The sequence below is a fragment of the Mustela putorius genome, unplaced genomic scaffold, assembly GCF_011764305.1.
Source record: "Mustela putorius furo isolate JIRA1106 unplaced genomic scaffold, ASM1176430v1.1 tig00000487_pilon_pilon_pilon, whole genome shotgun sequence".
Classification (NCBI taxonomy): domain Eukaryota; kingdom Metazoa; phylum Chordata; class Mammalia; order Carnivora; family Mustelidae; genus Mustela; species Mustela putorius.
In genome coordinates this window covers 10,288,018-10,392,693 of record NW_025421399.1, presented here as the reverse complement: position 1 = coordinate 10,392,693, position 104,676 = coordinate 10,288,018, and the positions used below count along the sequence as shown (strand labels likewise).

At 36.3% G+C, this 104,676-nt stretch overlaps 1 protein-coding gene across 6 annotated transcripts; it reads left to right on the top strand.

The window, feature by feature from the left end:
* Nucleotides 1-33,685: 33,685 nt before the first annotated feature.
* Nucleotides 33,686-103,984, top strand: ABCA5 (ATP binding cassette subfamily A member 5). Of its 6 annotated transcripts, none has more exons than XM_045080962.1 (40): nucleotides 33,686-34,047; nucleotides 44,756-44,853; nucleotides 46,974-47,090; nucleotides 48,135-48,339; nucleotides 50,224-50,385; nucleotides 51,240-51,328; nucleotides 53,423-53,652; nucleotides 55,315-55,456; nucleotides 56,398-56,586; nucleotides 58,049-58,196; nucleotides 60,323-60,491; nucleotides 61,980-62,038; nucleotides 68,470-68,580; nucleotides 69,795-69,970; nucleotides 70,500-70,619; nucleotides 71,734-71,872; nucleotides 72,881-72,971; nucleotides 73,156-73,295; nucleotides 74,225-74,344; nucleotides 76,551-76,752; nucleotides 78,993-79,162; nucleotides 81,416-81,543; nucleotides 81,961-82,098; nucleotides 83,387-83,500; nucleotides 86,143-86,313; nucleotides 87,251-87,364; nucleotides 87,740-87,874; nucleotides 89,350-89,424; nucleotides 90,152-90,243; nucleotides 92,277-92,403; nucleotides 92,675-92,792; nucleotides 92,889-92,980; nucleotides 97,363-97,538; nucleotides 97,909-97,984; nucleotides 98,104-98,198; nucleotides 99,156-99,275; nucleotides 100,559-100,708; nucleotides 101,091-101,170; nucleotides 102,270-102,325; nucleotides 103,010-103,984. In XM_045080962.1, the coding sequence occupies exons 3-40, from the start codon at nucleotides 46,989-46,991 to the stop codon at nucleotides 103,115-103,117; spliced, it is 4,929 nt and encodes a 1,642-aa protein (XP_044936897.1). In that variant the 5' UTR covers nucleotides 33,686-34,047; nucleotides 44,756-44,853; nucleotides 46,974-46,988; the 3' UTR covers nucleotides 103,118-103,984. The 6 variants fall into 6 exon arrangements, 5 of the variants coding, with proteins under 5 accessions (XP_044936897.1, XP_044936896.1, XP_044936895.1 ...); XM_045080961.1 differs by having other exon boundaries at nucleotides 44,753-44,853; XM_045080960.1 differs by lacking the exon at nucleotides 44,756-44,853.
* Nucleotides 103,985-104,676: the final 692 nt, after the last annotated feature.

Genomic DNA, 104,676 nt, shown 5'->3' with positions numbered 1-104,676 from the left:
TTAGCAGCATGCTTTGTAGAAGATTATTTCTGTAGAACCTGTTACTCTTTGAATATTTATTCAACAATTGAATAATTCAATATTAAATTCAATATCCAAGTGAACAATTCTATAATCAAAGGCCTAAGCTTCGGGCATTATTTTGATCTTACGACATTCTCAAGAACCTGGGAATTAAGTCTATTCTCTCCACTTCTGGATAATGAAGCTGAAACTTAAGAAGATTTAAGACCTTCACCAGCCAGCAAGACAAGAACTCAAGATCCAAACCCAGTCCGTTTCAAAGTCGAAGCTCATCCTTTAAAAAAAAAAAAAAAAAAGATTATTTATTTATTTATGAGAGAGAGAGAGAGAGAGTGTGTGTGGGGGGAAGAGCAGAGGGAGAGGGACAAGCAGGCTCCAAGCTGAGCTTGAAGCCTGGCACAGAACTCCATCCCAGGATCCTGAGATCATGAGCTGAGCTGAAACAAAGAATCAGACACTTAACCGACTGAGCCACCCAGGTGCCCCTCCAAAGCTCCTTCTTAACTACCATGCATATCTGCCTCTGTGCTACATCAATGAACGATTTCCTTTTGGGCCTTGTGTCTGAATTGAGGATAATCTTTTGCATCTAATTTATACAGATTTTGATGGTAATCTGTGTATCATGAATCTTGGTGAGTCACAGAAATTATTTATTCAAGTTGTAATTATTACACACTGTCAACTCACTGAGGTTAATGGAATAGCTGATAATAATGTTTGAGGCCTAATTGTTAGTTTGGGCAGGTTTACTGCAGGCTAGGTATCTAATCACATAATGGGCCTTTGTGAAAACAGAACAGTTGTAAGACTAGTATCGGCAACTCTTGAAGGAAGATTAAAGCAGCTGACAAGGTCTTGAAAATTCCCATGGGTATTATGGATTTCATTTTAATTGAAAAATGCAAAGCCATTATATTTCCTGTAACAGAATTCCTTGATCACACACAATTTACACTATTTTTATTCAAAAGTTAGCAACCTTGATTTGTTACAAATATGTAAAAGATATTGGTGCATATGGAAAAGATGAAGTGGTTATACAAAAGAAAACATTTTTGGTCTAAGACTAGTAGGAGAACTAGAGGATTTTTCTCTTTAAAAGTTTTTCAGTATTACTTCCTGTTTTAGTGGTTTCTCATTTTTAAAAGAAATAAGTAAACTCATTTACTATTTAATGCGTAGAAGAACGCAGTGTGTTGGATTCTGTTTTACTATTTACATTGCTACATAAACATGTTGATGTTACACAAGTCACTCCATTGTAGACATTTAGAATATATTTACTATAAAATCAACTAGATGACAAGTTATCCCCATCACTTCTACTTGTCTTGTGATCCCTTGGGGGAAGATCACCTGTGGTAGGTTGGATTATAATCCCCAAAAGATACATTCTAGCCCTAACTCCTGTGAAGTTGACCTTGTTTGGAAATATGTCTTTGCAGTTGCAGTCAAATTAAGACTAGATAACATTGGATTAATATGGGCTTTAATGCCTGGTATCCTTATCAAGCAAGGGGCATTTGGGCACATGGAAGACAAACAAGGAGAAGGCTATGGGACAACAGAAGCAGCAGTGGGAGTGATGCATCCAGAAACCAATCAATGCTAAGGATTGCAGGCAACCACCAGAAGGAAGAAGCAAGGAAGCCTGGGGGGGTGGGGAGGGTGGCCCTGCCAACACCTTGATTTCAGACTGCTGGCTGCCTGAGTTGTGAGACGATGAATTTCTGTTGTTTGAATCTACTCTGTTTGTGGTCATTTGGTACAACAGCCCGACTTTGGGGGTTGCATATCCCAAACCTGCAAGGTCCACATGGAATCACCATCTACATGGGATGAAGCCAAGGAAGGGCCCCCAAATCACCCACAGGTACTCACTGAGAGCAGCAGCCCAAACTGGGAAGGACTCTGCTGGATTCAATTCATGAGTTTATGTGAGAGGCTAGGATGGCAAAAGGTCTAATCATGTCTACTGATAACTTGAGGAATCCAGTTTCCATAAGATCAGGAAACTAGTACATCAACGATCCTTTCCAGGTTACTTCTGCTTTAGACATGATGGAGTAACAGACTATCCAGCCTTCCTTCAGATGAACTCTGAGCCAAACACCAAAAACAATAAGCAACAGCAGGCAGATTTTGGAAGGCTTAAGCTTGGATGGAAAGCTCCCCTTCTCTCTGGTCGGGCAGACCAGGAAACGAGCTCAAGGCAAACAGAGCTTCCACAGAGTGAGGAGGGAATCCAAGAAACGGTCTCATCTCATGAGAGATGGAGGATCCCAAAGTCAGCGTGAAAACCTGCCAAATGTCCTATTCACCCTCAGAACAAACATGCACAAAACAGACCCAAGTCAGACTGAACAGAGAGCAGAGATGCCACCCAACACAGGTGTTGACAGTTTGAAGTTAATTGCCTACAAAAATGTAAATATCAACAATCTGGAGGAAAATAACAGAATCCACAATGTCCAGGTGACAATGCAAAATTACTGCGTGTACAAAGAGCCAGAACAGATGTGATTCGTTTCAAAGATGTCCACTGATGCCAACTCCAAGATGACCAACGTGTTGGAATTAATCAGGCTAGGTTTAAAAGCAACTATTGTAACTATACCAAATGAGGGGAAAGGGAACGTGCCCACGGGATCAAAATAGAGGAAATTTATAGAAATGTAGAAGAGATACATAGATTTTTAAACATAAATCCAATATAAAAATATATTCCTATTATATATTCAAACATAAAATGTATTGGAGAGGGTGCCTGGGTGGCTCAGTCTGTTAAGCACCTTACTTTTGACTTTGGCTCAGGTCATGATTTTGGGGGCCTGGAATCAAACCCCCATCAAGCTCCACATTCAACAGGGAGTCTGCTTGAGGACTCTCTTTCTCCCTCTCTCTCTGCTCCTTGCCCCCCTTACACAAATTAAAAGAAAAAGAGAATCAGTAACAGTTATAAGGGATAATGTGTCATACTGTAGATATAGTACAATTATTTTCAAGGGTGAAGAATTGGGACTTTATGTAAAAAGTAGAATAAGCTTTTCTGATCGTCTTAGTGGTCTTAGGACTAAAAAGAGCTAAAGTCAGATGTTGGGCAACTGAGGGATAAAAAGAAAAGGTAGGTGAGATTGTTGACAATTCAGTATTGTTTACAGTAGGATGCCAGCCCAGAATACATTATGACTATGTGCAGTTTATCTCAGGAACACAAGGGCAGCTCAGTATTAGAAAATCCAAAATTTATTGCACTTATAGGGCTAGACAGGAAGATAATATAATCATCCCTGTAGATGTAAAAAAGAAAAAAAAGACATTCGACAAATTCAATACCTGTTCTCTAATACCTTTCTAAAAATACTCAAGAATTGATACATGGATCAATTATATATGAACTATGGACACACACACACACAAACACATATACGCATAGTATCAGCATTTTTCTTACTTAATGGGGAATTAGTAGATAGAGCTTGTCCTGCAAAACTCAGAAACAATAAAATGATGCTTGCAATTTCCACTCCTATTTAATATTGTGTTGGAAGTATTAGCTGATATAATTAGATAAGAGGTAGCAATTAAGACACATAGATTAAAAAGCAAGAAGTAGAACTATAGAGACCTCTGCTATCAGAGGTCTGATATCCAGGATGATAGCCGATAGCCACCTGTGATAATTCACATTTAAATTAAGCATTGTCAGTCTTGGGGTACCTGAGTGGCTCAGTCAGTTAAGTGTCTGCTCGAGTCATGATCTTCGGTCTTAGGACCAAACCCTGCATGGGGTTCCCTGCTCAGCGGGGAGTCTGTCCCCCACCCCCCCATCTCTCCCTGCTGTTTGCGCGCTCTCTCTCTCAAATAAAGAAATTTAGTTCCTCAGTCATACTAGGCACATTCCAGGTGCTTAATAGCCACAGGCATTAAGAAATATTGTTATGTTTTTTCTGTAACTAGACACATGGGTTATAAAAGCTTGGGGAGAATTAAGCAAGAAGACTGTGACTAGGGAGAGAATGGGGAAGGGGGCACACTGGCCCCCTACAGGGAGGACCAGGAGAGACAAAGGCAGGCCACTCCAGAAGGACAGGTGGTGGTTTTAAGAAGAAGGAGACTCAATGAGGCTTGCCTTGGGTGCCACCCGTGACTCCTACCTGAACCCCTAGCTGTGACAATCAAAAATGTCTCCAGACATCGCTGAATGTTCCCTGGAGGGGAAACAGAAGTTGAGAATCCCTGCTTTAGAGTATATCTTAATATCTGGCAGTACTACCATTGGAGGAGATCGTGGAAGGAATACGACTGCCGGTTGACCCCCGCAATGGACCCAGGTACGCAGGCTTCTCACCCCCTCCCCTGCTCTTGGAATGTACAGAGTATGTTTTGCCGGCCAAGCGGACAGCCAGAGGTATTCTCAAGGAAATACGACATCAACATCACTATCTACAACAGAAAGTATTTTCCTGATGACAATATTTCCTCCTTCCAGAATTAATCACTACTCTGATATTCTGACTTTTATGGAAATCAGTTCCTTGATTTTCTTGGTATCTCTTATGAGTCTAAATAGAACTATTGCATTCTGCCCTTTATTACATTTTATATAAATGGAAGCATACTGTATCTCTTCTTAGGTATCTTCCTTTTTTTTCCTCAAGACGTTTTTGTAATATATCCACATTGGTCTGTCTGATTATCGTTCATTTTGATTCTTATAGTATTCCTTGTATGGGTTTACCCCCATTTATTCATTCTGTTGTTGATAGGTTGTTTCCACATTTTGGCTCTAATGAATACTGCTGCTACAAACATTCTTACATATGTGTATGGAGCACATATCTACTCCAATAATATATTGTTCCAGAATATATAGGAGTGTCTGGGGGAGGGATATATTATCTTCTTGAAAAGAATGTGCAATCTGTGGTTGTCACAAGCAATGCTTTATAAAGGTCTATTCAAGTTTTGCTAATCATGTTTTTCAAATCTTTTATATCTGTCTGTCCTGACTTTTTATTTATTGCATCAGAGGGCTTTTCTCCCCCCCCCCCGCCAGTACAATTTATGGATATTTTTTCTTTTTCCTGTGGTTCTTTTTTTTCTATTTTTATACTGTGTCATTGAGTGTACCTAAAATGTAGAATGGTTTCCTTCCTTTTAAAGTTAAATGCTTTAGGGGCGCCTGGGTGGCTCAATGGGTTAAAGCCACTGTCTTCGGCTCAGGTCATGATCCCAGGGTCCTGGAATCGAGCCCCACATCGGGCTCTCTGCTCAGCGGGGAGCCTGCTTCCTTCTCTCTCTCTGCCTGCCTCTCTGCCTACTTGTGATCTCTGCCTGTCAAATAAATAAATAAAATCTTAAAAAAATAATAAAGTTAAATGCTTTATCCCTATGAAGTCGTCCACTTTATCCCTAGTTTCGTTTTTGATTTTCGAGTTTAGTTTCTTGCGTATCTACTTGGATACCCCAGGTGCCCCACTGGGCGTGGATCCTGCTTAAGGTTCTCTCTTCTGGCTCCCTCTGCCTCTCCCTCCCTCCTCTCTTGTGCTCTCTCTTTCATAAACAAACAAACAAACAAACAAATAAATAAAATACTACATTTTCTTGAATGTAGTGTAAGAAAAATAAAAGGAAGTGAAACTGGAATTGTTGAACTTCACATATCTCTTTACCACAGGAAAACTCATTTCCTAAAATATGTCTCCAAGGTTAATTTAAAAAAAATAACTACAGGTATGAAAACATTAAAAACAAGAAGGTATTGGAGTCATGCTCTTTGAAACCACTGCATGCTTCGTATTTAGGAAGCATTTCTAGACCGTCTGCTGGAGCCTTAGGGATTCTCTCCCCACTGTCTTCCCTGTGCTGGACAGTTGCAGCCCTCTTACACCATGGGGCTTACTGTCTTCCTTCGCATTCGGTTTGCTGTAATCCTCGTGGTGGTTTTGCTCTCAAACCAAACGGATTCAAAGTTACCACTATGCTTTCACTTCTTGCTTCTTTGTTCCTGAATTCTCTGAGACATCTGAACTGTGCTACCAAGCCTTCAGAAAGGTTCATGGTGCAATTGCACAGAGTCATTTTGCGTTTGAACGTCTGACCTTCTAAACAGAAGGGCGAACTAACTGAAAGAGAATCTTCCTGCCGACACCTTGTTTCCGTGAAGGCATTGTAGGTCACTGATTCTCACACTTTCATATGTGTCAGCATTACCTGCGGACTTATTAAAAATGCAGACTCAGGAAGCCTGGCATTGGGTCTGAGATTCTGCATTTCTAACAGGGGTCCGTGTAGCGCCCATGCTACTGACCTGTGGCTCCCACGCTGAGTCGCCCTCTTAAGGACTTTGCTCCATTGTCTTTGGACCTTGAATGTGGCAACAGGGAGGCTGAACACCAGTTTTACTTGTCCCCTCTGAAAGATGATTTGCTTTTTCACCCTGGATGGCTAAAAAATTCTTCTGTCCTTGAGATTTATCCATCATGTGGGATTTGAGCATTCTCTCTCAGACTTCCTGGAAAAAAAAAAAAAAAGAGTGTCCTTTTTAATGGAAATGCAACCTTTTTCTTCATTTATGGGATATTCTTCTTGAATTATATTTTTGTGCACATCTGTAGCATCTGATGGGTCCTGATTTCGTGGAGAGAAATTTATGATTGAATTATCTTGGTCTGTGTTCTGGGTCTTGTCACTTCATTTATTGCTTTAATTTCTGTATTTTTAAATAGGATTTTATTTATTTATTTGACAGATCACAAGGAGGCAGCAGCAGGCAGAGAGAAAGAGATTGGGAAGCAGGCTCCTCGCTGAGCAGGGAGCCTGATGTGGGGCTCAATCCCAGGACCTTGGGATCATGACCTGAGCTGAAGGCAGAGGCTTAACCCACTGAGCCACCCGGGCACTCCATTTTTCTGTATTATTTTTTATATGCATTTACTCTGGTTATCCAAAGAGCTTCTCTATGCTGGTAATTCAGTTCTCACTAATATCTATTCTATTAATTATTCATTCTTCTTTCTTTCTTTCTTTTCTTTCTTTCATTCTTTTTTTTTCTTTCTTCCTTCTTGGTTCTGTAATTATATAGTTTTTGGACTTTGCAATAATTTTCCTTAGGTCAATATTATCCTTCCTGATTACATTGTTGAACTATGTTTTCCTGTAAGGTAGCTCTGTGCGTCTTGTATACTATATTCACTCCTCCCTCCATATGATACTTGAAGTTACCAAGAGAGAGTGCCTCTCTCTCACCTGATACAATATGATGACTCCTTGATTCTTTTCCCACAGTGCGTTACATCTGTTTATTCAACCTTTGGACCAGTTCCCTCAATTCAGAGTGTAGCCCAGCAGCATAGTGAAGCTCATTGTGCGTCTCTCTATCTCCCTTGCCCCCAACAACAGTGAGATATTGTGATTTATGGGAAATATATGTCTTTGGTCTTTCAGAGGACCGAAATATATTTCTCATATGCATTTGTTTTCTAATCACGGTTCCTGATCGCAGATCACAAAACCCTTAGAGTTTCCTGAGCAATAAAGGCAAGGGCAGCATGTTATAATATTTGGTCTCTTGTCCTAATCCCCTGCAAATGCTTCAAAGCCATCAAGGTGCAGTGGGGGTCTCCATATTCATAACCAGCCCCTTTCCACCACAATTGGGTTTATGTTAATGAGGTGACTTTCGGAAAGTACCTATGAATGAGGGCTGGTTGCCAGGGGAACAGCCCAGAATACATTCCACCCTCTGATTTCCGGGGAGTAGGAAAGAGTTAGAGGAATCAATCACCAATGACCAATGAGTTAATCAATCATGCCTATGTAATGAAGCCTCCAATAAAAACCCAAAGAGGAGGAGCTTCAGAGAGCTTCCACATTGCGGAACCAGAAGCTTCCATGTGCCAACATGTCAGACCCCAAACTCCAGGAGGACAGAATCTCTTTAGTTTGGGACCTCATTCTGTGTATCTCTTTATCTGGCTATTGATTTGTATCTTTTAATATCCTTTGCCATAAACTGGTGATGTAGTATATAAATGGGTTTCCTGAGTTCTGTGAGCCACTCTAGCCCATTAATGGAACCCAAGAAGGAGGTTGAGGGAAGCTCTGATTTACAGCCCATGGGTCAGAAGCTTAAGGCTTGCAATTGGTGTGTGAGGAGTAGGGTAGTCTTGTGGTACCAAACCCTTACCTTTGGAATCTGACACTTTCTCCAGATAGAAAGCATCTGAATTTGGTTGAATTATAGGACATCCAGCTAGTGTCCCAAGAAATGTGGGGAGAAATCCCCTCCTTTAGACATTGGCATTGGGTGCAGAACCCAAAATAAACCATGTTCCTCATCCTTGGTTCAAAGAGAAAAAAGGGAATAAACCAACTCCACCTGGTTGTCTCCAGACTTGGGAGAGGACATTTTTTTAGAATTGCTCTAAAAAATGCCTGTAGGAAGCTGGTGGGGGAAGAAGCATAGGACAAGGATGAGAGCCAAGTACTTCCCATTGACTCTTTTATTTCTTGTTGATTCTTTCATTATTTGATTGTAGGTGTTGTTTTTTCCTCTCTGGAAAATTTTTTTTTTTTTTTTCAGATTTTATTCATCTGTCAGATCGAGAGAGAGAGAGAGAGAGAGGCAAAAGGAGAAGCAGGCTCCCTGCTGAGCAAGTAACCTGATGCGGGACTCGATCCTGGGACCCTGAGATCATGACCTGAGCTGAAGGCAGACACTTCATTGGCTGAGCCACCCAGGCATCCCATCTAGCAATTCTTTTAAAATTTATGTCAGCTCACAGCCCTCCATTATTTGAAATTCTCCAGTGGCTCCCCATCTCTGAGTGGAAAGCTAAAGACTACACTGGTTCCCATAAGGATCTGCTTCCCTTCTCACCAGTTACCTCCCTGACCTCGTCCGGTTCTCTCCTCGCTCATTCTGCCGAGGCCAGCTGGCCTCCCTGCTCTTCCTCAAGGACACCAGGCTTTTACCTGTCTCAGTGACTTCTGCCTCGAACATTCTCCCTCCTCCCACCCCAGCCCGTATCTTCAGGTTGGTTCCTTCTCTTTTAAGTCTTTGTTCAACTCTCCTCTTAAGGTGACCTTCTCTGACCAGGCTTTTTAAAACTAGAGCCTTTCCCTTCACTGTTCACATTCTTTTCCACAGTGCCTATGACTCTAACATACCATATCATTTATTTCTTCATTTGACCTCCTGACCGTCTCTACTACTGTGCTCCCTGCCAAGGTAAGCTTCACCAGGGAAGAGAATTTTTCCAGCTAAAAAAGGACTTGGCATATGGACAATATTTAATAAATATTTGTTTTGAGTTTATTTGTTCGCTGGTGGTTGTATATTTTGCTCATCATGGTATTGAGGGAAAGAAATTGGGCGGGGGGGGGGTGTTTCTCCTGCCCTTTCAACCCATCTCACTTAATCTTCTCAACAATCTGCTTTATGTATCTTGATGAAAGCCAGGCTTGTTCCCAGAAAACCGGCTCTGGTGTGTAATACGTTTGTCATCGGGATGCCTTCCTATTGGTTCAAACTGTTTTTTTAACTGTAACCAGCTCAGATTCCCTTGTTCCCTGGGGTAACTGAGAAATACATCCATCAATAAAATATCCTTGCTTCTCTGCAGTGCAACATTTATTTTGGTAGTAAGATAAGCTGGAAGAAGTTTATTTTGACTCCCTTATTTTGCCTTTTGTTTGCCAATCCTTCTTATATCTTACCCCTTGATAACAAAAGCCATATGATTAATGAATCTTCAGCAAGTGGATGCCCTCGATTAGTGGCAGAACTGTGAGCAGGACGAGTTAGTTTCTTTCAAACTCTCTATGTTTTTTTCAGGTGGTTTTTTTGAGCCTCTGTGTCCATATACACTTCAGGTGATAACTTAATCTCAGCTAGTCCCTTCACAGACTTTGAAAATATCTAATATGAATCAAAACATGACTTTAAGTGAGATTGATATTTGAACACTTATAACCAAAATAGATGGAGTTTATGGATGCATAAGTCCTTTCCTCAAGTAACTGTAGCTTTAATGATCTTTAAACCATCTGAGTTAAGCCTTTGTTGTTTTTTTTTTTAAGATTTTATTTATTTGTTTGACAGACAGAGATCACAAGCAGGCAGAGAGGCAGGCAGAGAGAAAGGGGGAAGCAGGCTCCCCACGGAGCAGAGACCCCCCGAAGCAGGGCTCAATCCCAGGACCCTGAAATCATGACCTGAGCCAAAGTCAGAGGCTTTAACCCACTGAGCCACCCAGGGGCCCCAGCCCTTTGTTATTTTGAATTCTTACCCACTCCCTGTGAGGAAGACGCTTGTTCACTGGAACCAAAGCTCACTTGGTCGGTAGACTAAACATGAATGATCACCATCGTTATATCTCAGGCATTGTGCCTAGTACTTAACACGTACACATCTTACTTAATATTTACAGTAATCTAATTATGTAGGATAATTTTTTAAAGGTGAAAATAAAATGAGTAGATCGTGACCCTAATACAAATATGAAATGAACACATCCAAGATTTTATTTAACTTACTATTTAACAAGGAAACCGATACATGTTATAACTGATTCAAAGGAAATTCAAGGAATTAAAGAGCAATTAGGAATGCTGAAATGAATTTACAAATGAACCCAAAACATGTTCATATCCAAAGGCAATGGTCAATTGCATTTCAGTGGACCCAATCTGCACATCTTTAAGCATGGATCTGTTTGAATCACTACCAGTGTTTTACATCTTACAAAGTTACAAAATACCTCCATAACGTAGCGGGATATTCTCAACAGGACATTTAATATTCTGTCCACTACCCCGTCTTTCACAGCTGCTATGTTTTCCTGATGGTATTATTCCAACTTCAAGATTTTAGAACTCAATACATAAGAAAAAAGATCAGCTTAATATAAGTAAGATCTTCAATTTTTGGAAAACAAAAGGTGATGTTTAAATAAAGCAAATAATCACTGAATAGTAGATCTGGAATCCAACACTGAATATCAAACTTGACATTTTATACCTGAAAGACTCTGTTGTTAAATAATTTGCCAAAATCATAAAGCTGGCTGTTAATGGGCTAGGAAAACAGAGAAACTGGGACTTACTCCTAGAGGTTTACTAAAAAAACACAAAAAAGAAAAACCGTGTGTGTTAGAAGTGCCTTTAAATATATTATGTTTAATGAATTATCTCTTTAAGATAAAAATATATTGAAGCAAACATCAGTCAGAATTCCCTAAGGATTATATAGTTTAGAATAAGACCAGAGTCTGAAAGTTTCAGAAAACCTATTTTCTCCCATCAGAGCAAATGCGGTGGACTCACATTGCCTAATGACACAAATAGTATATTCATTTAAAAATTAAAAATATGTTCTCTAACTGTAAGGTTTCACTGAGCTGATTATTATTTCTTTGATTCAATATATCTGCAAAGAGACGTTCTCTGAAAAGACAGACTCATCAACTGACATTCTCTTTTTAATTAAGTCAAAGTATTCCCTTGCCTTAAGGATACATTATCAAAGAGATTACTTCAATTACAGACTTCAACGCTAATTTAGTAAATTAAGGATGTGCCTGACATTTCATCCAACAGATAGCTAACCAGAGCGCTACAGTATTTAAATTAAAAATCAAGTCCTGTTCAGATTTGCTTCATGTATATTTAAAAAAGAAAAATTTACAAGAATTTTTCTTAGTTCTTTAGGCTTCTAAAATTCAAATAGAGGTTTTGATGCAGCTTTGTACTTTAGCAAATGGGAAAGTCCTGGAAGCCCACTGGTCTGCTTACTCAGATTGGCATGACGAATATAACAAAAAGTAAACAGATACCATAATTTACTGTTTTGGGAAACAAGCAAGGGCTCCTGGGGTGGACGGAGTCCACATATCTCTGTTCTTTGTACTGACCCAGTCTATGTCTCTTCCTCTATTCTAAAACCATTCACTTTGACTTTGACAAAGCATTTCTTTTTTGTTCAAAGTAGCAACTGTTCTGTCAACATTACTACTGGACAGAGATTAACCATGACATGGTCGAAAGGCTGGACAGGTTCTGCTGAACAGAAGGAGAAGACTGCAATCTCCCTTGGGAGTAGAGATTGTTGTCCTGCACTAATCTATGCTTGGTTAAAACTCGGTTATACTGGCCAGGGCAAGGGTTTTTTGAGATACATCTTGCCTTTGGAAAAATAAAAAATAAGGGATGGGTACCATGAAATCTTTTCACTGTACTTGTAGTTTTGATTGACCTTCTTTCCAGTGCCATATTGAATTTTAGATACTATAATTTGAATGTTTCATTGAACCTTATGTGTCTTAGTATCCGGGAGGAAGACTTTCCTCTGCCCTCTGGTCCTTCTGTCTGGACTTAGAATCAAACAGACATGAAGCAGACTAGCAGGAGAAAATCAAATGTAATGGGCATATGTGTGGGGAATCCACACGGACTGGAAATTCTCAAGTCAGTGTGACAACATGAAGCTCATCTGAGTTAAGGAGAGGGGCGGGGTCAAGGCAACAAAGGGAAGGGAGACCATTAACAGGAAGGAGAAGGGACATGTTTGGAAAAACAGGGTTGCCTTATTATGCCAACAAGTTTCTTAGGTAAAGGGGAGTCTCCGTTAATAGCTCTCTTCCTGGAACGGCTCTCCTTTCCGATGCAAACTTCAGCAGAGAGCTTTTCCTGCATCTGCTGGGTTTTGATTACTTATAACTCAAGATAATCTTTATGCCAAAGTGGCCCATCTTGGGGCAGCCTGCCCTTGGCTTCTACACTATCATTAAAATTGGAAATAGGGATTTGAGAATATAGAATGCCAAGGTTAAATGAAACTGGGATTTAATCTTGAGAAGAGAAAAATGACTTTTAAGTCTTGAGTTAGTGATTCAGTGAACACACAGCCCTCCCTGTGTGGTTGCTAAGGATCACACAAACCCTGTTGTCCCAAAGCTTTTCTACATCACTGTTGTAATACCTGAGGAGGCCGTGCCTCCTAGCAGATCCAGATTTGCCTTTTAAAAGCTGTGAGCCACTAAACTGAGCTCTTTTCCTAGTTTTGTAAAATGGGGATAATAATGCTCATTAATTCCTGGAATGATTTTAAAGTTCAAATATGTTAATATTTGTAACGTGTTTAGGACAGAGTCTAGAACGTATAGGCATTGTATAAATATTTGTAAATTAAATACGTAACACAAACAAAGAAACCCCATAGTGCTAGATATGGTTGGAATCCATTGGACGCTAGAACCTAGTAAGGGAGCTGAGAAGAGCTATGGAACAGAAGTTATAAGTCATGCCCAGGTGACCTGCTGCTTGTGTATGCTGTTGTCCTCTACTCATGCGTTCACAAGCTGGAGATCCACTGTGAAAAGTCAGGACTTCTAAGTCATGGCATCGAAAATTCGGGATCTTCACTCTTTTTTTTTTTTATTTTTTTTTTAAAGATTTTATTTATTTATTTGACAGAGAGAAATCACAAGCAGATGGAGAAGCAGGCAGAGAGAGAGAGAGAGAGGGAAGCAGGCTCCCTGCTGAGCAGAAAGCCCGATGCGGGACTCGATCCCAGGACCCCGAGACCATGACCTGAGCCGAAGGCAGCGGCCCAACCCACTGAGCCACCCAGGCGCCCTTCACTCTTTTTTATTAAAAAAAATTTTTTTTTTCCCCCAGCCTTATTAGTAAAGAGACAAGAGATAACAGGTGCTGGTAAGGATGTGGAGAAAAGGAACTCTTGTGCGTGATTGGTGGGAACGTAAGTTGGTGCAGCCACTATGGAAAACAGTATGGAGGTTCCTCGGAAAGGTAAAAATAGAAGTACACCATGATTCAGCAATGCTACTTCTGGGACATCCATGTGAGAACACGGATGGACCTTTTCTCTTTTCTATTTACACTCTCCCTTGGTGATCCCATTCAGTCTTGTGGCTATCAGAATTTGGTAAGTTTTGAATTTATATCATGTCTGAATTTGTGTCCTGAGTTCCATATGCCTACTTAACACCTGCATGGGAATATTTAATAATGAATATTAGTAATGCCAGTGATGATATTAGCAGTTTATTTTGCTCATTATAATTTATATTAGTATGCAATTTTATTTTATTAATCAAATTTGCATATTTAAAATATTTTATTTTGTAAAGCACATGATTATATGTTTATTATATTATTTACATTATACATTTTTATTTGTGTTAATGTTATTTTATTTATTATAATTTAATATTTAAGAGGTCCAATATTAAATTCTTTGTAGTCTCTCCCAAACCAAGTACTCCTATATGGTCATCTTCATCTCATTATAAAGACATCTTAATTCTATACTTTCTTAAGCCAACAACCTTGAAGATGGCTTTGACCACTCTTTTTCTCACTAACTCATATTCAATTCCGTGAACAAATCTATAGTCTCCCCTTCAACATTTTTCCAGAAATCGACTTTGTTATCATGTCTGAATGACCCTGGGCCAAGTCATCATCACCCTAATTTATTACTGTAACAAATAATATTAGAATGGAGGTTACTGATTTTTTTTTAAATCAAGAAACATTAAATAACAACTTCATAAGAATTTTGATTATCTGTATTCTCCCTGAGTGTAAAACATTATGGTCAGCAAAGGCCTTAACAAATCTCCAGGGATTTTTTAAATAGCATCTGATTTCTGAAATATTTATATTGATAACAGTTTACTTATATATATTTAACCTAAGCCAGACTCTGTATACTTTCTTACTTGACAGATATTCCAATGTGACTCTTTCTACTGTAATACATCAAACAAACTTAACCTAATTATTTCTAACATCTCTCTTTTTATAAAGTAAAAGAACAAACCTTTGTGCTTTTCCAAAAGCCCTCTACACAATCTCTCAGATAGTTCTACTATACAAAAAAAATTTTTTTAATGTTTTTATATGTAATATCTAGTTGTAGGGAAGGAATTTTTAAAAATGTCATTAAAGGAAATGCGGGGACTTGATTAAGATAAGATAATGGGATCCTGTGAAACTGTTTAACCAAATTGACAATGTAACATTTAATAATCATCACAGAAACAAAGATGGCCATCTATGAACCAGGAAGTAGACCCTCACTAAGCCAAATCTGCCAGCACTTTGATCTTGGACTCCATCTTCAAGTCTCCAGCACTGTGAGAAATACATGTCTGGGTTTTTATTTAAAAATAAATATATGAAAAAATAAGCACAGAAAATAGCATTATTTTAAAGGCCCTCTTAGTTCTTTCAAAGGTGGGAACCTTTGTTTTTCTTTTTCCTGAATAATCAAGGATATAATAACATTAAGATAAAGCAAAGAAAATCATTCTGATATGACACAGACTCTTTGCTCTGTAGGGAAACAGTAAACTTTGATATTATGGGTAAAACCACTGATCAGTAAGGCCAGGAAGGAAGACCATCAGAATTGAAAAAATTTTGTTATAAATTTTAATATTTTATAGCTTTTATTGAGACTCGAGTAATATAAATCAAAGCAAATAAATTCGGCTTTCAAAGTTTTGTGCCTAATTATGCTCTTTCATATTCTGGAACAAACTAAAATTTTAGGAGAGTGGTTCTCTCAGGGTCTCTGTGATGTAAAAATTATACTAATGTAATAATAATGTAATAAATAATGTAATAATAATACTAGGATGACATTAATGTTAATATACAATGTGTTCACCATTGCTGTCTTCAAATCAACAAAATAACTTTTCAATTTTTCAACTTTCAATACATTAAGTATGGTTAATTCTAACCCACATAAAACTCTTTGGGATCCTCAGTAGGTCCTAAAAGTATAACATAGCCCAGAGATGAAAACCCTAAAGCTTGTTGCTTTAGAACAAAACTACTCTTCTTAAAAAAAGGACTGTTACTCCTGGTAGAGTCTCCAACCCTTGGCAGTAAGTTTTTTTTTTTTTTCTTTTAAAGATTTTATTATTTATTTGAAAGAAAGAGAGACTACAAGTAGGCAGAGAGGCAGGCAGAGAGAGAGAAGTAGCCTTGGGACTTGATCCCAGAACCCTGAGATCATGACCTAAGCCAAAGGCGGAGGCTAAGCCCACTGAGCCACCCAGGCACCCCTAGCCCTTGGCTGTAACTTTTAAAGAAGTGTCTGCTTTCTGCTTCACAGAGGAAGGCAGGGGATGGACAATGAGAACTGTAGCATACACAAAGCTTTTCTCACAGACTAGCAACACTGTTGAACACACGTGCCAGAACTCAGCAACCACGTTGTTACGGACCCAACGGCTGTGTCCCCTTCAATTTGTATATCGAAATCCTAACCTCCAGCGTGGTGACATTTGAAGGTGAGGCTGTCTGGAGGTGATTAGGCTGTAAAGGTGAAGCTCTCGTGAATGGGATTAGCGCCTTATAAAAGAGACAGTTAGGGACCTCTCCCACTCCAAAAGCCAGGTGAGAAATGGGGGAAAATGACCAGGATGCAGGCTCTCACCAGATACCGAATCTGCTGGTGCCTTGATCTCAGACTTCTCAAAACCTGTCAGAAATGGGTGGGATCCTCACATGTTTATCTACGGTATTTGGTATTTTTATCACGGCAGCCTGAATAGTCTAAAACACAAATACATCCCATACATGTTCCTAAAGTGACAAAAAAAAATTACATTGATTAGTATGACCTCAAACTATGGCCTTGCTGTAGAATAAAAAAATATACTAAAATAAAAGCAAAAGTATGTAAAACCCATTAATCAACTCAGTTTAGTATTTGTCCAAGACCGGGTGGGAAATGTGAACTAGAAGAGGATGGTGAGTAAGACTGAAGAATTAAAGGTAGCTTTGAGGTTCCTCATGGGTGGGAATGTTGTAAAGAGAGATGAAGATCACAAAGTGCAGGCACAGCAGGTGATGATTTCTGCTTGAGAGGTCAAACAATCAGAGGAAGGTGGGCAGCCAGCATCTGGCCACATGTTACTGTATTTGGAAGATGTGTCTCCCTTTATCAGAGGAGGCCATGTTCCAACACCCTCTAGCAGATGGCCAAAACAGTGGATAGGACAGAACCCTATAAAATACTATGTTGTAGGCTCTCCATACCTACCTAGGATAAAGCTTAATTTATAATTTAGGCACAGTAAGAGATTAACAATACAATTTAATTACAAAATAGAGCCATTATTACACTATACAGTAGTAAAAGTTATGTGAATGTGTCCGCTCTCTCAAAATATCTTTTGGTGCTGGACTTACTCTTCTTGTGATGATGTGAAATGAGAAAATACCAACACTGCAATGATGTGAAATGAGCGGAATGACACAGGTACGGGGACCTAGTGAGGCTACTATTGACCTGAGAGTGTGTCAAAGTGAGTGTTGTCTGCTTCTGGACCATGGTTGACCATGGTTGACCATGAGTAACTGAAACCACAGATAGGGTGACCTTATTTGGGCTGGGTCTTGAAGTTAAGAGATGTGTTGGGTACCTGGGTGGCTCAGTCCGTTGAGGACCCGCCTCTTGGTTTCGGCTCAGGTTATGATCTCAAGGTCCTGGAATCGAGCCCCGTGCCAGGCTCTGTGTTCAGTGAGGAGTTTGCTTGAGGATTCTCTCTCTCTCAAATAAATAAATCTTGTTTTTTTTTTTTTCTTAAAGGTAGCAGATTTGTGATTTGTCTTTTTTGAGGTGATACTAAGGCCATGCAAATAGATGAAATAGCAAAGAGAAGTTTAAGAATCACAGATTTTTTTTTTTTTTTCAGAATGTAATAGTTATTCTGTGTGTAGGTCTAACTTCATTCACTTCTGAAATAGTGTTGCTTATAACCGTTTTTGAAAGTGTAAAAGCTAAGGGGCTCGGTCAGTTGAGAGCCTGACTCTTAATTTCAGCTCAGGTCAAGATCTCAGGGTCATGAGATGGAGCCCTACATCGGGCTCCGTGCTGGGTATTTTCGACACTTGCTCCCTCTCCCTCTGTCCCTCCTGCCCATCCCCTGCTTGCACTCGTGCACACTCTCTCTTAAAAAAACGTTCAAAAGCCAAAAGAGGTGATCACCATGGCATGTTCAGGCTTGAGGTTACTGATACAATTTAAAACAACAAAAACAAATTTAAAAAACCCCAAACACATTTTGATGAATACTTAAACCAGGCTCTGCCAATTTTGCCAGTTTTACCTTCCTTCTCTCTACAGGGAGCTTCTTTTGCATTGGTTCCCCTACAGTTTGTGACTTACTTGATTTTTTAGCTCATTTATTTCTTGTTGCACCTGCCTTGGGTTTCTATCACTCTCCTGATTTACCTGGATGCCACCCTGGAAAGCAAATGGGATTCTCTTTTGTAACTTAGTTCATGGTTTTACTCGGGCGATGATATGCACACCTTGCCTGTGTGTGTTTTCCTACCCTAAAATGGTAAATAATATAATGACTATTTTTAAGCATTCATTTAGGGCCGCATTCTGGTTACTTCTCCCCGCTCCAAACCCCTACCTCGATACCGTACAAAAGGATGGGTTTCTGGAAATTGAATTACGAGGTGAAAGGTTATACACATTGCTAGGGACAGAGTTCTGTTCCCCCTAAAATTCATAAATTGAAGCTCTTACCTCCAGCTTCCTGGTTTCTGGGGATAAGGCTTTTAGGAGGTAATTAAAGTTAAATGTCATCCTAACAGTGGGGTCTAATCCCATAGGACTATGACCTTTTAAGCAAAGGAGGTGAGAGGAGTCTCTCTCACTATCTCTCTGTGGCCCCCTCCTCCACGTGAGCACACAGAGAGATGACAGTGCTCTACAAGCCAGGAAGAGAGTTCTCCCCAGAAACTCAGCCATGCCAACACCTTGGCCTTGGACTGCCAGGCTCCAGACCTGTGAGAAATAAATTTCCATTCTTTAAGTCCCCCAATCTGTGGTATTTTGTTAAGGCAGCCTGAGCGAGTATAAACATTTTAGAACTTATTGATACATATTGATAAATTACTTTTTATAAAGGTATTACCAAATTACCCCTATGACCCTATATCCTCAACAGTACATTCAAATTTTTTAATGCCTAACTTTATTCTTTTAATATAAATAGCCTTTCAAAGTGTTTAGAAGCTCATTCTTTTTTTTTTTTTAATATTATTTATTTATTTATTTGAGAGGGAGAGTGAGAGAGAGAGAGCATGAGAGGGGAGAAGGTCAGAGGGACAAGCAGACTCCCCATGGAGCTGGGAGCCCGATGTAGGACTCTGGGATCATGACCTGAGCCAAAGGCAGTCGCTTAACCAACTGAGCCACCCAGGCGCCCCAGGAAGCTCATTCTTTTAAAGGGCTACTTCATCCAAATAGACCGAGTTTCCACGGCATTGCCTCATGGATATTTTGAAGTTCTCAGTGTTAGTAATATTTCCAGAGATAAAAACGTCCACTTGGGAATCCCAAAACAAAGCAAGCAAACGCATAAGAAAAAAGACTTAAAATTTTCCATCATTTTTATCATCTCCATTTTTATATTTATTGAAAGGAAAAGCTACGAACTAAGAACTTGAGGTGGTCTCAAGGCCATGTATTAATAGAATTGACAAAGACTTATCACATAGGCTCTCTTCATTTTAAAGACTGCACCTATTTTGCAAAAAAAAAAAAAAAAGCCATTTTTGTAAGAAAAGAAGAATACAGAAAGATTCCTTTAGAAACATAAAAAAATACTTCTTTAGTAACTTTTTATTATGCCTTGAATTAAAGTGCTTACTAGCAGAACACCCTCTTTTCCTCATTTTGTACCCTTAACTGTTCTGTGTCACGTTCCATACTTTTCTCTCCGTCAGCTTGCAATAGAAATCAGTAGCTTAAGAGGTAGAATGGTATTAAGAACTAAACTCCACTTTCTGATCTACTTTCCTGCTGAGACCATTGTGCCGTGCTGTCCACAGAATGCAAATATTTATAGCCCCAACTCATGTACTATCAAATAGTAGCAGAAGTTTGCCCATGACGGCCACTGGCGATTATCTTGAGGATAAATTCATGATGCCGTGACTTTATGTCTGACTCTGACTCACTTTTCCATTCTTAACTCCATTCTTAACTCACCTGTTCCATTCAGGATTACTTTACAGCACAGAGTGCACTCTTCTCCTAACTTTGTCCTGAGTTGGCACCGAGTGAGTGGAGATGAAAATATCTTTCACGTCAGTCTGTCTTGCCTCATTACATTCTCAAGCTGTTTTCCCCATTTTAGCATTTCAAGGACAGTTCTGCCCTCCTGGGTCCTCTTGAGGTTGAATGGATTTCCACGGAAGAGGGGCCTGCAGAGCTGATAATCGAAGAAAGCAAAGAGAAAATGAAATTCTCCTATCCTGACCCAGTAGGCAAATGAAGGCAATCCAATGTCAAATCAAGGATGTTTCCCAAGTCCGTCTTCACGGACTTCTGTTTGATGGGAAACCCAGCCAGAAATGCCCTCAACCCAGAAAGGTTTTCTTATGGGCTTTCAGTTTGCATCTTAGTGTTATTTTTATAGCATCTGTATTGGCTTTCATCTACCATAAATAGAAAAAAAAAAAAAGAAACAAAAACAAAACCAAACCAAAAAAACCACTGAGTTGAGGAACTGGAAAGATAATTTGAGCAGAGTGATGAGTAGGTACCGTATGGAATAAAAATGCCAGTTTTTCATATAGAAAAATGTTCTATTTCAGAAAAGGAAAGAAAAAAAAAACCCTTCTGGCTCTAAAAAAAAGTCATTTCAGTGATTCTTGTTTTGTTCAGTGGAGAAGTACATAGAGCAATTCTAATTTTTTAAATGACTAATGCTCTTTAAGTTGAACAGAAAAGATATAATTTAGTGTGTATAATTTACTTGAAATGAAATTAGGTTCAAATTTAATTCTTCCTCTGTGCTCATTGTAGTGTGGAAAATGCCAGATTTTTAATAATCTTTCAGAAAAAAATGCTGTTTCCTTATATTAGGATCTAATACGATTGGAAAATAATATTCATGTGGCTTCAGTGGAGACATTAAGGAAGGGATTGTGTCTAAGTCAAAGAACATTTTGTGCAGTCAGAAATCCACATATAAATTTTGACTTCCCCAAAATTTAACTAATAGCCTGCTGTTGACCTAAAGCCTTACCAGAAACATGAACAGTCAACACATAGTTTGTATGTTGTATGTGTTACACACTGTATTCTTATCTGAAATAAGCTAGAGAAATAAATAATAAAGTTAGAGAACAGAAAACACGTTTATGGTCCTGTGCTGTTTTTGAAAAATAGCATATATGCGGATCAGCACCATTCAAACCCATATTGTTCAACTGAGTACGCTGAGAAGAATATTTTGTTCTTAGGTAACAGACACCATAGTGTTTAGGCGGAAAGGGCTATAGTGTACACTACTTATTCCCAAATGGTTCAGACAAAAACAATCTGTGCGTCCACAAAGTTTTAAGGGGAAAGGGTGTTAATGCAAGAATTCTGTGTTCATATAAAATGTGATTCATGCATCAAGTTAACAATATTGGAGGGGCGCCTGGCTGGCTCATTTGTTAAGTGTCTGCCTTCAGCTCAGGTCATGATCCCAGGGTGTTGGGATCGAGCCCCACATCGGGCTCCCTGCTCAGCAGGAAGCCTCCTCCCTCTCCCACTCCCCCTGCTTGTGTTCCCTCTCTCTCTGTGTCAAATAAATAAATAAAATCTTAAAAAAAAAAACCTAAACTAAAAAACCAAAGCAACAAAATTGGAGTATAAACATGCAACTTGCTAAGAGACTAGATCTTAATTATTCCCACCACAAAAAATAAATGACAATTATGTGAAGAGATACAGGTGCTCAGGAATGATTTCAGTGTATCGAAACCAATGCGCTGGACACCTTAGCCTTATACAATGTTCTATGTCAAGTGTACTTCAGTTTTTTAAGAAAGTTCCTCAGATGAACCTGATGCCCAGCTAGATTTAGGATCTGCTGACGTCATACTCTATCTTACAGTTGTATACATGGCTTTTTCCTTCATTGCCGTTCAAGTTTCTTAAGGACAGGAACTCTGTTTTTCAGTATTGCTTTCTCTTGTAGAGTGCCTTGCACATTCACAGTAAGAAATCAGTGGCTGGGGGGGCTCCTGGGTGGCTCAGTGGGTTAAAGCCTCTGCCTTCGGCTCAGGTCATGATCCCAGGGTCCTGGGATTGGGCCCTGCATCAAGCTCTCTGCTGGGTGGGGAGCCTGTTTCCCCCTTTCTCTCTCTGCCTGCCTCTCTGCCTACTTGTGATCTGTCTGTCAAATAAATACATAAAATCTTAAAAAAAGAAAAAAAGAAAGAAAGAAAGAAAAAAAGAAAGAAAGAAATCAGTGGTCGTTTGTAGAATTCAATTGCATAATGGCTGAAAGTTCTTACCAATTAAAGGCATATCATTATACCTTCTTTTCTTTGTAGTAGCAATAGATAGATTATATATTTATGTATATAATATATGTAAAACTATGATTTTAATGCAATTGTGGATTATAAATATTCTTATTTGAGTTAGTAGTACACACATTCAGTTTTTTCTTTGTAAAATGATCAAGTGTTAGAGCACTAATTGGAAAAAAAAAAAAAAAACCCTAAAAGATAATATAATCAAGTTGTTGAAAGCTCTGGGAATTGGTAGTGATTTTTAAAGCTTAGAAAACCTGGATCACGGAAGGCAAATATATGCCTCACATTCTTTCTTCTTATTTCCAGTGCCTCTTAGGAGACATTGCTATCAATGAGGGCATGCTTTTTTCACTTCAGTGAGGCTTGGCTCTAGAATTCTTCTTTTCTTTTCTTTTCCTTAAAAAAAAAAAAAAATTAAACTAATCTTTACGCCCAGTGTGGGACTTGAACTCATGGCCCCCAAATCCCAAGTGCAGCATGCACTTTCCAACCGAGCCGGCCGGATGCCCCTAGAACACTCCTTAACCCGCATTTCACACAGCCACTAACAAATTATGTGGAGAAGCAAGTGAATAAAAAAAAAAAACTGGCCATCCATTCTTAAAGGAAAAGGTAAACAAGTTTGTTTTTTTTAATGTAACTTTTGAGTTCTTTCCATACTTTCATCTTCCACTTGAGTGATTTTTTTCTTCCTCTTTCTCCCCCTTCTTTGCTTAGGAGTTATATGTTTCACAAAATGTTTCAACCCAACTTTTTAAGTTGGTGTGTCAGTGGGAAATTACCTTGGTGCAACAATGGCCTCCAAGTCCACTACCAAAGGGCTGACCAGAAAGGCTGACAGAACAAATGAAGATGCTGAAATCACACTATTTGTTGACTCCATTTAAAGCATCTGGCAAGAAGCAAAGGGAAGGAGATGCAGGAGATTAATAGTGTTGAGAAGGACCAAATTACCTGAATCTGGTGTTATGAAATAGTCCTGTGTCCTACCTCCCATTTTTCCACATCGGCTTTCCCTACTAACGTTGTGGCTATGTGGACCAGAGTTGAGAGTGAGTTAAGAAGACTCGGCAATCAAAGGTACGTAGAGCCAACTTATGTTTTCTCTACCAGCCCCAAGGACTGGTATGCCTGGCTACCATTGTCACTCAGCACTGGTGACTCACTGAGCTCCTATGGATTTGATCTACCTGGGTTGAGCAGAGGACACATGGGGCCAAAGGGGTGTCCTCACGAATATCTGATGCTTCATGGGTCTCAAGAATATTGAGTGCTTATGAGGCAACATTGGTAATAACTGTAGCCTCCTCTCAAAAGCCTTCCAGAATTTAGAAACACCAAATGTTTCAACCCAACTTCTTTCATGGGACACTGTTTTCATTTTGGTGGTTAGAATGTATTATTATTATTATAGTCAATACTTATTTCCTTTCCCCCAACCTTTGAGACGTTTTCTTTATTCAGTCTTTCTTCTTGCTGTTATTTTTGTCCTTTTGGATTCATGCTTTGTCCTTTTGGATTCAACTTTTTTTCTCACTGAAATACATCTGTTAGTAACCTAGGTCTGTAAATGGGAAACTCTATTGATTTTTTTTCTGAAACTTTTTTCATCCCCACTTTGAATGACAGTTTAGCTGAGAAGAGAATTTCCAGCACTTTAAAATTTTTATCTCAATCTTATTTTACAATGAGTTGCTGGATTTTTTTATTTTCTTTTTTGGTCAATCTAGATACTTCGTAGATGTTCTTTCTTTGTTTCTTTATTATTATTTTTTTTTCCTGCTACAGTTTTCCTCTTGTTTTTGGTGTTCTTCAATTTTCAATAGAAGCTTTTGGATACAGTATTTGACTTTTTCTTTTTAAAGAAGCTATTTTTTTCTTTTCTTTCTTTCTTTTCTTTTTTTAAAAAAGATTTTATTTACTTACTTGACACAGGAGAAAGAGGGAGAGAGCACAAGCAGGGGGAACGTGGCAGGCAGAGGGAGAAGGAAGAGTAGGTTTCCCACTGAGCAGGGAGATGGACATGGGACTCCATCCCAGGATCCTGGGATCATGATCTGAGCTGAAGGCACACACTTAACCCACCCAGGTACCCCCAGTATTGACTTCTTGAAAATTTATGTGGTTGAGGACTTACTGTATTATTCCACGGGTCATGCCTTTCTTTCTTTCTGAGAAATTCTTTGCCATTTTCTCTTTGAATAGTGCCTCTTCTCCATGATCTCTTTGCTCTCTTTTTGGGACATCTATTAGATGTGCATTGGACCTTCTTATCGTTTCTCTACCTCTTTCTCTTTCTTTTTTAAAAGACATTTATTTTAGAGAGAGGGAGAGAGCACACAAGCAGGAAGGACAGAGGGAGAAGGAGAGAGAACCTCACGCTGGCTCCCCAGTGAGTGCAGAGACCAAGGTGGGGCTCAATCTCAGGAAGAGATTGGAACCACAAGATCACTATCTGAGCTGAAACCAAGAGTTGGACATTCAAACAATTGAGCCACCCAGGCATCCCTATTCTCTGTATCTCTTAACTTCACTTTCATATTCATTATTTTGTTTTAATCCTCTGTGCTATACTATGGGTAATTTTCTAAGGTTTATTTCTAGTTGAATAATCATCTCTTCTGCTGTTTCTGTTAAACCCATCTGTTGAGTGTTTTATTCTTAATAGAATATAAGCTCTATGGTAGTAGGGAATTTGTCTATCTTGGTCACCATTTTATCTCCAGCACCTCAAAGAATGACTGTTCAATAAATAGTTGTTGAAAGAACTAATGAATCAATAAAGTCCAACTTTTTCAAATATTTCTTTGTTCAAATATTTCTATTTTTAATCTTGTTCTTTCACTTTATTTTTATTTTACATTCTTTCTTTTACATTTTTAATCATTTTATTCTTTGGTAGTCATTTAAAGTTGTTTTATTAACAAGTTAAATGGGCACAGATTTTTTTTTTTTTTTTCTAATTTGGTGTATTTGCTGACTCTCTTTTGCGGAGGATCATTCCCTTGTGTACAAGGACATTGTGTACACAATTTATTGAGAACTTATCTTCAGTGAAGGTAGTTCATTCTGTGGGATTCTTCTGTGCCCTGAGTTGTGCAAGTGTCCTTACTACACATTTTTATACTTGTTTCTCTAGTGCATTGGTAGTTTCTCTGTTTCTAAGCTTGGGCTTCTATTTTCAAATGTAAAACCGGATTTCCATAGACTAGGACTTTCCATTTTCATGGGAACTGTGACCCCCTCACCTCTATTCCACCTAGGCTACTGGGTAGAAGTTAAGCTTCTTGGCAACTTCCTTAGGCTTTGAAAAGTGAGAACCTTTAAGGTCCTAACTTATGTAGGACTTTTAGTTCCAGCCTCATTAAGTAACTCTAGGGCCCTGCAAGAAGTTAAACCTTAACTCTTGGCTCTGATTACCATGACTTTGAATTTCTTCTTCATTTCTGGTATCTGAAATTTTGAGTACTCTCAAATTTGAACTCAGCTTTATAGTTTAAAATAGATATATTCTATCCATTATTTCTATAAATTTAAAGGAGGTGAGTTGCATGCCATGGCTGTGATTTCTACTTGGAAAGATGATTTAGTTCCCCCCATCTTGCTAATGAATTTCTTTCTTTCTTTTTTTTTTTTTTAAAGATTTTATTTATTTATTTGACAGAGAGAAATCACAAGTAGATGGAGAGGCAGGCAGAGAGAGAGAGGGAAGCAGGCTCCCTGCTGAGCAGACAGCCCGATGCGGGGCTCGATCCGAGGACCCTGAGATCATGACCTGAGCTGAAGGCAGCGGCTTAACCCACTGAGCCACCCAGGCGCCCCTTGCTAATGAATTTCATCCAAATTATCTTACAGACTATCACTAAGAGTCATCATCTCTTTTTTTTTTTTTTTTTAAAGATTTTTATTTATTTATTTGACAGACAGAGATCATAAGTAGACAGAGAGGCAAGCAGAGAGAGAGAGGAGGAAACAGGCTCCCTGCTGAGCAGAGAGCCTGATGCAGGGCTTGATCCCAGGACTCTGGGATCATGACCCAAGCTGGAGGCAGAGGTTTTAACCCACTGAGCCACCCAGGTGTCCCCATCATTTCATTTTTGATTCATAGAGTTTTTGGCAACAATCTTATAGAGACTACCATTCAAATCAACTCAATAAATAATATAGTGCTAAAAGCTTCAGGACGTATAAAGATGACTAAGGAGGTTTCTGTGCTCAAAACGCAAACATTATATAGCAGGGAGATTATGAAATGTTCATAAATAATTGTGAGGCAGGAAGTCTTTAAGTGCTACAGAGATGCGTACAGCTTTGGAACCAGGCATGCTATATTTATTATTAAACAAAATACAAAACTTGTTTATATAAGGAAAAGAGAACTGAAAGTTATTTTCTAGCGGTAGTAATAGAAAAAATGTCATGGTAGAGGTGGTAGTTGAAAGGTGTCTTGAAGAATGAGTGGGAATTCTAAAGGGAATAATAATGGCAGCAGAAGTATTTGACCAGTGAGAGTGGCTCTTTCAAACAGAGGGAAATTCAGAAGCTTGGATTAGGAGATGGAGCAGTAGAGAGCATGTAATAGGGAATAGGTAGTCTAATTTGACTGGAATGATAGTCTTATTAGAAATTAAAAATTAAAAAAAAAATAAAACTTTTAAAAAGAAAAGTATTTTTAAAAAGTAAGTAAAAATAAAAGCAATGGAAATAAAGCATGAGTGGGTATGGGGATGTACTTAAAGGTAATTAAATTTTAAATTTATCCAAAAGGAAAGAAAGAAAGATGTTGGGTTTATTTTGTTGAGGATACATGTAAGAACCAGGATCACTTAAAAATTTAGTTTGGGGAGTTTCTTCTTCCCCACGTCCCAATCTTCTACTTGGTTCCTTTCTCTAGTTCCCAGGAAAAGAGGGAAACTGAATCAGCAGGTTTGTCTCTCAGGCATACGTGCGCCATCTAGTGGGCACAGCAAGTAATCACAGGGAATCACAATTCCTCTCTATAGAGATACTTGTTTATTTTTCACTTGTTATTTATAGTATGATTAGCTAATTAAAGGGGGCCGAGTCTGACTGGATAAGGAAATAAAGTGGTCTAAAACAGTATTACTTGATCATTGGATTAAGAGAATGTGGAATCAGATACAAATGGATTAGTCACCAAAGCCTTCCTCAGTATGAAACGTGAACATTTCCTATCTGAGGCTTAACATCAAATTGTATTTCGGGATGAACCTTAAAGCAGGATCTATCTGAGTTTGTAGAGAGAGCTGAGAATAAGAAAGCCAGTAAGTGAGGAAGGACCTGAGCGACTGCAGGTTACAGTACAATCCTAAAGTTTTCTGTTCTTTTCCTTTGCGTAAGTCTATTCAGCCTTCAGACCCTAATATGACTTCTGGAAACCATGTTTCTTCACCTCTCAGGTGTGTATTAGGTGAATCGCTTACCTCCTCCTACTGACAACTATACCCATCATGCTACTGACCACACTGTTATGTCACTTCCATTTTTTTAAAAAAAGATTTTATTTATTTATTTGACAGACAGAGATCACAAGTAGGCCGAGAAGCAGGCAGAGAGAGAGAGAAAGAAGCAGACTCCCCGCTGAGCAGGGAGCCCGATGCGATGCGGGGCTTGATCCCAGGACTCTGGGATCATGACCTGGGCTGAAGGCAGACACTTAACGACTGAGCCATCCAGGCACCCCAAATAACAGTAAAGTTTAAATGAAAAAAAAGTTTTTGAGGAATATTACTAGTAGGAAAAAGCTTTTTTTTTTTTTTTTTTTACTGTATACCGATTCCCTCCATGATGTCCATTTATTTGTAATCTCTGGCGTTTTATAACTTTCAAAATATTTCTCTCTGCCTTGGTGGGGGAAACATAGTAGTCTATAGCTCACATTGTCCTTGTAGAGATTAAATAAACGACTACATGTGAGGCATATACAGCAGCGTGGAGCACATATTACGTGCTTAATAGTTGGCTTTTATGATTTCACTCACCTCCTCTCAAAAACTCTCTGAAGCAACCCAGAGACTCAAAGATGGTACATATGTTCTATCCTCCTTTATAAGTTGGAAAACTAGTGATCATACAGGCTAGCGGTGCATCCATCTATGATTATGGAGTCACATGAGTTATTAAGTTTATGAATCCACAATATCTAAGTAATAATTCATTGTCCTTTCTATGGCATTATGTTGCTCACTTAGACGGAGAGAAGGAAAGAAAGGACATTTGGATGCTAAATAATAAAAGGACTATAAGGCAGAGAATGAAAGCGAGTTGTAAGAGGTGTATTATTTTTCTAAGGCCGCTCTAAGAAATAACCACAGTCTTAGTGACTTCAACACCACAAATTTATTATCTGATTGTTCTGTGGCTTAGAACACAGGATTAGCTCTGCAATAGAAATCAAGGGGTTGGAAGGGTTGCATTTCTTTCTGGAGGTTCTCAGGAGAGTGTGCCTTGGTTTTTCCGGCTCCTAGAGGCCACCTGCATTCTTTCATCCAGCTTCAAGGCCAGTGTGGTAGGTTGAGTCCTCACTCTGTCACGCTGACCTATTCCTCTGTTTCCTTCTTCTACTTTTTTTTTTTTTTTTTTTTTTAAGATTTTACTTATTTATTTTACAGACAGAGATCACAAGTAGGCAGAGAGGCAGGCAGAGAGAGAGGAGGAAGCAGGCTCCCTGCTGAGCAGAGAGCCCAACACAGGGCTCGATCCCAGGACCCTGGGATCATGACTATAGCCAAAGGCAGAGGCTTTAACCCACTGAGCCACCCAGGCACCCCTCCTTCTTCACTTTTAAAGACCTTTGTGATTACACCGAGTCTCCCTGGATAATCCAGGATGATCTCCCTATTTTAAGGTCAGCTGATTAACAAACCTAATCTTCTTTTTCCCTGTAAAGTAACATATTCCCAGTTTCCAGGGATCAGGATGTGGACATCTTCGGGCAGATTACAGGCCATATTCTGCCTATTCCAAAGGGCTAGGGAATCCTAAAGCGAATACTGGGCAAGGGATCCCCCAAGGATTAAAGGAAGGGGCAAGTGCTTTGTGGGCACAATGTTTTCAAATGGAAATGTTAGAGGCATCGCTGCAAGCTATCGGACATATATTATTAACTCACATTGATTTTGGCAGACAAGGAAACCTCTTGATGATGTTCACAGGGCTAAACCAGAATCTTGTTTTGTACTTCCTTTGTGCTTTTATTTTTCTATTTAAACCGATGTAGGGACTCTCATATATTCCTGTTAAATTTTATCTTTATATTTCAGTGCAGGGTTCAAGTGTTTTGTTTTGTTTTTTCCCCCAAAGATTTTATTTATTTATTTGACAGAGAGAGAGAGAGATCACAAGTAGGTAGAGAGGCAGGCAGAGAGAGAGGGGGAAGCAGGCTCCCTGCTGAGCAGAGAGCTGGATTCAGGACTCGATCCCAGGACCCTGAGATCATGACCTGAGCCTAAGGCAGAATCTTTAATCCACTGAGCCACCGAGGTGCCTGGGGTTCAAGTTGTTAATCTAATTTTGTTTCCTGGTCCTGTCTTCAGAAACAGAACTTTGGCTACAATTATCCAACTTATTTTGAGTTTATCTAATTATAATTATAATTATAATTGATTATACTTATATTATAATTATGTTGATTATAATCAAGCCATTATTTAGGAGTCTCACCCACAAGTATTATGAAAGACTGGATTAAATGCTTTGTTGAAATTAATTTCTATCATGACTATACAATTCCCATTTTAACTCAAAGATCAAACAAAAAAAGAAGGCTAGGAGGACTTCTCTTTAGGTAGTCTGGTTCTCAGTAACCAGCAAACCCTCTTCTAAATGTTCGCAAATCTGTGAATTCTGGAATGTTACTTTTTTGTTCTAAAGCTTTTAGTGTCTGTCTTTAAGCCAGTTTTTCGAAAGCAGGTGATTTGTCATCTTTTTTTTTTTTTTTTCATTTTTTACAGTTTCTCTGAACTTCCCAGTCACGGGGCTTAGGTTGTCCGTGAATAGCTGTGGGATGTAATTTGTGCCTGGAAACATGAACTTATTTGAAACAGATAGGTATGATCGCTCGCCCCTCACCTCTCTCGAGTTTCACTTCTTTCTCTACTCAGTTTCACCTTCACCACCTTCAAGTCCATTTTCCTTACTGAAGAAAAAGCACATGGATCGAGTCAACTCTCCAGTTTAGCCTCTATGTTATTCTCTTCTGTAAATTGATAATTCTGTGTTTATGAAAATCTAGGCAGACGTAATTATGTCTTTGAGCCCTCTATCGTAGCCCGTGCTACTGTAAGCACATCTTTCCACCTTTTCTTCTCGAAGGTACCAGGTAACTCCAGCCCTCAATGTTTTCTTCATGGCCCTTTATAGTTTACATGACATCGTTTAATGGTGGAAAAAGTATCACCTTCCACTTGAGGCTCTTTAATTATTTATTTTGTTGTCTCTCAGAATAACGGTTGATTTCTTTGCCTTTTTTAAATTTACCTGCAAAGCTGGGGTTCTTCCTAAGCAAGAATGCCAGGTACTGAATATATATTGTAGGTTATTTGAGTTTCTTAAATATCAAATTTGGATAGATATTTTTCACATATTAATCTCTTTGACTGATTTTCTTGTAATAAAAGCCAAGCACAACTACCTTTAGAAGTGGTTCTGGTCTCCAACCTTCTACCGATTACTAATTAATCATGTCTTTAAGCTATTTAATAACAATCTCAGCTACATTTGAGATGGCAGTTTGGAATTCTATTGCTAAAGAGGCAAGACTCTCTTTCTGCTTTGCCAGTCAAGGCTGTGTTTCTTTATTTGTCTGGCCTTATTCTAGAAAAAGATTCTAATTTGAAACTTCTAAATTATACCTAATTTAAACCCTGAATTTAGAAACCACATCCCTTCTCTGGGCACGATTTTTTAGCTTGGAGAATTGGTAAATGTTTAAAAACAAGAAATTATAAAGAGTGCTTAATAGTACTAATTTGAAAATGTTATATATAATTTTCAGTGCATCAATAATCATGCAGAATAAGCTACTGATGTAACATTGGGAAAAGGGTAGCAAGCTTAATTCTCTTTTCTACATTAAAGACTGCCAAAATTCTGGTTTACCATTTATTTCGTTCAGCTAGGCAACTTGTTAAATCTCAGTCTGTGACTTCTATGATCTACTTATTCCCATGTGATTTATTTGTCTAAAAATCTATTAATGAGATATGGGGATTCGGGTTGCCGTCATGACAACCCACAGTACGGCTTGTTTGCGATCTCCTAGATACAGAAGCTCGGAAAGGAATATCCTCCTGCAGATGCTAATTTAGTTCTGGGACCTGGTAACTATGGAGATTTAGTTTGAGATTCTGTAGCTAACTTGTTTACAAGGTACACGAAAACAGATAAAAGAGAGAGAGAGAGAGAAAATATGTTATGGTCAATATATTTTTTGGTGGCAGTCTTGTTATGTAAAGGTCTTGGTGTTCTCTCTCTATAATTCCCCAAACCATATTCTCATCCTAATTTTGTGATCCATTGTATAAGAAGAATTTAATATCTTCCCTTTCTTTTATTAGGTAGATTTTGTTGAGGGACTAGTGCTATTTTGTGGGGATAATAATGACAGTAAGATTCACATCCTGTTGCACACGTGCTTTTTTCATCCCGAGGTACCTCACACTACGATGCATAAGACCTGGAAATCCGGATTGATGTAAGAAAGAAATCTTAATCCCAGACCACTTATAATTTAATTAAAGAGACAGTACATATGTAAAATGATGGTGAACAAGACAGGAGCATGTGTGCTGTTGAGAGGACAGTGGGATCATTTTGCCTGAGGTGAGAAGAGTTTCCGGGAACTGGGTTTTGGTCTTGAAACAAGAGGAGAAACACCAGCAAGCAGAATGGATGACAGAGAACCTTATAAAAGCAGGAAGCTCCGGAAATAAATTCCCCCTATAGCGCCATAAAAGAGGAGAACTCTGAAGTTAGAGCAGGTTGAGACTACTAGTGAGAGGTATAATTGTAGAGTTGCTATGAATATGTGTTTCAGTAACCCCTTTTTACCAAGTTGATTTATGGTTGACTTCCATCGACATACTTGCCCACAAATCCTAGGCCATCAGGACTTCACTCCTCTGAATTTGTAGCTAACGTGTCTTACACGTTTTTTCAAAAGAGAAAAAAAAATACATGGTTGAATAGTTTTTATTACCTGCCTTCTTCAGTTTCCTGCATCGTTTCTAGGACATTCTATTTCCCCTCCTGCACTCTGACTGCCAGATTTTTAAGCATCATGGATTCTGCCAACCCTCTTTGAATTTCTCATTTAATCCATGTTGGGTAGGAGAAACAAAACGCGATTCCTTGATATTTGGCGGGGGGGGGGGAGGATTTGGCAGTGACAGTTGGAGAGATTTGGTTTAAATTTGAGAAACTTGGTGTATACAGGATTAACAGAATTTTCTAAAAAGGCTTTAAATAGTTAAATCCCCCCAAGTAAAGAACTGTGCAAGAAATGTGACCATACAGAAGTCTGGAGAGGAAAGTCTGTCAAGCTGGGCGTTGAGCTTTTCTTTCCTTTACAATAACTTTTGACTACCATCTGGGCCAACTTTGGGCAATAAAACTCAAAACATCGGTTTATATTTTTAGCAAAAACAAGTGCGGTTTAGAATCTCCCACAGATGCCTGTGCATCAGGCCATTTGGAAAATTCAGGATTCGCGCCATTCCCAGACTCTCCTGAGGACACTTAGAAACTAAAAGCATCCTCAGTGTCCAGATGTCTCAGGTCTGATGGGGGAAGGAGGCAGAAGATAGGAGACAAATGAGGACACTGCAACCCAGACACTGCAGCGGGGAGGACAAGGGGCAGCGGAGTGAATCGAAATGCAGTCCTGGGAGAGGGCCCCTTAAAAGCCGGGAACCATATAAGAAAGGGATCCTAAAACTAGATGCCACCGGGGAGGCGGATGGAAGGGCTGCAGGTCAAGGTCAAACGCTAGGAGGCGGCGGCGTCTGGAGTCAAACGCAAGCAGCTGGCTGCAGGCCCGTTGTTTTGCCTGCGCCTCGAGGGAGAGCAAGCCCAGGTCTCCGCAGACCATACGGATCCCAAGCTCCAGGGTCGGCGCCAGAGACACTCCAGCTCTGCGGCTGGGCGCGCGCGCGCGCGTGCCCCGACCTCAGCGCGCCTGGTTCGCCCCGCTCGCCCCGCCCCCTCGGAGCCCCGCCCCCTGGTAGCCCCGCCCCCAGGTGCGCAGGCCTCGCACGCGCGTCAGCTCCACAGCCCGCGACGCGACGTGCGGGGCCAAGCGCCGGGAACGCGCGTGTCCGCAGATCCCGGTCCTCCGGGAGCCCCGCCCCCAGGTGCTGTCGGCAGGAGGCGGAGCGAGGCTTCCCGCGCCGCGCGCTCCCGCGGCAGGCGCGCTGCCGGCCCTGCGGCTCTGGGACGCACGGGGCCGAGCGGCAGGGGCGCGCGCGCGGGGCCGCGCTCTCTCCCTCACACACACACACACACACACACACACACACACACACACACTCCCATTTCCGAGCTCCGTCACCCGCGCGGAGTGTCTCCCCTGGCGGAGCTTGTCCCTGCCTGACCGCGCTGCGGCTCGGCCCTGAGGTGAGGGGGGCTTGGAGGGCCGCGGCGCCGGCGGCTCGCCCCGGCGTGGGGGGCGCGGGGGAGGCGGGGGTCGCCGCCTCTTGGGAAGGGAGAGGCGGGCGAGGGAGAGGGGTGGCGGGGAGGGGGCCGAGGGGCGGGGTGCAGCGGGCCTCCGTGGCGGCCCAGCCCGCGAGCTGAGGGGGGCGGGAGGAGCCCCCAGGTGGGCGGAAGCGCGGTTTGCGGGGGTCGCGCGCGGGTGCGGGGCCCTCGCGGGGCGACGAGAGAGAGAGAGAGAGAGGAAATGTTGTGCGAGTCCGTTTCCCTCCAAGCGCCTGAGGCGCGGGGCGCGGGGCACTCCCGGGGACTCTCGCGCCGCCGCCCGCGCTGGGTGTTAGGCGGAGAGTTGGGGTGAGAGGAGAAGGCGCAGGTCTCGTGACAGGGCTTGGGGGGAACTGCCCTGATTCCTGAGAAATGCTGGGCAGAGCCCGGGCACCGAAGGATTCCCGCGTCCCCAAAAGCTGGGTGGGCGGGAGGCATCCGTGTATGGGGTTGAGAGGCGCTCGCGGCTCGGAGCGGGGGTTGGGGTTGGGGTTTCTCCTGTGCTCCTGGGGCTGACCTGCTCCTTTCTGGACACATAAGTCAGAAGGACTGTAGAGGATCGTGTGCTTTCTTGTCGAGGACGTTCTGAGGGAACAGAAGGGCGGGGGGGGGGGGCGGGGGGAGAGGTGGGTTGGGCTCCCAGCCGCGAGCCAGGCTCCGTGTTAGTCCCGTTGCGTCCCGACAGCATCCCATGGAGGTTGGGCTCGGGGGGGGGGGGTGGGAATGGGTCCCAAAGAGGTTAAGTCACGTAGGGAGATCTCCGCCAGCCAGAAAGGTAGAGCGAAGATGCTAACCCAGGAGGGATGCCGGACTCCAAATTCTGGTGCTTTCTCTACCCACCATGTTGGGTGTCTGCCCAAGAGGACGGGATGGGTGCCTTCGGGGAGGACTCCGCGCCGGAGATCGCTGGTAGGGCAGTTAAGGCTCTTGGGAGGTTCGAGGAGAAATCAAACTAACGGGGCGCCTGGGTGGCTCAGTGGGGTAAAACCTCTGCCTTCGGCTCAGGTCATGGTCTTAGGGTCCTGGGATCGAGCCCTGCATCGGGCTCTCTGCTCGGCGGGGAGCCTGCTTCCTCCTCTCTCTCTGCCTGCCTCTCTGCCTGCTTGTGATCTCTGTCTGGCAAATAAATAAATAAATAAAATCTTAAAAAAAAAAAAAAAAGAAATCAAACGAACGAGGCCATCAGCCTTGCCTGTGTGCTGTTCGAGTCCGTTTCCCTCTCAACGGGGTTCGGTATCAGAAATCTTGCAGTGCGGGTCGAAGCAAATTTGTGAATATTATCCATCATTTATCTGAGTGTCTTCCGTATTCCTGGTACGAGGTGGGGAGAGGACCAAGATGAGCAGGGTTTTTTATAATCTCTGCCCTTGGGTGGAGAGGATGATCCTGTAAAATAACTTGGCAATATTCTTATAAATAATCATAAATGATAAATAATCATAAATAATGAAGATACACAAGCCTGAATTATAAATAAATCCTAATCTTTACCGGCATGCGAATTAATTGGATTAAAATAGTCATGAGCTCAAACGTTTAGGAACCTCTTATATCTAAGAAGAGGGGCAGGAGGGACCTCTGGGTGGCTCAGTTCTTTAGAGGCTGCCTTGGGCTCAGGTCGTGATCCCAGGGTGCTGGGATCTAGCCTCTGGTCAGGCTCCCCGCTCAGTGGGGAGATTGCTTCTGCCTCTCCCTCTCCCTGCTATTCTGCCTGCTTGTGCTCTCTCTCTCTCTGTCAAATAAATAAATACATCTTAAATAATTAAATACATCTTTAAAAAAAAAAAAGATGGGAAAGCTGGTTATGTGGACACCATTATATTGTTGTTTTCCAGTTCAACAAAAAAATAGTCATAAAATTCAGGTTAAATCATGTCGTCAGTGTTTTGTTTTATTATTACATTACCTTCAATAAATCTTAAACATGAGAAAAGAGAGTATTTTTGACTTACCACCCCCCCCCATAAATTAAATTTTATGGTGCTTTTATTCGTTGAGAAACCCATGATGTAATTTGGCAGGAATTTCTTTCATCTGCCCGATATAGTCTTAACCTCTTCTTCCAAAATATAAACCTTAACTACCAGATTCTGTTTAGTCCTTTATGGTTCAGAGTTTTAACGAAAACAGAGTTATCATGTTAGCCAGAAATGGAATATTGCTTAAATATTTAGCATTACCATAGGCAGAGTGGGAGGTGGAAGTTTCTTCCTATTGCTTCAGTTTTTTCAGGGAAGTAGAAATCAAGGTTTTAATCTGAGTGTGATAGAAGTAGAAGTAAGTGGAGGTCTGGGGTTTGGGAGAGTGAACGGACTAGTGAAATACATGATTGCCGGGCAATTAAACAATTATTCTTAGGCATGAAAAACAAAGTAGAGGAAACAGAGAGTGCTATATTTGGGTGCATAAGGTAAAGATGTCTAATCTAATTTTGCGTACTGGGTGTTTCACCATCCATCTCCAGGGCCTGACTTTTCAGTGTCCTCTAGAGCAATACCCCTGCACCCTTGGCCATAGTTCACTTTGTCCATGCCTCAGTCATGCCGCAGGAATCCCTGTTCCTTATATAAGTCAAGCCCTTTGGGGATTATAGCTTTCCCCTTCTTTTCTCTTTTCCTGAAATTTCCATTCCATTCTTTCCCCAATTGGACTTACTACATTATATTAAATTTTATCTATCTGCAAAGTCATTGACAGTGTCTGTTTTTTCCCATTATGTTTGATGCATAAATTTCTTAGTAAGTGTTAAATGAGTGTGCCACTTTTCTTCTTTCTCTCTCCTTCAGTCTGTAACAGTGGTCACCAGACTTTCTGTAAAGAGCCAGATAGTAAATATCTTAGGTGTTGTGGACTATATGGTCTCTGTATCAATTAACTCTGCCCTTGTAGCACAAAAGCAATCCTAGACAATGCAGAAATGAGTGAGGATGGCTGTGTTAGGATAACACATGTGAAAAACACTCTTAGTTCATGGGCTGTACAAAACAGAATTTAGCTCCTACCTCCTTCATTGTAGTTGGCAGACCTTTGATCTATAAGGACTCTTAAGCCCTGATAAAGGAATTTGCAGTAAGACGTTATTGGTTATAAGATTACCATTGGTGGTGGAGAAGAAAAGATAAATCAGTCTTTTTGGTCAAGAATCTCATGGTCAGGTTCAAGATTAAGACATGTAAACAAATAATGATGAGGACACAGTATGGTAATGGCACTTAGTTTATTTATTGGATATGGAAGTGGAAGACAGTAGTGATAATCATTTTTGCTTGGACTAGGAGTAACCTCTAACAGTTATCTGTTGGAGATGGGGAACATTTTCAGCAAAGAGCCTTTCCAAAAATCTTTGAAGCTTGCTAAAAAGGTGACTGATCACATCTCTTACCAGGACAGCTCAATTTCTTTATTTTACAGGATATAATCTTGATTCGTTTCTCTCAGAAGTAAAACTAATACATTCTAGTAATTCATAACATTTTTTTCTAATAGTTCTGCATGTTTTTTATTGCTTTGAGAAAGGTAAAATATATTTCACAGCAGGTGTAATGTAGTAGCCAATATTTCTTTAATAAATGAATATTTAATATTGAATACTGGATTATATTACATCTAGTCTTAAGTCGTTTATCAATACATTAGAAAAGGAAGATGAGCTTTAGTGGGCTTTGAATTTTCTTGCAATTTATGGATTTGGTGCAAATCATTTTATCTAGGAAAGGTAAATATTTGATTGAAACTTTAGTGATACTAGGTGTTTAAAACTTACCTAATTATTTAAAAGCTCTACAACAAACTTAATGCATTCCCCAGGTATGCTGTGGAGAAATGGAAAGTAATTTAAAATGTTTAGAATCATTGTGTATTCTTATTGCTGTGTGTCGGTCATTGCTTTTAGCATTGTTTTAAGAATTGGCTTTGTTAGACAGTTTTAAGGATGCTGGTCTGGTACAACTTTGTGCTGGAACTATATCAGGTATTTTAAGTTTTCTAAAAAGTATGATTTGTTGAAAATGAGACATTCAAAGTTTTATTGTATTTCAGTTGTTAGCCTGTGCTTTCAAGGATTCTCTTCCAGTATATGCTGCAAAAGAGAGGGTCTTAGGTGTTGTCTCCTCAGAAAGCTCCTTTTGCTGCTGTGTAGTCCTCTCTACCGTTTACAGCTCTGCCTTGGTTTTCATGAACTCTATCACTACTGAGTGAACTCCTGAGTGTGAGATCCTGTTCCTACTTACAGACAGTGTCAAATGTGGGGCTGGCTAAGCATCTTTTCTTGCCTTTTCCTTTTGTTCTTTTGAATGCCTTTACAAAGCCATAAAGTTGAGATAATTAAAGAAAATTAGAGTGAAAAAGATGACATTTAGAGCCCTGTGCTAAATATGGCTTTTCTTATGGTTTAGGGGAAAGGCACCTGGCAACTTAAACTCTTCACAGATGTCCCCTTGCTGGCCACACCTCATTTCTAACTTTGCAGTCTTGTTTCAGTTCCTTCTGTCAGAAGCACCACTTTCATGTCGCCTCTGTTGATGGATCTACTCCACCTTCCTTTCAGGAAAACTCATTCACCCACCCATAGGAGTTCGTCTCATCTCAGATATCATCTCTTTATCTTTGGCTTCATTATAGAAAACACTGCCTTCCCACATCTTTCCTCCACTCCAATTTCCCATTGGAAACCCTGCAGAAGAGTGTGGGGGGTGAGGGTGAGAAGGGACTTTTGTGATTACCCTACCAGTGTGAGTCGCAGATGCCCTTTTTTTATTTTTCTGTCTTCTTCCCAAGGGGCAAACATTCTCAGAGCCAATATGTCTGGATACTGGAAGAGGAAGCAAAATATTTTCCCAAACACCCATAATTTGCAGGGAATCTTTTACAGTAGAGTCAGTGCTTCGCATTATTGTGCAGAGCAGACGTTGCCTGTTTATCCCCATGGCCCCTTTCATTCAGGCCTGCTTAGGCACTGTGGGTTGTGAGGGTGAGGACATACAGGTCCAGTGTTGTGTCTGTTTACAAAAATGTGACTATAGCTTTGAAATTACTGTTTAGATAGACATTAAATTAAAAAGTTTGTGAAGATTCGATGTTAAGAATGTTTCAGTTGTTTTTTTTTTTTTTTTAAACAGCCAAACCAGTTGTTACATGACAAGCAGCCAATTGGATTTTCTTCTTAAAACATCTTTAAGATGTTTTACTAATTTGACTAGATAGAGGTTCAAGGTTATTGAAATTTAACATTTTCACATGATTAGACTAGAGCTTGTGAATAGAAGAAACATGACTTTGTTTAGGCCAATGTCATGAGCGCACTATGAAGATGCACATACCTAGTTGTGTCTTTCCACAATGTCAGCTTTATTCAGTCATAAAACGAGGTTAACATTATTATAAAGCAGTTACAGGTTTCCAAACTCAATGACATTTAACCATGTGATTGACTTGGCTTCTTACTCAGCACACAAAGCAGAAACATAGGACAAGTCACACAGCAAACAGGATAACACAGAGATTAGGAAGTTAATGAACCAAACATGAAGTCAGTAGGTAGGCTCACAGTTGAGATAAGGCATCCGTTGTCCTGGTCAGCTCTCAGTACTTACTACCTACCGTGTTTGAGCAGTGAAGAATCTCAGTTCCTGTCAGAGATAGTGGGACAGAGCCTTTGGCAGCAGCTTCAAGTGGTCAGACATAGAGGAGTCAAGTCTGAAGAGTCTGACGATTTGCTGCAAAAATCCTCCCTTCTTAAAGGGATTTAATCAGTCTAGGGCCCTGCAGACCTCCTCTGCTTCTGGTGCATTACCCTTAATTGATTGTGTCTTGTTTGACACAGGCCCGGCATGACATAGGTGACTCCATCTTGCTCTCTACAGTCCGTCATACTGATCCATCTTTATAATTTTATAACAGATTTCATAATCGTTTTTGGCTCTTTGCACTTTTACCATCCATTCTGGAAGATTTCCTTACTCAGCGTTCTTTCTAACTCACTGATTTGCTTCAGATGTTGTTCACCCCATCTACTGAGAATTTTATTTCTATCAGTCTGCTTCCTTTCCAGGTTCCATGTAGCTTTTTTAAAAAATTGCCTTGTTTTTGTTTCATGGATATGATATTCTTTGTTATCCTTTTGAGGATATTAGTTATACTGATTTTCAACATGTATTTCTTTCTTTTCTTTTTTTTTTTTTTTAAGATTTTACTTATTTATTTGACACAGAGAGAGATCACAAGTAGGCAGAGAGAGGGGGAAGCAGGCTCCCTGCTGAGCAGAGAGCCAGTGATGCAGGGCTTGATCCTTTGACCTGAGCCAAAGGCAGAGGCTTAACCCACTGAGCCACCCAGGTGCCCCTTCAACATGTATTTCAACTTGCCAGGGACCAGACACCATTTTCATGTTTTTAATTACATGTATTTATTCTTTTAGTCATTCTTATAAGTCAATGAAGTGGATACCATTATTATTTCACTTACAAATGAGAAGACTTAAACACAGAAAAGTTAAATAGCTTGCCCAAAGTCTCAAGGCTAGTAAGTGGCAGAGGCTGGGTTCATATTTTTATTGGTTTGCCTCCAGAGGTCACACTTATGCTGCATTATTAGTTGTTGGGATTGTAGACTTTGTTGTCTCCTCTTGTTGGTATTGTTTTTATGTAAATGATTACTGATTCCAGTTTATTTCAGCATGTGTCAAGATTCTGCTTGGATTTACTGTGGCCCATTATTTTTTCATTGTGTGTGTGCTGGGGCAGGAGAGAATAGTAGCAGCCTGCTGAAAGTTAGCAGCCACCTAAGTAAGGCCTTCACTGCCTCTCAGTTTAAATAGAAACATATACTCTTCCAAAGGGAAATAGATGAAGAGGTAAGATTGGGATTTTTACCTGATAAGTTAACCTCTTCTTAAAAAGGCATTATTTTAATTCAAAATAGAAATCTTTTTAAAGTGTTGAAGTCAAATGTAGATGGAGTATTTCCTTTCTGTAAATATTAAAACAGTAGTTAGCTCTGTTTATGTTTGCATTGGTTTTGAATCTTTTTTGGTGGAGAGGGAGGACAGATGATAAATGAATCAACTTAGCTTCATATTGATGAGATTTTCTAGGCAATAAGTAGGACATATTCCCTGAGAGACCTAGGTACAACGTAATGCAGGACGATTGGACTAAGGAAAAGGACAAGGACCCAAAAATCTACCTAAAGGAATAGAGAAATCAGGAGCAGAAGGGAAACAGCATGAAAGCACATTTTGCTTATAGGGATTTTGTGCTTTGGAGGAAAGGACATAAAACCGAGAGTTGGATAGATACCAAATTACTGTGTGTTCTCTTCTATAGAGACATTACCCTGTTAATATTATTTTAAAGTAACTTGAAGAACTCTACATCATTCAGTGGTTCTCAACTTTTTATCTGCCCTTAGGCACTCCCAATAGTATCTGTGGAATTCTTTACTTAGTAGGGAGGGGAGGTAGACAGGTTTTTAACATTCCCCTTACCATACTCACTTTGAAAATCACTCTTGACCTTATGAGTATTCCAACTATGGAGTTAAGGACTTTATAACATTATAAATTTATAACATTATACTGTTATATTAGTTAAGTGGTTTTGGTTGTGAAGAACAGAATCTGATTCTTGCTAGCTTATGTGAAAATAAAATATATTGGGTGGATAATAGGGCATTTCACGTACCATAAGAAAGAAAAACCAAGTTTTGGCACAGGAGGTGTCATACTTTAATGGAAAGCATAGTACCAAGAGTGCATGAACTTTCTTCTCTTTTCTTTTTTTTTCCCTTTCAAGTAAGCTCTAGGCCTAACAGGGGCTCATCCCACTGAGCAACCAGGTGCCCCTGAATTTTCTTTCTTACTTGTTTCCATTAATGTAACTGTTTACATGACTCTCAGTCTCCGGATCTTAGTTAAAAATTCCATACTTCCAGGAGAAAATTGATTACAGATCAGGGGTAGCCGTAGAAGTGGTAGTGGCGGGGATGGCTATGGTTTGTGTGTCTCTTGGCATGGTGGGCAGATAGAGGGTGATGTGTTTTTGGAGTAGTGTTGGGGTCCAGAGCTGATGGCCAAGAAAGAATTCTTGAGATGTGTTCAATGCAAAAGGTGGTTCTGTTAAAGCATGGGGACAGGACCTCTGGGGGGGACCTGCAGCCCTGAGATCATAAGGGACAACTGATTATATACTTTGGGGTTGAGGGAAGTAAAGACAGAGGGAAGTTTCAAAAGGATTTTCCGGTGCTAAAGAAGACTCTCAGGATAGTGGAGGCGTGGCTGTTGTTAATCTGAGGTAGTTTTTCCCTCTACCAAGGCATTGATGTTAAGATAGTTGGGAGCTTTCTGGAGGAACATTATGCTCTGCCTGCCTCAAGTTGTTTGTCAGTGGGCTGCAGGTTATAAGGACATTTAATTTTATCTACATTTCCTTCTGCCTTTTTTTCTCCACATAGAGGGTAGAAGTAAGTTTTGCTGTAAAAAGCCCTGATTAGTGGTGAGGTAGGTCCAAGTGTTCACAAACGTCAGACAAGCCTGTTAAAGACAAAACGCTGAGTTCAGGGAGCAGTTCTCAAGGAAGAAAAATATTTGTGAGTCCATCAGCAACTATATCAGGAGCCTGTTTTCTAAAAATGAAGACTTACTTAAGCATGCAGCATTCAATTTGAATGAATAATTCATTGGTGCTCACTAAATCAATGTGTTTTGGCAGATAATGAGAATGTTCTTGTTGTACTTGTTAATGTTTCTGTTTATGTTGTAGTAAATCATCCTTGAATGAGTGTATTTTTTCTTTTTTTGTTTGTTTCTTCTTTTTGGCCTAGAGATGATTTTCAGTTATTTACAGAATCTAATATAACATTGAGACTGTTGGAAGAATTTATTTTTAACATATCCTCTATTCTTGACTGCTTTACTAGTTCTGTTTTTAATTTACTTATTTTTTTTTAAAGATTTTATTTATTTATTTGACAGAGAGAAATTACAAGTACACTGAGAGGCAGGCAGAGAGAGAGAGAAGGAAGCAGGCTCCCTGCTGAGCAGAGAGCCCGATGCGGGACTCGATCCCAGGACCCTGAGATCATGACCTGAGCCGAAGGCAGCGGCTTAACCCACTGAGCCACCCAGGCGCCCCTTTAATTTACTTATTTAATATTTTTTAGATTATGTCTAATTGTACAATTTTTTAAAAGACTTTTTATTTATTTTTAAGTAATCTCTACACTGAGGGTAGGGCTTGGACTACCAACCTTGAGATCAAGAGTTGCATGTTTTTCTGACTGAGCCAGCCAGGTACCGCTGTAATTTTTTTAGTATGTGAGTAACACATATTGACAGGAAAATTGAGAAAATGGAAAAAAAGCACAAAGAAAGTAAAAGTTGTCTACAGTTCCATTGTTTAAAAAACCTCTCTTTGTGCACATAAAGAGGATACTTACTTAATCAAAACTTAATTTATATTTACCTTTTTGAGTAAGATGAACTGTCTCTAAAAAGTTGTCTGCTTTTTTTATCTAGGAGGAGATGGTCAGCCAACTTGGAATGGATTGTTCTTGTTTTGGAGGGAAATCACACCAGTGGCCCCCATCAAATAGGTTTTAGATACAATAAGGCAACAATTAATGTTCTAGAAGATGGCCTAACAGGACTTTTTTGTTGTCGCTTTCAAGCTGCCCTCTCAGTACCCTTTGGTGTGTAGAAATTTTAGGTTATTGGAGTAAGCAAATGAAACCACAGAGATTGCGGTTGAAACTCTGGCCACTTCTCTTGAGTTCAGCTTTAATATAACCTCTTTGAAAAATTGAGATAGCTCCAACAGAGGACCACTTGCAGAAGGAGCTCCAAGGACCTTCAAAGAGTACAGTTAGGCTGGAAGAGGGATACTGGACCTGTGACAGTGATTTAGGTCATACTATTTTTCTTTTTGCTTTTAAAGATTTTATTTATTTGAGGGAGAGCATGAACTAGGGAAGGGGCAGAGGGTCAGGCACACTGTGCATTGAGCAAGGAGCCAATCTTGGGGCTCAGTCCTAGGACCCTGAGGTCATGACTGGAGCTGAAGTCAGATGCTTAACTGGCTGAGCCACTCAGGTACCCTTTAGTCATACTGTTAAAAAAAAAAAAAAAATTTAACGCAAAATTTGTTCCCATCACTTCAAAGTAAAACCCCTTACTCAGTAAGCAGTTTCTCTTTATTCTCTCCCCAGCCTCTGGCAACCATTAATATCCATTTGATTTCATTTTTATGGCTTTATACATTCTAGAAATTCCATATAAACTGAATCCTATAATATTTGATCTTTGTGTCTGGCTTCTTTCACTTAGCATAATGTTTTGGAGGTTCATCCTTGTAGCATATGTCAGTATTTAATTCCTTTTTATGATTGGATATTTAATTGTGTGTATATATCACAATTTGTTTATCCATTCATCTGTTTATGGACATTTGGGCTGTTTCTACCTTTGACAAATATGAATAGCGCTGTTATGAACCAGTGTGAACATGCACTTGTTTGATTCCCAGTTTTCAGTATTTGGGGGTTCTTTTGGGTATATATCTAGAAATGGAATAGTGGGGAGATATGGTAGTTCTATGTTTAACTTTCTGGGGAGCTGACAGATTGTTTTCCTCAGCAGTTGAACCAGCACTCCACCAGCAGTGTAAGAGTTTCCAGTTTAACCACTGAGTTTCTTATGAGAAATCTGCTCTCCTTCAAGTCATTATTCCACTATAGGTAATGCATGGTTCTGTGACTGCTTTCAAGATTTTTCACTGTCTTTAATTTTTAATGGTTTGATTATGGTGTGTATGGATATGGATTTCCTTTGATTTATACTCTTTGGGATTCACTTCTTAGAACTTGTAGATTTTTATTTCTTGCCCCAAATATTTTTTATCATTAACACTCTTCTCTCCTTTCTGGAACTCTGATAATTTGAATGTCAGACCTTTGTTAATGTCCATAGTTCTCTAAGGCACTGTTAATTTTTTGAAAACCCATTTTCTTTCTGTGGTTCAGACTGGATGGATAGCACCTTTCAGTCTGTGAAGTTCACTGACTTTTTCTATTATCTCTGTTCTACAGTTGAGCCCATTCCATGGGTTTTAGTTATTTGTCATTGTGTTTTCCAATTCGAAAGTTCCTTTTTTTTTTTAAAGATTTATTTATTTACTTGAGAGAGAGAGAGAGAGAGAGAAAATGAGCAGGCAGAGCAGCAGAGGGAAAAGGAGAAGCAGACTCTCTGTTGAGCAGGGAGCCCCATGTAGGGCTAGCTAGATTCCAGGACCCTGGTATCATGACATGAGCCAAAGGCAGATGCTTAACTGACTGAGCTGCCCAAGAACCCCTGTTCTGAAGTTTCTCTTCGGTGCTACTCTATGTCTTTTTTTTTTTTTTTAAAGATTTTATTTATTTTATTTGACAGAGAGAGAGATCACAAGTAGGCAGAGAGGCAGGCAGAGACAGAGGGGGAAGCAGGCTCCCTGCTGAGCAGAGAGCCCTATGCGGGGCTCGATCCCAGGACCCTGAGATCATGACCCGAGCCGAAGGCAGCAGCCCAATCCACCGAGCCACCCAGCCACCGAGTAGCACCCGGTGCTACTCTATGTCTTATTTCTTTGCTGAGGTTTTTAAATTTTTCATTGTTTTCAAGAATGCTTGCTGTTGTTTGCTGGAACACTTTTTAAACATCTATTTTTAAGTTTTTGTTTGAATATTCCAAAATTTGTCATCTTGGCATTGGCATCTGTTGATTTTTCTTTTCTTAATAGAGTTGCTATTTTCCACCCACTACTTCTGCTGAGTTATTTTGGATTGTGTGAGACTGGGTTTTGTTTTGATTGTATGGAAAGTGTTGATACTTAATTCTAGCATGCTGTCAACCTGGTTAGGTTCAGGTCACAGATTTCAGCTGCATTCTTTGAGCTGTGTTTCTAATTTTGGTTTACTTTTCAAAAGCCCTTGTAGTGCCGTTTGGATCTGTCCTGTGTATGCCATCTTATAATCAGTCTGGATCTGGGCAGTAAGTAGGCTGTCTTTTAGTTCAGTTCCTCAGGTCTTTGGTACACAGAATAGGATTAGATCCATGTGTGCCTGGCTTTGGGGTTACTTAGTCTAGGAGTTAATGAACAACTTTATTATGTTGCTTTCCTAAGCTCTTCTTTTGATTTGCACTCCCTACTACTTTCGAATTCCCTATGGCTTTTCATTTCCATCATACAGCCAGAATGCTAGAGCTTATTTGCCCCATTGGGCTACACACTTGTGCAACTGCATCCAGGACATCCAGAGCCCAGGGGCAGGAGAACACCTTGGGATTTGGCTGCACCCTATTTGAGGTATAGTGCCACTTACTGGTGAGGAAGGTTTCCTTGCTTCAGAGTTGGGGCTGCATTAAACTTTGATTACTGCAGTCTGACACTGCTATCATGTGATTGCTTGGAGAAAAGGGCATAAGAGAATGTAGGAAAGAAAGAAAGTTGGGTAGTTTCACATTCTCTGTGAACAAACTTTCCTTTCTGAGTTCTCAAGCCAGAACTAGAGAGCTTTCGGAGCTTGGTTTCTCTGCCCCAGTGCCTACTTCCAGTGCATTTAGTTTGGGGTATGAAAAAAGAAAAAGTGGTGAGCTCACTATTGTGGGGATTTTGAATTCTAGTTACCTCTTGTTTCACATGCTGCTGTTTAGTTTTCAAGGTCTTCAAATTGATGTTGCATGCATTCTGTCCAGATAGGAGAGACAGGTTGGAGTATGCTTAATTCCATCTAACCTGAGACTGAAAAAGCTATCTGTTTTGCTATTAAATGACATGCGCTTTATGTGTGGTTTCAGTTTTTTTCATCTACTCTTTTAACAGACTGATTCAGAAAACATGGCTACTGCAATTAGGGAGGTGGGAGTTTGGAGACAGACCAGAACACTCCTGCTGAAGAATTACCTAATCAAATGCAGGACTAAAAAAAGTAGTGTTCAGGTAAATTAAATAACTTTCTTATGCTTTATTGCCATTTTTGTACTGACATATTTCATCTTTAAGAAGATTTATTTTTCTGGGTACATTTTTATTATATTTTGATATCATTAGGTCTCTCTAATATGCTTAAGAAATAAAACTTGTGTCAGCACAGTGAAGTACCTACATTTCCTAAAGCTTTCTGAATGTTAAAAATTTTAATAATGATTTCTAAATTTAGTTGATTTCTGATATCAGTGTTTAAGTTTGAACTTTAGACATGCATTTCCCAGGTTTTATGGAGTTAAAAAATAATTCCACAGGAAACTTTGGAACTTTTCCACAGTTTATTCCCAGTGACTTCCCATCATTTGAACTCTGGACTGAATTACCCAAGATTACTAAAATTATGTCATGTATTTGTTTTCAACAATATACATTTCTTTAAAAGATAAAAGAAAGTAATAACTCTGGCTAACCAGTTAATAATTCTAAAGGCTGAAAATATATTGTTCCTTTTCTGAAACCAGTAAAACAATTAAACAGGTGAAACAGTAAATAGTTCATCCCTATTAAAACTGATTATTCAGCTTAACAGAATATAGTTTTAATAGTAGACATTTAGGTATAATTAAAGCATGAGTTTTAAATTATATTTGAATAAAGATATTTTTATGGTGAGCCTTAATAGGGCTGTTTGGTAAGTTAATTTAAATAATGTTATATGTAAGTAAATTTATTATTATATTTTACATTTAGTCATCTGAGAACTTTAAATATTAGTGTTTATGTCATTTTAATTTATTATGTGACTTGAATTTTAAAATATTACAGTGAAACTGAATATAAAGGAAAAATTATCTAATATTGCTGTTGGGTTAGGTGAGATGCTCAATGTAATATTTCTTTCAGGATAGAATTGCTTTTACTTTTTGTGCTTAAGAAAGGATATCCAGATTCCTCCTGTTTTGTCCTTGGTATTACATTGTTTGCATAGATATCTTGATTATGTTTGGTGCCAGTGGTATATTTTGTTAACCATCTTGTTTGTCTCCTTTATTATAGGAAATTCTTTTTCCATTATTTTTTTTATTTTGGTTAATATTAATTAGTATGATGCATCCGAATAAGAAATACGAAGAAGTGCCTGACATAGAACTTAACCCTATGGACAAATCTATTCTGTCTAACCTAATTCTGGGATATACTCCAGTGACTAATACTACAAGAAACATCATGCAAAAAGTTTCTACTGACCACCTTCCTGAGGGTATTGTGAACTTATATATGGATTCTATCTGTAACAGTATTTTTCTGCTTGATTTACTGAGTAAATTACACTCTTAACACTTAAAGATATGTCCCCTCACCGAAATGTAGTTTAATAAAAATGATTAAATCATTCAATCCTGCTGAAGCACGTTTTATAGGTCTTAACATTTTATATTTCTCAGACCATTTATAAAATAAGCGTCTTTATACAGGATAAAAGATTTGAAGGCATATTTCCTTTTGATTCTGACCCATATAATAAGCTGGAGGTATAAAGATTAGAAAGCAGTAATCATTTCAGACTGCCATGGTTATTTATGGAGAAATATGGTGTAAACAGAAGTGGTGCTTACCTTTGGAGACGATGATTGTGGCTAGGTACCCAAGTCTATTTGTCTCAGTTTGTACTTCTCACAAGAAATTAACTGGAGAACAGTGTATATGATGTGATACTAATGAGCCTAAAGTTGTCTGTGAGAGAATACAAGACAAGAACTAGAGGAAGTGACAATTTATACTATGATGATTAATTTAATGAAATACTAAATTGTTGAAAATAACAGATTTACATGTTGTCTTATATAATCAGATAGTTTTAATTAACTTCTAGTATGTATCATCATAGTCCTGGATAATGCATCACTGAATAGACAATGCTTATACAATCAGGAGCCAGATAACTTTCTCCTATTGGTTTCTTCTTGACTTACTACTATTTAATATCTTATTGGTATGTTTGTTGGTTTACCTGAGCATAAGTAGCATGGATAGCCATAAGCATTTATCATGTCACCTCAAAAAACTGATCAGAAATGTTGAGAACAAAATTCTTTGGTAGGTCTGACTTAGAGGAAAGCATATACACCAGAGAAACCCAAGTCAGTGTTTGTTAACTTAGATGCTAAAATAGTAGAAATATATACAGATACTTTTAAAAAGTTCTGTCTTTTTAACAACAGAACTGTGTGAAAGTGGTACACGCATCCAGATATGGCAACATGACTGGTAAGATGTTGAACTAACACCCTCTTTAGTCAGATCAATCTGTGTTCAACTTTAAGGTCCAGAAAATCATGACAATTAACACTGAGGTAATACTTTATAATTTACAGAGCATTTTTATCTTTGTAATTGCGTTTGTTCTTAACAACCAGTATAATCAGCTAGGTATTAAGGATGAGGATGCTGGAGTTCGGAGAATTCGTTTGCTTATCTCTGCTCACACAGTTAGTAAGTAACATAGTTAAGCACATAATCCTGTGTTCTTCCATTTCACCACATGTCCTGAAGCTTCTGTAGTGAACACTAGTTGCTTGTAAATAAAACTCTAAGAAAATATTTAAAAACTGGGATTATTTGATGTGAAAGGAATCTCAGTAGAGATTGTTTTCTCCATACATCTCTATGTATGGGGTTGAAATGGCAATTTTTTATTCAAAGGAGAGTTGTGTCTTAGTTACCAGAGTACATATTTAGTTTCTGAGAAGGATAATGGAATTTTCTTCTTTAGAAGAAATATTTGAAAATAAAATATCCATTCACTTACCAAGGAGTTACCTGTATGGTTTACTTTGAAATAGATAAGTGAACTGCAAATACTACATAATAAAGTATATGCTGGACTTCATCATATTAATAACTTTTATGTGTTACACAGACATATAATTTATGTACTTAGATGACAGCTGAGAAATAGTGTCTGAAATTGTACTGTTATTAATTATCATGTATATTTTTAGAATGGCTCTATTTTCTTGAAAGAGAATAAAACAGAAGTGCTTATAAAATACTATATTCACCAAATATCATGCTAAATTTGGCCTGTTGTTTGATAGTAAACTTTTAATTTGTGAGATAACATTATTGTTATAATATTTTACAGTCATAATTACTGAAGAATATGCAAATGAAAAAGAATTGTTAGTATCCAGTCTTTCTAAACCCAACAACTTTGTGGGTGTGGTTTTCAAAGACTTCATGTCCTATGAACTTCGTTTTTTTCCTGATATGATTCCAGTGTCTTCTATTTATATGGATTCAAGAGGTAAATAGCCCTAAACGATCTTGTAAATCAAGTAAAATGCATGTCTTTCTGGTTTTAGTTCATATGCAAAATTTGATGGGGTCCAACATTGGCATTTTCAACTGTACTTTCTTGTTCAGAGAAGAAAACAGTCAAGTGTAGCATAAATATATATGTATAAACAAATATCTGTCTACATCTACATGTAATATGAAATATAATTTATATAACATCTATTTTAATGTTAATACATTTATATATCATCATTTATATTAATACACATATATTATATAGTATATATAATATTATATAAAATATATAATACATTTATATATATCTTCATTACAGTAACAGCAAAATTTTATCTTGAATTGTATGACTTTCTGAATCAGCATTTTTTCCTCCATGTAATTGTTTTTCACATGTGGTGTGCTACATGTCTTCAAAATTTCAAGGTCTTGGACCAATGAACTTTATTAGTTTTATGTTTCTATCATGGAAAACAACCTTCAATGCTTCAACCACAAACATTTATTGAACAATGTTGAAGTCCCTTATGCTGAGTGTTGAATTTGTGACTTGATTCCAAAAGGCACTTAGAAAAAAATTTTTTTTTCCTGTCCTCTTAACCTGGACTTGTCCTGGCATCTGGGTGTGCTTTGAATCTGATTAAGTCACTATAGAATGACTTACTTTGAAACAGAAAAGTGACTTATTTTAAATAACATGTGCTATTCTCTGCCTTCAAAGGACAACTCCTTATTTTCTTCGGTCCTATGGAGATTAATTAATTATATTGCTTTAGCAACCCTCCATATAAAAGAAAGCACTTACATGTTGTGCAAATATTTCTTTTTCACATTTTGTCCCCATAGCTGGCTGTTCAACATCGTGTGAGGCTGCTCAGTACTGGACCTCAGGGTTCACAGTTTTACAAGCATCCATAGATGCAGCCATTATACAGGTAACTATGATGAAGGAGGTAAAATAAAGCCAAGCCATATATATATATATATATATATATATATATATATATATATATATATATTTTAAAGATTTGATTTATTTGAGAGAGAGAGAAAACCAAAGCATATTTTGACAATTATGCCCTAAGTCTTTATAGTTAGGAATTTGTTTATCTACTGTCAAATATACAGAATACATATTACAGATTCTTTAAGAAAAAAAGGTTAAGGAAGAAGCATGTTTTCTGATTAAATATTTTTCAAATATTTTTATATATTTTTATATATCATTTGATGGTTTCTAAGCCCGTGAACTTAGCATTCCATGAATCTGTATTGTTGTATCTGTGTTGACCATAGATAATACTTATGAAAGATGTATATTTACAGACTTTTCCCTTGAATAAAAACAAGTTAAAGAAAGTGAGTATTTTTATTATGTTAATCATAGTAGTAGATTTCATTTTTTATGTAATAAAAATTTATCACTTATTTGCCAAGCATCATTTCTTTTCTTTCTTTCTTTTTTTTTTTTTTAAAGATTTTCTTTCTTATTTTTTTTTTTTTAAGATTTTATTTATTTATTCATGAAAGACAGAGAGAGGCTGTACCAGAGGGAGAAGCATGCACCCTGTCGAGTAGGGAGCCTGATGTGGGGCCTGATTTCAGGACACTGGGATCATGACCTAAGCTGAAGGCAGACACTTAACTGACTAAGCCACCCAGACGCCTGCCAAGCATTGCTTCTAAGTGATATACTAATATGAACCCATTTAACTGTAGCAGCCATATGAGATTTGTGCCATTACTCTCTCCATTTTAAAAATGAAACTGAAGCCCAGGGAGATTAAGTGACTTTCCCAAATTCAGTTAATTAGTGGCAAAGCTAATTCAAACTCTGGCTTTTTGCCTCCCAACTTTGTGTTTGAATACTGTACTGCCACTAGGACTAGGATTGTTACAATTATAATCTAAAGACATTTAGACCTTATCGAGTGCCTCACATTTTAGTATAAAAGAACAGGAGACCTTGAATAGGACACCTATCTCTGTTAGTTGTTAGACTGCTATATAGTAAACTGACTACAATCATAATACTTCATTTGACAAGGTTGTTGTAAGGCTTAAGTGGGTAGAAGAATAAATGAAACAAGATGGGATTGGGAGGGAGACAAACCATAAGTGACTCTTAATCTCACAACAAACTGAGGGTTGCCGGGGGGAGGGGGTTTGGGAGAAGGGGGTGGGATTATGGACATTGGGGAGGGTATGTGATTTGGTGAGTGCTGTGAAGTGTGTAAACCTGGTGATTCACAGACCTGTACCCCTGGGGATAAAAATATATGTTTATAAAAAATAAAAAATTAAAAAAAAAAAAAAAAAAAAAGAACCAACTGATAGGTATAGGATTGTCTTATAAACTCTTACAAGATGGTATAATTATTAATATTATCCAAATTCAATAATATAGAAGTTTAAGGTAAAGACAGTGAAATATAGGATCTATCGCATAAAAGTAGTGTAACACTTTTATACTACTTTTTTGTATTTTGGCCAAAGACCTTAGCCATTCACAGCCTAGACCACACCGGATGGAAAAGCAGAGCACATATTATTTTAGACAAGGTAGAAGTATCATATGGCATAAAATTTTATAATTCTGTCTATACATGCTGCATATATAGATCTTAAAACAATAGAACATACCATTTAAAAAATTTTTTAAAAGAGAGTCTTCATGGTACTATAATCATTCCTTAATTCTCAATTTTATAAATGCATATTTTTGTTAAGATGTATATATTGTCTGGTTAAGAAGATAATTGTTAAATTTTATTTTCTTTGACAATTTATTTCATCAAAATTTATAGACTTCCTTACTACAGACTTTATGGTATACTTCCAGAATGAATAAAAGCAATAATGTATGCTATATCATGATATTGTAGTCAGTTACTTTATTTCCGGTGTGGTTTTTGAGAATTGTATTTGTGATAGGTTTGTACCAAATTTGGGAGTGTAATTGTCACATTTTATTGGGGGCCACTACCTGCATTAAATTCACTGATTATATTTTCATTTTCCAATTCTAGCTGAAGACCAATGTTTCTTTTTGGAAGGAACTGGAGTCAACTAGAGCTGTCATTATGGGAGAAACTTCTGTGGTTGAGATAGATACATTTCCCAGAGGAGTGATTTTAATATACCTAGTTATAGCATTTTCACCTTTTGGATACTTTTTGGCAATTCATATCGTAGCAGAAAAAGAGAAAAAGTTAAAGGAGTTTTTAAAGATAATGGGACTTCATGACACTGCCTTTTGGTATGTTATTACAAGTTTATTGTTTAGTGTGATTAATAATTAATTGTAAAGATCGTCAGGTTGTAATTTTGTTTTTCTCTCAAGTTGGGGTGCTGATTGTAGATTGTAGATCGTCAGATTGTAATTTTGTTTTTTGCTCAAGTTGAGGTGCTGATCCTTTTTACTTACAATGATTGCCTTTGTCTTGGAATGTGAGACTAAGGCAATAATAAGCTTTAACAATATATTGGCTTCTTCTTTTTTTTTTTAACCATAAGGTAAATGGGATTTGAAAAACTGATGTTGATATAACTTTAAATTTTATTTCACATTTTGTCTTAATTGATGAGGTGTGTTCTTTGTATTTCAGTGTCTAGAACATGAAAGATTTTGGAAAGTTAGAAATTAATTGTGTTATTGTCTTCCCCCAATATCATAGCATATGCATTTATTAAAAATTTAATTAAAATGATTGAAGTTTGCTTATGTCGTATGTGGGATTTTCCCCCTGGGAAAAAAGTTATTTGCATGAATTAAGATGAAAATATACAAGATAGTTTATAGAGAAGCAAATTTGAAAAGTGTTTTCACAAGTGAGCTTTTATGGGTCAGCAATTTTATATAATGATGATGTTATAGAGGTGTGACTTTTTATAAATAATTCTGAGTGAAATTTCCTTACTTTTCCCACTGTGTAGTAGGAAAATTTATTTTGACCTCACATTGGGGGAAAAGTTAATACTGTGCATGTGAGTTGCTATTATAGTCCATTTTATAAAATTTTATTCCATTTAGCCCAGTGCAGCAATTAATTATAACACTTTAATAATATCACTTTACATAATGGGGTCATTGTGTGTAATGTATTTTCTTTGCATTTTTTTTCCTGTTATTTGAGTAGTGATTGGTTTTTAAGATGTATTAAATTATTAAAGTGATTTGTGAGGAAGCGGTAGTTGGAAGCATTTAGGCAAATCAATTTCTTAGTGCCTCTGTTTTGCCTCTGTAAAATGATGGGAAGTCAGTTTTGGTAATGTAGGTATCTTTTAATCCTATTTCATTGCTTTTATGGTAGCACACATAGATTAAGATCTGCTTACATTAAAAGAACAAACAAACCCAAATACTGTAGCAGTTTCATTGAACTCTGATTTGGGAAGAAATTTTGAGTAAATATAGCGAGTCCATTGTTGATCTTTATCTTACACTGTATAAATGTAGTAAGTATGTTGTTCATTAGTGATTGTGTTGATTAGTTGGTTAGTGTTGTTTTAAAGTACCAAAAGCTGTCAGAAGTTTAATTATATACCAGGGCATAAGAAAATTTTCATTAGACTCTTCTGTATTTTAAGAAAATCAGAAATGTTGTACATTATTGAACTTTTGAGAATATTAAATTTAAATTAGTCATAAACTGCTATTAATTTGTGAAGTTTTTTTGACTCTTAAAAAGATAATCACTGTTTTACCTCTATATCAGGTTGTACTATTATCTTTAACTTAACTAATGTATTTTTAATTAGTTGTAAGAGCATTAATTTTTAGTAAATGAACATACATAGGAGAGAATAAACAATTTTAAGAGTAAAATTGCTAAAATAAAGCTGAAGTTTTGTTTGAAATGATTTTTAATTGTTAAAGCCTATGCATGTAACCATAAATATGTTTATATTCTCATTATAGGCTTTCCTGGGTTCTTCTGTATACAAGTTTGATTTTTCTTATGTCCCTTCTTATGGCAGTCATTGCAACAGCTTCTTCGCTATTCCCTCAAAGTAGCTGTGTTGTGATATTTCTACTTTTTTTCCTGTATGGGTTATCGTCTGTGAGTATTTTAACTTGAAATGGGAATAAAGAACTGTCAAAATAGTTGATTAATATAGCGAATTATTATTCTTTGGTTAATTTATAGTTGATTTGTTACTAGGTTACTGATAAATGAATTGTATATAGCATCATTTTATCTCCAGATTTTTAGGAAAGGTATGAAATAGTCTCAAATTTAACTTGTTTTCATATAATGTATTTCACATACAAATTTCTAAGTCTTTTACTGTCTTCATATAATCAAATTATATGTATAGTTAAGATTGTCTAGTACTAGAGTTTTTTCAAACCCTTTGTTTTCATGAAATCCTGACTATTACAAATTAATTTATGTTATAGGGAGATGATTTATAAAGGTGTACCTTTGTAAATATAGCTCTTTGGCAGTGTTGATATTCATTTGGTATATTTGCTGAATGTAGCTGTTGTTTCCAGTAGTTCCAGTGTCCATTTTGATTGGCTTATGTGCCAATGCCATACTGGTTAAATTTTTTGATGATCAACCTTGCTTTTTAACATGATGATTTACAAACAACTCGGACTTCTATTTACAGTTAACTGATTTAGCTTCTTATTAACACATTGAGTTTAAAAGATAGGTTCTCTGTTCAAAAGCTGGTTGGTTTATTGTTTTGTTCACGTATATATATCTAACTGCAGAAACATGTGACTGTTTATGGTTTCTATAGTGTAGAAGTAACCATGTTTGCCTTATGTAGGTAAATTGTAGTTTTTAATGTTTGTCATCTTAAGTTTTGTTATGTATTTATCATGATTTACATGAAAATAAAATATTTTACCATAGATAGCATTTAGAAAGTATTTCAGTGAATGTATTTTCCCAACGAAAATAACTTGTTCTTTTACAAGCAAAATTAATTTTATTTTCATACCTATGTATATGAACAATGCATTAATCTTAATATTTATATTTTACAGATATTTTTTGCTTTAATGCTGACACCTCTTTTTAAAAAATCAAAACACGTGGGAATAGTTGAATTTTTAGTCACTGTGGCTTTCGGATTTGTTGGCCTTTTGATAGTCTTCATGGAAAGTTTTCCCAAATCATTAGTGTGGCTTTTCAGTCCTTTCTGTCAGTGTACTTTTTTGATTGGTATTGCACAGGTAGGTAATATAGTCATCTTGCTTTCACTAAATATTTTTTTCCTCCAATTCCATGCAGCCTGTTATACTACAATGCATATTACCCTGGATTTGCGAAGAAATTATTTTAAAATGTCCACATGAGAAAGTAATCCTATTTGAATACTAGAGTACATTTTACTAGGTTTTATTTACATTTTCTTCATTTCTAAGTTTTTCATTTACATGATCTGTTTATAAGTTTTCTACTTCAAAGTGTGTTAGTGTGTCTCAATAATCTATTTTACTGCAATAATTCAGTTTGTTAGATGTCGTTGTTTTAAGCATCAGGTAATCTGGATTGCTCTGTGGCCTGGTTACATTGCTCCTTTTGTGAATTTATCTCAAATGTGTACTTGGCAGAAAATTGTGTGTGAGCAAAACAAATTTTCATGACTGTATTAGTGAAATAAGTAGACCTGGTGGATTTTATTACATTAGGGTTCATGGGATTGTCATTCACCTAAATAATATTTATATTCATTTATTTTTAAAGTGTTTATTTGATTTTTATTAATCTTTACAGGGGCAGTCAGGTTCTAAGGGAAAAATTCTTATGAGAAATTGCTTTATATAATAAAACATAAAGTTGTTTAATGTATAAAGAGAAAATATAATTACTAATATAAGAGATGATTCATGTTGACTAGATAGAATATTCTGATTTGTGAGATCTAAGATAGATTGTTTATGAGCATTGCATTAAATAAGTTTTAATTACATTGGACCTAAGAACTGTTGTTTATACATTTTAAGAGTCCATTGAGTTCTTCAACTTAGAGAGGTAGAATTAGAGATTCATATGTTTTGTTGATTGTGGGAGGGACTTTTGATGTTTATTTAACCCATCTTCCATTTCACGGAGGAGGAGACTGAGATCCAGAGTGGTGTGATTAAAGTTTATTCACTTAATGGCAGATCTAGGACTAAATGAGGCCTCAGCCTCTAGTATATTTCTTTCTGCTCTCTCGTATATATCTACTATGAACAATGTAATAGTTGTGTTAATCAAATCAGAATACCTTCCTATTTTCAGCATTGAAAGGATGCTGATCATAATTTTATCTTCTAATACTCAATTTGCTTGACTGCCACATGGACCATTTGTTTGCATCAGTTAGTGTTAATTGGATATTTTATTGTTATTTCCTTTGATAGTCATTGCATCAGAATTAAAAGCCCCAAGAGTGGATGTATACTCCTTTTAACAAGTTTTAGAAACATAACTTTAAAAAGGATTGAAATAGATTGTTGTGATAAATTTATATTTTAGTGAAGTTTCTGTTGTTTTCCTTGTAAATTCATACTAATTTGGTAGATTGTTTAATCTGTTAAAAGGCCCAGTTTGGTTACCACCAATCTGGATATATGGAGTAACTCTGGTATTAGCTTTCAGTTAGTTTTATCATTTTTATATAATAAAGTTTGTGTTTCTGTTTTTCAGGTCATGCACTTAGAAGATTTTAATGAAGGTGCTTTATTTTCTAATTTGGCTGAAGGCCCATATCCTCTAATTATTACTATTGTCATTCTATCACTTAATAGTGTATTCTATGTCCTCTTGGCTATCTATCTTGATCAAGTCATTCCAGGTATGCAGGTAGTTATTAGATTTTGCTTTAAAGATTTTTGCTTTTTTTGCTCACATAGCATCAGTTTAATTTAAATTTTTTTTCTAGCCAGAGTACCCCATCATATTTGTTGTCCAGGCTTTTAACTTAATTTTAAATAAATATATTTTGTACCTGCGTCTTAACCACTAGTAAACATAAGGAGATTCTGTTAAAAAGAAGAGTTTGCTTTTGAAAACATTAAATCCTTAACTGAATCTATCTCTGTCCTTCCCTGTGTCAGTCTTCCTTGGCTGAAGTATTTGACTCTTTTACCCTCTAAGGTACAAAACTGTGAAGTAATCTTGTAACTTCATAGTTTTCACCTTATGTAGTTCATTTAATTCTCTTTATCTATCATGTATTTCTAGCCAACTTCTATAGATTCAAAATATTATTAAAATATTTAACACTCCCTTGACTTTCCCCTTTGAGTTCCTCATTATACTTTTGTCTGTGTTCTAGACCTGCACTTATATGATTACTACTAGACACGAGTGGCTTTTAAAATTAAAATTAATTAAAGTTAATTAAATTAGCAGTCCATATCCTCGATAGCACAAGTCACCTTCCAACTGCTCAGTAGCTGTTACCATATTGTATAGATAGAGGACAGTTCCATCCCTGCTAGGCTGGCCAGCACTAGTCTACAGCATTGTAATACCTCTCATCTCATTTCCTGCCTTCAGTCTGTCTAAAGCTTCACCATTCCCTTTAATCAATAATCATATGCTCTGAAATCACCTCGCTAGGCATTTCTAGTGAATTAAATAGAAACTCTTTATGTATTAATGTCCTTCACAATACTTTTATATATTTAATCCCTTTTTACTCTCCCTCCTTACTGTATTCTATACTCATCCTATTTACCTATTTAAACACAGCTCCAGTATATAAGTTAGTTTGTTTTTAGTTAGAAAACCATTTTGGTTGACTTAAACAAGAAGGAAAATTGGCTGTTTCACTTAAAAGGAAGTCCAGAGAGATAGGATAGACTCCGAGTTGGTTGTTTTGCTCAACTGTGTCATCAGGGACCCACTCTCTCCATGCTTTGGCCACGTGTATCTGAGTCTGGCACATTTGCTCTCTTCATGGCTGCCGTGGAATGCTTCTTTGTTCATGTCCAGGGGAAGAGGGAGAATGAATCTTTCCCCTATCCACCTAAAACCTTTGCTTTTGTCTAATTGGTTACATGCCTATTGTTGGAGCAGTAACAGTCACCAGAGCATGCCACATGCTGATTAGATCAGTTAGATCTTCTCTGTAGTTGGGATCAGATCAGGTGTGGTCATCTACAAGAGTGGATATTTTAAAAAATGGGAAGTATCGGTTTTTGTGGGGAGAGAGGTGAAAATGGATATATACTGTGTGAGCAACCATCACTGTCTACCATGTCTAAGTCTTCTATACCTCTCCTATTGCTTCGTTACTCTCCTGATTTTAAAAAGGCTTCTCTATCATGGAGCACCTGGGTGGCTTAGTCAGTTAAGTGGCTGCTTCAGCTCAGGTCACGATCCCTGGATCTTGGGATCGAGCCCTGCATCGGGCTCCCTGCTCAGTGGGGAGCCTGCTTTTCCCTCTCTCTCTGTGTGCGGCTCTGCCTACTTGTGCTCTCTATCTCTCTGTCAAATAAATAAATAGAATCTTAAAAAAAAATGTCTTCTCCATGAACAACATCCACTTTTCTAAGTATTAAATATTAGCTGTTTTCATTGACTCTCTAAGATGAGACACATTTAAGCCTTCAGGATATGTTCCCTATCTAGGTATAAACTTTTCCTTTTTTGAACTCTTATAGTACCATGCATGACATGCTTCATATTCTGCATTGTGTTCTAACCACTTGTTATAGTGTACCCATAAAGACACAAATTCCTTTAGAATGGAAAATGTATTTCATGCATCTTTATATTCTCATGCACTGTAAGTATCTCAAACTGTTTATGGACTAGAATTATTTCTCAGTAAAACACTTCTCACACAATGATGATTTAATACTTTATATGTAAACTTTAGATCTAAGTCTTATGTTTCACATATTGCTTTTATGATTTAAAACATGGTTTTTAGAAATAATTTGTTATGAAAAGTTTTTTTTTATTTTTCAGGGGAATTTGGCTTACGGAGATCATCTTTTTATTTTCTAAAGCCATCATATTGGTCAAAGAGCAAAAGAAATTATAAGGAGCTATCAGAAGGCAATGTTAATGGGAATATTAGTTTTAGTGAAATTGTTGAGCCTGTTTCTTCAGAATTTATGGGGAAAGAAGCCATAAGGTATCATTTAATCATTGGCAATTTAGGTATAAGAAGTATTGATGGAAACTGCTATATTCAAATCCTGTTTTTAAAAAAATGTTTGTAAGGGGCACCTGGGTGGCTCAGTGGGTTAGGCCGCCGCCTTCGGCTTGGGTCATGATCTCAGGGTCCTGGGATCGAGTCCCACATTGGGCTCTCTGCTCAGCGGGGAGCCTGCTTCCCTTCCTCTCTCTCTGCCTGCCTCTCTGTCTACTTGTGATTTCTGTCAAATAAGTAAATAAAATCTTAAAAAAAGAAAAAAAATTGTTAAAAAAAAAAAAAAAGCCTCAGCCTTCGGCTTAGGTCATGATCCCAGGGTCCTGAGATCGAGCCCCACGCCAGGCTCTCTGCTCTGCGGGGAGCCTAATTCCTCCTCTCTCTCTCTCTCTCTCTGCCTGCCTCTCTGCCTACTTGTGATCTCTGTCTGTCAAATAAATAAATAAAATCTTAAAAAAAATTCATGTATTATATCTTAAGAGAGTTGGTACAGATCTCATGATTTTTAAAACACAGTATTAATGTGGGCTACTTCTCTTTTAAGTTCTTATTTTCTTTGTAATCATTTAGAGTAATGTGCTAGGTTTGAGATTTTATGTTTCAATGGAAATTTTTAAAAGTAATGAAACCTAGTATTTCACAATTAAGCTGTTTTCAGATTTGTTCCATTATGTAGATTTAAACAATAAATATTAACTTTATAATTTTATTCAGGCTACATTGTATATTGTCCTTTGTTAATTTCATAGATCTTTGGGTATTACAAGGTAATTATGAACCAAAAGAAATTTCTATGAACCAAAGAAATTCACTACTGTACCTTGCTAGATGAATCAAAACCAAATTTAAAAAATAACAGGAAGAAGAAAGAGAAAAGAAATAAAAAGAAAAATAGAAAAAACAGTGTTTTTCAAATTTGAGAAAGATAAAAGCAAGGAAGAACCAAATACTTAGGATATAAAAGTGGGCTAATGGTCTGCTTTCTCAAGGGCAAATTTTGAACTGGTTAACGAAACAATTCATTCTTTAAAAAGTGATTTAAGAAGTTTAAAGTAGAGTGAGAGAACCACTTCACATTACAGATAGTTTGAAATGTGTGCTGATGTGAAATATAGCATTTGGTTTTTAATCTCCCTTAACTGATGTAACAAGTATTTGATAAATTATAAATAGGAAAGAATCAAAAATGAAAAGAAATCTATAAATTCCTTGAGTGAAGTGCTTTATTTTTAGAAGTTGGTTTGTTAAGAAAAATGAATGAATGACACTTAAAATGGAGAGGAGTATATACTTCTGTGGTTTCTTTAAAGTGATTTTATAATTACTGTCAGCTCTCTTAGGTTTATTGTTTTAGTAGAAAGGTACTTTATTATAATTCCTATTAAATATGACAGCTTTGATAAAAATACTATGTATGGAAACACACATCCTTATGCTTTAAATACTTAAGTAGAAAATGGTGTTTTTCAGAATCAGTGGTATTCAGAAGACTTACAGAAAGAAAGGTGAAAATGTGGAGGCTTTGAGAAGTAAGTAGCTTTTCTTTATTCAGTCCATAATTGTAAAGTACAAATCGGAAAATAATTTGCATAGTTTTTTTTAGTTTGTGGGAAATTTAAACTTCTTTACCACAATTTTCTCTTTCTTTTAGGGCTACTTTCATTTATTTATGATTAATTTTCATAATAAAATTAACAGCATCAAAGTGGTAAAAGGAAAAAGTACTATCTGTTAAAGATGAAAAATATTCACCTATTGGGATGCCTGAGTGGCTCAGTTTGTTAAGCATCTGCCTTCAACTCAGGTTGTAATCCTAGTGTCCTAGGATCCAGTCCCACATCAGGCTCCCTGCTCGGCAGGCAGCCTACTTTCACTCTCCCTCTTCCAATCCCTTTGCTTGTGCTCGCTCGCTCTCTCATGACTAAAATCTTAAAAATATATATATAATAAAAACCACACAGAAAAAAGAAAGAACAGTGTTCAACTATCTGAGCAAGTATATGTCCTTTTTTGTTTTATTTTTTTCCCCTTTTGACCTAGTACAGGGTTTCTCAGTCTCAGTACAGTACTACTTAAATTTTGAGTCTGAAAATTACTTGCTGTGGAAACTGTCCTGAGATTTGTAGAATGTTTAACAATGTGTCAGGATTCTTCAGAAGGAATAGAACTTATATACACGTGAGATTTGTAGAATGTTTAACAATGTGTCAGGATTCTTCAGAAGGAATAGAACTTCTATACACGTAGACACAGGAACACATACCTACAGAGAGCAGGTGACCTGGAGGGATAGGAGAAGGATGGAATGAAGAAGTTATTTTTACGAAATTGGTTCACATGATTGTGGGACCTTGCAGGTCTGAAATCTGTAGGCCAGAATGGCAGCTTGGAAACTGAGGCAAGAGCTGAAGCTGCAGTCTTGAGTCTGAAATTCTTAGGATAGGCTGTCAAGCTGGAGACTTAGGAAATCTATGCTGCACTCTTGAGGAAGAATTCTGTCTTTTTAGGGAAAACCTGTTTTTGCTCTGTAGGCCTTCAGCTGAGAAGATATGGCTCACCAGTATTATGGAGGCATCCAAATTGGAAAGGAAGCAAGGAAACTATTTGTAGTTGATATGAGTGTCCATTTAAAAAATCTGAGTAGATTTACAAAAAAGTCAGTGGAACTAAAATGTGAATTTAGCAAGGGTGACAGGATATAAGATAAATATGGAAAAATCAATTATATTTCTATATACTATTACAAAATTAAAAATAGAATATATTGTAGTATCAGAAAATGTATCTGTAGTTAAATCTGACAAAGATGTAACAGATTGGTACCCTAAAAAATAAAAAACATCGCTGAAATAAATTTAATATGTAAACAATGTTCATGGGTGAGAAGACTCAATGTTAGATATCAGCTTTACTCAAATTTAAGTACAGTCAGACACAATTAAAAATCCTATTAGACTCTTTCTTGTATATTTTGACGAACTGACTCTAAACTTTACATGAAAATGCAAATAAGCTTGACTACTCAAAACCTCTTTGAAAAAGAACAAAGTTGGAAAACTCGTCTTACCTTATTTCAAGACTTCATATAAATGTTCCAGTTATCCAGACAGTGTAATTTTGGTATAAAATGACAGAAAAATAGATCAGTGAAACAGAATAGAGAGCACAGAAACAGGCCCATATAGCTGATTTTCAGCAGAGGTACAAAGAGAACTTCCTAGAGAAAAGATGGACTTTTAAACAAATTGCTGTTGAAATAGTTAGGTAAAGTGAGCATTGGTCTGTGCTGGCCACCATATACAAAAACTAACAAAAAATGGGTCATACACCTAACTGTAAAACCTGAAACAATAAAACTCAAAAGGAGCAAACATTGGAGAAATGCTTTAGAACCTTGAGTTCGATGAAAATTTCCCAGATATGGCATCAGAAGTATAAACCGTAAAATAACTAATTGATAAACTGGTCTATAAAAAGTAAAGAGAGTTCTGTTCTTTGTAAGACCCTGGTAAGGGAATGAAAAGACAAAATACAGACCTGGGAGAAATAGAAATCATGTATCTGATCAAAGACTTCAATCCAGAATATATAAAGGTTTCTCAAAACTTGGTAATAAGGAAACAACCCAATTAATGGGTAGAATATTTGAATAACTCTTTGCCAAAGAAGATATAAGAATAGAAAATAAGCACATGAAAAGATGTCCAACATGGGGCGCCTGGGTGGCTCAGTGGGTTAAAGCCTCTGCCTTCGGCTCAGGTCCTGAGATAGAGCCCCACATTGGGCTTTCTGCTCAGCGGGGAGCCTGCTCCCCCCCCCGCCCCCCACCGCCTGCCTCTCTGCCTACTTTTGATCTTCTCTCAAAGAAATAAATTAAAAAAAAAAGATGTCCAACATTATTACTTGTTAGGGAAATGCAAATGAAAACTGTTAAGATACCACTACATAATTAGTACAATGATTAAAATTACTATTTTCTATATGTTATGCTGTGCTTACTACAAGTGTAGCTACCCTCTGTCCCCAACACTGTAGAGTGATTAAAATTGAATCATACCAAGTGTTGGTGCAGATGTGCAGCTAGAACTCATGCACTGCTGGAGGGAATGTGAGGTGACACAACTATTTTGGAAAATAGTTTGATAGCTTTTGAAAAAGTTAAATATACCCTATAATGTGATCTAGCCATTTTACTTTTAGGTATTTGGCCAGGAACATAACTTTATATAAAGACTTATGAATATTTACCATACCTTATTTATTAGACAAAAACTGAGAGCAACCTAAATGCCTATCAGTAGGTGAATACACAAACCAACAGTGGTATACCCATACAAGGGAATGCTATTCAGCAAAAAAAGGAATGAAATCTTAATACATGCTATAACATGGATGAAACTCAAAATAATAATGTTAAGTGAAAGAAGCCAGAAACAAAATAGAAATAGTGTATAATTAAATTTGTATAAAATTCTAGAAGAGGCAGAACTAGTCTTTAGTGAAAAAAAAGCAGATCAGTGATTATCTGGAGGTGGGAGGAGGTGGGTAGAACAGGCAAGAGGTGGAGACATTTAAAGTAGCACTTTTTGTGGAGATAGGTATGTTCGTTATCTTGATAGTGGTAATGGTTTTATGGTTATATACACATGTCAAATTTAGAAGATTTAGAAGATTGTTTGATATAGGTACAGTTTATTACTTGTCAACCATATCTCAGTAGTGTTATTTTTAAAAATTAAATCAAGTGACTCTGAGTTGTAAGATTGAGCCCCGCTTTGGGCTCTGCTCTGCATGTGGAGCCTGCTTTAGATTGTCTCCCTCTGCCCACCACCCTCTCCTAAAAAAAAAAAAAAAAAAAAAAATGAAATCAATTGATTATAAATGTATGGTTTAACTTCTGAAACTCTTTTGTTCCCCGGTCTATTTATCTATGCTTGGTTCTGTTTTAACTATTGTAGCTTTATTTATAGTTAGTCTTGATAACTTTAAATATTATATTTTGGGCACTTTGCATTCTCATGTAAAGAATTACATGGAAATACATTGGAATCAGTTTACAAGTTTTTAGCATGTGTCTGTTTTGGTGAGTTATTTTCAAGGGATTTGTTCATTTCATTTAAATTGCCAAATTGATTGTTACAGGTTGTTCATAATAATCTCATCTTTTTAATGTGTGTAGAGTCTGTAATGATGTTCCCTCTTCATTTAGTAATTTGTGATTATTTCATTTGCTTTGCAGTGGGTTTGTCAATTTTATTAATCTTTTAAGGAATCAACTTTTGACGTTGAAGTTTTTCTTTTTTTTTCTTTTTTTTTAAGATTTTAGTTATTATTTATTTGAGAGAGTGAAAGAGAGCGAGCGAGAGAGAGAACATGAATGGTGGCTAAAGGGGGAGAGGGAGAGAATCCACACAGACTCTGCACTAAGCACAGAGCCCATCACGGGGCTTGATCTCACAACTCTGAGCCAAAACCAGGAGTCAGACAAGTAAATGACTGAGCTACCGAGGTGCACTTGATTTTGTTAGTTTTCTGTATCATATATTTGTTTTGTAGTTTACTGAGCTGTGTCATTGTCTTTGTTATTTCTCTATTACTACTTTCTTTGGGTTTAATTTATTCTACTTCTCCTAGCTTCTCGTTATTGAATCAGTTACCTATTTCTGCTCTAATCCTAATGCTCAGTGGCTGAAGTTAACCATTATTTTACTATGGCTAAATAATCTCCAGTTCTTCATTCAGTTCATGGATTATCTGGGATTGGATGGTGATCTGGGCACATAATTGGCTAATAGGCTGGTTGGTCTAGTGGACTGTAGATGACATAATTTGCCTTTTTTTTTATGGTCTCTCATCCTTCAGTAGACTAGTTGAACTGGCAGCAATTGAGTATTTTTTTATTGTGCGATTTCTCATTTTCCCTATGTTGTCTTCTTAGTTATACATGCGTTTTTTAGAAATTACTCTTGATATTATGACATATGTTCTTATAAATTAGTGCTTTACTTATTTATAGTATTTGTAGAATAGTAAAGCAAGAATAGGAAGTCCAGACCTTACTTTTATCCTTACTTATCCCGATTATCCCTATTCCAACTTATATGCTGTTGTTATCATGTATTTTAATTCTACATACATTTTAAACCAGAGATAATGTTATTAGCATTGTTTTTTAAAAGACCGTTCCATTTATATTTATAAATACCTGTATATTTACCACATCATTTATCTTTGTTACTTCCTGCATTTCTGATCTTCTATCTAGGATAATTTTCTGTGTGTATGAAAAAGATGTTTTTGCTTCTTCCTTTAATGCAGGTCTACCAATGATATATTTTCACAGTTTTTGTTTGCAAATATCTTTCTTTCACCTTTAGTTTTGAAGGCTGTTTCTCTGAATGCATAATTTTAGTTTGACGGTTATTCTTTTTCAGCAGTTTAAAATGTAATCTCTTGTCTTCTTATTTCCTCTGTTGGGCTGCAGAGACAGCTGTTAGTTTTATTATTTCTTTGTTGTTGGTATATATGTTTACCCTGGCTGTTTTTAAAGATCTTTTTTTTTTTTTTTAGTTTTCAAGAGTTTTACTACCACTTGCCTTGGTGGTGTTTATTTGTTTTACATTTATTCCACTTGGGGTATATAAATGCTTCTTGTCTCTCTGACTTGATGTCTTTCTTCTGTTTAAAAATATTCTCAGCCATTTCTTTAATTCAGTATTGCTTCTGTCCTGTTCTCTCTTTTCTCCCCCTTTAGGTTTATTATTACAGGTTTATGACTTTTCATTTTATCCCAGTTGCCTTTTATTCTCTTTTCTGAATTTTTTCTTGTTTTGTCTCTCTCCGTGTGTTAATCTAGGTATTTTCTTGTGACATTTCTTGTCATTTACTAATTTTCTGTAGTTCTGCCTAACCTGATTAAATACGTATGGAAATATTTTTCACTTACCCTTTCCAGTTTTTGTCTTGTCACTTGGTTCTTTTATGTAGTTTTTAGTTCTTCGCCAACATTCTCTTGAGAGCATGATAGCATGGTTGTTTTAGAATCTTATGGTGTCAATATTTAAGTCTCCTCTGGGTCTGTTTCTGTCACTGCCTTTTCTGTTGGGTTTTGATCTTGCTATTTCCTATCTTGTTGTTTTTGACTGAGTGCTGTGTATTGCATATGAGAATTCTAGAGATTGCTTGATGCTCTGGATGATGTGATCTTCTTCCAGAGAGGGTTTATTTTTGCTTTCAGCCTGAAGCTCTAGGGATAACTCAGAATCCCAAAGCATCATCATCAAAGCAGGGTCTACAAAAAACAAAACAAAACAAAAACAAAAGCAAACAAACAAAAAAAGCAGGATCTACAGTGATTTAAAGCTGGGATTTCAGATCCTTTTCTTTTATCCTTTAATCTTTGACACATCCATCGAGTGATATTTCTTCATTTTATTTATTTAATTTCTTTGAGGAGAGAGTGAGAAGTGGGTGAGGGGCAGAGGGAGAGAGAGAAAATCTCAAGCAGGCTCCCCACTGAGTATAGAGCGGGATGTGGGGCTCTGTCTTACAACCCTGAGATCATGACCTGTGCCAAAATCAAGAGTGAGATGCCCAACCAACGGAACCACCTGGGTTCCCCATGTTTCTTTTATTTAAATTGAATTTCTCAAGCACTTACTCAGCCATTCCCATTCTATTGGCTAGTTTCTAGGTTTTTGCAATGTTTAACCTTGTTAATACCCTTGGGAACAAATTTTTGTTTGTCCCTTATTTAATTATCTTAGTCTCAAGAGTGGGTTCATAGAAACCTTCCCCAATGTTTTGTGTATTCAAGTATTATGCTGTTAAATGTGCTAATAACTTTAAATCTATCACTAAACTTACTGATTACTTCAAGATTATTCAAGTATTTTGTATTAGTTTGTATAGCTCAATAGAAATAAAAATCACATTTGAGTCTTTTTATTTTCTGAATTAGATTTGTCATTTGACATATACGAGGGTCAGATTACTGCATTACTTGGCCACAGTGGAACAGGAAAGAGTACATTGATGAATATTCTTTGTGGACTATGCCCGCCTTCTGATGGTGAGAGTTTTCCAACTTAAAAAATCTCTTGCTTCGGTTTATTAGTGTTATTAACCAAGGTACCACAAAATAATTATTTATCCTTGACTTATATAAATATATGTCATTTATTATTTATCCTTGATTTATCTAAACATATGCTGATTTTTTTCAATGAATTGAGATCAACCTTAGTGTCTGTAAATGTGTTTTATTATTTTTCTATTTTACTTATTTTTCAGTAGAAAATAACAATGATTTAAATGTTTAATAAAATAAAAGGATCTTATTTTGTTACCTATTTTATCAGATATTTGTGTGTATTTTTCATTTTCAAAGAAGGATAAGTCACTGATTAATTGGAGATTAAATGAGACGTATAGATATTTTACATTGTAGGTATAGATTTCTAAATATGCAACAACAGTTCAAAAGGAAAGAATGAAAAATATCAACACCATCTCCTAAAATAGAATTATAAGAGCAATACTGTAACATATAATTGTTGTATGTGATTGCCCCGTAGGTGAGAATTTAATATGGTAACTCTATTTCCACAGTAACCTAATAGAGTGGCAGTACAGTAAATACTGGACTTTAAGAAAGGCTGAATTTCCGTGTATGGAAACTGCATTTCTTAAAATGTGGTTTAACTTCTGAAATTAGTTTTGTTTTATTGCTTATCCCTAATTGTGTCACTTTTTAGTGATGGTAGTAAGAGCTTACATTTAATAGGAATTTATGATTTTGTTATAATTCTTCATATATTGTCATATTGGTTTAATTGTTCTTAAATTTAAGTAGGATATATTGGTATTTAGGTTATAGAAGAGAAAAGCTGGAATTCTGACTGATTTTCTCAGCACCACACACCTGTTAGGGGAAACTTATTCATTTCTTTCCTCTTTCCACTATTGAATAATGCCTGGAAATGAAGGCAAATTGCTACTGGAATATAAGTGTAAATAATGTACCAGTACACAATTATGTTTAGTGTCAAGCTCTGATTCCTTGTTCTTTTCACTATGTGATTATCACCTGAAAATGAAGGAAAATGAAGTTGGAAATAAGGTGGAAGCAGATCACCAATCATATGGAAATGAGGGTTTGTTGTAGCTCATACCTTATATATTTACTACTTACAAGTAACTAAATTATTAGTGCATATTAGGGCATATATACTTTTTAATACTTAATATAGTTAGTGTAAATTTAAATATGTATCTTGCTTTTAGGATTTGCATCTATATATGGACACAGAGTCTCAGAAATAGATGAGATGTTCGAAGCAAGAAAAATGATTGGCATTTGTCCACAGTTAGATATACATTTTGATGTTTTGACAGTAGAAGAAAACTTATCCATTTTGGCTTCAATCAAAGGAATACCAGCCAATAATATAATCCAAGAGGTATGTCATTCATATAGAAATATTTCTTTGTTCCTTATGAATTACTAATTTTTTGTAATAACTGTTGTAAAAAAATGCATGGAACTCTAAATAAAAACCTGTTCTGAGCCAATAAACACATTTATTATGAAGAATTGGATGGAGTTTGGAGTAAATATTTTAGCACCTATAAAATCGTCCTTATTTCATCTGGAGGATTCTAGCTTCTCAATCTAGGTTTTTCTTTTCTTCCAAACTTTCCTTGCCTTTCACATCTGCCTCCTTTCCTCTCACCGCCTACCCCCCGCCGTATGGAGCTTTTCAACTGACCCTTCACCGCTACCGAGGAAGTCATAGAAGTAAAACAGACCTATCAATCAGGAATCTTTTTATCTATTATTTCAAAATTAGATATGAGTAAATGGCAAAATTAAAGTCTGTACTAAAAGAGCATTCTTAAATTGATATTAAAATCAGGACACTTAAAAATTGGTATTGATAGTTATGCAAATAATATAATTTAAAAAATAACATTGTTCTCACTTTATAGGTGCAGAAGGTTTTACTGGATTTAGACATGCAGGCTATCAAAGATAATCAAGCTAAAAAGTTAAGTGGTGGTCAAAAAAGAAAACTGTCTTTAGGAATTGCTGTTCTTGGGAATCCAAAGGTAAATAATTATTAATGTATTATACACAAATATAATGTATATTTACATACAATAATACATTATGTAAAGTTTCAATATACATAAAATGCTATACATTATTATGGATGTGATTTATAGTAATAAGGTTTGAAACGTGAGTTATAAAGATAAAACATATTTATGATAGTGGTTACTTCTAGAAAGGGTACTGGAAGGTTGGATTTTAGTTATATTTGCAATGTTTTATTTCTTTAAAAAGAGATCTGCGAAAATATGGCCTAAAAAATGGCATTTGTTGCATTTCACTGGTGTGGAGGCTTTAACGGTATTGTTCTAATTCTCTTTAGTTTTCTATATGTTTGTAATAGCTCAGAATAAAATTTAAAAAGACAAAACCAAAGGAATAGTTCAGTTTCTCACTGTTCTGCTGATTTTATTTTGTATGTGTCTGTTCTGTGCTCTTTGTCCTGTATAAACAGAACCATCTGTTACAGTGCTTTGCATTGGGCTGGAAAGCTGCAGCCTGAGCCCTCTTGATGCCTGCTATCCTGCTACATGTCTCCTTGCTGCTATAGCTTGGGTTGACTCTGGGTTCTGGCTTTATGTTTTTTTATTTTGCTTTGTTTTGCTTTTGAAGATTTTATTTATTTATTTTTGACAGAGAGAGAGACAGCAAAAGACGGAATACAAGCAGGGAGGTGGGAGAGAGAGAAGCAGGCTCTCCACTGAGCCCAATGCAGGGGGGCTCCATCCCAGGACCCTGGGATCATGACCTGAGCTGAAGGCAGACACTTAATGACTGAGCCACCCAGGTGCCCCTGGCTTTATGTTAATTTATCTTTCTCTCAACCCCCACCAGTGTTTTATTTTTTAGTTTATGTATTTGATTGTTATTGCATTTATGTCTTACATGTTACTGATATTAGTCTTTTAAAATTGAAACAAGGAAAATATTCGCTTGCCAAACAGTTTAAAAATTTTATGTTAGCTCATATAAGAACAAAAAGTCCGGACTTAGCATACTTCTTGTTAGAAATAATAATTTAGAAATGGGAAAGTTTCTCAGTGTCCATAAATCTTATGTATTTTAGTTTTTTTGAGGATTCTCTGCTGTTCCCTGCTCTTTTTCATGTAGATATTGTTGCTAGATGAACCAACAGCTGGAATGGACCCCTGTTCTCGTCATATTGTTTGGAATCTTCTGAAATATGGAAAATCTAATCGGGTAACAGTGTTTAGTACTCATTTCATGGATGAAGCTGATATTCTTGCTGGTGAGATTTTAACTTTATTTTTGAAAGATAAGGTCTTGGGCCCAAATAGGAGACGGACATAGACATACTAAATCCTGAGGAATAAAGAAACTGATTTTCACAGCTGCATGTTTTAAGCTTTTTAAAAATTACATATTTTTGTGTTTGGGAGTCCTACAGACCATCTCAGATTCAGTAATTTGCTAGGAGAAGTAGTAGGACTCAGCATACAGTTAAACTTACAGGTTCTTACCACAAGACTGAAAGGATAAAGCAAAATCAGCAAAATGAAAAGGCTTATGGGACGTGGAAGAAACCAGACACGAGCTTCCAAAAATCTGCTCCCAATGGAGTCAAACAGAATATGCTTAATTTCTCTAGCAAGGAGTTGTTAACAACATATGTGAAATGTTATCTACCAGGAAAGCTCATTAGGAGACTCTGTGCCCAAGGTTTTTACTGGGTGCTGGTCATAGAGGCACCTCCTGACTACCATGTATGAAAACTCCACCTTCCAGAAGGAAGCAAAATGTTCAGTACCATCTGCATTGTAGATTCATTTTTTCAGTAGTATCTTTGGTTTTTTTTTTAATGTATTTTGAAAACCCAACAAACTGACTTTTTTGGGGGGTTGCTTTTTGTTGTATTTACATTTGATTATAAAGGAAATTGTGAACATGCTAGTAAGAGTGAGCCTTTTAGGAAGAGTCTGAGATATTTGGAACAGTATTAAGAAGGTAGACTCCAGAGTTGGACCTGTGTGGGTACAATGTCTGGGTTTATCACTTAATAGCTATGTGAAATATGGCCAAATGATGTTTTCTTAGTGCCTCAGTGTTCTCATTTAAAAACCAGGAAGTGATAATCTGGTTTCTTTCTAATAAAGTTGTGAGTATTTAATGATATTTAATGATGATACTGGTGTCTTACATGGTAGTTCACAAAATACAAATGCCAACTGACTTAAAAACTTTGAAATGCAGATGCTGTTACTAACCTAAACATTGAAATGTAAATTTCTGTTTTCAGATAGGAAAGCTGTCATATCACAAGGAATGTTGAAATGTGTTGGTTCTTCAATTTTTCTCAAAAGTAAATGGGGGATTGGCTACCGCCTAAGGTATCATTCATTCTTGATTGACTTCATTCTTTATAGTATTCTTGATCTACTGATACTATATTTCAGATTTGCTATAATGTACTGTGGCCAATTTTTATGGCACTAACTTTACTTCCAGCATTTAGAATTTACTTTTGGTTGTTCATTAATTATTTAAAAAACAATGACTTTTGGTTTTCTCTAGCATGTGCATAGACCGATACTGTGCCACTGAATCTCTTTCTTCCCTGGTTAAACAACATATACCTGGAGCTACCTTATTACAACAGAATGACCAACAACTTGTGTATAGTTTACCTTTTAAGGACATGGACAAATTTGCAGGTATTACTTTCAGTTTCCTGATTGTTGAACCAGGCTCTTGCATTAAGAATAGGTTTTCTTGATTTACTTTGTTGTATATTTTTGTGTAATATTTACATGTTCCTGGGTGGCTTTACTTTACTCTTACATTTCTACTTTACTTTACTTTTGAAAATCAGAAACTACAAGCTAATGTGTTCCCCACCCCCCCATTTTTTACAAACCCTATGCAGGAAACTAATATGTTCAGTAAAGGTATTTGCTTTGTTGTCAAGAAAGATTGCTCCATTTGCTCAGAAGCCTCCTGGGAATATGTATACACATACACACACACACACACACACACACACACAGTTGTTTGTATGTGTTCTCAAGTTCTTTTCTAGTTTCATGATTCCATAATGAAGAACGTAATAATATGGTAAACCCTTGAATTATTTTAATTCTGGCATTATTTTTCTGCATTGTAATGAGGAACTCATACTCAGTCTACTTATCTGTTCAGGGAATCTCTCAATAACCGAAAGGATATTATTGATGTAGATATATTGCGTGGAATTCCCATAACACTTATCTCATTTAGATAGAGATTTTCTATTTAATTTAATTGATTTTTTTTCCCCTAGGGAAAAAAAGAATCCTTCATTAACTAGAGTGAACTACATAAGCCAACTTTAATGTACCCTGCCTATCATTCTGTCTGTAAAAATACTTCTTAGGTTTAGTTTATAATATGATAAATATCTATTAGATATATCTCTATAAGCAAACATTCCTTGGGGTCCTTAGCCATTTTTAGGAATGCTAATGGCGTTCTGAGACCAAAATGTTTGAGAACTAGTGTGGTAGCAGAGTAAATTTAGTGCTATCCCATTTTAAAAAGAGTATTTTAGAGAAATTCATGATGATATGCTTAACAACACAACATTCTATCATTTTTTTTCTTTTAGGTTTATTTTCTGCTCTAGACACTCATTCAAATTTGGGTGTAATTTCTTACGGTGTTTCAATGACGACTTTGGAAGATGTGTTCTTAAAGCTGGAAGTTGAAGCAGAAATTGACCAAGCAGGTAAAAATAAAACTAACAAAAAATTTTGGGCAATTAACCAGAGAGATGGTAAGCGAGATGAATAATTACATAAACAGGTGAAATACGTTTTTAGAGGAAGAAACAGTAGATGGAAACAGTAGATAGAAATATGATCACTTATTAGCTGATTGCTGTGAAGAATAAGATAAGAACAAAAAAGATGGTTTTGGTAACAGGGAAGACGCTAAGGGCTTTGGTAGTGTGGAAGTCAGTGGTGACCTTGACAGTAGCCATTTCAGTGGTGTGGTAAAGGTTAGAGTTAGTTCTGTGAGGTTTAAGGTGAGAATGCAAATTGAGGATACTTTTCTTACTATTGAAAGTTAGCAAGATGGTGGTGGTGGTAGTGGGGCAGGAGGGTGAAGGAAACAAGAGGTTTCTCTCGAACATGGAGAAAGGACAAAAGTCAGGCTTATAATAAGGTTGTGATATAAGACTGTAGTCAGAGAAAGTTCACCTAAAAGTTTTAGATCTTACATAATTGGAGAGAGAACAAGATGTCAGATTTGAACATGTGTTCAGTTTGATGAGATTGAGTAGATAAAGGTGAGGAAATGGGAGAAATAGAGGAAGTTGGGGTTAGAATGTAGGGCACATTATCAGTGAGTATGTTTATAGTCCTTCAGGTGAAGAAAGAGAATTAGATGGAGAAGATGCTTGTATCTGTGATGCTAAATACTTGAGGTATTGAATGAGTAGTCTGTAGAGTTGGATAGTGGGATAAAGATGAGAAGGCTATGTGCAGTGTAGGTATTACTGGCTATATTTTGTATATCTTTAAGTCCAGCATGCAGAATAAATATACTAATAATATTGGCTTGCTTTCAGTTGGCTGATTTTAAATGTTTTATTTTTCAAAGGTTAAAAATATCAAGTTCCATAGAAGGTAGATTGGTGCTCACTGAATACCATAATTGTGATATACAATATTTTAGCCCTAATATTTAGTTTGATTTAGTCCATTGTATCAGGGGAAGAGAGGGTTTAGTTTGGTTCATCTTACGAAGTAAGTCATTCATCTAAACAGTTGAGTTGCTAAGGTCCCAGAATAACCAGGCTGTGGTTCATTATAATTTTATGCATTATTCCATTCTCTCTTAAAGTTTTTAGTGTTTACTCATTTTTTAAAATTTAACATAAGTCAGAGAAATCCTTCTTTGTGGCTCTCCTCATACTGAAACCAATTTTCATCTCTTCATTATTTTTCAGTTTTTAAAAATCGAATCACCTATAAAAATAACCTATCCTTTTTCCTATTCTCATTGATTAATTTTATCTGTGTTTGGTCTCATGGAATAAATCATATAGTATGGGGGCGCCTGGATGGCTTAGTCGGTTACACATCTGCCTTCAGGTCAGGTTATGATCCCAGGGTTCTGGGATGGAACCCTGCTTGGGCTCCAAGCTCAGCAGGGAGCCTGCTTCTCCCTCTCCTCCTCCTCCACACTCTTGCTCTCTCTCAACCTCTCTCTGTCAAATAAATAAAATCTTTTATAAAATCATATACTATGTCTTTTATGTCTCGTTTCCTTTACCTTTATATGTTTGTAGGGTTTAAACTTACTGTGGTTGTATAGTAGTTTATTCAGTTTCATTGTTTTAAACTATTCTCTTACAGGATTATTTCACTACTTATGTGCTCACCTGTTGGTAGGCATTTAGATTCTTCCTAGTTAATGGCTATTCTTTTTTTTTTTTTTTAAGATTTTATTTATTTATTTGACAGACAGAGACCACAAGTAGGGAGAGAGGCAGGCAGAGAGAGAGAGAGAGAGAGAGAGAGAGAGAAAGCAGGCTCCCTGCTGAGCAGGGAGCCCAATGTGGGGCTCGATCCCAAGACCCTGGGATCATGACCTGAGCCGAAGGCAGAGGCTTTAACCCACTGAGCCACCCAGGCGCCCAAGTTTAATGGCTATTCTTGACAGGTCACTAGCTAAGAATTTTCTTGTATATGTGTTTCGGTGGATCTATGTATGTATCTTCCTTGCATTTATACTTAGTGGAGAATTTTCTCGGTATGCATGTGTTCATTTTTAATAATATTGCCAAAGTATATGAGAGTTTTGTTTGTCCTACCTAACTACTAGATGTGTGCTTCTTCAAAATTTATATGCCTCAGAAAGATTTTCATTCATTCTTTTAAGGAATATCCCATACTTTTCTGTCTTTATTTTGTTTTGACAAATAGATTATAGTGTATTTACTCAGCAGCCACCAGAGGAAGAAATGGATTCAAAATCTTTTGATGAAATGGAGCAGAGCTTACTTATTCTTTCTGAAACCAAGGCTTCTCTTATGAGCACCATGAGCCTTTGGAAACAACAGGTGTATACAATAGCAAAGTTTCATTTGCTGACCTTGAAAAGGGAAAGTAAATCAGTAAGATCAGTGTAAGTATGATCACTTTCCTGCCTGATGAGTTGTTTTTTAAGGCTACAAATTCAATTTGTCATCTTAATTTTTTTAAATGTAGATGTATGTAAATTTGTGTAGTTTTGTAAGATTAAGACTATAACTTCACAATGTCAGAGAAAATAATTACGCATTTAACGATTTCTTTTAATACCACTAGAGCTTTCACTCTTTTTTTAGACTAGCATTTTTTCTCATCTAAATGAGGAACTGTCATTATATTCTTTAATTGTGTAATTTTTGAATTATTGTCACAAATTTTTGAATTATTGTCGCAAAATTTTATTTTGCAATTATATTTTACGCAATTGTTTTGTATGTATTACTATTATGTATAACTGCTTTTGTAAGCAGTAGGAAGAGTAAGTTTTATCTCTGTATTGGTTAAAGAAATGGAAATATAAAGAAGGCTTTATAGCTTGTAGAACTGGGATTAAAATGATATCTTTTCAACTTTGCTTTACCTCTTTCAGGTTCCCATGGGTGCTAGACTTTCATTTATTGAGACATAACATTAATTATTTTCATATAACACACTCCGATTTTGTTTGATCCAAAACAGCAGTAGAAAAAAATTTAATAAGTGAAAATATTGTTATGTGCTTGAGATATGCTGAATTCATTTGCTTTTTTGCCCTAGGTTAGTCAGTATCAAAGAAATGTCAGTCAACTGTCTTATATATTCCAGTCTCAGCATTACTAAAAGAAAAATATTTACTTAAATCAGCATGTTTCAGTTTATTAAACATTACTCTCCTAAAATATTCCCTGAAAAACAATAAAAATCTTAGTTCAGTCTGTGATAACAAAATAACATAGACTCGGTTGCTTGAACAACGAAATTTATTTTATCATGGTTTTAGAGAGTGGAAATCAGATTAGGGTACAAAATTGGTCCTGAGGGCACTCTTTCTGGCTTGCAGAGATGGGCCATTATCTTGCTGTGTGCTCATATGACTTTCTTTGTGGATGCATAGGAGATGAGAACAAGCTCTCTGATGTCTCTTAGAAGGGCACTATTCCTATCTTAAGGGCCCAATGCCCATGACCTCATCTAATCCTGATTGCCTCCCAAAGGCCTTATTCCTAATACTATCACAATGGGGATTAGGGCTTCAGAGTATGAATTTGGGGGGGAGGATGACACAAATATTCAATTCCTAACAAAAAAAGTATTCCAAATTTGCATTTGACCATCTGTGCATTTAGGAAATGCTGTATCTTATATTTCCTGTCTGAAAGTCTTGTTTATTAGCATATGAAAACACATGAGAGGTTCTGTGGTAAAGAAATTGCTTCAATTTTGTTAAATCCAGAGTTTCCAAATTCTGTTTAATCATGAATTTTTTAACGTAAAACACCTATTAACTGATAGAATTTAATGCAGTATGCTTTTGGAAATGCTGACTCAGGTATACTTACAGCAATTTATAAGAATGATTTTTTAAAAATTAGAGGGTTTCTGAAAATTATAAAATGCTAAACTGATAATCTAAGCTCTCTCTACACACTTGCTGTTATACCTATTATATAAAATGTAGCAAATATTTTGTAGGACAAGACAGAAGGATATCTGCCTTCCAGATAGAAGGGCACTTTGAATAGGTAATAGAATTATGTACTTGACAAATAGCAAATAATGATCCTTATAACTGACCGTAGTATGTCTTGCTTTGCCTCTCTCTAGAGGAACAATGGAAATTAATATGGTATGGATGACATTTCAAAGATAGCAGTCATTCACAGTTTCACTATATTTAAAAACAAAAGAAAGGCTCCCTGTATTTTTGTTTCCTTCTCTATATTTTATATATTTTTGTATTATATCTTTTCTAAAGCATAGGAGAGTAAATAGTTAAGTATAGGGCAGGAAATAAAAGTTCCCTCAGGACAGTGGATGTGTAAATGTGGCATAATGTCTGGTTCTTAAAAAGCTATAAGCACAAGTTTATATACCCACAAAAGTTTCAGGATGACTTGATCTTAGTTTCATAAGTTTTAATTTTGTCATTGAGTACTGGCTTTCTGTCCAGTTGTGTCATGACATTGTTTTGGAGAATAGAAATTCTATTCCGGAACACTATTTTTTTCAGGTTTTTCTTTTCTCTCTCTCTCTCTCTTTTAACATGTGTTCTTTTAACTGTTATTTGAAGGAGGATTTTAAAAAATAGATTTACATATTAATGTACCCTGTGCTGTTTTATTTTTTTCCTTTCAGGTTGCTTCTGCTTTTAATTTTTTTTGCAATTCAGATTTTTATGTTTTTGGTGCACCGCTCTTTTAAAAATGCTGTGGTTCCCATCAAACTTGTTCCAGACTTATATTTCCTAAAACCTGGAGATAAACCTCATAAATACAGAACAAGTCTGCTTCTTCAAAATTCTACTGGTGAGAGTGTGTGAAGGTCTGTGAATGTGTGTTGGTTGGAGCATGGGGTCTGGGATATAGGTTAGAGGTTGGGATTTTAGAAATAGATCCAAGGTAAAGGCATGGTTTGTGTGTATAGATTTAAGTTTTAAAAAACTATTTACTGATGCTGAGTAATATATTACAGAAATGAAATTTTGGTTAAGTGTAGATTATAGTTTTTAAAACTAACATTGTACTGTTTATGATATTAAGATTTCATTTTTTAATGGTAGCAACATATTCTGAGTAGTGTGTTTCATATTAACGTTTATTACAAGCAAAATAAACTTCAGAAGTTGAAACACCTTTAGAAAGAGTTATAGTATATAATATTTATGCAGTTATATATCTCAATATAAATGTTTAAATAATTTTTCAAGGACTGTAAAAAATAAGAATTAAAAACTCATTAGATATTAATATAATCAAATATATTAAATTGGTAATGAATATTTTTGATTTTGCTGTTTCTTATTTTAATTACATAATTGTCAAATATGAAAAAAATTAAGAACCATGGTCTTGAGCAAGGCTCAGAACAAGTAAAAAAAAAAAAAAAAACTGACATCGGTTTCTGCTTTTCAAAAATAATAAAACCTATAACAGAATTTTGAACAGTTGTTCCTGCAAAATCTCTCATCTGCATAGATATAGTCCTAAGGTTCTTGAAGAGTAAATCACAGTTATCTAACTCTGGCAGATTTACAGAAGAACAGAGGCAACTTTATTTGCTTGTCGTGCTGAAATAGGTTAGAAAATTGCATTTAATATAATCATTTATATAACTCACAAAATCTTCAGAGTTTAGTATTTTCCAACACTAACACATGTTCTAGTATCTTTCCTTTTTGATTCACTATTAACTGAAGAGTTTTGACCAGTGTTAGATAACAATCATAGATAGGGATTATTATAAATTACTCTTAAAATCATCACTTTTAAAATGTGACTCTTAGTTTATTATATATTCTTTTGGAGAAAATATATTTCATGATAGAAAACTACTCTTGAGTAGAAAATTGATGCTTTATAATGTATTTCTTTTGTTAGAATTTTTGTTTTGATTTTAATACACATTTCATGTTGTTAAAATACAGTGCTTTATAAAGCCTTATACTTTTATAGGGACATTTTTTGTGTGTTTGGGAAATTGTATATGTATCTAAAATCATTTTGGTTTGAGTTCACTCTCACTGATCTGCAGAAATACTAATATTTTCAAGGTTTTGTCCCTTTTGTTATTTTTTAGTATTTCTAGAATTGCTTACTTATGTACCCTATATCTTCCTAGGCCTTTTTGATCCTAAATAAAGCCATGTTTCCTCTGGAAATTACTGGTCTCTGTATGTCTATATTGGATTGTATCTGATCCTCCTAGGAAAGCTTTTTGTATCAAGGGTGATATAGTTCCTTCAGTTACAGTGTAGCTCTCTTCTGTGGCAAACTAGAGAAAAGAGGTCATTTGAGGTACTAGATAAGGAGTAAATATAGGATCTAAAAAAGCTCCAGCGAGAGCCCTAAAAGCACCATTCCCTCTGACACTCAGGCTTGCTATGGAGTCTGATCTACCTGCCATACTATTTTTAAGTACTGATAGTGGTTTCCTTTGCTTAGTTTTGATTTCTCTCAAAGTCACATTTGTTCTTTCTGGCTTTTGTTGGTATAGACTTAAACCTAAGACAGGATCCATCATCTTTCCGTTAGCTCCAGGCAATTTAAGGAATGTAGATGGAGACCTGATTATGTGGTTTAATATTTTAAGGCAGTTGAGGCAATTGACATTGATAAAATTTGTCTGTTCTAAGCACACAGAAACCCTCTAAGGAGTGATGTTACCTGACTTCACATCCTGCCTCTTTCTACCTTTCCGAGCCTAGCAGGTTCTCTTATTCCATAAAATTGTTCGATTTTTATTCTCACAATTTAGCCAAATTTCAAGTGAGTATTATAGGCAAACTTTCAGTGTAACAGTAGTAGCAGCAGCAGGAGCTAACATTTGTACAGTTACTGTTCCAGGTTCTGTTTTTAAAGCCAGTTTCTGTTTTTAAAGCCTGTATATATTGACTTGGATTTGAATCCAGGCTGACTGCCTCCACTGCCAGTGTTTTTAATGATGTCTTGTCTAACAAAGATAATCTTTTTTTAAAAAAGTTCTTCCCAATGTTATTAAAAGTCTGGGTCTGTTTCTTTTTTAAACTGATTCTTTATTATTTGCTTATTTTCTCATACCAGACTCTGATATCAGTGATCTTACCAGCTTTTTCACAAGCCAGAACATAATGGTGACAATGTTTAATGACAGTGACTATGTGTCTGCTGCTCCCCATAGTGCAGCTTTAAATGTGATGTATTCTGAAAAGGTAAGAGTGATATATGTGAATGAATACCTATTGGAAAGTTATAGAACATTAAGGTATTTTCTCTAAAGTTAATCGTTTGCTGAATTGACTTCATTTGTTGGAAGTTAGAATTTGCTTTTGGACATTACTAGCGTTTATAATGTATTTTATGATTTGGTGGATGACCAATATAAAGAACTATAAGAAATTTAATCTTTGTGTTCTATTTTTGCTTAAAATACCAAAATATATGTAGACTCCACACCAGGTTATGTTTATCCATCTGTCTTTATCTATTGAATATTATTTCTATAATTTGTTCAATCAATTTTTAGTTAGTGAAGAGTGCCTTAGTCTGGGAGAAAAGCTTAGTACATAGTAACAATGTATTTATTGTGGTATGTAATAACACTCTCTCTTTTTCTTTTTAAATCATAGGACTATGTTTTTACAGCTGTTTTCAACAGTACTATGGTTTGTTCTTTACCTGTATTGATGAATATTATCAGTAATTATTATCTTTATCATTTAAATGTGACTGAAAGCATCCAGGTCTGGAATACCCCATTCTTTCAAGTAAGCAAACTTTAAAAAGTGTGTATATAAAAAAAAAAAGTGTGTATGTACACATGTGTGTAATAAAAGCTAAGACCCAATACAAAGGAAATCTGTAGATGTTCTTAGTCTTACTAAAACTTGAGTTGAGGATGCTTTACATCTGGGATTAGGAGTGCCCAGTATTAGTTTGCTTCAGGATCAAGGAAGTTTTCTCTTGGTACTGATATTTTTATAAAGCATAAGTATTTTTTGTATTAATCATACAAGAAAAATTAAGATAATTTAAAAATATTATTTATCTAAGATCTCTTACTGGGGTATTGAAAGAAACTTGAGAAGTTGCTCTCATGCAGTCATTTTTCCTCTAGATAGGACTATTGGATTATAAATGTGAAAATAAGTCTTCAGAAAAATAATCAACATTTTTCTCTCATCCTTATGTTTTATTTTTCACATATGAAAAATAAATGGACAAATATTTTTCTGTAATAGCATTTTTTACTTTCTATTGCTGTACTTTTTTAACAGTTTTTTTGAGATCTACTTCATATGCTATTAACTCGTTTCAATCCAATGGTTTTATTATGTTCATAGAGTTCTGCATCCATCATTACATCAGTTCTAGATTTCATTATCTCTCTCACCTTCCAGAAGACCCTTGTACCTGTTGAGGGCAGCAGTAATACAATGCATTTGGTTCTGGGTAGTTTGTATTTGGGGCACCAGCTGTTTAGTTTTCTGGAAGTTTCCTTCTGTACTTGAGTCTTTGGGGCAGCTAGGGACCATTGAGGTCTGTGGGAGTTATAGCCCCCGCTGCCAGGGAGAAGAAACTCCTGTTCCAATAGGAGGCTGAGCTTGTTCCAAAGTACAGCTTTTTCAAAAGGGAATAGGGCCCCGAGATCCAAATGGCTCACAGTCCCAGCAACCGACAAATGCATCAGTCTGACATGGTCTTGTTCATTGCATAGGACTACTGGTGAACATGTTACCTGCTTTTTCATGTACATTGTTATTTTTAATTAAATGGTAAAGCTTAATTTAAATGTCCTATTATTCTATGTTGTAGTTAAGAAAAGGAAATATGTTGATCTGCTCAGGATTGTGTAGCTACTTATTAAGTGGCAGAGCTGGTCCTGTAACTCACTGCCTCTTAATTCTGCCACCTGTTTTTTCATACAGACTGTATGCCTAGAATAGATATCCTAATGTGTTTCTTCAGAGGTTTTGATAGTCTTTTATTGAGAAAGTACTAAGATGATATAAAGTTATTCTCAGTTTCATTTCTTACTCTGTGATTGTTTTTCAGGAAATTACAGATATAGTTTTTAAAATTGAGCTGTATTTTCAAGCAGCTCTTCTGGGAATCATTGTTACTGCAATGCCGCCTTACTTTGCCATGGAAAATGCAGAGAATCATAAGGTAATAATTGAGTTAAAATTACAGGTAAAGTTTATACAAAACAATTACCTGCTTTGCATGAGTGCAAGACATATTTTAGGAGTAAGTAAATGGAGAATAAACATATTTAATATAGTAATAACAATAACTAACTATCATTTATTACTTGAGTCCCTGTCACATGCTTCAAAAGTTACATCCTTTAATCTTTACAACACTGTGATGTAAGTTTTATGTTACCGACTTTATTTATAGGTCAGGAAGTGGGGATGGGAGTGGTCATATCATGTGCCGGTGTTGTCTCATCTTGTTTAAGTAGTGGATCCTTATGTTCTTAATAGGTACACTAACCTTTCTCTCTCCCTTAACCCTTAATGGAATGTGTTGAATGTACAAGATACTTAATTTTTGCGAAATGAAAAAGCAGGTAGATCATGATTGTGACCACCAGAGCCCAGGACAAATTGCTGTGTGTATAGAGTTGTTCTGTATCCTTCACTTTCTTTTCTGCTCCTTTCTCTTCTTCCTCAGGCACATGATGCTCTTGCAAGGTCTCTTGACTGTTCAAAGCCTTCCACTCTCTTACCCTGCGGATGTTGTCCCTCTCTTGCTCCTCTAATCAAAATTCTCATTCTCCGTATGTCTTCTTAGTTCAGTGTAAGCAGATAGTCTAAATTAATTTACCCATGTGACAAATAATGAAGTCTCAGAGCAGATAATTATATATTTTAACAATTTTCTCTAGTGGAAAGTGATACATGAGTCTCAGGATGTATTTTAAAAATATATTCATTTTTTTCTGTTATAAATATATATATTCATTGTTCTAATTTAGAAAATGTAGGAAAGGGGCGCCTGGGTGGCTTAGTCAGTTAAGCATCTGCCTTCAGCTCAGGTTATGATCTCAGGGTCCTGGAATCAAGCCCCGGGTAGCACTCCCTGCTCAGCAGGGAGTCTGCTTCTCTCTCTGCCTCTACCCCTCCCCACCCTGACTCGTGCGCTTGCTCTCTATCAAATAATTTTCAAAAAAAAGGTAGGAAAGCATAAGAGAATTAAGAAATATCCGTAACACCCACAACTCACAGTAAAACTTAATAGACAATTGCATTTTTCTCTTTTGTTTCAACTTAAATGTTTTTAATTCAAATTTTTATTTAGAGATAATTGTAGATTCATATTAGGTGTTAAGAAACAATACAGTGAAATCCTCTGTATCCTACTCACTTCGCCTCAATAATAGCTCATAAAATTGTGGTATAATAGTAAAATCCCAGGATATTGACATTGGTACAGTCAGGATAGAGCAGCTTCACCACAGAGATTCCTCCTATTGCCCTTTTCAAGCCCACACACCTACCCCCTCCCTGACCTCTGGTAACCACTAATCTATTCTCTATTTCTGTAATTTTGATATTTCAAGAGTATATATATGGAATCATAACGTATTTTTGGGAGGGGTTAGATTTTTTCACTTAGGATAGTTCCCTGGAGATTCATTTAGTTTGTTTAAATTGTATCAGTAGTCTATTGTTTTTTATTGCTGCATAGTAGTCCATGGTGTGGATCTGGATTGTTTCCAGTTTTTGACTATTGTGAATAAAGCTGCTGTGAACATTTGTGTAGAGGTTTTTGTGTGAATGTAAGTTTTCACTTCTCTGTGATAAATGCCCAAGAGTACAAATGCTGTGTCATATGGTGATTCCGTGTTTAGTTTTGTAAGAAGTTGTCAAACAGTTTTCCAGGGTGGATATTCTGTTTTACATTCCCACCAGCATTGTATGAGTGACAAAAGCATGGATGAGCCAGAGTAACTCTATGTTTTCATACTTATATTGTTATATTTTTGTTCTTGTAATTCATTGAACATAAAGTTGTACATTTTTATCACTTATCCTCTTCTTAACAAGTCTTTATATTCCATGCATCTGTTATCTCTATGGCTAGCTCCTTCATATAATATATTTAATTATTAGGAGTATGTTTTTAAAGAAGCCAAAAATGAACTGAGTAAAATTGTTAGGTATTGGGATTTATAAAATATTTTTTGAAATTTCAAATTATGAGAAGATGAGAGAGGAAAACTCAGATCATTTAAGTTTACTGTTTGTATACATGAAAATGCTAATTACTTATAGTAATAACAACTTATACTACAAAGAAGTATATAAAGGGCTAAAATGAATTATCAGTACAGAGTTTCACTCTTTAGCTGAAAACCTTATGTAAATCCTGAAGACACTTAGCAGTTTATTAGTTTTTCATGAAAGCTTAATTTTTAAAAATGAGAATTTTTTTTTGTTTAAACATATCTTTCATCTACTTCCACAGAGTTATAAAAGTGACATTGTTTTGGCTACTTATTGTTTGCACAGCTATAATCCCCATGACATCTTTTGCTTCATTTTAGTTTTGTGTTTCTTAACTCTGCTGTATTCTGATTCTGAAAACCTTTGTCAAAATTGTTACATCTCAAGACCGAGCCAAATTAAAGACTTTATGGAATTTATATTTAATTGTAGGAGGGTTTTTATTACCTAGAGACCTGGAATGTCTTGTTTTGTTGATGTAAAATTTAGAGTTCCACAATAATTTGCTAATTTTTTTGTGTAAAATTGTTTACAGTTATAATCAGTTTTCCCTCCTCGCTCTTTTTTGTTTTGTAGATCAAAGCTTATACCCAGCTTAAACTTTCAGGACTTTTGCCATCTGCGTATTGGATTGGACAAGCTATTGTTGATATCCCCTTATTTTTTCTTGTTCTTATTTTGATGCTAGGAAGTTTATTTGCGTTTCATTATGGATTATATTTTTATGCTATAAAGTTCCTTTCTGTGGTAAGTTAATATTACTTATGTTATTTATAAATGAAATGTTATTTAAAAAAACTAAGTATTTATAAACATGACAAGTGGTTTGTCAAGTAATTTGGATATTAATTTTTTTAATAGAAAGTAGAACCAGTATCTATTTTAATCATTGTATATGATACTTATAATGCAACTTATATTACTATAAGTGATTTTTTAAAAAACAGCAACTAGCCATCATTATAAAATAATTCTTTGAGACTGAGATGGTCTTTCTGCAGACTACAATACTTGTGTATAATCAGGAATAATTAAGCAGTCCTTCCTGTCCCTATGCCTGAAAATAATTTCAAAAGAAGCTCTTTTATTCCATAATTTAAAATATCGCTGAAAATACTAAGGAAGAGTATGGCTTACATTCATGTTCATCTGTATATGACCCTTCATGTGAATAATTTGTATTAGGAAAAAGGGAAAATAGAACTAGGTGAGTTTGGGGTTTCTGAAAGCAATTTTATCATTTTGCCAGAGATAATACTGACTTTACATATGAATTTCTGGTTTATAAATTAATAATTTTTTCTTAAATATTTGCCAAATGTATTGAATGCTGTATATTGAAATAGTAGCTAATAGTTGGTTGAGAAGGGTAAAACAGGTAGTATACTTGTTTTTATAACATGGGTAGAGATAGCATTTTGGTTGGTATAAAAAAGAACTAGAAAAGTGTTCAGTGTAGATTATTTATTCAGGATTGTGTTGACAGGTATGAGTTTTACTGATTTAGGAAAAATGTGCATGGTAATATCTCAAGTAACTACAATTCAGTTTTGGAGTGTTTACTTGAGACATAAAATTTGAAAAATAATCATTCCTTAATATTTTGATACAACTGGTGTTTTATGTCATATGTATTGTTAGCTGTTCATACTTTTACATAAATGTGCACATTTCTGTTTTACAGGTTTTTTGCCTTATTGGTTATGTTCCATCAGTCATTCTGTTTACCTATGTTATCTCCTTCACTTTTAAAAAAATTTTGAATACCAAAGAGTTTTGGTCATTTATCTATTCTGTGGTAAGTCATGTTTTATATTATTTCACCCCAGCATTTCATAGTAGCTTACTTGTACATCATGAATTCTTGCAGGCTTATGTTCAAAATGTTATTGTGTCTTTTCTGAGTACAGAACTTAGGTAGCTATCTGACAGCATCTCTGTCTAATGCATCACCCATTCCACCAAGGGGTGGTACTGAAGGCACATAAGAATTACATGGCAAGGATACCGGGGGGCAAACAGCGGGGCCTGGCCCCTCCTGGCTAAGTATCACCTCTGGTTCCGTGTTTCATTAGAGGATTAAAAACAGTAAATACCAAGGCACAGACTTAGAAGTGGGTTTGTAAAAACTGCTAAACACTTTTTCACTTGTTTTCTCATTTTTTCTCTTTAGACAGCATTGGCTTGCATTGCAATCACCGAAATAACGTTCTTTATGGGATACACAGTTACGGCTGTTCTTCATTATACCTTTTCCATAGTCATTCCAATCTATCCACTTCTAGGTTGTCTGATTTGTTTCATAAAGGTAGGTCTTTTATACGCTTTGATATTTGTAAAGCATAAATACTGCCTAATCTTTGAGATCTTAGTTCTTATACTGAATATAGTTAAAAAAAAAAAAAGAGCTTAGCTGCTCTTTACTTGATTTGAATGTTATTAAGCAGCAGTTTAAGATTACTGTGAAATCTTTTCAAGCATATCTTTAAGCCGTAAAATCTCAGAGGAGTACGTCTGTTAACTGTTCTTTGATTCCCAAAAGGATGCACATAAATTCCAAGTATGAACTGACTTTGGTCAGTGTTTGTTTTGGGGGACTTTTTCAGGGATGAAATAATGTATTGTACTACAGAGGGATGAGAGAAAATAAAGTGTAAGAGACTTTTTTTCAAATAAAAAATAAAACATTAGTTTTATTAAGCCTGGATAACTGAAAAAAATTGCATGTGATTAGAAAAAAATTAAATAATGAATTAGTGATTTAGAATGAGTTGCTGACTTAATTTTACGTACCGCCCTCCCTTTTCCCCTCCCCGGCTTTCTTTTTTCTTCAGTTTAATATGTTTAATTTATACATCCCCAGATAGAAATGGTGTGGGGAAGATTTTAACCTAAGTAGAAATAGCTATTAATACTAATAGCTAACTTATGTATAGAGAATACATCTTTGCTGAACAAATGCATTTTAATTGAAGTAGTCCTGCACATTGCAGCTATAAGAAAACTACTACTCGCAACACTTCTGACACGAAATGTGTATGGGTTTTTCACTCACATAAAGCAGTTCTGACACCGAACTACTTGGAGTTAATGCAGACTCAGGGCTATGTTCTGGGTTAAGCATGCAGCCCCACAAAACTGCCCCCTTCATTTCAGATGCCGGATCCAAGTAGTGGGTCTGCAGGTAACCCATGCTTGTGTCTGAGGTGGCTACAAATCCACGGTACCTATGACTCCTTGACATAGTCACTAATTTGTTATAATGGCTTATAGAATTTAGGGAAACACTTTATGTACTTTTACCAGTTTATTATATTGGATATGCAAGTAAGTAGAATCAGAGATAGGGAAGGCAAAGTCCAGAAAGGTCCCAAGTACCGGAGCTTTTGACCCTGTGGAGTTTTGAGCGTGTCACCCTCCCAGCCTGTGGATGTGTTCACCATCCTGGAAACTCTCCAAACCCTGTGCTTAACACGGAGAATTTTATGGAGGTTTTCTTACTGAGGCATAATGAGATAATCAGTCCCTCTCCCCTTTTGATCAGTGGATGAGGCCGGTAGTTTCCATCTTCTAATCACTTGGTTGGTTCCGTTGTCAAACAGCACCTTCCTCCAAGAGTCACCTCTGTAGAATGAACTGTTTTGGTTGATTGGGGCTTATTTTAAATAACAAAAGATGCTCCTTTCACCTCTGTCCCTGTGTCCTGGGGACTGGGTCTAAGACCAAATACCATTATATCATCTTATCATAGCAGCATGTCAATTTAAAAAATTTTTGTCTTAGATTTCTTGGAAGAATATTCGAAAAAATGAAGACACCTATAATCCATGGGATAGGCTTTTGGTGGCTGTTGTATCGGTAAGAAATAACAAAAATTTTGGCCTTAGCATGCTACCTTCAGAGCAGTTTGGTTGTATGATTTTAACTCTCTTTTAGTTTTTACCGTGTTGCATAAGAATGAAGGTGCCTCAAAAAGTCAAGTGGGGGGGCGCCTGGGTGGCTCGGTGGGTTAAGCCGCTGCTGCCTTCGGCTCAGGTCATGATCTCGGGATCCTGGGATTGAGTCCCGCATCGGGCTCTCTGCTCATTAGGGAGCCTGCTTCCCTCTCTCTCTCTCTCTCTCTGCCTGCCTCTCCATCTACTTGTGATTTCTCTCTGTCAATAAATAAATAAAAAAAAAATCTTTAAAAAAAAAAAAAAGTCAAGTGGGTTAGTTAGTGCCATCCAATATGCATTTTGTTGGTAATGCCTTTATTGACTATGTCCATTTTAAATATATTTGGCTCTCATATGTTATTCTATTTAATTATAATCCTGGCTTCCTCAGAAGTACAAATAACTTTTCCTGTGATTATATTTTATGAAGCTGACAACCGATGAACTTGATAGAGGTAGAAAAATATGTGAAGGATTATTTTACTAAAAATCTACATTGGTTTGCATTAACAATCTTAACACATATGACATGTGAAGAAAATAATGATTATTTTGGTGTGATGGTAAGGAACCTGATGCATGTGGTCTTTGTTCTATTGATATGGGGGAAAAAAGATTGAGTCATGACATCTTCTGTGTTCTTCTTGTAGCCTTACCTGCAGTGTGTACTCTGGATTTTCCTCTTACAGTACTATGAGAAAAAATACGGAGGCAGGTCAATAAGAAAGGATCCTTTTTTCAGGTCAGTTAATTTTTTTATAAGTTTTAATTTTTTTTTAAGTATATTTACATAGTATATACTCTACTTTTAGGTAATTTCCTTCACTCTCAAAAAAACCCCTTAGAGTCATCAGTGCCCCCCACCTTGTGCATGCGCCCAGCCCTGTATAACCACTAATTTACTAATCTAGTTGCTATAGATCTGCCAATAATAAACATACATATAAATAGAAATATATAATATATAGTCTTTTTGTGTCTGGCTGCTTTTACTTACCATAATGTTTTGAAGGTTCATGATGTAGCAATACTTCATTACTTTTTTCTTTTCTTCTGCAGATAAGTCATATGGTAACACTTGACTTACCTGTTCATCAGTTGTTGGACATTTAAGTTGTTTCTATTTTTGGCCATTATGTATAATGCTGCTGTGAACATATTTATTATCCACTGAGGACTTAGCCTCTGGCTCTCCGTCTTTCTCCTGCAGTCATCTTGGGGGAGAATCAGCATCCACTGAGATAACCTTTCTAACACCCTATCCCTCAGTGTCTGATTTTCTCTGCACTCATGTGTTGATTTGGGTCAGAGCCGGGCCATCACTGCTGTTCACTTCATCTGTGTCCCATGCTACCAGTCACATTTCATCTTTCCAGCTTTCTTATTTTATTAGTCTTATTGGACTTTTCTCCTATGGTTTCTACCCCTGACTTTGTTCTTCAGATGTATCTACTAATCACTGTTTTCACCATTTCTCCGTTCAGCTTCACTCATGTGATTCATCACTTTCATCCCTTTCAGCACCCTGTATTCAACTTCGGTATTTCTTTCACTTATCTGCTAAAAATCATAATTTTGGTAAGTCTGATTACAGGGTAGAGAAAATTAACCTAACACTGCAGTTTTCTAATACAATGGGTTTATCCTGTATAAATTCAGCTTTGTGTTAACATTTGTTACCCCATTTTCTTCCTGTCTCTTTTCGATAGTTATCCCAAGCCTTCTTTGTGTTCCTCAACTTCTCCAGTCACCTCCCTCATTTTCTACTTCTCAATAGAAGATCTTGCCATCTCTGAAAACAGAAGCACTTAACTAGAAATCTTTACACACTTATCCACCTCTTTCATCATTTATGCCTTTTCCTAGTTCCGGAGGGAGAGGCACCCCTCCTGTTATCCATGTCTTCATTTATTCTGTCTACTTAAGGATGTTACTCTGTTACTTTTATTTTCTCTTTCTGTATCTTTCCCTTTTGGATCTAAATAGGATATTTTTCTCTGGGGAGGGAGTTACCTTTCTTACATAAAACAAACTAATAGAAATCAGAACTCCTAAATCTCATTTAAACTTGAATCCCTCTAGCTTTTGTCCTGTATTTGTCTTTTCTTTCATAGCAAGAAGCTTCTACTTCCAGTTCTCACCTCCCGTTCATTCCTTAACTCCCTGCAATCTGGTTTCTGCACTTGCTTCTCTGCTGATGCTATTTTCAGTAAAGTGACTAATGATTTCCTGTTGCTCATCAAGTAGGCTCTGCTTACTCATCTCAACTGCTACTTTCCTATGATTGACTTCTTCCTCCTTATTTATACTTTTCTCTTGTTCCTTTTTTGTCCATAATGTCAACTCCTGTTTTATCCCTTTACCTCTCTTATACTTCAAAATTTCCTTTTGAAGCACTTTGCTTTTTTTTTCTCTGCCTACTTTTTTAGTGTTCCTGTGAGTTCTGAGTTCAGCCCTTTATATCCACTTGGCCCAGGACAATCATGTATACCCACACAGTAAATTCTTTGAGGGATGGCTAAATGCTTTTTAAAATCTTTTTATGTTTGTATGAAATAGTACATGACACATACCAGTCATATATGAATGAAAAATGAATGAATTTTGATAACATCATCCAAATGGATTCATAAGTGAAAAATAGCTCTCTAATTCCACCTTTCAGAAAGAAGATCACAGATCTCAGATTGGTATATTTTTTTGGTCTTTTCCCCATGAAGTGCTGAATTTCTTACTCTATTAATTATTTGAAAATCTATTATCTTTAATATATAGGACTCTTTCAACAAAGTCCAAAAATAGGAAGTATCCAGAACCACCAAGCAATGAGGATGAAGATGAAGATGTCAAAGCTGAAAGACTAAAGGTCAAAGAGCTAATGAGTTGCCAGTGTTGTGAGGAGGTAATTTAGTCTTTATCATAAGTCTTATTAAATGTGCAGTCATCATGTATAGGAATTAATATGGAAAAAAGTCTTTTCTTTGAAAAAATGCATTTGTCTACTTTTGAATAAGACATTATTTCAGTCATAAATGGATCTTTATTTACATAATATTTCTTATTAGTAAATATAGTTCTTATGATATATGGACATGAATTGTGGGCAGCCTGTCATTCCATGATAGGTGTATCTGATTTATTATTCTCTTTTTAAATCCTATTTCCCTTATTAGAAGCCAGCCATTATGGTCAGCAATTTGCATAAAGAATATGATGACAAGAAAGATTTTCTTCTTACAAGAAAAGTAAAGAAAGTGGCAACTAAATATGTCTCTTTCTGTGTGAAAAAAGGCTGGTATTTGCTTTTTCTTAAATAATTTTTCCAGAAGAGTAATTTCCATTTTTAATTTGATTTACATATGATGATTTTTCTTTCAACTTTTTTAGGAGAGATCTTGGGGCTACTGGGTCCAAATGGTGCAGGCAAAAGCACAATTATCAATATTCTGGTTGGTGATATTGAACCAACTTCAGGCCAGGTATGATATATAAGGGTATGGAAGATGCTGACTGTGATTTACATTTTTAGTTAAAATAAATTTAACAGCAGATTAGGATTTTATGTTCATAGTATTCATTTTTTAGTATAGCTTAATCAAATTATCTTTTTGGTTATCTTTGAAAATAATGTACACAATAAAATTTACACACATGCAGATGCACCCATAGACAATGTTTTTGCTTTTATAATTATTACATGCATGGGTGATTTGTCTACCTACTTAATGGAAGACAATCTTTGTATTTTTAAAAATTTTGTTAGTTAACATACAGTGCATATTAGTTTCTGGAGTAGAATTCAGTGATTCATTATATACATATAACACCTGGAGCTCATCACAAGTGCTCTCTTTAATATCCATCCCCTGTCTAGCCCATCCCCCACCGGCTTCCCTCCATTAACCCTCAGTTTGTTCTCTATCATTAAGCTTGTTTCCCTGTCTCCTTTTTTTCTTTTTCCTCTTCCCATATGTTCATCTGTTTTCCTGAATTCCACATATGAGTGAGATCATCCAGTATTTGTCTTTCTCTGACTTATTTCACTTAGCATAATATGCTCTAGCTCCATCGACATCATTGCAAATGGCAAGATTTCATTCTTTTTTGATGGCTGAGTAATACTCCAGTGTGTGTGTGTGTGTGTGTGTGTGTGTGTGTGTGTGTGTATCATTTATCCATTCATCAGTCAATGGACATTTTGGGCTCTCTCCATTGTTTGGCTATTGCTGATGATGCTGCTATAAACATCAGGGTGCATGCACACCTTTGAATCTGTATTTTTGTATCCTTTGGGTAAATACTTAGTAGTACAATTGCTGGATTATAGGATAGTTCTGTTTTTTACTCTGAGGAACCTCTAGACTGTTCCCCAGAGTGGCTGCAATGGTTTGCATTTCCACCAACAGTGCAAGAGAGTTCCCCTTTCTCAGCATCTATGCGAACACCTGTTGTTTCTCATTGTGAATTTCAGCCATTCTTACAGGTGTGAGGTGGCATCTCATTGTGGTTTTGATTTGTGTTTCCCTGATGGTGAGTGATAAGTTCAGCATCTTCCATAGTTTTCAGAGTACAGACCATTTATATCTTTAGCTATGTTTAGGTATTTTAACTGTTATTGGTCTGATTGCAAATGGGATCGATTTTTTGATTTATTTTTCTGCTGCTTCATTATGGGTGTATAGAAATGCAACAGATTTTTGCACATTGATTTTATATCCTGCAACTTTGCTAAATTCATGTATGAGTTCTTGCAATGTTTTGGTTGAATCTTTCAGGTTTTCTACATAAAGTATCATGTCATTTACAAAAAGTGAAAGTTTGAATTCTTCCTTGCCAATTTGGCTACCTTTGATTTCTTTTTGTTGTCTGATTGCTAAGGTAAGTCTTATGTTAAATAGTAACAGTGAGACTGGGCATCCTAGTCTTGTTCACCATCAAGGGTGAGCTGTGCGTCTTTTGTATATGGCCTTTATGCAAAGGCCATATTGAGGTATGTTCCATCTATTCCTACCTTTTGAGGGTTTTTATTAAGAAAAGATCTGTTTTTTTGTCAAATGCTTTTTCTTCATCTATTGACAGGATCATATGGTACTTCTCCTTTTATTAATGTGGTGTATCATCACATTGATTGGTTTGCGAATGTTCAACCACTCCAGCAACCTAGGAATAAACCCAACTTGATCATGGTGAATAATTTTTTTAATGTACTGTTGAATTTGATTCACTGGTATTTTATTGAGAATTTTTGCATCCATGTTCATCAAGGATATTGGCCTGGAATTCTCCTTTTTAGTGGGATCTTTGGTTTTGGAATCAAGGTAATGCTGATTTCATAGAATGAGTTTGAAAGTTTTCCTTCCATTTCTATATTTTGGAATAGTATGAGGAGACTAGGCATTAACTCTTTTTAAAATATCTGGGAATTCATCCAACCCTGGACTTTTGTTTGTTGAGAGATTTTTGGTTATTGATTCAGTTTCTTTGCTAGTTTTGGGTCTGTTCAAAATTCTCTTTCTTACTGTTTCAGTTTTGGCTTTGTTAGTTTGTAGGTATCTAGGAATTTGTCCATTTCTTCCAGGTTGCCGAGTTTGTTGGTATATAATTTTCATAGCATTGTCTGGTAATTATTTGTATTTCTGTGGTTTTGGTTGTGATCTCTCTTCTTTCATTCATGATTTATCTATTTGGGCCCTTTCTCTTTTCTTTTTGATAAGTCTGGCTAGAGGTTTATCAATTTTACTAATTCTTTTGAAGAACCAGCTCTTAGTATTGTTAATCTGTTCTACTGTTTTTGTTTGTTTGTTTCTATATTGTGTATTTATGCTCTAATCTTTATTATTTATATTCTGCTGGCTTTAGGCTTTATTTGCTATTCCTTTTCTAGCTCCCTTAGCTATGAGGTTAGCTTGTGTATTTGAGACTTTTCTTGCTTCTTGAGGTGGACTTGTATTGCAATATATTTCCCTCTTTGCTGTATCCCAAAGGTTTTGGACTCTCCTGTTTTCATTTTCATTTTCTTCTGTGTATTTTTTTTTCTTCTTTTAATTTCCTGGTTAACTTAGGATGTTCTTTAACCTCCATATATTTGTGGTCTTACCAAATTTTTTCTTGTTGTTGACTTCAAGTTTCATAGCACTGTGGTCTAAAAATACACATAGTGTGATCTCAGTCTTTTTGTACTTGTTGAGGGATGATTTGTGGATCCAGTATGTGATCTGTTCTGGAGAATGTTCCATGTGTACTTGAAAAGAATGCATATTTTTCTGCTTTAGGATGAAATGTTCAAAATATATCTGTTAAGTCCATCTGGTCCAGTATATCACTGAAAGCTATTGTTTCCTTACTGATTTTCTGCTTACATGATCTGTCCATTGCTGTAAGTGGGGTTTTAAAGTCCCCTTATTATATTATATTATTATCATTAAGTTTTTAATGTTTATTATTAATTGAATTGTATATTTGGGTGCTCCCAAGTTGGAGGCATAAATATTTACAGTTGTTGGATCTTCTTGATGGATAGACCCCTTAATTAAGATATAATGCTCTTCTTCAACTCTTTTTACAGTCTTTGTTTTAAAATCTTGTTTGTCTGATGGAAGTATGACTACTTCAGCTTTAGGTCTAAAATGAATCTCTTATAGGCAGCATATAGATGGGTCTTGTTTTTTAATCCATTCTGGTACCCTGTGTCTTAAAATTGGAGCATTTAGTCTATTTACATTCAGAGTGATTACTGAAAGATAGGAATTTAGTGCCATTGTAAAATTTTTACCTGTAAAAATGGTATTTCTGGTGATGTTCTCTGGTTCTTTCTAGCCTTGCTGCTTTTGGCCTTTATTTTTCCTTCGCTTGAAGAGTTCACCTTAAAATTTCTTGCAGGGCTGCTTTAGTGGTCACAAACTAATAAAAATAATTTTTGTTTGTCTGGGAAACTCCTTTTTTTTTTTTTTAAGGTTTATTTATTTATTTCAGAGAGAGACAGAGACAGAGATAGAGTGAGTCAGGGAGAGGTAGAGGGAGAGAACCACCAAGCAGTCTCCCCACCACATGTGGAGCCCCATTTGGAGGGGGAGCTTGATAACATGACCCATGAGATTATGACCTAAGCCAAAAACAAGAGTCAGACACTCAAATGACTGAGTCACCCAGGTGCCCCTCTCTGGGAGACTCTTTATCTGTCCTTCTATTCTGAATGACAACCTGGAAAAAGAATTCTTGGCTGCCTATTTTCCCCATTCAGCATGTTGAATATTTCCTTCCACTCCTTTCTGGCCTGCCAGGTTTCTGTGGACAGACCTGCTGCCAGCCTGATCTGTGGAAGACAGTCTTATTAACTTAAGGAGATATAGGAACTAATATTGACCCTGCCATTAATTATCCTTTGATTGTAAGCATATCACCACTTTGTGGAAACTTCACAGAACTGCTCTGATCCTGTCTTCTGCTCCTCTCCCCCTTTCTTACTTTACACCAACCACACTGGTCCATTGATTTCCTGGAAAATGCCAGGCATACTCTTCTGGGTTTTTGCCTTAACTAATCCTTATATTTAGTGTTCCTTACCCTGTAGAAATCTAAATGATTTAATTTGTTTTACCTCCATGGCACAAATAACACCTTCCAGTGAGGTCCCTTGATCATCCTAGTTTATCTTTTCAGTCAACCTACATTCCTTATCGCCCTTTTGGGCCATGTCACTGGACTCTGACTTAGCTATGTATGTCCTTTCTTCACCAAAAGGAATAAAATTTTGACTTACTATTACTTGGTTCTAGAGAAGAGTTTGAATTAATTCACTTACCACTTCTTCACAGTGTAAATTAAGCCAAAAGTTATTTAAAATTGGTTTGTTTTTCTGTAGGTATTTCTTGGAGATTATTCTTCAGAGCCAACTGATGGTGATGATTCCGTTAAGTATATGGGATACTGTCCTCAGATAAACCCACTGTGGCCGGATATTACATTGCAGGAACATTTTGAAATTTATGGAGCTGTGAAAGGAATGAGCTCAAGTGACATGAAAGAAGTCATAACTCGGTAAAATTAAAACTTTTTGTTACCCAGAGAAAGGTTTACATTTTACATTTATAATTTTAATTTTTAAAAACAATTTTTGTGGATCATACTGTTCATAGAAAACGGTCATTACTTTTTCATAAATTCTTTACATAATTATGATAGTTATAAAAATAAAAAATAATTTTTCTATTTTTAATTACAGAATAAATATACCTATAAATGACAAACTTAAAGTAAACCTTTTTGTCAAGATAGTGATTTGTTTAAGATTATGTAGATTGAAGGTCTAATTTATAGTAAGCTCCAACTGAGTGTTCTGGAAAGAAGACTGTCAATGATTACAAACAGTGAGTGATCATATAGTCATTTTGTATTACCTATTTTGCAGGATAACAAATGCACTTGATTTAAAAGAACACCTTCAGAAAACTATAAAGAAACTACCTGCAGGAATCAAGCGAAAGGTACTTTTTTTTTAAACAACAGATGTGTGTATGGTTTATTTATAGTTTAGAGCCTAATACTGTCTTGATAAAATTTCTTATGCAAATATTAGTCCCCTCCCCATTTTCTTTCTATCTAGTTGTGTTTTGCCCTGAGTATGCTGGGGAATCCTCACATTACCCTGTTAGATGAGCCATCTACAGGTATGGATCCTAAAGCGAAACAGCACATGTGGTGAGTATGACGTGAAAGATGCTTGAGACACATTATACTAGATCATACTTTAAAATAAAAGAATAGTTTGTTTTATTATAACTAATGGTTTTATATTAGTTATATTGCATATTGATTTAAAATCTTACACAAATGACAAAATAGTAATTAAATATTTTGATTTCTAGAGAACACCATAAACTTTTACTTATTTGTTTTTAAGATTTTATTTATTTGAGAGACAGAGCACGAGCAGTGGGGAGAAGCAGAGGGAAAGGGAGAAATGGGCTCCCCACTGAGCAGGGAGCCCGACATAGGGTCGATTCCAGGACCTGAAGATCATGACCTGAGCCAAAGGCAGATGCTTAACTGAGTCACCCAGGAACCCCTGCCATAAACTTTTAAACTTTATCAGGATTTATACTTTCATAAAATATTAATAATATTTATTTAAGAATAAAAATAAATATATGGTTAATTATTACGATAAAGAGTACTGCTGTCTGAATAGCTTTTAAAAGATTTTTTCCAAGTCATTTAACTTAAGTTCTAATTCTTGTAATAATATTGGCTTGAGTTTATGTTGGAATGCCTAGGAATTCATGGTGCTAGTTGGTTGACCCAACTCTTTGAACCTATATTTCCATTGTCTTTAAAGTGTGAGGTGTAGGACAGAAACATATTACATTTTCCCTATGATTTTATGGCTATTTTAGTTACAACATGAAAAAGCATCAAATTTTATCATTTATTTTTAATGCATAAAACATTTGAAAAAAAAAAAAACATTTGAAATCATGGAATTTCTGTTTATTTGACAAACTTTCCAAAATAAAGGAAAAGAAATTAGAAGAATCATAGTTGGGCAGATTGTAATAACTATAGCAATAGATACTAATAAATTTTAGTTAACCAAATAGTTGGATTTTCATTAACATTGAGATGCTTTACTCTGTTTATTTTACTTATCTTTTATAGGCGAGCAATTCGAACTGCATTTAAAAATAAAAAGCGGGCTGCTATTCTGACCACTCATTATATGGAGGAAGCAGAGGCTGTCTGTGACCGGGTGGCCATCATGGTATCTGGGCAGTTAAGGTAAATGTCTGATGCTGTTTGGTGGTGGCGGGGGCTGGGGGTGCTGAGTAATCATTTCCAAAACTTATAGTAATAAATTTAAATGCCAAAAAAAGTGTCCTTACTTGAATGTTTGGCTATTAGCTTTCTGTAGAATTACTTGGAAATATAGTTTATTTCTAAGAAATTTTGCTAGCTGCTTTGCATTTGTGTATTAGTTTAATGGTTCAATAACTTGGAATGTTGTTTTTCATGCATGGTATTTATTATTTTTTCTTTAAAGATTTTATTTTTTTTAAGATTTTTTAAATATTTTATTTATTTATTTGACAGACAGATCACAAGTAGGCAGAGAGGCAGGCAGAGAGCGAGGAGGAAGCAAGCAAGCTCCCTGCTGAGCAGAGGACCCTGGGATCATGACCTGAGCAGAAGGCAGAGGCTTTAACCCACTGAGCCACCCAGGAGCCCGATATTTGTTATTTTAAAAAATTGCTAGGCATTTTATTGGGTTATAATCCAAAATATAAAATAAATATATTCGTAATTCAGGTTCATACTCTTGTAAATAAATGGTTGAATAAATACAATAAATGTGGGAGGAGAGCAGATTTTCCTTACGGGAAAGATTCTAAACAGTATATGTAGATACTGCTCCCTCTGGGAGGGGAAGGTAATCCTCCACCTCCTAAGTGTAGTCTGAATTTAGCCAGTCTCTTCTAACGTATGGAAAGAGGGCAATAGTAAGTTCACAGAAGAGCGATTTCATGTAGACATCATGTACCCCTGATAGGAAAGGTACTTCAGCTCTGTGGCATTTCCTCCAAAACTTCTAACCCTGGTCTAAAGAGAAAAATGTCAGACTATTCCACATTGAGAGACATTCTACCTAAACACTTGACCAATTCCTAAAACTGTCAAAGGCAAAAAAAGGAGGAAAGAGTGAGAAACTGTCACAGACCTGTGGGGACTAAGTGGAGTGTGTATCCTAGATAGATCCTGGAACAGAAAAAGGACTTTAGTGAAAAACTGGTGAAAACCAAATAAAGTCCAATATAAAGTTAATAGTTATATATCAGTGTTGGTTTCTTAATTTTGACAAATGTACCGTGGTTATATGAGATCATAATGATAGGGAAACTGAAACTGGGTGGGGGTATATAGAGATGCGCTGTATTATATTTGCAACTTCTCTATACATTTAAAAATATCCCATCATACATGTAATTTAACTCATCCTTTGAGAAATCATTCTTTGAAACTGTCCAGTCATTTTATATCTGAGCTTTCTTTTAAAATCACTACAGATGTATTGGGACTGTCCAGCATCTGAAGAGTAAATTTGGAAAAGGCTACTTTTTGGAAATAAAGTTAAAGGACTGGATAGAAAACCTAGAAGTAGACCGCCTTCAAAGAGAAATACAGTATATTTTCCCAAATGCAAGCCGTCAAGAGAGGTAAAGATTTTAAAAATGTAGTTTTTTTTTTGTAGAGCAATAGTTGTAAAGGTGGTTATTGCTTTAAGGATTAGGAAAAAAGAAGTTCTGCTTATATCACCAGTATTGGACTAATATAGTCTGATAACTGGGGTTTTATATCCAACTTAGTATTAGATCTTGCAATATTCAATAGTATTTAAATTTTTAAAAGTTCTCATACCAGTAGTAATGAGAGAATTTCACATGGAAATATTTTAAGATTTAAAACAATTTTTTTCTAAGTATGTATCAAAATAAGTTGTTGGAGTTTAATTTTGAACCTTAAATAAAATTTGAACTTTAGTTTTAGAACATATTAGCAGCCATTTTTAAATTTTTCTAATATTTTATCTGTTTCCAGTTTTTCTTCTATTTTGGCTTATAAGATTCCTAAGGAAGATGTTCCATCCCTTTCACAATCTTTTTCTAAGCTGGAAGAAGGTAAGATTTGAAAAAGATTGTAAGGTAGCTTTTTCAATTTATGAAAGAATTTTTTAAAAAAATTTAGAAATTAGGACTGTTTATTATGGAAGCTATTGTAAATAAAAAGATAACCTTTTATTAATTTAATGTAAGATATAGGTTAAACACTAACATCGTAGAGGTTTGGTAGGTCAGGTATATTGTAGCGTAAACCTTTTACTATTTTAGTTGACATCACTGTGGTTTTTCACATTGCATCTGCGAGAAAGTTCAGTTTACTTAGCACACAGTGGTTCATTCCAGAAGTGAGAGCATTGAGTTTCCAGAGCCCTCACTTTGTATCAGGCCCTAGAAATAGCAGTGGAAGCAAAACCAGTGGCAGCAGAAGAGAGGAGAGGAAAATCCATAGTGTAGGGATATGGACATTCCTGAAAGCTTAAAAAAGCTTATTGAAATGTGATGTGTTTTTAAAAATAAATGATTGGTAGGATAAAGATACCCTGCCAGCAAGTGGTAAGAGGTAAACTCCTGGATGGAACAGGTATTCTCACACAGGTTGTTTTATGGAATTTGTAAACTATGCAACAACTTAATAAAGCTTGGGGAGAATTTCACTCCAGGAATGAATAGAAAGCCAGAAAATTTTATGTTAGATTAGATTGCAACAGGATCTGAAATAAATACAAAAAAGTATATGGCCATAGGAACTGTATCCAGAATCTAATTCAAGAAGTTCAGAACAGGCTGTAATGGAAATTGTGGAATGAGAGATAGGGAACAGGGAGCCAAAGAAGTCATGAGAAAAGCCACAGTAAGGAAGACAGGGAGGGTAAAGGGGCGAGATGAGGCAAGTAATGTTGCTGGTAGCGTGCCTCAGGGAACCAAGATAGAGGAAGGTAACATTTTTTGGCAGTTTCAAATTTAAGTGAATTAATTACAGAATTTTTTTTAAAATAGGTTTTTAACCACTTAGTAGTTATTTTTTTTATTCTTTAGAAATGAAGAATTTTTATTCTTTAGAAATTTTTATTTCTTAGAAATATTTTTATTTATTTTTATTCTGCCATTTTTCCTTAGAAATATTAATAAGTAAAATATTGTTTTCATATTTTAATAGCTAAACATACTTTTGCCATTGAAGAATACAGCTTTTCTCAAGCAACATTGGAACAGGTACTCTAAAGTTAAATTTTTAAAAATTCTTTTATAGAAGTAAGTGTTATCTAATTGCTTAGATTTATTTATTGGGTTTTAAAGATTTATTTATTTGAGAGAGAGAATGTGTGTAAGGGGAGGTGCATAGGGAGAGGGAAAGCAGACTCTCCAATAAGCGTGGAGCCACATGCGGCTTCACCATGACCTGAGCTGAAAACCAAGAGTTGGAAGCTTAACCGACTGAGCCACCCCAGGTTCCCCTAATCATTTGGCTTATATTGGAGAGGGATGATGTTTATGAACCAGAGACAAATTGTTACACAATATGCCTAAACTTTGTATAATCTTAAACAATTTTAGGCTCTCCATCTACTTATTTTGAAAGGCTCAGTATTATTCTTTAGTAAATAAAATGGGTGTTGTTATTTCATATATCTGAAGTTACATTGCTGAAATATTTATAAATCATCTTTTTATGACTGCTACTTATATGTTTATCAAGAAACAATCTGTTAATCCTCATAGCATTCAACTTTATGATTAAGGAGGTTATTCTGTTTAAGTAATATTAATGCCAACGTATCTCTTGATAGTTGAATGGTTAATGTATTTAGATAGAGTCTTACACTGTTTCTGATTTAAACATTCTTTGAGATAATTGCCATACTGGAATACTGTATTAATTTATTTACTTTCATTTAGGTTTTTGTAGAACTCACTAAAGAACAAGAGGAAGAAGATAACAGTTGTGGAACCTTAAACAGCACGCTTTGGTGGGAAAGAACACAGGAAGACAGAGTAGTGTTCTGAAGCAGTTCAGTCTGCTTACTGAATTTATTTTAACTCTGGTTTAAAAGGTGTATTATTTCGATGGTGACTGAAGAACCATGAAAGCACTTGGGATTTTCCTAATTTCCTTGACTGAAATGCTGTGGTTTTGTGTTTTGCTTTTCTTTAAATAAAACTTGTGTATAAATAATTGAAACTGCATGTTTGTACATGAAGTATATTGAACTTCAGTCTGTATGTGAGGTCGAATACTTACTTTTTTACTTCTCAAAAACAGTGCTTTTAAATTTATGATTTAAAGAAATAGTGATAGAATAATTTTATCTTTAATGGTTATCTTTATTTTTAAATTTGTGCTATCTTAACATAAGTATGTGATATCCCAGTCTAAATAAAAAGAACTAAAACATGAATAATATATAGAAAAGAAATATAAAGCAAAACTTCCTTGTTTCTCCTTTTTAATTTCCAAAGAAACTGAGTGGAAGTTGGCATCCCAGAAAGCAATAAAGACCAGATAATCTGTGCAGGTAGAGATTTGCAGGCAGTGACATCCGCTAGGCGGCAGTCATTCATCATAATAAATGAAATGAGACCTTATTCTATCAGGTGATGTTAGACATAGATGATTTAGGTCTTTGAAAAAACATTTCTTTTGCTTACACTAAAATTCACAGGCTTTTAAATTATAATACAATTAAAGGAAGACTTTGTGTAGAGTCTTATTATGTAATAGCCTGATTGCGGTTAGAATGACATCATCTACACAATTGGAAGAATCGGCCGCACCTTTTCCTGTACCCCTCATGGAATATATAAATTTTTTTTATCGTCTTTCTCCCAAAGGCACATTATATTTTGTTATAGAATAAAATAATTTGGTGATCATTTTTGTTGGTAAACTTTATTATTTAAATCTCTCCTCTATAAAATTGAAAGTTTATCTGTGTAGATTTACTTAGTAACTCACCTCAGATTCACTTTGGAACATGGTGGGAGATAAATAAACCTTTGGGGATTAAGTTAAGGATTAGAAGTAAACTATACATAATTCACTTTACTGAGAAACAGAATTTTACTGTCAAAATTGAAGTAAGGTTATGGTTAATGTAATCTTGGAAGTACTTCCTTGTAGGACCCATGTGTGGACTATAGGTAGAATGTAATACAAATAGTACCAGCTGACATTCTCTTTCAACCAGGTGGATGAAAGTTATTAACTTGCAAAGACAAATATTTTGGAAGTGTAATTATTGCATTTTAAGAGTCAGAACAAACAAACAAAAAAATACCAACAGCAACAACAGAAGAATTTGGTATTGAGTTGACTTTAAATAGCCATATCCTTTACTGAAATACTGTTAACTCTTCAACTTAGGTAAACTTAATGAACGTTTAACACTACTGTGTAATAAAACATCTGTGGTTTTAGGCTCTAGCGGCTGATATAAAATAGCATTCCTTTCTGAGTCCACAGCCTATGACTGATATGTCTCCCATTGTTTTGGCAACTGCTGTACATATTCCTAAAGATACCTACTTTTCCAGCTACCTCTGATAGATTGTCAGTCAGAGACCAT

Excerpts from the sequence above, each read along its gene's own strand:
- ABCA5 (XM_004749077.3), top strand. The coding sequence starts at position 46,317 with ATGGCTTTTCATTTCCATCATACAGCCAGAATGCTAGAGCTTATTTGC. Across the intron at positions 98,199-99,155 it reads AAAGCGAAACAGCACATGTG|GCGAGCAATTCGAACTGCAT; the intron begins GTGAGTATGACG and ends TATCTTTTATAG. Across the intron at positions 102,326-103,009 it reads CTCAAGCAACATTGGAACAG|GTTTTTGTAGAACTCACTAA; the intron begins GTACTCTAAAGT and ends ACTTTCATTTAG.